This window comes from Marmota marmota, unplaced genomic scaffold (genome assembly GCF_001458135.2).
Source record: "Marmota marmota marmota unplaced genomic scaffold, marMar, whole genome shotgun sequence".
Taxonomy (NCBI): Eukaryota; Metazoa; Chordata; class Mammalia; order Rodentia; family Sciuridae; genus Marmota; species Marmota marmota.
In genome coordinates, this window is record NW_026000020.1 from 5,235,389 (window position 1) to 5,379,567 (window position 144,179).

The 144,179-nt window shown below is 44.7% G+C and overlaps 1 protein-coding gene across 1 annotated transcript; it reads left to right on the plus strand.

Annotated features, from left to right (window-relative positions):
• Positions 1-24,349: 24,349 nt before the first annotated feature.
• Cracdl (CRACD like) lies at positions 24,350-99,352 on the plus strand. Its single transcript, XM_015499693.2, is given in 11 exon segments — positions 24,350-24,673; positions 50,160-50,239; positions 60,758-60,926; positions 65,159-65,294; positions 66,096-66,260; positions 69,914-70,126; positions 74,730-76,028; positions 76,030-76,801; positions 96,148-96,326; positions 97,249-97,393; positions 98,558-99,352. Coding segments are annotated over 11 exon segments (3,375 nt in total). The 5' UTR covers positions 24,350-24,599; the 3' UTR covers positions 98,701-99,352.
• The last annotated feature ends 44,827 nt before the right edge of the window (positions 99,353-144,179 follow it).

A 144,179-nucleotide genomic window follows, 5' to 3' on the forward strand; every position in this document is an offset into this window, starting at 1 on the left:
GCTCTCACTTTCATCGGGACTGAGCATTTCTCCTTTCCACTCTTGAAACTACCCTGTTTTTCTGTCTGAGCACCCACAGTCCCATGTCATAATGGCCCTCAGATCTAGGCTGTATGATCTTTGTAGGTGGGGCCCTCCCTCAGTTGTCACTGTTGAGTCCTCAGCCCCTGGTACAGTGCCTATAACTAGAAAGTGCTGAGGACATGTTTTATCATGAGCAGACCGAGGTGTCTGTAAAGTCCCAGAGCCAGTGACCAACAGGATTTGAGTGCCTGACATCTAGGTGCTGCTCCCTGTCCTCTGAATCACTTACCGTCTGGGTAGGAAGGTAATACATGTTGAAATGATTGAATCATTTGCTGAACCAAATGACAGGAACTCCAGATGCTGTCAGGGGACATCAGGGATGCTGAAGGACCTGAGGCTTGGAGGGAAAGTGTCAAGACATTTTTGCTCCAAATCATTCCTTAGCTTTTGTGTTAGCTTGTTTGTCACTGTGACCAAAATGCCCGACAAGAACAACTTAGAGGAGGAAAAGTTTATTTCGAGCTCTTGGTTCCAGAGATTTAGTCCTTGGTGGGCTGACTTCACCGCTCTGGGCCCAAGATGAGGCCAAGGACTATGGCGGAAGAGAGTGACAGAGGAGCCCTCATGGTGGATGGGGAGCAGAGAGACGGGGAAGGGGCCTCAGGGAAGAGGTACCCTTCCAGGGCATACCCCAGTGACCTACCTCCTCCAACCATGCCCCACCTGCTACGGTCACCACCTGGTCCATTTATACTGGAAGGGACTGATTAGGTCACAGCTCTCTCTGATACTGATATTTATCTGATATTGATATTTATCTGATATTGATATTTATCTGATAATATCTGATATTGCACCTCTGGATATTCATGAACATGGGAGCCTTTGAGGGACGCCTCACATCCAACCACAGCAGCTCTTCCCCCCTGATGTGTAGATGTGCTTCTCACACTGACGGGTTGCTGCCCACGCACCAAAGCTGGGCCGAGGGCCTGCTGCACCCAGCTCCATAGGTGACTTCAGGTAGCCCCAGGTCTTCCTGTCCTAGCCGGGAAACTCATTCACCACTTTTCTTTGTGTCCACTCTGCCTGGTGTCTCTCCCTTCCTTCTGCTTTTGTGTGTGTGGTTGTGTTACTGCGTCTCTGCTCTTGTCAACATTGAAGGATTTCCCAGTTTGTCCCTGTCTGAGCTGACACTCTCCTGCAGAGGGCTTCTGTAGCCAAATCACTTAGAGGGATCAAATCACTTAAATAAAAACGTTTAATAACTCGACAAAATTATTATTCAAGCATTTCAACATTTATTATCTTCCTATCCAGACTGGTAAGCCAACACCTCGATGTCATTCATTCAATTCCCGTTGGTCCCTGGCTCTGGGATTTTTCAGACACCTCTGTTCATGATAAAATATGTCCTTGGCACCGTCCTGTGGGGGGCTCTTCCCATTCCACTTCCCTCCCCCACAGCCCAAACAGTAGCTCTCCACTTGGAAAATAGTGTCTTCAGTCATGTTTTGAACAGAAGTATCACTGCTTGGAACCTGTGAGCCAGGTCCCCTGGGTACAGAGGAGGAATCAGTATTGACCCAGGCAGGGGAGCAGAGGGTGGGCTGTGGGGGCCTTATTGGGAGGAGTGAGCCCATTGCTCTCAGCCCTGGAATCACCTGGGCAGGTGAACACAGCCTGCACCCACTCCCAGGTAATTCAGCTAGTGCTGTCCACAGGAGCCCTGGTGAGCTCAGGTGGATGTGATCCTAAGCATTTGCAGACTCAGAGCCTTAGTTGGGCTCCCTGGGAGGAGATGGGAGGTAGACTCCGGAGACTTTTTCTTTTCTTTTTAATAATTTTTAATTACACAAGTAATTTAAAAAGTAATTACATAAGTAATTTTAATTATATAAATAACTAAAAAATACTACAGAAACACATAGATCAAAACTGGTCATTCCTTCCGCAGAGATAAGGTACTGTGTATCCTTTCCCATCTTTCCCATATTTTTACACAATGGGATGTGGAAATGGGCTCCTTCTGCGCTCTAGACTGAGGACAGTACTGTGGCACTGGGTGGCCCCCCCGGGCTGGTGGTGTGGCGCAGGCAGGCAGGTTGGCCCCAGCCTCCTGTAGCCTGCCGAGGAGGTGGAGTCCCAGGTGGAGATATTTCTTGGAGAATGTTCCTTTCCAGTGTGATTGGAAGTTGGCAGCACCTGGAAGGGTCTCCCTGGACCATTGATGCTACTGCCAAGAGTGGGGTAAGGAGAGGGCTCCCCACAAGGGGACAGGCCAGGGGATAGAGGGTTTATGGGCTGGCAGGGCAGAGGCCAGGCCTAGGTCTCAGAGACCAGAAAAGCTGTGACTGAGTTCACTGCAGGTGGCAGGAGCAGGTCCACAGAGTAAATGGGGTGAGAGGGTGGACGGCTGTGTGACTCTAAGGAATCCAGCTGAGCTACAGCCAGTTATAATGTTCATAAATGCAGACATGCCTATGGGGAGGTTACATTTTGTTTGTTTGCACAGAATCTCATTGGTTATACAGCTTGAGCATCCCTAATCCCCAAATCCAGAACACTCCAAAATCCACCAACATCATGTCCAAAGAGGAAAATTCCACACTTCACATCATGTCATAGATTGTACTCAAAATGCAGATGTACTAAAAATATTGAATAAAAATGACCTTCAGGCTATGTGCATAGGAATATATGAAACCAAAGACTTCCTGTTTAGGCTTGGGTCCCAGCCCCAAGAGATCTCGTTATGCCTACGCAGATATTCCAAAACCTGAAAACATCTGTAATCTGAAACACTTCTGGTTCTAAGCATTTCAAAGAATAATTAGTCTGTACTACATTTGCAAATTTTCTGTAGATTTTTGAAAATTCTGTGATATATTGTATAAGTACTTCGTCAGAAGGTAGACCTGCCTTATTTCTTCTACCCACTCCCTAGTAGTTAAACATTCCCATAGCAAGGGGTACTTATGATATGCCTAATTTTTAATGTAAGTTCGACTTCAAGAACATTACATTTGCTTCTGCACACGTGCCTCTTCGAATAGTGCTATTGAATAAACTTCTAGAAGCAGAACTGCTGGGTCAAAAGATAAGAATGTTTAAAATTTTGATAGAAACTGTTAAGTAGGTGCTCAAGAAATGGTGATGATTTTTAAACTCCTATCATGAGCATATGGAAGTACCCGTTTCTCACATCCCAGCAATGATGAGTAGTTTCTACCTTTTTAAATTTCCAGAGACGTCATTGCTACATTCAGGCAATTAGTGAGGTCACCCCATATTTTTTATACACTTACAGGACATTTGCTGTCTTATGAGTTGTTTCTACATACCATTTGCCCACTTTTCCCATTGAATTGTTCCTGAATTTTCAGAAAAGCTCTTTTTAAAGTCAAAGATGTGTGTGTGTATGTGTGTGTGTGTGTGTGTGTATGACATTTATATAAAATATCTTATAAATGTATATTCATATACCCCCACATGTACACACACCCTCTACTGTATATATTGTTAAACTTTAACTCAAATGTTTCAACTATATTGAAAGATTTCACTCTGAAGAAAATGTTTGGAAAAGATAAAATAGAGGGGCTGGGGTTGTGGCTCAGCGATAGAGTGCTCACCTAGCATGTGCAAGACCCTGGGTTCGATCCTCAGCACCACATAAAAAAATAAATAATAAATAAAACAAAGGTATTGTGCCCAACTACAACTAAAAAATAAATATATTTTTTTAAAAAAGATAAAATAGAAAGTCACCTACTATTAGGACAAGAAAAAATAAAAAAAAAAAAAAGAAAGAAAAGGCTCCTGATTACAGGACCTTCTAAGTTATGTTCAGCTTGGCCAAGTAAGAAGAGCGAGGAGGAGGGGGTCAGGAATCGCATTGGTGAACCTCACTGGATTGCATGCTTTATTCCCCCCGCACTCTGTAAATAATTGAGATAAAATTCAATAATTGAGATAAAATTCCTAAAACAAGGTTGTGAACTATCAGCAATATCTAATTCCAGAACATTTATATCATCCAGAAAAGGAACCATGTATCCCCTTCATAGCTTCTTTAAGCATTTGGAACAAGCTTTGCACTGTCTGGGCTTTTCATTGTGGATAGTCTTTAAATTCCTACTTCAGTCTCTTTAGTAACAACTAAGCTGTAGGTCTGTTCATCATTTCTGCTGCTTCTTGAGTTGCTTTTTTTGGGGGGGTGGCAGTAACTGGGGATTGAACTCAGGGGCACTGGACCACTGAGCCACATCCCCAGCCCTAGTTTGTATTTTATTTAGAGACAGGGTCTCCTGAGTTGCTTAGTGCCTCACTTTTGCTGAAGCTGGCTTTGAACTCGAGATCCTCCTGCCTCAGCCTCCCGATCCGCTGGGATTACAGGCATGCGCCACCGCACCTGGCTTGAGTCGCTTTTGGTGGCTAGATCCTCTCTAGGAACTTGTCTGTTCCATCGAGGTTATCAAGTTTGTTGGTATACAGTTGTTCAGAATATTTCCTTGTAATTGTTTTTCCTTGTGTAATGTTGGTAGTGATGGCTCTTTTATTCTTGATGTTTTACAATTTGTCTTCTATATGTATATTTTTTCTTGGTTAGTCTAATTAGTTTTGTCCATGTTGTTGATTTTTTTTTTTTTAAAGAACCAACTTTTGGCTTTGTTGGGTTTCTCCATTTTCCTCATCTCAATTTCATCAATTTCTAATCTCTATTCTTCTCCTTCTGCTTGTTTTCAATTTATCTTGCTCTTGTTCTAATTTTTAAGGTAGAAGGTTTGGCTTTGATTCAAGATTTTTCTTTTTAAATGGAGGCATTTATAACTATATAGTTCCTCATAAGCCCTGTTTCAGTTGTACCCCATAAGTTTTGTTTTTATGTTTTGTTTTATTTGGGCTAGCCTCAGAATGTTTTCTAATTTCTCTTCTGAGTTCTTCAACCCATTGGTTATTTGGGAACATGCTAATTTTCACATATTTGTGAATTCCCAAATTTCCTTGCATTATTGATTTCTAATATGATTCTGTTCTGGTTAGAGAGCATTCCTTATATATTTTAACTATTTTAAAATATATTGAGATTTATTAAAAGATGATCTACCCTGAAGAATGTGTGTTCTGCTGTCACTGGACGAGTGTTCCTTAGATGTCTGTGAAGCCTCATTGGTTTACCATATTGTTCAAGTGTTCTACCTCTTTGTCGATTTTATGTCCACTTTCCATATTAATTGCTGAAACTGTCACTGCTGAATTATCCATTTCTCCCTTCAATTCTGTCAGTTTTGCTTTGTATATCTTGACACAAAACCATTTTATTTTTAAATTTTTAAGATGTTTTCTAATTAGTTATACATGACAGCAGAATGCATTTTGACACATCATACATAAATGGAGTACAACTTCTCATTCTTCTGGTCGTACATGATGTAGAATCACACTGGTCATGTAGTCATATATACACATGGGTTGTTAATGTCTGAGTCATTCTCCTATCTTTCCTACACCCATACCCCTTCTCCCCTCCCCTTTCTCCTCTCCCCTCTGCCTAGTCCAAAGTACCTCTATTCTTCCTGAGACACCCTCCCCCACCCTTATTGTGAATTAGCATCCACATAGCAAACATTCAGCCTTTGGTTTATTGGGATTGGCTTATTTTGCTTAGCATATTTTTCAGCTCTTTTCATTTACTGACAAATGCCATAATTTCGTTCTTCTTTAAAACTGAGTAATATTTCATTATGTATATGTACCACATTTTCTTTATCCATTAATCTGTTAAAGGGCATCTAGGTTGGTTCCACAGTTTAGCTATTGTGAATTGAGCTGCTATAAACATTGATACGGCTGTGTCACTATAGTATGCTGATTTTAAGTCCTTTGGGTATAAACCAAAGAGTGGGATAGCTGGGTCAAATGGTGGTTCCACTCCAGTTTTTCTGAGGAATCTCCACACTGATTTCCATAGTGGTTGCACCAATTTGCAGTCCCTCCAGCAATAATGAGTGAACCTTTTCCCCCACATCCTTGCCAACATTTAGTGTTGCTTGTATTTTTGATAATTGCCATTCTGACTGGAGTGAGATGAAATCTTAGAGTAGTCTTGATTTGCAATTCTCTAATTGCTAGAGGTGTTGAACATATATTTTTTCATATATTTGTTGATTGTATTTCCTCTTCTGTGAAGTGTCTGTTCAGTTCCTTAGCCCATTTTTTGATTGAGTTGTTTGTTCTTTTGGTGTTTTTTGAGTTCTTTATATATCCCGGACATCATTGCTCTGAGATGCATGTGGTAAAGTTTTTTTTTTTTCCATTCTGTGGGCTCTCTATTCACTTTATTGATTGTTTCCTTTGCTGAGAAGAAGCTTTTTAGTTTGAATCCATCCCATTTATTGATTCTTGATTATAATTCTTGTGCTTTAGGAGTCTTGTTAAGGAAGTCAGACCCTAGGCCAACATGGTGACGATTTGGGCCTACTTTTTCTTCTATTAGGCTCAGGGTCTCTGTTCTAGTGCCTAAGTCTTTGATCCACTTTGAATCGATTTTTGTTCAGGGTGAGAGATAGGGGTTTAATTTTATTTTGTTATATATGGATTTCCAGTTTTGCCAGCACCATTTGTTGAAGAGGCTATCTTTTCTCCAATGAATGTGTTTGGCACCTTTGTCTAGTATGAGATAACTGTATTTATGTTGGTTTGTCTCTGCATCCTCTATTCTGTACCATTGGTCTACATGTCTATTTTGGTGCCAATATCATGCTTTTTTTTTTACTATGGCTCTGTAGTATAGTTTAAGTTCTGGTATTGTGATGCTTCCTGTTTCACTCTGCTTTTAAGGACTGCTTTGGCTATTTTGGGTCTCTTGTTTGTTTGTTTTTGAGCACAATTTTTCATATTTCTGGTTGTATACCAAGTATAGTCACATCAATTAATGTCTTCATACCTGTACTTTGGATAATAATGATCATCACATTCCAACATCATTTATAATCCCATACCCCCTCTCTTCCCCTCCTACCCCTCTGCCCTATCTAGAGTTCGTCTGTTCCTCCCATGTTCTCTCTCCCTATCCCACTATGAATCAGCCTCCTTATAGCAAAGAAAACATTCAGCATTTGTTTTCTGGGGGATTGACTAACTTCACTTAGCATTATCTTCTCTAACTCCATCCATTTACCTGCAAATGCCATGATTCTATTCTCTTTTATTGCTGAGTAATATTCCATTGTGTATATATGTTGGGTCTCTTATTGTTCCAAATTAATTTCATGACCGCTTTTTCTAGTTCTATAAAAAATGTCATTGGAATTTTAATAGGAATTGCATTAAATTTTGGTAGAATGGCCGTTTAATATTTAATTTAAATATTAATTCTGCCTATCCAAGAACAAGGGAGATCTTCCCATCTTCTAAGGTCTTCTTTAATTTCTTTCTTAGTGTTCTGTAGTTTTCAATGTAGAGGTCTTTCACCTCTTTTGTTAGATTGATTCCCAAGTATTTTATTTTATTTTTTTTGAGGTTGTTGTGAATGGGGCGGTTTTCCTATTTTCTCTTTCAGTAGATTCATCGCTGATGTATAAGAACACGTTTGATTTATAGGTGTTGATTTTATATCCTGCTACTTTGCTGAATTCATTTATTAGAATAAATAAATTAGAATTTTTTTTGATCTTCTAAATATAGAATCATGTCATCAGCAAATAGTGATAGTTTGAGGTCTTCCTTTCCTATTCATAGCCCTTTAATTTATTTCCTTTGTCTAATTGCTTAGCCTAGAGTTTCAAGGACAACATTGAATAGAACTGGTGAAAAAGGGCATCCTTGTCTTGGAAGCAAAACTGTTTTAGATGCATGTATGTGTATAATTATAAATCCTGACTGGCTGTCTCCTTTTTTTTTTAAAATATATATATATATATTTTTAGTTGTAGTTGGACGTAATTCCTTTATTTATTTATTTATTTATATGTGGTGCTGACGATTGAAGCCAGGGCCTCGCACATGGTAGGCGAACATTCTACCGCTGAGCCACAATCCCAGCCCCAGCTGCCCCTTTTATCATATGGTTTTCCTTTATATTACTTTTTGTCTCAGACAATATTTTGCCTGATAGCAACAGAGCTACTCCAGCTACGGTTCTGTTACTGTATCTATAATGTATCTTTTTTTCCATCTTTTTACTTTCAACCTATTAATATTTTTGAATTTAAAGTGTATCTCTTGGGACTGCGGATACAGCTCAGTGGTCAGGTACCTTAGATTGCTTACCTAGCCTGTGCAAGGCCTTGGGTTCAATCACCAGCACCACAAAATAAATAAATAAAAATAAAACACAAAGTATCTCTTGCAGATAGTATATAGTTAAATTGTTTTGTTCTAGTTATCCTCTCTGTTATTTTTTAATTGGAGTTTTTAATCCATTTTAATTTAATACGTTTTATTAAGGTAGAGTGGACGTCCACCGTTCTGCTCTGTGGTTTCTGTATGACTGTTTCTGTTTTGTTCCCCCCCCCCCCTTCCTTCATTGCTAAGCACTCCATGCTTGATAGATATTTTCCGGTATACCATTTTAATTCCCTTGTAATTGCTTCTGTGATTTGTAAATGTATTTTCGTGGTAGTCAGCTTGGGGATTTACATCTTCATTTACATTCTAACTTAAACTACCTATTTTGTATTCATACCAGCGTGATTTCAATAGTATACAGAACCTTTTATACAGCTCTATTCTCTCTCTCCTTTTCTGTGCTGTTATTATCATTACAAAGCATATCTTTACATATTACATGCTCATTAACACATGTGTAGTTACACGCTCACCCAGTTGTCTTTTAAATTAGAATTTAAAAAGTGATGAACAAAAATACATGTACATTTTCTTTGATATTTACCTATATAGCCACCTGTCCTAGCACTCTCCATTTTTTATTCACGTAGATTTGAATTACTGTCGAGTTTCCTTTAGTTTTTCTGGTAAGGCCAATTTTCTTGTAACAGTTTCTCTACAGTTTTTTTAAAATCTGGGAATATCTTGGTTTGTGTTAATTTTTCCTTCATTTAAAAAAAATTGAGGCAAAAACATAAAATTATCCATTTTAAAGCGAGTCATTTCATGGCAAAATTAGTACATCCACAGTGGGGTTCAACCGTCACCTCTGTCTCATTCCAAAACATTTTCTTTACCACTAAAGGAAACTGTGCCTATTAGGCGGGCCATATTTAGTGTTCTTTCTCCAGAGTCTACTTGTTGCGGCACTTTGAATAGTTTATCTGTCTTCCATGAGGTTTTGAGAAGCCAGTGAATGGTCTTATTGAGGATCCCGCGTATGGGATGGGTTGCTCCTATCTTTTGCCTCTAAGATTCTGTTTACCTTTGGCTTTGGCAGTTTGATTATGACTGTCAAAAGCCGTCAGGCCTAGGTATGTATCTTTTTGCCTTTATCATAATTGGAGTTCAGTGAACTCCTCAGATGTGCAGATTCATGTTTTCTTCAAATTTTGCAAGTGTTCAGCTCTTAGTTCTTCAGATGTTCCTTCTGCACCTGTCTGTTCCCTACTGAGCCTGTCAGCATGCGTGTGTTGGTGCATCAGTGGTGGTCCACAGGCCTTTGAGGATTGATTATTTCATCATTACATCTTTCTTTGACTTAGACTGGTTGATCTCATTCGACTTGACTTTAAGCTTACTGAATCTTTCTTCTACCAGTTCAGATAGGTCATTGAGCGCCTTTAGTGATTTTAAAAAATTAATTATTCTAACTCTTCGTCTCCACGATTTTTATTTGGTTCTCTTTTATATTTTGTATCTCTTTGTTTGTATTCTCTATTTCATGAGATGAAATTTAGTTCTGATCAGGAGGGTTTCTCATTGCTTTTGTGGAGGTGTAAATTTTTGGAGGTCTGTATTCTGCCATTTTGGCTGATATCACTTGCTTTGGTTTTATTATTAAAAGTGTTTTTAAATCACGTTGAATGTTTGGTATCTTATTTAAGAAAGCTCCATTTTGCTACTTATTCATTCTGTGTCCTGGTGCAAGTTAAAGAACTCGTCAACCTCAGTTTCATTTCTTTCTTTTTTTTTTTTTCCAGTTTCATTTCTTGATTTTTTTTTAGTTGGTTTCCAGGTGAGAGCTCCAGTTTTTACCACCTCTGAACTTCTGCACTTCTAAAGACCGTATTTTCACCTGCATTTTCTGTTTTGCCTTACACTGTTTTACTGAGTTTAGTTTTCTAGTTCTTACCATGCCCTGCAATCATGTTTTTGTGAGAATTCTTTCATTCTGGATTGTAAACATTCTTCTGATAGCATCTTCCTGGTGCTTGGTTTTTACTCATTCCTGCTGAGAAAATTTAAAAATACAGTTGCTTTGTATTTAACCATAATAAAAGAAAAAAACTAGGGAGAAGATGCAGTTGCTCTTCCCACCAACATCCTCCTGCTTCGTTTAGCAGCTCCTTGATGTGAAGTTCAAGGAGAGTCTTCGTACAGGGTACATCAAGTCTGAAGTTCAAGTGCCATATTATCTAAGCTGTGTGTCTCATGTATCCTTTATAGTGGCTGAAGAGTTGACCTCAACCACAGATTTCATTTGCTGCCTTGACTAAACCTTCTCTGTAAGCTGTAGCCCCTGAACTTGAACTCTGGCTTCCTTTGGCTGGTCCCATACTCCAGATGCCCGATTGCCACAAGCACACTCTCTCTCATGCCTTGTATCTTTCCATTCCGAGCACCCTCTCACTATCAAGCTGGATAGTGAGCTAAAGCTGACTCAGTGGTCCCTTGTTCCAGGGTTTGAGGAAGGATGCATGCACCTGCCATCTCTGGAAGACCCAAGTTCATTCTCCAGTTTCCCAGTGCCTGTAGCTGGGGATCTGTCTTGGTCAGCTTAGGCTGCTGTAATAACAGAGTACCAACCACTGGGTGACTTAGAAACAACAGAAATGTATTTCTCACAGTTCTGGAGGCTTGAAGCTCAAGGCCAGAGTGCTGGCAGATTTAGTGTCTGCTTCCTGGTTTGTGGGTGGTGCCTTCCTGCCATGTCCTGACCTGGCAGAAGGGGTAGGAGGGCTCTTTGGGACAACTTTTATTTGAGTCTAATCCCTTTCATGAGGGCTTCATCTTCATAATCTAATCACATCCCAGTTCCCAACACCTTGGGAATTAGGGTTTCAACAGTGAATTTGGGGGGTCACAATCAATTTGTTTATGGCAGGATCATAACCATCCTCTCTCCAGTGGGGTAGGTGTTAGGGATGGTCGGGATGCCCCGGTGGCGAGGCTAGGCAGGCTGACTGTCCATCACTGGGGAGAGGATGGGGTTCAGGGCCTCCCCTTTTGTACCTGCTTCCAGCCCTTCATATTTCTTCCCCCACAGGCCTGTGCATGGGGTTATGGTCCGTGGCTCCATCCAGCCATTGCTGTATGTGTCCCCTGCCTTGAGCCCTCCCCCCTGGCTCTGTGAGCCGCGCGGTTTCCTTGAGTTGTATGGCAGGTGCAGAGAATTTGCTGCCCATCCTGCTCTTTCTTGGATTCAGTGTCACAGGTCTGTGGCAGGAAGGAACAAGAATTGGTCTTAAGCTTCCAGGGACCCCTTAGCACAGGGTCTAACCCAGCTTCCCCTTTGCACCCTCTGCTGGCCTGAGTCTGCAGGGGCACGAGGCACCTGTGGATCTGCTGTCCCAGGTGCCCTCAGCACAGGCGGCTCCCCAGCCACAGATCATCTGCTGTGGGTGGCACTATTTCTGAATCCCAGTGAGTTGGGACGGACGGCCACAGCAGGCCTGCATGGAGGTGGCGTGGGTGGGTCTCCATGTGCTGCATGTTGAGCGTTGCCAAAAATACCAGCGTGCAATGAGCCCCTCCATTAGCGCGCGCCTCCCTTCCCCATGACATCATCTCATTTGGTCTGAACAGCAGCCTGTGTGACAGGCCTTGTCATCCCCTGTAGAGAGATGAGAAACTTACCGGGCCCATGCTGGTGACACCAGGACTGCAGTGTAGACAACAAGGTGGCACGCTTCTGTCCCACTCAAGCTTAGATTGACCCCTCCACTTGGTTGCTGGGGCTTTGTCATTTCCGGTCAGTCTCACTAGTGGTGCTTTATGTGAGCTTCATGCAAGCACACTCTTTGGTAGTGCAGAACCACTGCTGCCCTTCCTGGAGCGCCTGCTGTGGGCAGGACCCCTGCTGGGCTCCGCAGGAGCCTGAGAAGGACAACTTACAGTTTCTTCTCTGCTTTGAGCCCCCTAGTGACCGCCTGCCTATCTTAGTCCCAGCCAGCTTGGTGGTTTTCCCAGCTCTCAGCACACAGCAGGTTGCCTCTGAGTTCTGGGAGGTGGGTACTGGATCCTGGGAATCTGGGTGGAGAAACACTGCTTGCTGGTCCTCCATGCCTTGAGGTGGTCCACCAGCACATCCACCCTCCTGCCCCTGGGCTGGTCACTCTGGGTTGGCACGGAGACTTGCCTCATTGTGGGCCCTTTGTGTTTGGCAACCTGCCCAGCCTCGGCCACCCCGAAGCATACATTTCTTTCTGCTGCCTGGCTCCTCCTGGGGCTCAGGACTCCCATGGGAGACATCTGAGGCTTGCTCTCCTAAACCTGCCATCATAGATCCTTCTACCTGAGGATCTTCTTGCCACTATCTGTGTCTACCCAGGTCTGTCTCACTCTAAGGCTCTTCATCCTTTGCCAGATTCTGTCCCACCTGATGAAGAAGGGAGGCTATTTGAACACACTGGGCATGTGCAAGGATTGGGAATTCATGTTTGCTCAGTCTGCTGGTTACTGAGCTGTTCAATGTGACTCTGACAGAAAGGTATCATCATGCTTCTGCCCTGTGAAATCTATAGCAAACAGACCCTCCCTTTACTCATACCACCCTTACAGCTTGCTTCCACCTGTTCTAGGTGTAGCTCTTCTGAAAAGACACCAAGCCCCTTTGTCCTACAGATCTATCAATGGAACCAGAGAGAGCATGTCCAGGCAGCTTCCAAGGGTTCAAATGGTTTGATGTCACTCAACCAGCTCCTATTTGCTCAGGGCATTAGTTGGGACTCTTGCAGGTAAGGTTTGCAAAGACTTGAATATAGCTATTTTTAAAAAAAATCCAGTCACAGAAGTTGTGGCTTATATAATTGGAAAGCAATGGATGTTCAACTTCAGGAACAGCTGGATCCAGGACTCCAGAGTCCCCTCTGTATATTTACTTACCTTTTTTCATCTCAGTGATTTTTCCTCTCTAGACTCAAATCTTCCTAGGCCCAAGAGAAAAGAAATATCTATTTCCACCTGTTCCCAAAAGCCATAAGCCTCACTCTCCTTGACTCACTCACTTATCCTGAAACAGTCACTTGCCAGGGGACAGAGCAGGATTGACTGGCTTATGCCTGGGCCACGTCTGTAGCTCCTGTCTTGGGCTAGACAGTGTGTTAAATTGTGGCCTTGGCAGGTTCATAGCGAATCCCTGAAGGATCACAGTTTCCAGTCCTGCTAGATAAGCAGTCCCCTCAGCTCCTCACCATGCATTTTGAGTGGATGCAACCCAAGTCATCTTGACTTCCCCCGATGAGTTCTTGTCTCTAGGAGGCTGCATCCCTGGGCTCCCCTTTATATGACCTTCAGCAACTCAAGTGAAAACCTTTGTTTTGGTGACTGTGTACATTGGACATGGAACTGTGTGCTCCCCATTTTCTGTTTTAGATTCGTTGCCCTTACCCCCCGAGACCCTCATCCAGGTTTTGAAGGGTTTGGTGGCCCTTCCCTAGGAACCCCAGGTGATGCAGCCTAGCCATTCCTAGAAGGCAGATGTTCTAACCTAAGCCTGAATCCTAAGAGGCACCTCTCAGAAGTGGGCTCCTTCCCCTCCCCCAGTGGTGCTGTGGGCCCAGCTTCCACCACCAGCTCATAGACCAGGAGGACACTCTTGGCCATGATTGGCCTCCATTGCTGGGTGGTGCAGGTACCAAACTGGTGGCAGCTACTTGTCCTGCAGGTGAGCAGGCTTATGTACATGGAGCATGTTCCCCCCGTACCCCAACTGAAGCCTCCCCTGATGACATGAGGGTCACACCCACAGATCTTGACCTGCCTCTGGAACAGGGGTTCTCTACCCTGGCTTATTCAGAAGTCACTTGGGGCCTTTAAAATTACTGACACCTGCCCCGCCCCACCCCGCCCCAGTCTTGTTGATCTAAAGTGAGTTCTTATATTTCAAGTACAGAGGAATCAGATCTGGGCGGAGTGTGAGAGTGCTTAGATTTAACAAGTGTGCAGGGAGCACTGAGGCTGCGGCTCCCAGAGCCTTCCAGAGGCAGGTTCTTTGAGTGGCAGGGCACTGGCGTTCCCTCCTCGAGGCCTCTGCAGGCTGGGTACAAAAGCCTGTAACCCGACTCATCATCACGGACTCAAGCTCATCCTGCTGCCTCTGGGTAGAAGCCAGAGCCGCCGCCTCTCCATGCGTGGGATTGTCCACTGGGTTTAAAGCAACTGTCAAGTCCACCCGTGGGATGTGTCAGCCAGGATCTGCAGGTGGGCTTACCTCTCAGCACCTCAAGCTTAAAAAGAACACTCAGTACGCTTCCTCCAGCCCTAGCAATCTGAGTGGCAGAGTTGGTGGAAGGAGGTGGAGGTGTCACATTCACCCAGGTGCAGGTCAAGGGCACTGGCCTGATGTTGCAGGAGCCCAGCCCTTCCCTGTCTACCCAGCATTCCTTGCATTCCGGGTGGAGTTGCATCGCCCCGCCCTGGCCTTCAGCTAGAGGTTGGACTCCTTGGACGTGGAATCCAGCCCTGTGGGGCTCCTCTCCCCACCTCAGGCCCGAAAGCCAGAGAGAGCCAGAGCCGGAATCCCGTGAAGGCACCTGAAGATACACTCAGACACGGGAGTCCCATTGTCCTGGGGGCTCAGCTGCCAGGAGACCCCGGCTTCCTCCCCCACCCCACCCTGTACCCTTGCTTCTTGTGTGTCCCACCTGCCACCTGGTGACTCTGTCTTTGCCTATCTCCCTCCTTCCTGTGCTGGGGATGGAACCATCTATCACTGAGATAGACCCCAGCCTGACTTAGTCTTTGATAAATGACCGACACCTGACTCCAATGAACACGATCATGTCTAACTCAGCTTCCATATAAGGGAAAAATGTATATGGCCTATTCAGAACAGTCGCTGGCACGCAGTAGCGGTAAGCTGCCATTGTCCTTGTCCTGCTTTGGCTTTCTGCAAGAGTGAGAAACCCCCGACCCTTGTTTGCTGGCGGGATCCTGCCCACAGGCAGAGGGGGGAGCACTGGCTGTGGCTCGCTGAGGACTCCGGGACCCTGCCATGGCTGCAGTGACCCTTGCCAATAGGAGGATCACAAGGTTACTGTATCGCCCTATATGTTTACCTGTGCATTTTATTAAGCACCCACTATGTCCTCAGCACCAGGGCATCTCCAGAAGGCACCAAATTTATTGGTACTATCCTCAAAGACTTCAGAGTCTCCTTGAGGAGGCCAGCCATGACCCACAGGGCAGTGTAAGTGCTGAATGGTGTGGGCCATCTGTAAACTACCCGCCCTATGGAAATATTTAAGAAAATGGGGACTTTGTTGTCTTTTCCAGGTCTTTAAAATACCAAGGCTATCATGATTTAGAATATTAGTTGTCTTCACATAATGAGCCACATGTGTTCCCATACTGCTTCATGTCCTCGCTCTCCAAATGTGATGTCTCGGAATTACAAAAGAGGAAGATATTTCTGTCAAACCAAACCAACCCCCGCATCTGAATCACACAGGGGCACTTTGTTAGAGAATCATACCAAATGGCTCCAATAAAATAAAATCAACTATTTGGGAGATTTTTGTTTTGTTTTGTTTTTCTTTAGATCTTCAGAAGAAAGTTAACACTGAAAAGACTCTAAAGTGAGTCTGGGGCTGGGGCTCAGTGGTAGAGCACTTGCCTGGCATGTGTGAGGCGCTGGGTTCAATCTCCAGCACCACATAAAGGTATTGTGTCCATCTACAACTAAAAATATATATTTTTAAAAGTGACTCCAGGTTTCTTACTTGATGAATATTCTCCTTGGGTTTTATAAACCTCAGCGATGAGAGTCACTCATTCATAAAATATTTATTGAGCTCCTTCTGTGTGCGTATTAGGAATACAGAGAGGCAAAGAACCAGTCAGTGTCTGCCCTCAAGGGAGCTAAAAAGTCCAGGAGAGGGATGGATACAAACTAATTGTGGTGGATGAGCAGGCGCTCAGAGGGCGGGTGCAGGGAGAGGAAGCCCTGGGGACCAGGGTGCTGGAACAAGCTGCTGATGTGTGTGGATGAGGCAAAGGGTGCACATTTCCTCAGGACGGGATGTGCAGAGCACTAGGCGTGGCTGTGTGGGGGCAGGTGGCAAGAAGGGCAGACAGGCTTTCTGGGGTATTACCATGGCCATTCATTTTTCTGCATCACAAACATCTGAGGACTAGATTTTGAAAATATATATTGGCCTCAGCTCCAACATGTTTTAGATGTTGGCTAACCACAACATTTTTATATTAAAAAAAAGTTCATGCCAGTTGTAAAGACCTTCATTTTTCAAAGATCGTAAGATGGCATATTAGATAACAGTCCAAGTCATTTATATTACAATTGAGACCCAAAGAGAAAGTGACTTGTTGCATGTCACTCACCTTGTTAGTAGCTTGTCAGTGGTGAGCCAAGTCTAGAACCCAGTTCTACACATTTATTCTGTTTCTGCTAATGTTGGCAGCAGGCTTTCAGGTGAGTGCAGATCTGAGCAGCTGGCCCTAAGTACTGTACTGAGAGAAATCCTGAGAATTGCTCATAGGATTGATTATTGATGTCTGCCAAGGACAGGTCATAGATGATTAGCAAGTGGGCCCCATGTGGCCATTTGGCCTTATCTTTCCTTGTGGTAAAAATGAAGCATCTCTAAAAACAGAAGCTGTAGTTAGTGAAAACTTGTTAAAAACTAAACTTAGGATGTATTTATTAAGGCTTTTTACATGTATTCTGCTCCAACACATCCTCAGGGCTGTGAACACTAAGCTGAATTCCACATAGCCTGGCCCTCACTAAGCTAATGGCAAAAATCCCTATTCAGGAGGAACTTTCCTTGAACATCAATAGCTTGTAACAAAATGGAAAAGTTAAAAAAAAAATTAACAGTAGATTTAAGCTGTGTGGTACAATAATACTAGTAGTCTTAACTATTTTTAAGTTAAGTTAAAATGGAAATTAAATTAATGCCTTCTTTAGTCATTAAGCTAGCAAGATGATTTTGGACTTATGGGGGATTAAAATATTACCTGTATTTTTATTCTCAATTTGAAAAACATAGGCAAACAGGTGTGGGCATGCAATTTGTTTTCAGTAACTTCATAATTTCCAGAAACCTTCACCTCCATCTCTAAAACCTGAGTGTTCTCCCAGGTCCTGGAGATCACTGGAGCACTCTGGCTTTTGCTCCCAAGCATGGACCAGTTTGCAGGGTCATGGCTTAGCTTGGGGTATTGGCTGATGGAAAATATAGGAGCTGCCCATGAGGCAGGTGAATAGGAAAAAAGTTCACAGTTATTGACAACAGACAGTGTCCTGCAGGCCCACGAGGGCAGATTGGTGGCCTCTGTGTAATTTGATTTACAAAGTACCAGCTCACTTACCAGGGACAAGTATTCGATTTCATTAGCTGACTGGTTCCTGACATATTTATTTTTTATAAGTGCAGACACCGGCTCTGTGTGGCACCCCTCTATTTCTGTCCTCTGTGCTGGAGTCTCTTTCTTTAGTCTCTTGCAACCTGCCATCTCCCAGTGTTCCTGATGCCTCCACATTGAATCATCTCTAGCTGTGTGTCTTACTCATCAGGCCGCCAGGTTCCCGAGTGCAGTTCTGCACAGAGCCGCCGGCTGATAGAACGTTGGATAACAGCCTGCTGTTCCAGGATTGTTCTGTTCTCTCCTGCTCTGGCTGTCAGCTGGGACTGACTGTCCTTCTTCCCCGTCAAAGATAGACAACCTCCTCTCACCTCATAGAGTAACTGATAAGCCTGGCAGCTGTCGCTGTGGGGCTCAGTGTTGGGAGTTGTTGATCTAGCAGAGTGGCACCTTGTAGGAGAGGAGCAGGATCTGGAGGTCAGGGGCCTGTCATCGAGTGGTGCCTTTGCTGCTAATTGACCATCAGTGGTGTCTCTGTCTGCAGCTGTACCTTCATCTGCTGAGTGAGGGACCAGTTTCACACTCTCCTGTGACTTGTGGTGTACATGACTGGGGACCTTGCCACTGTGTAGAGGGACACGGCGCTTTAGGGAATGATGCTTGCATGGCATTCCTGCACCTGTGTGTACAAGCTGCAACTGCCTCTGCAGCACAAGGGCCCCATCGGGGAGTGAAATAAAGAACAAGTTGAGTAGCTGACCTGGGCCCCGGGGTATGGTGGGCTGTTTGGGGCAGATGCCTTGCCTTCCTCTTAGGAGTCTCAAGGACAGGGTTGCCTTAATGAGCTGCCCCAGTTGGAAGCAGTGCTGTAGTGGTCAGTGGAAAGGATGAGCTTTTCCTTCCTTTTACCCATATCTTTGTCACCTGTGACTTGGGCCTATTTCTAAAGGAGCGATGGGGTGACCACCGCAGGCCAACCCCAGCTCAGAACAGCAGGCACTGCTGGCTGAGTCAGCCCTTGTCCAGGGATCTTCCAAGGAGCCCCAGTGGCCCCTCAATTCCACAGCATGGATTTTCTGGAAGGCTTTAGAAGAGGCCAGAACACGGGTCCCATCTTTAGGACCAAGTTCTTGAATGACTTCTCTTGCATCCTGGGAGTTGGGAGGAAGTACCTGGAATCTGATGGGGATTAGCTGCAGGTGGCCGTGGGTGCAGGGCTGCTTCTGACTCCTAGCAAGGGCACTGCCCTGGGGGTTCCTCATGGTCCCCTGCTTTATGCTCAACTGGAGAGAACTGTGAGAAACACTCTATGTAAGAGTGTTGTGTCCTACGGCTGCTCTTTCTGTTTCTTTCTGAGTTTGACTAGAGAACAGTGTAATCCACAGGGCCACTGGGGTCTCTAAAACCTCACTTTGAAATATTAAGCAAGAAAAGGATGTAACTGGCAGGTACCACTTGTAAAAGTTAACTGTGAACAACCCATGCCAGGGGCAGATTTCAGAGCCAGTCAACTCATTTCTAACCACTGGAAACAGTCTAAATGGTCTTAGAACTCACTTGGTCCTTGGGAACCTAATTGTTGCACTTACCTGAGTTTGCAACTGAAAAGAACTTAATATCAGCAAACCTACCTCTTCTGGAGTTCATCAACTTGAATGTTTAAAATTCTGCATCAAGTTAAAGCACCTTGGGATATCTTTAAAATCCTCCAGTGAGCCAGGGTCACCCTCAGAGGCCTGGGAGGGCTCATGGGTCTGCAGGGTGAGGCTCCCCTGGTCTGGATCCTGGAGGGCCTGACAAGCCTCAGTTCTGCATTCCTGTCCCAGTCCACTTGAGCTCCAGGAGCTGTTCCTGTCCTGAAGTCAGAGTGCAAACATTTGCGGTCCCTGTATGTGTGGGGTGTGTGGAGGGAACTCACAGCAGTGGAGCCCAGAGGGGAAGCCATGTTCTGGGAGCAGAAGCTCCCGGTGGGTCCCCAAGCTGCTGGGCTTTGCAATCGTGGGCAAGCTGGCTGCCTTCCTTGCAAGTCAGTGCCCGAAATCCCTACCATGATGGCAGCTCCCCCAGCTCTCTGCTGCTGAGATGGTGCAGGGACCAACCAGGAAGCCAGTGCAAACCTACCTGGGAGAACAGCTGATGCTTCTCCTAGACTTGAGCTCTTGTTTCCAGCAGTGGACGGGGCGGGGCCTGACCCTGAAAGTCCCCTCTGTGTGCCAAGCACAGGGTAGAAACCCACACAGAGCCTCCCTGTGGTCCTTACAGCCTCGTCAGGGCTTTCCAGGTAGGAAACTGAGCCTCAGAGACGGCCAGTAACTCAACTCCAAATCCCAGGCCCCGAATCCCCATCTCTTCCTATCACACGGTCTTGTCTTCACAGGAAATTACTGGAACTTCTAATTCTGAGAAAAATACATGTCCAGTCTCAGGAAAGGTAAAAGGCATAGAAAAGCACAACAAGGAAGTTTAAAGGCAGTTTGCATCTTAGTGGACCTTCCTCTGTCTCTTCCATGCACCAAGAAATCTTTGGTGTTTTGTGGTGCCGAGGATGGAACCCAGGGCCTCGAACATGCTAGGCAGCGCCCTACCGCTGAACTACATCCCCAGCCCTGAGAGATGTTTTTTAAAAAAATAAAAATGTGTTCTTACTGCACACGCCATTTCATAGTACGCTCATCACGGAAGGTACCAGGGTAGCATCGCGGGCATCACCTGGAGTTTTTCAGAATTGTAGGGCTCTCTGGCCCCAGCCTAGCCTCTGAAGCAGAGTCTGTGGTCATGGGGCTCCACACTCCCTGTTGCAGCCTCTGTTCCTCCTTGCCGAGTATAGTGGGCATCCTCCCATGTCCATAAATCCTTTTTCATCATGTGATTTTTATTTTTTTATTTTTTTGGTACTGGTTTCTAGTGATGCGTGACATTCCCTTGTGTGCCTGTGTGCCGAGTTGAAGGGCCTGTGGAACGTTCCCCAGCTGTTACAGGGGACTGCTGGAATGTCTAAAGCAGCAGAATGAGCATCTTGTAGGCTTTTGATGCACAGACCAGGTTGCCAGCCCAGAAGGGACTGGGTCCCTAAACCTCAGGCCAGGTTTCTTGAGGGCAGCTGCCATCAAGAGGAGAGACTCACACTTGGCTGGAGTGCAAGCTTTGATTTGAGGGACATATGGTCCACTGAGGTTTTTTAGTGGTTCTTAGACCAGTTGTTGGACCTCTCAGATGCTCCATTTCCTCACCTGCAAAATGGAGAGGTACCATTTGTTTCACTGCTGGTTTTAGTGAACATTAGATGAGAATAAATAGAAGCCACCTAGGACCTGGTACATTCCAATTCCTCTGAATAAAATGAGCCTTGGACGTAAGGAGGTTGCTGCAGTTTAAATGTTCCCACTAAACCTCTAGCGATTAGAGAAATGCAAATCAAAACTATTCTAAGGGCTGGGGTTGTGGCTCAGTGTCAGAGCGCTTGCCTTGAATGTGTGAGGCACTGGGTTCAATCTCAGCACACATAAAAATAAACAAATAAAATAAAGGTATTTTTTAAAAGGCTAAGTAGTTTAAAAAAAAAAAAACTAAGATTTCAACTCACTCCAGTCAGAATGGCAATTATCAAGAATACAAGCAACAATCAATGTTGGCAAGGATGTGGGGAAAAGGTTCACTCATACACTGCTGGCACTTGCTGGTAAATGGATAGAGCTGGAAAGTATCATGCCAAGCAAAATAAGCCAATCCCGAAGAACCAAAGGCCATTTGTTTTCTCTGCTATGTGGATGCTAATTCCACACTAAGTGGTGGTGGTGGGGTGGCTAGGGAAGAATAGAGGTACTTTAGCAGAGGGGGATGAAGGGAGGGGAGGGGGCGTGGGGGCAGGAAGGATAGTAAAATGAATCAGGCATTATCACCCTACGTGCATATATGATTACATGACCATGTAATCCTACATCATGTACAACCAGAAGAACGAGAAGTTATGCTCCATTTATGTATGATGTATCAAAATGCATTCTACCGTCATGTATAACTAATTAGAATAAATTGTTTAAAAAGCAAATCTGTTGAAGTTTAATCCCCATTGTAAGGTATTAAGAGGTGAGAACAGGAGACCTACAAGAAATGATGGGGTCATGAGAACTCCGTCCTTATACGTGGATCCATCTATTCATGGATTCCGGGTTAATGAGTTGACCTTGAGTGGGTCTGTTCTAAAAGCCAGTTTGGTTCTCTTGGATGTACTCCTCTCACCATGTGATGCCCTGTGCCACCTTGGGACTCTACAGAGAGACCTCACCAGCAAGAAGCCCCCTATTAGAGGTAGCCTTTCTCCTCTTGGATCTCACAGCAGAACCATGAGTTAGATAAATAAACCTTTGTTCTTTATAAGTTACTCAGCCTGAATTATAGCAACAGAAAACAGACTAAGACAGAGGTCCTATCACAAAGCTTTAGGTTCTTTTTTTTTTTTTTTGCACAAAATATTTTCTGTTGCACATAATTGCAATTTAATAGAGGCACATAGGTGTTATTGGCCTTTTTATCTGGTTTTCTGATGTCCTAGAAGATATATGACTTGGGCATTGCTAAGGACAAAGCACCAAAGAAAAGAAATTCCTGAGTACTTTAGTTAAAATAGAGAAGATGTGTAAAATACGCAAACCGTGCCGTGAGAGTGGGCTGGAGGTGGCGGGAGTGGCCTGCGAGTTGCAGGTGTGTGGTAAGCCATTCTTATAGACCGTGGCCGCCATTAGAAGATGGCGCCGGCTTCCACTGTGGCCTGTGATAAACAACTCCTTTTATGGAGAGTTGGCGCGAAATCCCTTACCACCCTATGAGAGAGATCCACGTGGCAGCTTGGGATTGGGATGCGGGGGGCTTTATTAAGCTGTGCTTGGGCGTGGCGGGCGCGGGCGCTAGAAGATGATACATGACTCAAGGCCTGAATAAACTGTTGAAAGAAGAATCCTGTGTCGTGTTTCCCTTGCCGGCGAGGGGTCGCGACACAGGTGTGCCCACGTGTGGAGGTGTGTGTGCTACCATGAGGCCTGAATCTCTTCTGGCTTCGATGCTCTTCAGGGAACCTCGTGTTGCCTGGGCATCCTGCAGTGTCACCACAAGGTTGTCTGTGTCCATTTAGAGCCATATCTTATGGGGGACAGTGGGCTGCTCTGTATCATCCTAGATGTTGGGCCACCACAGTGACAAAGCAGTGTCGAGGCTTCTAAGAGAGGATAGAACATAACAAGGTGCAGAGGCCACCCCTCCAAGCCAGGCTGGCGGCCTCTGCGCAGGACAGAATTGCCTCTGTGGGTCTGGTAGGGCTTCACTTGTTCAGCAGGCAGAGAATCCTGCTCCCAGGACTATTCTAGAACAACAGTCCGAGGCCCCGTTCCTGTCCCTTCAGTAATCACTCTGCTGGGTGGGCCGCTGAACTGCCCTAGGAGACAGGAACTCCTACCAGCCTGTTGTCCCTTTCCCTGGGCCAAGTCTGAATGGCTAGCAGCAGAGCTCTCCTGCCAGGGCGGAGGCAGTGGGCCTGCAGATTCTGCCTCCTCTATAAGCTTACGAAGGCAGGTGCATAGAAACCACCTGCACTGTGGAGCTCTCCGAACCCAGCACCTTCCTTTGTCACCATATTCGTTCTGCTTTCTTCTTTAAACTGTAAACCATTCGACTCTGGAACTCTCTATACAGTTGGCATTTTGAAAAGCAGAAAAGCAAGTTAGGACTCTTTTGGAACCATTTCCAGAAGTCTCCAGTGCCGCCTGCCTGCTCCTGGGTTTTAATATTACAGAATCTCACAGGTTGGTTGCCTAGAGCCTTCTGTCATTGTTGTGCATGTTGCCTGGCAACTGCTGACTGGCACAGCGGCCCTCAGACTTGGGATGGACTTGAGTCCCTGGAGTTGCTGCTCACTTGCAGGAAGCTATTATTTTGAAGTGGCAGCCGCAGGTAATCAGAGAGGACGTCACCAGGCCCCTGGCTTTGTCACCTGCAGAGGCTGGGGAGCTGCCAGGCAGGCTCAGTTGGTGATTTCTCTTGGGTGGGCGTGGCCTGTGCACCTGTCAGGTGTGGTCTCCAGTGGAGAGGGCTGGAAATCCTATCAGGGTCTCAGTGAGCCGTAATAAGCAGGGGCCCCGCTAAAGTAGCCTTTGGATGTCCCCAAGAAGGCAATCCACAAAACATTTCTAGGACCCAAGGGGACATCATGGGCCTGGCAAAAAATAAACAGGAAACAAATATTAGCAAGCATGCAGGGGCAGAGACAAGCACGGCCCCTCCCTTGCTGTGGCCCCTGGCTCCGCAGAAAGCAAGTGTGTGTCAGTGGTGGCAGGAGGCGCCCTGTGGTATGGGTGCGAGATTGGGAGAGGAGTGTGTTTGGCTCAGAATCTGCTCTGGATTTCCCCAGCAGTGGACCTGGCTCCTTCCCCGGGTGGGGTCTGCCCTTTCCCAGGTGGGGAGTGCGCCCCGCCTCTCAGGGCCTCTGCCTGCTTCCATGGGGAGGTCAGGAAAGCACAGCCCGAGTTGGTTGTTTTCTGTCCTCAGCCATTCAGTGGGGACTCCAGTCACAGGGAAGCAGGTGACACTCCAGACCAACTCCCTGAGGAGTCAGGCCACCCCCACCCCTGCCCTCAGGGCTTGGAGTGGAAGAAGGAAGTGCCAGCGTTTCTCAGATAGCTTTTACTACAGGTGCCTGCTCACCTGCCCAAGGAGCTGGCAGGCGGGCCGGGCTCAAGACTGGCTGGGATTGGCTGGAGCCCCGCTTCCTTGTGGCTTGTGGGTGCCACCAGGCCCACTGGAGCTGCCCGGGAAACAGGGGCTGGGGCTCCTGCCCAGCGTCTGGTGGTGTCCCAAGAGCCCTAGGCCCTGGCAGCACCACAGGGAGACCTGCTCTTCTCCCTGCTGCCAGATTCAGGAGGATGAGAGAGGCAGAGGCTCACTCCACCGTCAGGAAGATGGCTGCCTTTTACCAATGCGTCAGGCCCGACCCCAGGTGCGCCCCCTGTGAGCCAAGAGGTGGGGGCTGGGGCTGTAGGGGAGGGGAGGCCGTGCCGCCACTGCCAGGGCCTGGGTGGCCCTCATTCTTTGGGGCCGAGGTCTTTGGCATCCACTGTCTCCGGTTCTAGAGTGTTTGTGACCCCCCCCCCCTTCCTTATGGACTTTATTCTGTCTCCTTGAATTATGTGAATTCTGGAGCGAAATAATGATTTCCTTTGTTTGCTTTGCGAGGGAGCGAGAGGGAGAGATCCAGGAGGACTGGGTAAACAGAGCGCTGTACTTTCGCTCTCCTGGCTTGCTCCTTGGATCTGCAAGGCATCATTGATATGCTCTGAATGGAAGGAGGGCAGCCAGAGGTCAAAGTAAAAGGACATTGGAAGTATTACTCAAAGCTCAGCACCCAAGGGCTCGTTCCCATCTGACAGACCCAGCCGTGGGTGACACCCTGCTGGAGCTCCTGCCCAGCAGAGGCCAGCGCCCCTGCACACGGCCACCTGGCCCTGTTATAGGTGACCTTATCCCTGGAAGGTGTGTGGCTCTCGGTGCATCTTAATTCTGTGCCTGGTGGTGCAGAGGGGAGTAGAGCTCTGGCTTGATTTAAACTCATTAGCTCAGCTTAAATAAACAAATCGCATGTCTCCTACCTCAGATGGAAAATCCCAGTATCGCAGCCTCTGTCCATCTGGTGATCGTTACATCTGCCCATCCCTTGGTTAGGTGGATCGTCTTGGAAAATTGATCTTGCATCTTTGGAAGGATCCACCTACCTCTGGGCAGCAGGAGGGGATGCTTGACACTTGGGGCAGGTGGTCCCTCCCCAAGCATCACTTATTCTTTTGTTACATAGGAGAAGAGACCCAACAGCTCAAGGACTCCTTGTGAACACAGGGCATCTTACTGGGTAAAGTCCTGTGCAGCAAGTCATTATTGTTACTGTTTCCTTTAGCAATTTTATTGTTCTTTTTTTTAAAATCTATAAAACAGGAATTATCTTGATATATATGGACAGAAATAAGGGAGTGTGTTGCCTTAGTAAAGTTACAAAATGAAAAACAAGCCAGCCCTTGTAAAACTGTCCCTTGGATCCAGGACTCTAGGGTCCCATTGGTTGCGCGTGTATTTAGCCATCGGCACTGGGTACAGCTTGCACCCTGAGATTGAAAGTTCCAAGTTAAGTAGCATCTTTGCAAGATACTCCCCAGCATTGGAATGAATTTATATTTCCCCCAAGAATTATGCAAATAGAATTTCTAAAATAAGGTTGTGGAGTTTGACGCTCCGACACTTAGCTATTTAGCTATTTTTGAAATAATGGTTTTGTAAAAGTCTAATAGATTTTTTAAAAACTCTAATAACCTGAAAATGTCTAAACTAATGTTTTTGAAATCTCATATGAAAACATTCACCTCTGGATAGGTGAAAAACAGGATGCTCTCGTGAACACGGTCCTGCATTGCTGCTGAGACGTGGGTTTCATTCAGGTGTGAGAGCGTGTGTGGGTTTGGGTGCCTGCAGGATCACAGACAGATGTGCAGATAGATGAGTTTACACCGTGTTGGAAGCCACGTGCCTTCCTAGTTAGGAAACTTACTTTGTTCATTTATAAGGACTCTGAATACCACTAAATCAACTGTTATATAAGCAAGTTTCAGAAACTAGTATAGTTTATCTTATATAAGATACTATTTATATGCTTATAAACTGTGCTGATGGATGGCTGAGTGAGTGGAAGGAAGTGGTGGTATTACTTTGCAAAAGAAATAGCCCAGGGGCTTGTGGCCTGCTCCTTGTTCTCTCTAGATGCCCTCAGTGTCCCTGTCCTGCACATGGCCAGTGGGGAGCCTCAAGCCTCTAAGCAGAGACCTCCTTTGCTTTCACTTTCCTTTACTCTTTAACTGAGGGGTCTGCAAAGCCCATCAGACTGCAGCTCTGCACAGCTGTTCAGTAGGTGATGTCTAACGGGATGTGGGCAAGACTCAGGAGAACAAATGTGACTTGGTCTAGTGAAGTCTGCCCTTGGGGCACTGGAGGGCTGGGTGGACTCGGGAATTGCAGGTGGGAGGTTGATGCCATCTCACCTTTAGCGGGAGGCGATTCTTTCATCTGGCCAGTCACTGAGGAGCGCCTGCGGTTCATCCATTCACAGAACAGGGTGTCTTAAGCACGTACCACGTGGCAGTGCTTTGCTGGTACATAGTCTCAATTTTCATAGATTATCTTTGATTTTTTTTACGTATTTAGCAAGAAAGGGATGATTCACTTCTTTAGGTCAAGACTCAGTGTTTTATAAAAAGATAAACCTAAATGGGTGCCGTAGCACACGCCTGTAATCCCAGTGGCTGGGGAAGCTGAGGCAGGAGGATTGCAAGTTCAAGGCCAGCCTCTGCACCTTAGTGAGATCCTGTCTCAAAGTAAAAAATAAAATAGGGTTGAGGATTTAGCTCAGTGGTAACGCATCCTGGGTTCAATCCCCAATACTGAAAAACAAAGCAAAACATTAATTATAAGATACTAGGAAACTTTAAAACTGAGCAGCCAATAAGTTCTTTTACTCTTCCTTCTTGTTCTGTTTAAAGCTTGTCACTTATCCTTAGAGTATTCTCTGGTTTCAGCCCTTAGTGTATGAGATTTCTTTGCTTTCTTTTCTTCCGTATAGCCCTGTCTCCTCCTGTCCTTCCTGACAGGTGGGCACAGGAGGGCTGCGTGTGGCTAGGTGTCTGCTTGCAGGGAAGGTGGTCCTCTGGCTCCTTGAGGGAGAGAGGGTGGATCGTGGTGAGATTCTCTGTGGGGTGGGTACAGCAGCAGGTCCCTTGGCTGTTGAGGATAATAATACCATTAAACAGTGAGCTGGCATGGTTTTTGAACAGAGATTTCTCACAGGAACTTTGTGAGCATTACACATTCCATTTGCCTCAATAATGTGAAACTTATTTTTCCAAAAAAAGGAACAGGCAGATCCTGACGTGACTCACTGGAGAACAATAGTTAAGTCATAATTTATTTTCATCTTTTTCCCCAAGAAAAGGAAAAATTGATTAGATGTATGGGGACGTAAGCAGGCATACATCTGTAAAGGGGCACTTGATCAAAGAGTCACACAGACACACACAGAGTTGACAGGCACATCACATTCAGTTGCAAGAGACCCTAATGTGTCGGGGAGGGGCAGGGAACATCATGTTCCAGCAGAGGGGTCAGCATCTCAAAGACCCCTGGCTGGAAGGAGATGGAGTGCCATGAGGGGGACAGGGGCAGGGCTAAGGTGTGTGCTCCTGCTAGTGGTGCCCAGGTCCTCTAGCCTGACGCCTCTTCTTACTGATAGCTGGACCCACCCACCTTTATATTGCTCCCCATTCCCACCTATATCTCCAGGTTTCTATCCAGTGTCATATCCTCCCTCCTGTAATATCTGTTTTAGTGAGTTTGCTAGGAATATGCCTTTATATCATCCTTTTTTTTTCTTTCCAGATAAAACTCCCCCCCCCCCGCAACAACTTTGCTGACGTGTGATTCATATACCATAAAAGTTCACCTGTTTGAAGTATAAGGTCAATGGGTTTAATTGTGCATCTGTGAACACCAACTAATTTTTTTATGTCAATTGCACATTCTCCAAGTGAGTGAAACTACATGTTACATATGATTCTGGGGTTGGGGATTTAGCTCAGTTGGTAGAGTGCTTGCCTTGCATGCACAAAGCCCTGGGTTCAATCCCCAGCACCATAAAAATAAAAAACAACAAGATTTGGTAGCAAGCATACTGGGTTATACTGAGGTGTCTCAGACTTCTTTCTGTCATGTCAAACACTGAAAATATCATTGTATACCTCACAAGGATGGACTGGTTACAATTTAACATATAGTGGACATTTTCTTTTTTTAAAGTAACTCTCCAATAACATAAGACTGAATCAAGAAATATTCTTTTAAAAAGTTTTTGGATTTATATTACTAAATTTTGATGTAGCACTTTTGTCTGTGTATTTCTAAACATGGACTGAGCAATAAGTTTTTGTTTTTTTTTTTTTTGTTTTTGGTTTGGGGGGAGTTTTTTTGTTTTGTTTTCAATGCACTCAAATTTCTGACTCTCTAAGACACTCTGACTGTCCAATATTAAATTTTACTGAAATCCCTTTTGCCCACTGTGCTGAGAAGCAGTATTCCCACTGCTTGAATCCCAGGCCATGGAGCATCTAGGAATGTAGTCCTCCTCTAGCCCACCATCTTGAATTTGTCTTGGGGTGTTTAGTGGTTGTTGTTTTCTTGTTTGTTTTTTCCTTTAAAAAAAAACTATCCTTTCCTAATGGTGATATAAGGATTTATAGACTGAGTTGAGACAATCTTCATTTTATTTTAAGATCTGAGATATTTTTTACACAAATGAAGGGCTTATTTGCTTATAACATGTTGATGGCTCCCACCCATAAAACTGTCTTGGTTTATTTCCATGGGTAGGGAAGAAGGATAGTAGGATGAGAGCTCAATTTATTATATGATTTCCAGTCTGTTTAGATAATTTCTGGGGTTTTTTGGAGTCAATTTTGGGTATTTATATTTTTCTAGTTATTTTGGTTATTTGTATTTGATTATTTGTATTTTTGTAAAATCATCGATTTCATGTCAATTTGAAAATTCTATTTTTCCAACTGTATTCTCTGTAGCTATGTTGGGTTTCTCATTTAAAGGGAGTCTGTGATTTCTCTCCTTTCTTTTTTCCGTGTTTTTATTGGTGCATTATAATTATAAATAATGGTGGGGTTTGTTTTTATATATTTGTACACTATATATATATATATATATGATTTATCCAACATAATTCCCAGTACTTCTGTTTTCTCTCCCTTCCTCCCTCCTCCTGGTCCCTTTCCTCTGTTCTGCTGATCTCCCTTTGATTTTTATGAAATTGCCTTCACCTTTATTTTCCTTTTTTCCTCTCTAGCTTCCATATATGAGATAGTGTATGATCCTTGACCTTCTAAGTTTGGCTTATTTTATTTAACAGGATGTTCTCAAGTTCCATCAATTTTCCACAAATGACATAATTTCATTTTTCTTTATGGCTGAATAAAACTCCATTGTGTACATATATCACATTTTCTTTCATTCATTTATCCATGGATGGACACCTAGGCTGGTTCTAGTTTGACTATTGAACACAATCTAATTTTAGTACATTTTCATTTCCCCAGAAGGAAACCTTATGCCCATAATAGTCATGTCCCACCCACCCCATACCTTCTCCCAGCACCACACTCCCCAACTCTAGGCTACCTTTAATCTACTATGTTTCTGTTGGTTCACCTGTTCTGGACATTTCATATAAATAGTATCATATAGTCTTGTGACTGGCTTCTTTCACTTTTCATAATGTGTTCAAGGCTCGTTCAGATTGTAGCATGTATCAGTACTTTATTCCTTTTTATTGTTGAGTAATATTCCATTGTATGTATAGAACACATTTTTTATATATCCATCCATAGATGGACATTTGTGTTATTTCCATTTGGGGTTATTTTGTAAATAATGCTGCTGTAAACATTGCCATACAAGTTTTTGTGTGCACATTTTTCCTTTTTTTATTATGGGAAAATACACGTAACCTAAAATTTATCATCTTAACCATTTTTTAAGTATATAGTTCGGTGGTATTAGCTACATTTAGGTCATTGTGCAGGCGTGACCACCCTTCCATGTCTAGAACATTTTTCATCTTGCAAAATGGAAACTGTACCCATTTAAAAAAAATATCTCTCCAATCCCTTCTCCCCAGAGTCCCCGGTTGCCACTTTCCACTTTTCTGACTGATTTTGAGGACTTTCAGTGCCTCATAAAAGCGGAATGGTACAGTGTCTGTCTTTTTGTGACTGGTTTATTTCAGTGAGTGTGTTGTCCCTCAGGGTGGTTCATGCTGTAGCATATGTCAGAAGTCTCTAAGAAATCTCTTAAGACTAATAAGCAGGAGTTTGCTTCTGTCACTTTGATATTTGTTTCATAAATGCCTTTTAGCTTTTTATAATCCCTCATTATTTCACACATTACTGATGTGTGTGTGTATGTGTGTGTGTGTGTGTGTGTGTGTGTGCGCGCACACACACGCAGTTGATTTTTTTTGGTAGTAAAACGTTTCAAGTCCTTTCTCCTTTCCTTTTGTGAATATTCTATAGCTATTTTCTTTGTTACCATGGGGATTACATTTGACATTCTGATTATAGCACTCTCATTTGGATTTATATCAGCGTACCTTCAGTCACATACAGAAACTCTGCTCCTTTATATTTCTTTCCTTGCTCCTTGTTACTTGTTGATACCACAAAATTGTATCTTTATATACTATATGCTCCCAAAGTATAAATTAAATAATTTCTAAAAATGTATTTTTATCCTAAATAATGTAGAGCACAAAATATGTAGATATAAATCAGTTACAATAATACTAGTTTTTAGAATGGCAATTGCTTTTTTTTTTTTTTTAAGTCATGGTCTCTTAAGTCATTAGAAAACAAAAGGTGGAGTTACAAACCACTGGTATAGAAAACACTAGCTTTTATAACTCCCATGGATTTACTTTTATTGAGATCTTACTTCTTCATATGACTTCAGGTTCATATGTCTGGTGCCCTTTCACTCCATCCTGCAGAAACCTTTAGCGTTTCTTTCAGAACAGCTCTACTAGTAATAAACTCTCTCAGCTTTGGTTCATCCAGTGATATCTTTATTTCTCCCTCACTGTTGAAGAACAGTTTTGCCAGATATAAGTTTCTTGGTCAGTGTTGTTTTTTTCTTTAATTATTTTGAGCCTACTGCCTCCTGGCTTCCCAAATTTCTGATGAGACTCCTGCTGACAGTGTTATTGAGGATCCCTTGTTTTATCACAAACCATTTCTCTCTTGCTGTTTGCAAGGTTCTTCCTTTGTCTTTGAATAATTTGATTGTCATGTGTCCTGGTGTGGGTTTGTGTTCATCTTACTTGGATTTCATTTACGTCTTTCCTCACATTTGGGAAGTGTTCAGCCATTATCACCTCAAATATTCTCTACCCCTTTTTCTGTTCTCCCAAAATTCCCTCCAAGCAGGTGATGGTGTTCCACAGGGCCCTTATCTTCTGCTCACTTTTCTTCCACATTTTCTTTCTGTCCCTTAGGCTCAATAATTTTCATTGTGCTGTTTTCAAGTTTGCTGATTATTTGGCCTGCTCAACTCTGCCTGAGAATCCCTCTAGGGAATTTCTCATTCCATTCATTGTATATTTCATCTCCAGAATTTCTTTTAGCTCTCTTGTTTAGCATTCCTCTCTCTCTATTGATATTTCAACTTTGTTGATACATCATTTTCTTGACTTTCTATCTGTCTTACTTCAGTTTTACAAGCAGCTTTGAGATGGTTGTTTTAAAGTCTTCGTCTAGTTTATCTGCCATCAGGTCTTTTTCAAAAAACAGTTTCTATGGATTTATTTTTCTTTGAATGGGCCATGCTTTCTTATTCCTTTGTATCCATTGTGATTTTTTGTTGTTGTTCTTGTAGAAAGCAGGACTATTTTAGCCTAATAAGGTGGTAACTTTGGAACTCAGTTTCTTTCCCTTCCCCAGGGTTTGCCGACGTGGGGTGATTTTGTTGTTATTTGTTTTGCTTGTTTGATTGATGGTTGTGGGCTCTTTGTCTGATGATGATGGGTCTAAGGTATAAAATTAAAGCATTTTCAGGTCTGTTCTGCGTCTCTGCCTTCCCCTGGGCATGGACCATGACTTACTAATTTTTGCTGATACGTGGGTGCCTTTGAATGGCCATTCTTTAATGTATGGCTTTCCAGAGGGGCAAAGAGAAATGCAAAGGGTTTGGAGCATGTTACTAGCCCATAAAATCCCCGGTAACCCCTTTGGACATGGAAGGGTCTTGCAACAGTTGGGAGGAGTCCAACAATAGTGGTCCCTACTTCTTTGCACCTTTGGGATCAGAAGCAGCAATTAGAGCCCAGATTCCCAATATCTGAAGAACAGGGTCTCTTTTTGCCCATCTGGCTCTTGCAAGCTGGGTTCAAGCTGCTCCTGGAACACTTACCTGGTTGCCTGCCCTGGGGCTGGGAACTTGGAGCCTGGGTAGATAGGACTGTGCTGCGGTTGGCAAAAATTAGCTGTAAATTACCTGCTGAACCTTCCCCTGGAAGTTTCAGGTCTTCAATAGACACTCCAGAGTTTCAAACAGTGACATCAGACAGATTCTCCCGGTGCAATTGTTGTCTATTTGGGGAAACTGGTTCCTGGTGCTCTTCACTCTACCATCTTCCCAGATTCCTCCATGGACATATGTTTTTATTTCCCTTTGGTAGATCCCTAGGAGTAAAATTGCTGGGCCATATGGCAATTTTATGTTTAACATTCTGAGGAACTGCCAGACTTCTCCCTGGTGGCTACAACATTTACATTTCCACTAGCATTGAATGATGGTTCCACTTTCTTCACAGTCTTTCAAACATTTGTTACTGCCCCTGTCTTAATTATAGCCATTCTAGTAAGTGAAGTAGTAGTATCTCCCTGTGGTTTTGATTTCCAACTTCCTAGTGACTGATGGTGTTGAGCAACTTATTAGCCATGCATCTTGCCTTTGTACAAAGGCAAATGACAAATCCTTTGTCAGTTTTTTAAATAGGGTGTCTTTATTGTTGTTGAGTCATAAGAATTTTTATAAACTCTGGATATTACTCCCTTACCGGATACATGATTGGCAAATATTTCTCTCCCGGTATGTGTGAGTTGTCTTACACTTTCTAGATAGTCCTTGGAAACAAAAGCTTATAATTTTGATGAAGTCAAAACTTATCTATCTTCCCTTTTAGTGTGCCGAGTATCATGTCTGAGGAATTATTGCCTAATCTAAGATCATAGACTTACTCTTATTTTCTTCTCAAGAGTTTTTTGATTTAGTTCTGTGATCCATTTTGAGGTAGCCATGTGAGGCAGGAGTATAGATTGTTTTTGGCAGTTTGATGTCCATGTGTCCCAGCATGATCTGTTGGAAAAAAAATCTGTTCTTTCCCCTCTGGAATTGCCTTGGCATGTCTGTTGAGAGTCACCTACCTGTAATAGTATGCATTTATTTCTGGACTGTGATTTCTGTTCTGTTAATCTGTAGGTCTGTCTGTTTATCAGTATGATGCAGCCTTTCTTCAAAAAAATGTTTTTATGTAATCATTTTTTTAAATTGGCAGCAACACAGTCTTATTATTCTACTTTGTGGTAATCAAATGGAGAGTGTGAGTACTTTACTTTTTTCTTATTTTTCAAGATTGTTTTGATTATTCTGGGTCCAAACTTACAGAATGATGAGAGACAACTCAAACCAACAATACTATTTGGCTTTTGTATCATTGTCAGGTTTCTGCTTATTTGCTCTAATCATTACTGAAAGTGAACCTCAACTATTGGAGTTCCAATGATTATTGTTGAATCGGGTCTCTTTGTTTTACCAGTTCTTGTTTCAGGTATTTGGGGCTCTGTTTTTAGGTGGTATATGTATTTATAATAAATGCATCTTCCTCTTATAAAATGAATCTGTTTATCTCTAGTAACAGTGCTCTCCTAAAATAATTTTCTTCTGATATTAATGTAGCCATTCCATTGATTATTTCAGGGTGTTGTTTAACATCCATATAGTTATGGTTTTCCCAAATTACTTTCTCTTGTTTATTTTTAATTTCATCCAGTTGTTGTCAGCAAACATATTTCCTTTGATTTAAACCCTTCTAAACCTATTTCAGCTTGTTTTATGGCGGATCGTGGTATATCCTGGAGAATCTTTCTGTGGGCTGTGCTCTGTTATTTATGCAGGGTGCTCTGTAGATTCCTGTTAGGTCTGGTTAGTTTATGCTATTCTTTAAGTCCTTTATATCCTTGTTAAACATCTGCCTATTTGTTCTATCAAATATTGAAAGAAAGATCAACTGAAGTCTTCAACTATTACTGTTGACTTTTCTATTTCCAACTTCATTTCTATCAGTTTTTGTATCAGGAAGTTTTAGGGCTTTGCTATTACGGGTATGTGTGTGTTTATAAGTGTTATATATTCCTGATGGATTGATCATCTTATCATTACAAACTGTCCCACTTTATCTTTAATAAAATTTTTTACTCTAAGTTTACTTTGTCTGTCATTAATATAGCTACTCTTTTTGGGGGGTTGCTGCTTGTGAGAAACAACATTTTCCCTTATTTTACTTTTAACATGTTTGCATCTGTGAAACTGAATTGAGTCTCTTGTAGACAGTATATACTTGCATCCTGGTGTTTTGTTGAGTCTGACAGTCTTTCCCTTGTGAGTGATTAGTCCATCTACACTTAGTGTCATTATTGATATGTTTAGACTTACCAGTACTATTTTGCTTTTTGTCTTCTATGTACTTTACAAACACTTGTCCTTCTCTTATTTACCACCTCCCTCTGTCATAAGTATTTATTGTCTAGCATGTGTTTTATTTCCTTATCCACTTTTGCCTGTATTTTCTTCAGTTATTTTTTTAGTGGTTGATCCAGGCCTTACAATCTACATCTGAACATATTAGAATCAATTTAGGATTGATTTATTGCACTCCAGGCCCTAGAAAAAGGGTCATGGCATGCCACATTATGCACTAGGTCATTGGGAAAACTCTTAGGGAGCATGTCAGAGTTGAGAGGGGGTGTGGCCCCGGGGGCCTTTATTTGGGGCCAGGGTGGAGTACACAAGCAAGAGGCATGAGGCTGTTTTACTGGTCTATCTGAATGTCACAAAGTCACAGTCAGGGGATGGCAAGAAGGAGAACTTGTTTCAGGGACCAGTCTTACCACACTGGTGCACTTGGTCACCTGGGCTGGATATTCACAGGCTATCTGTGGGGAGGGATGTGAAGCTATCAGAAAAATACGAAGTTTTAAAAAATTCACAGTACATCAGTTCCATTCCTAACTCCCCCTTTTTGTTGTGATTGTGAAATATATTACTTTTCTATATGTTGTAGTCCCAATATTGCAATTTCTGAATATTGTCTTACGCAGTTGCCTTTCATATCAATTTTAAAAAGAGAATAAATAGTCAATGGTATTTTCTTTAATAACTTCCCACAAAATTACTTTTATTGAGAGACAGCTTTGTTGGATGTAGGATTCTTGGGTGACAGTATTTCCTTTTGTGTCCTTAAATACAACATTCCACTGCCTTCTGCCTTCCATTATTTCTGATGGGAAGTTAGCTGTCAATGTGATGCCCATGCACATGGTATGTCTTCTTCCTCTTGCTGCTTTCAAGTTTTTCTCCTTGTCATTGGCTTTTGCATTTAGACGACGATGTTCCTGGTGCAGATCTCTTCGCATTTATTTTACGTGGACATTGTTAAGTTTGTTAGGTGTGTAGATTATTGTTTTTCATCAGATTTGAGAAATTTTTAACCATTATCCTCAAATATTTTCTCCAGGAAGTCTTTTCTTTCCTTCCCAAACTCTCATTTTGAATATCAGTATACTTAACGATGTCCCAAATGTCTCTGTTCATTTATTTTCTCTTAAGATTGCAAAAATGCACTCTACCGTCATGTATACCTAATAAGAACAAATTTTTAAAAATAAAAGTAAATAAAGAAAGATTGCATATTTTTTGTTGATCTGTTTTCAAATTTGATAGTTCTTTATTCTGCCTCCTAGGGAACCCCCAGGAATTATTTTTCCTTTTCATTATGGAATTTTTCAACTCCAGAATTTTCAGCTTGTTCATTTTCAGTCTCTACCCTCTTAGTCATATCCTCTCTTTAGTGAGCCATTGTGATCATGCCTTCTTTTGACTTTCCATATTTTTTGGAGCACACTTGGTGCTGGTTTGGAGGCTTTGTCTGCTAGTTACGCCTCTGCCCTCCCATGGGCAGTTTCAATGGTGCGTCCTGTCTCTGAGTCAGGCTTTCCTTTCATTTGGGGTGGTTTCACCAAGCTCCTTCCATTGCCATCTTGAAATTCCTGCCTCTCCTCTTTTCTAAGTATTGTTTTTTTTTAATAACCTTGTATTTGATATGAAACCAAAACTACAGAAAACTCACATAGTATCAGGGATTCTCCATATAACCTTTGGCCAGATTCTCCAATTTTCCTCATTTTGCCCCATGTGTTCTTTGTTTCTCTGAATGTTTATTTGCCTGTATGCTCACATCATTTTATTTTTTTAGACCATTTGACAGTGAGCTAGAGAAATCACATGTACATTTCCTAAGGACAAAAACATACTTTTAAGTACCATAGTTATAATCATCAAAGTTGGAAAATTTTAAATTGACATGTTGCTGTTGAATTCACAGTTCATATTCAACCTTTGTCATTTATCCAAATAATGGCCTTTGTAGCAGTTCCTCATTCAGGAGTCCTGAAGTGCATGTTGCCTCTACTCTGGAATGGTCTCTTGACTTTCCCCCTTGACCTTGACATGATTCTGACAGCAGAGGATTATTATCTTACAGATAATTTCTCATTTGGGTTTGTTTGATATTTTCTTATGACTAGATTATTTTTCATGTGTCATATCAGTATTGGCCACTGTTATATTTTCTTTTGAATATGTATGATCAAATTAATTGCCCAATTTTGGAAGAGGGAAACTGTTTGATTTTCACTTATTGGTTCCTAGGAATTCTTTAAATGTGATGGATACAAGTTTGTTTCAGATTGTGTTGTTGTTTTACAAATATTTTCTCCCTGCCCATGATACCCCTATTCATTTTTTTCTGATATATTTTAATGACCAGAAGTATTTCATTTTGATGAAATGCAAATTATGTTTTTTTCCAATGGGTTTTTAAAGCATGTCTAATACATTTTTGTTTATCCCAAGGTTAAGAAGATATTTTCTTTTCAAAGCTTTATGTATTTTTAAATTTTATATTTGTATTTATAATTTTGCCATTTCCCCCCTCTGGGCTTCATCTGGTTTTCTTTGTTCTTTCTATTTTGCCTTATTTTAGGTCAATTAAGTTTTTTTTCTAATTAGAACATTATATTTATACATAATATCTGGGTTCCCTTTGCCATAATTATACACACAAGGAATTGGATTTCAATCCCCATTCCACCTCTCCCTTCCTTCCCTCTCCCTCCCCCTTTTCTCTCTCCTCTACTGATCTTCCTTTCACACCTTTATTCATTTAGTTTTGGTTGGCATTTTCTACCTATACATAAAGGAGATATTCCCTTTGGTAAATTTATATATGTATATAACATGATTTTATTATTTTCTGTATTTTTTAATATTTATTTTTTAGTTGGACATAATATTTTTATTTTATTAATTTATATATGGTGCTGAGGATTGAACTCAGGGCCTAGCATGTGCAAGGCAAGTGCTCTACTGCTGAGCCACAACTCCAGCCCTATTTTCTGTCTTCTATTGTTTTGGACTTTAGTTTGTTTTTCTTTGAGGTGGAGCATAAGTTTATTTATTTGGAATCTCTCTATATTTTTGATGTAAGCATTTAATGCTCTAAATATTCCTGTTAGTATTGCTTTCATACTGTCGCAGAGATTTTGATATGTTGTATGATTGTTTTCAGTTCTTTTTAACAATTTCTTGATTTCTCTTATTTCTTCTTTGAGCCATTCTTTATTTAAAACAATATTATTTAATCTCCATGTATTTATGTGGTTTCTATTATTTTTCTTGCTGTTGATTTCTAGTTTCATTCCTTTATAGTCTGATAGGATGCATGGGATTCTATTTTTTTATTTGCTAAGACGAACATTGTGACCTAGAATACGGTCTATTTTGGGTAAGACTCCATTAGCTGCTAAAAAGGAGGTAAATTTTGTTGTTTTGCAGTGAAATATTCTGCACATATCTATTAGGTCAATTTGATTTACAATATTATTTAGGTTGTATATATCTTTATTGATTTTATGCTTTGATGACCTGTCCACTGGGGATACCGGTATGTTGAAGTCACCCAGTATTATGGTTATTGGGGTCTATCTGGGATTTAATGTCAAGGAATATATATATATATATATATATATATATATATATATATATATATGAGAGAGAGAAATTTTTTTAATATTTAGGTGGACACAACATCTTTTTTTATTTATATGTGGTGCTGAGGATCAAACCCAGTGCCTCACGCATGCCAGGCGAGTGTGCTACCGCTTGAGCCACATCCCCAGCCCCAAGGGATATTTTTAAGGTGCTGATATTTGGGGCATATATATTTACTATCTCTATATCTTCTTGTTGGATTGTTCCCTTTACTAGGATATAATGACCTTCTTTGTCTCTTCTGATTAATTTTTGCTTGAAATCAACTTTGTTAGATATAAGAATAGCTACTTCAGCTTGTTTACAGACTCCATTTGTACGGAATTTTTTTCTCCATTCTTTTTCCTCCAGCCTGTGTGTGTCTTTACCTATGAGATGAGTATCTTGCAGACAGTACATAGTTGGGTCTTGTTTTTTGATCCATTCTGCTAATCTACATCTTTTAATTGAGGAATTGGAACCATTTAAATTCAGTGTTATTATGGATATGTGTTTATGGTTTACTGACATTTTGATTTTTTTGTGTGTTTAATTCTGTCTTTATTTTTCCTTTAGATTACTAGTCTTCTATAGATCATCTATTTGGGAGTTTTGGCATTTGTTTTTGGGTTCCTCTGTTTGCAGTTTATCTTTGAGAAATTGTTGTGGTGCTGGCTTTGTTGTCATAAATTCTTTTAGTTCATCCTTGTCATGAAAGTTTTTATATTCATATTGAATAAGAAGGAGATATTTGCTGGGTATAGCAATCTTGGTTGGCAATTGTTTTCTTTTAGAACTTGGAATCTCTCATTCCGGGCTCTCTTTGCTTTTGTTGTCTGAGAAGTCAGGTGCCGCTGTCTGGCCGGGCACAAATCACGAGCCACTGAAGCAGGAACAAACTTTATTTTTGAATGGCAAGAAAAAACCTCACACACCCTCCTGGGGAATTCTCCCGAATGCCTCGTGGCTTGTCCAGGAACCCCCAGCCGGAAATATCTCTCCCGGAAATCCCTCCTCCTGCACTTCCCCAACCAATGGGAACTCTCGGGGAATCCCCGGAAATCCCCAGGAGAACTCCAAAATAGTGCGAGAACTCAAAAGTAGCGGCAGAGGCGGATAGTAATGCCTCGCCTGTCAATCAATACTATTGGCAAAATGCCACGGGCCATACAGACTCTGCCGTGGCTCTCAGCAGTCAGGAGTGAGCCTTATTGGTTTGCCTCTAAATATGATCTGATATTTCTCTTTTACAGCTTTTATTATTCTTTCCTTATTTTCTATGTCAGGAATTTTGATTATGATATATCTTCTCATCTGGTTGGGCCTCTGTGGGGTCCTGTATGCCTCCTGCATGTGGATGTCTAACTCTTTTCTGATATTGGGAAACTTTTCTGTGACTATCTCATTGAAAATATTCTTAGTGTCTTAGCTTGTATCTCTATGTTCTCTTTTATCCCAGTGACCCTCAATTTCTGTCTCTTGATGTTATCCCAGAGTTCTTGTATGTTCTGATCATGCTCTAATTTTTTCTTTTAGTGTATTCTGTGTACTCAAATTTATGTATTCTATCTTTAGGGCCTAAGGTTCTGTATCAAGCACTGAAGTTCTATTTTCTACACAACCTAATTTTTGGTGATGCTTTCAAGTGAATTTTTAATTCGATTATTTGTCTTTTGTTTTCAGGAGTCCTGATTGGTTTCTTTTCAGCATTTCTCTTTGTTGAAATGGTTTTTCATCTCTTGTATTTTCTCTCTTAAATCATTCGTTAGATCTTCTTTTAGTTTATTGAACATTTTGATGATCAATTTTTTGAAATCTTCCCCTGGAATTTCATCCTTTTCATATCTGTGGGGTCCTTTGTTGGGAGATTGAATTTTGTGGGGAGATTTTTTTGCCTGCTTCCTCATATTTCAGAGGTCCTGGACTTGCATATCAATTGAGATGGATTCATTTTCCTCTTTTGTACGTGTGTCCTTATATGTGTATTTTTCTTTTTTCTATTTTTGGTATATGGTAGGTGTAGAGGGGAGGGACCTGACGTTCCCCTCTGGTTGTCCCTCCTTGGGGCCTGATTTTTTGGTTTGGGTTTTTTGTCTCCCAAATTCTATGGGTTGAAATAATGTTTAGGCCCAGGTGGGGCCGATCATGTGTGGAGTGAGGTTCACTGTTGCTTGGTTGAGGTGGGAGTATTGCTCAGCAGCAGGACCTCTACTCTGTAATCTTGAAGTGTCTCAATCCACCTTCTAACCCCTCTTGGAGGGGTGGGAGCCATGAGTAGCACTAGTGTCAGTTGCAGGTGTACAGTTTTGAGGTAAATGTCCAGTGTCTACTTTGAAATCTATAACACTAATTGTCACTCATATAAAAATGGTGGGGTCCACATTTAGCATCAGTACCAGTGATACAAAACTGTGGACTAGATCAGGCATCAACATCACGTGCCTACCATATCATCCACTATATGAATAATCACAGGGTAACAAATTCCATAAACTATATAATTCTTATTATTTTGTGGGATTACCATTTCTTAAACACAGGGAAAATAGGATGGGAAAGCCAGAGAAAGTTTAAGATACTTTTAAAAGGTGTTGAAAGGAGGAGAAGTTGGTAGTTAGCAGATGTCAGCTGTGCAGAAGAGGGAATAGAAGATTACAGAAAGAAATAAAGGATATGGAAAAGGAGAAATTGATTGTTAGTGGGGAAAATATTGACAAAGGGGAGATAGAGGGCAAAGAACCCAAGTATGGACAAACCAGCAACTATAAGATCAAAACAGCTTGAACCCATGTATAAGTGCACCCCACCTAGGACAAATCAAGGCTAAATAATAAACAGGTGTAGAAGAAAATAAATAATGTGAAACTAAAAATGCACAATTTTATACAATAATCATACAATTATTTTTTTCAAACCTATCTGGGTAGTGAGTCCATATACACTCACGCTCACCAGTAAAAAATAATACCATATAATGAAATGATGTTCAAAACAAAATTTTTAGATAGTTCAAATTTGGAAAAAATATAAAAAGAATAGATTAAAAATGTATGAAGAACAGAATAAAAAAATAAAGAAGGAAAAAAAATTTAGTAAAATAGACTAAAGAATAAAACATGAAAAATTTTCCAGAGAAACAAAGGACTTGTTTCTGCAGAGGTGGTCAAGACGTTGTCGGGGGTGGATGTGCATCCCTGGTGTTTCTTTTGGGCTTTGAAATACTTGGGTCAAGGACTGGGGGTTACTAAGCGAGGCACCTTGTGTTCCTCCCTTAGCTGCCAGCCTTCGTGGCTAGAGGCAAAGACGGTTTGTAGTAGACCTCAGTTTCCAGTCTCCCGGGAAAACAAGGGCGTAGCACAGTTTGAGTGTTGACAGATGGTGTGCTTCTGTGGCCAGGGCGTTGCAGCATTCTGAATTGGAGATTTCGGTCATTGGTGTTTGGTCTGGATGAACTTTGGAACTCTGTAGGTGGGTTTGGGATTTATTCTACACCCCCTATTGGAGGCAGGGAGGGGATGCCAGTCTCTGCAGAATGTCTGGGACTCTAGAGTGTCTGGTAAGTTCCACTTTGAGGGCGTAGGGGAAAACCTCTGCAGGTCTCACCCTAACTGCTATGAGTATGACACATGGGGTGCACGCCCGGCGGTGGAGTTGCTCCTGTGTGGCCCCTGGACCCTGCAGCACCAGCCACAGTGGGCGATTTCTCCCCTGGGATGCAGAGCCTGCCTGTCCTGGCTGACTTATCTGTGTGCATATTTCAGAGTCTCTGGTTCTGGCGCGTTCTGGGAAGTGTGGTTAGTTGCAGGAGTTCCCCATCTCCTGTCGCGGGGGCGAGGGTGGGTGTTGCAGGCAGCTGAGGTGATGGGACTCCGTGCTTTGCACGGTCCCTGCCCTTTGCTATCCCGCTGTAGCTCTGCTGGCCGCCCACATGGTGCTTCTCTAATGAATTTTTTGTTATGTTTGTGTTTCTGACTTCAGTGACTTTATCGTTTTATTTTATTTTTTTAACAGTTCAGGGTTAATTTACCCACCTCACTGAAAAGCCTTCTCCCCTCTAAGTTCCGTGTTGAGTGACTGCTGAGATCTGCACCCTTTGCTCTAATCCAGCATGTTCCCTCCCCCTAAATAAGTTTTTTATTGTTCCACTGTAAACTCTCTTCTGGATTTTTAGTTGAACCTTCTCTTTGTAGTGTCTTCTCTAGGGATCACAATATTCACTCTTAAGTTGCTGCTGTCTATTTAGAGTTAGTGTTGTACAGCTTCATGGAAAATGCAACTGTAAAAAATAATATAGTCCTATTTACAACCCCTATCTTTATGGTATTGTCAACACACATTGTAAATTAATATAAAATTTTTCTTTTGGTACCAGGGATTAAACCCAGGGGTGCTTAACCACTGAGCTATGTCCCCAGCCCTTGTAGTATTTTATTTAGAGACAGGATATCACTCAGTTACTGAGGCTGGTCTTGAACTTGAGATCCTCCTGCCTCAGCCTGCCAAGCCCCTGGGATTACAGGCCTATGGCACCACGCCCACCTAAAATATTTCTTGAAATTGTCATATGCCTTTAAATAAATTTAGAGAAGGAAAGCACTTTTTTATTAACACAAATTAATCACAACCAGTGAGTTCCATTCTTACCATAGCTTTCAACTTCATTCTGATGTCATTTTCCTCCATCTAAAGAACTTCTTTTTGCATTTTCTGTTACAAATTCTTACACTTTTTAATTTTCTAAAAATGTCTGTATCTTTGCCTTTGTTTTTTTTTAAACATTTATTTTTTAGTTGTTGGTGGACACAATACCTTTATTTTATTCTTATGCGGTGCTGAGGATTTAACCCAGTGCCTCATACATGCTAGCCAAGCACTCTACCTCTGAGCCACAATCCCAGCCCTGCCTTCGTTTTTGAAGGATCCTTTTTGCTGCATATAAAAACTGGGTTGCTGCTGTTGAGTTTCTGTTGTTGTTGTTTTGTTTTGTTTTCAGTGCTTTAGAGATGTTACTCCATTGCTTTCTCTGATCCCTGGTTGGTAATTCATATTATTATTTGAATGTGTATGGTGTATCATTTTCCTCTGGCTGTTGCCAAGATTTACTCCATTGTTGGTTTCCGTACACTAGGTTGTGCCCCCACGTTAATTACTCTGAGGTCTATACTCTGCCTTGGTGTGATTGGTGTGATTTTCTTAGTGTTTTCTAAGATTCTTGGATCTAAAACATTCTTTGCCACCATCATTTTCTGGACATTTTTATTCATCAGTTTTTCAAATATTTTTTTGCCTCTCTCTCTCCATCCCTCCCATCTTTCTCCTGCTTCCAGAACTAATTACATATATGTTAGTTCAGCTAATATCGTACCCCTGGCCACTGAGGTTCACGTTTACTTCCCCCACAGTGTTTATTTCTCTCTACTCTTCAAATTGAATTGTTTCTGTTCATCTTTAACTTGATCATTTCCTTTTATGTCTTTAATGTTAAGTCCATCAGAGAATATTTTGTTTCAGAGATTACACTTTTCTTTAAGATTCCCATTTGTTTCTTTCTCATTTTGAACTTCTTCTTCCTCTTTATTCATTACAGCCATATTTTTAAGTTCTCAAATATATATTCAGTAGCTACTTTAAGGTCTTTGTTACTTAAGTATTTGGTTACTCAGGATCATTCCCTTTTGAATAACTTCCTTGACTATGGGTCACATTTCCCTGTTTCTCTACATAATTAGTACATGTTGATTTGACAGTAGGCATTGTGAATGATACGCTGTAGGAATTCTGGGATCTTATGTTCTCCTCAAGATGGCTGCTTCTATTCTAGCAGGCTGTCAACTTGATTGGACTCGAATTGTGAGCTGTCTCTCCTGCAGCGGGCTGTGCAGAAGTCTCGCTCCTCTTCTTCAGTGTGATAAAGCTGTTGCCTTCAGCCTGGTTCCTTGGAGTCTTCACACATGCGCTTAATTCTGAGAAGCCAAGAATTAGGAGTTTACATGTGCAGATTTTGGTGCTCCTCTCTCTTGAGGCTCTCTCTTTCCTGAGACTCTACAATCCTAAACTCTGGAATCCTAAACTCCATCCTTTGACTCTTGCGTGTGCTCCAGCCTCCCCACCCCCGCTATAACACACTGATGGGTGAGGTTGCCCAGGTCGGAAACCCTACACATAAAATCTCTCCTACCACACTTCCCTTCTTTCAAGGTCGATGCTCTTCTGATTTCTGCCCACTTTTGGTTGATCATTTCTGCCTTCAAATTATTATTTAACAATAATTTGTCTATGGTTTATCATCAATATCCATAAAAGGATGACTATGATATAGACTACTCCACCATTACCAGAAGCGTAACCCACCTTTAAATGTGAAGGAGATTTTTTCAGAGTTCAGGATTCATGTTGGCAGTAATTTTCTTTCATTGGAGTTTTCTGCTTAAAACACAGTTGCCCCTGAGAGAATGATACCGTTGCTGATGGTGACCTAAAAGATGGTGAGTGTGGAGACCAGGGAGAAGATGATGCAGGACAGAAGCAGAAGCTTCCTGTGGAAGAGGGGGAGGCAGGAAGGCTGGATAGGGAGGTAGGAGGACACCAAATTTAAGTAGGCTTTTACGGTTATTTTTATTTAAAAAATATATTATTGTATTTGTAGATGGGCAGAATGCCTTTATTTTATTTGTTTATTTTTTATGTGGTGCTAAGGATCAAACCCAGTGCCTCACATGTGCTAGGCAAGCGCTCTGCCACTGAGCTATAGCCTCAGCCATCAGTGGGCTTATGTTAAAACCTAGTTTTCCCTAAGGCTGACCTTACGCAAGGTAGATCACCTCCTCTGAATAAGGGAAAGAGGACCTAAAGGTAACTCTTTCTAGACCTTTCTCCCGCTCTCTGAAGTTAGATGAATTGGTATTCAAAAATCTCAAAGGAGGTTTGTGGGTGTGATTCAGTGTCAGAGGACTTGGCTCTCATGCTTATGGCCCTGCTGTCAAGCCTAGCACCACAAAAGCAAAATACCTACATAATACAACCCAAAATCTCCAAGGGCACAATACCCGGTTCACCAATTGTCTTGCTTGTGTTGGGTTCTGGCCCTTTGTTTGGAGACTGTCCTAGGCACTGGGAAGACAGAGATGCTAACAGGCATAGTCAGCCAGGAAGCCCACAGTCTTGGGAGGGAGAGGAGCTTTTGCAGCTGCCTGCCCAGGCTCTTGATGACAGGTTTGGGAGGAAAGGTAGAGAAGGTTATGAAAGAATCCACAGGGCTCTGAACATAGCTCCGAAGGAGGTTGCAGAGTTGGGCCACCTGGAGGGTGAACTGCAAAGCTTTCATCCATAATTGCCACACTTGGATGTGTGGAGCTAGCGTACAGGTATTTTTCTTTGCATTGTGTAGGTAAATATAGTGGCTTGGAGTCTTTAAAACACCATATTAAGATCTATTCTCATTCTTCATGGGAACCCACTTTTGTAGGGCTTTTCTGTAGGAGCTCTGCTCTAAGCTGGGGAGGCCCTGTGGACAGAGAGGGAATGGGGTGGCCCCCACATCAAGACTCCTCTGGGTTCTGTGGGTACCCACCTGCACACTGAATGTGCTACATGAACATGCTCTTCAGAGGAGCCTGGAGGGGGCTCAGCATCCTTGGGAGTTAATTAGAACCTCCAAAGAGACCTCTCACATCCAGGTTGAGTTGAAAGAAAGAAGTTTTCCTTTTGGGGTGCATAGAGCTGTCAGAACAACAGGGGCAGGAGGGTGGAGGGCAGATGCTATTTGAGGGGCATAGAGGGGGGCCTGACTTGAACCTCGAGTTCCCATGGGAGGCACTGTCTTGACGGAACAGCCAAAGGAGGGCTGAAAGGTCTTGGCTCCTTGCCATCTTGCTTTCTGATTCTGGTTTTCCTTCTCGCTTGTCCATGACTTTTCCTGGGGTCAGGGAACGTGCATTCAGAAGGGTACAATGGAGGCGGTGTTCCCTTGCCACCGCCATGGGCACTTCCACCTGGCATGCCCACGTTGAAAAGGACCTTTTCTGTCTCTGCACCCTGCAGTCTCACAGGGCAGACCTTCCTCTTGAGTATGTTTTTATCAATTACCCAGAAGTGGTGTGGGTCTATCACGCTGCTAGGATAAGGAGGCTCCGGGGTCAACAGTGCTGTGACTTGTGGTGGCTTCAAAGTGGACCCTATGCACAGGCAGACCGTGTTATTGACACTCACCTGCTGCCAGCCTGGTCAGTCCTGTGTTCTGGTGATGCCTTTGTCCCTGTACAGGAACATCTGGGAAGACTGAGCCACAGTGGTCACGCAGTACTTTGTGCTGTGTTTTGGTCCCATTGAATTCAGATGTCATTATCCCCCTCTTGTACATGAGGGGACTGAGCCCCAGCAGTGGTAGATGTTGGGGACATCCTGACATCCAGGTCTTTGTGCGGTTCCTCTGCATATCATTATGGTATGTTTTAGTCAGCATTTTTGCTGCTGTGAATAAAAGACCTGACCAGAACAATTTTAAGGAAGAAGAGTTTACTCGAGGGCTCACAGTTTCAGAGGTCTCAGTCCCTGTGAGGCTGGCTGCATTCCTCGGGGCTCCAGGGGAGGCTGACCATCATGGTGGAAGAGTGTGGCCAAGGGAAGCAGCTCACGTGGTGGTCAGAGAGCAGAGAGAGAGAGAGACTCCATTGCCAGGTACAAATCTATACCCCAAAGCCCACCTCCTCCAGCCACAACTTCAGTTGCCACCCAGTTAATCCCTATCAGGGGATTAATTCACTAATTGGGTTAAGACCCTCACAACCCAATCATTTCTCCTCTGAACCTTCTTGCTTTGTCTTACATGTGAGCTTCTGGGGGACACCTCACATCCAAACCATAATACGTTATTTGAAGACATTTGGAACAGGAAACATGAGCAGGTACTGAAACTTCCCCCGTGAGGTGAACCCCATTTACTGTCTTTCATTTGTGGGTGGCTTTTGCTTCTGTGAATCTGCCGGCCACTGTGGCATCTGTTGGTGACACAGCCTGCTTGAAGAGGATGGAAGGATCCACATAGGGCAGACTGGGCCCCCTCGACCTCCTCCTGTCCCCTACCTGCTCCCGAGCCCTCTGCCCTGTGTGACTTTATCACAGCCATGTCATTCAACTCAGGGAGAAGCAAGTCTGTAGTGCTCTAGGCTTATGGGATGGAAATGGGGTACTCTCCACATACTCAGCCAGGGAGGGCCATGCACAACTGTCACACACCCCTGCACATCACCACTACCTTCCCAATATCAGCTGTTTTATTTGCCAGAGGTGACTGGACATTTTGCAGATGTCATCATGGTTTCTCCCGAGTTACCCTTTCCCAGTTAGTTGACACATCATGACAGACTCAAACCCCTTCCCTCAGACTGAGATACCCTGTCAGACCCAGTGGATGGTCTCCCAGGGCCTCCCTCAACCCCTCTATTCTGACCTGACCCTGGACAGGGCTACTTGGCAAGAAGAGCCATTTCAGTGGGAGATTCTTCCCTTGGATTTCCCTGCTTCTCTTGAGCTCCTCTGGAGACACTCAGGACTCTCTCCTTACTAGGGCAGCACCTGCAGAAGCTGGGTCTCATCTGTTGCTGTGCACCTGCCTGTGCTGGGGACATAGTCAACATGAGCCTTCCGGTTGTCTTCTTCACTACCTTGGCCAGGTTAATAAACTATCTACCGTGGTGTATGTTCTCATCTCCAGAGTGTGAACCCTCAAAGCCCTCGGGGATCTAATGAGATGATTCAGATAGTAATGTTGCATGCTCAATAAGTCATTTGCATAAATCAGTTGTCATTGTGGTTAACTCCAAATTTAAGCAGCGGAAGGCTCTTGCACTTTTGCTTTCTAGCTCAGTGGCAACCTTGGCAGATGGTACCCAGGGTCGTAGCTGGTGACTCTTAACCAACCCTCACCATCTTCACTCTCCTTCCTGCTCCTGTGGTTTCCTTCTCCATCATCTTCTGCTCTGAATGCCCCGATAGCCACCCACTCCTCCAACAAACAGTATCACCGAGCAGCAGGACACTTGGACATCAGGCGGCTGCTTACTGACTCTGACATCTTGGGAGCTACGGTCTTTGTGTCAGGTCACAACTGTGACCCTTATAATGATGCTGCTGTTTGCACTCTCTGTCATTTTGATAATGAACATGGTGAAAACAAGGCTCTTCTTTAAAGCCTAAAAACAGTGGTCAAGAATTTGAAAAAGGACTATTTCTGTTCCACCCTCATTTTATACATAATGAGAGCATGATCATGAGTCAGATGGTGAGGTTCCAAGAGAGCTTCTGGCAGAGCTGACATAATACTAGGCGTTTTTATGAAGCCAGATCATATGAAAATTGAGAACCAAAGCTGGTGAAGCTTTTTTCAGCTTTTAAGGAATTGTCTAGGAGGGAGAGCTTCATGGTTTGACATTGACATTAAAGGAGACCTAAGTGTTAGCACCAACTCTGGTGCACAGGCTCGTGCGTCTGTTTCCTTTCCTCTACTAAGTATTTTCTTTGTATTTCCTCTCATCATTCTACATTTTGTTCCATGTTCAAGTTGTAGGTGTGAACTGGTTAAGTACCTGAACCTCTTGTTTTAAGTGTGATGATCCAGTCTTTCCTGGTTAGAAATAGGTGTCCAGATAAGTGACGAGACAGTACTTGGAGGGACAGTGCACTGTCTCAAGGTCAGCCATAGGAGGCAAGCCCAGTAGCTCAGTACTCTGCAGCAGGAATATGGTCTGGTAACTGTTGGTTTGATTTCCATGAAGAGTCAGAGGGTTTTTTTATTATTATATTTTAGGAAGATGCCAAATCCATATGGATGAAATGATAATAATGTCTGGTGTGATTTGCTTCAAAACAATCTCATGAGAGGGGGTGCTGGGGTAAAGATGAAGCAGGGGTTGGCCCTCTGTTAACTTCATCATCTGTATGCAGCCATGAAAATAACCCTTATCAAGAATTTTTAAGATGATATAAGTAAGAAAATCAGGAAGTCCAATGTCCTAGTGTGTGCACATACATAAAATATTTGTGTGAAAATAAACATTGGAGGGAGATTAAAACATTAATTGTGGTTATCCTTGGTTGGTGGGATTATGTGTGATCTCCATTCTGTTTTCCAGACTTCTTACAGGAAGAAAAACATAACTTCTCAAAATGGGAGAAAAAACACTTTTTAAAGAAAGGATCTTAACCTGTATTGTGTAAATGAGTGACGCATTTGTTTCAGTTATGTTTCCCATTAAACTGCTCAGGTCAGCAATTAGAGACACGCTTATGTGGTGACTTATCTCGTGGCTCTGAGCGTGTTTGGGACCTGCACTGCCCTCTGCCCTGTGCGCTGTCTTTGCAGGGGTGTGTACAGGCAAGGCCATGGGCAAGAGCAATCACCACTCCCTTTACGTTCATTGGTAACTTCTGCTCAATATGTTCCTTTAACACAAATTTCTGTCTGATTTCAGTGAGCTGGACATGATTTCCACGAGGGTCATGGACATCAAGCTTCGGGAGTCTGCAGAAGGCCTCGGGGAGGACAGCACAGGTAAGGCCCTGGCTTCCCCGGGAAGGGCCCTTGCTTGGTGCTGGGGCAAGGGAGGAGCCGATTGAAGACGGGGCTGTGTGTGAGAGAGAGCGGCCAGTCCCCCGTGTGCTCAGACGTCCTTTGGTCCCCACACTGACTAGGAGCATGTCCACATTATCTGAGGAAACGTGGAGCAGTGCTCCCTTGAGTCTCTGTCAAACATAGGGGCTTTTCATGTCATTTTCTTCTTCCTGGAAGTGAATATGTCCCCATGTTTGACTTAAAAGCAAAAGAAAGGGGCCCAAAGGGAATTATTTGTCACCTAAAATTATCTAAAGGTATCTGTAGGAGCCTTTGCAAAGCACGGGATGGCCTCATCATCCAGCAAAAATAATCTCATCAAAAGAAAGCCTTTGATCCCTCTCTTGTGATTTTTATTCTCCTCCAGGATGTGTTTATTATGGCCTTTCCTGAGCTAAATTCCAGGCCCATGATTCATCATCTCAGAGCACCTTCCAAGAGTTATTCAATTAGGTGATTGGCTCACTGCTATCCACAGATTGCTATTTATGTCTTGATGGAGTTGTAAAATTGACATTAAGAAACAAAGATCTCCCCACAATGTACCTTTCCCTGGTAACTATCTGTGTTCCCCTTATCTCATTAACAAAGGCCTCCAGCTGTCTGTCCTTCAAAGTCAAGATGCCAGTAGTGATTTTCTTTGATATAGTTTGGGAAGAATGGCTTCCAATAATAGGAAATCCTATCAGCTAGAGCTTACTATCTCATATGTTATGTGATACATAGATACTTCGTATTCTATATTAGAACCATTCTTCTCTGTCACATTTTAATAGATACCAAATAAACCCAAGTATAAGGTGAGTTTTTAAGATTATCCCTGAGGAAAAAAAATGGAGTTTTAAATTTTCTCATATTATAGGGCATTGAATTAGTCCTTATTTTCAATAATAGCATTTGAATAAGTATCATTAATACCATAAGTAACATGTCATTATCCTGAAACTTATCAATAAATTCTAGTATTGAATACTTACAGAGGTCACCATGAAGAATCAATTTTACAAAAGAAGGAGAGAAACTAAGTATTCTTTTATTTTCAAATAGTGATGAGCTTGAGGCCAGGGTTGTGGTTCAGTGGTAGAGCACTTGCTTAGCATGCATGAGGCACCATAGAAAAATAAATAATAAAGGTATTGTGTCCACCTACAACTAAAAAATATTAAAATAATAATAATAATGAGCTTAAGGTAGTAAGAACATTCCTTTCTACCCGTAATTTAAAAATATAGGGCTGGGGATATAGCCCAGTTGGTAGAGTGCTTGCCTCACATGCACAAAGCTCTGGGTTCAATCCCCAGCACCACATACACATACACACAAAAAAAATTTTTAATGTAGATAAGAACATTATTCATGTTGTTTTTAAAAGTAAGAAATAATGAGGCCAGAATTAAAAGAAAAATGGTAACCCAGAAAGATAATTGAGCACTTTTGCCCTCAGAACTTATTAATAAGTCTTGGAAATTTTGAATTTCACTATCCTGCCTACATAGGGTGGGATATAAGAGAGGGGGTCAGAAGACAAAGTGCATCCCCCATACAAGGTGGACCCTCTAATAGAAGACCATCCTTACAATAAGCTGGGAACCCAAGGAGCACAAAATCTGTGAACCATGGATAAACCAACCCTTTTGTGGATTTGCAGCTTGAGTTTGTATCACTCTGCTTTTGAACTTGGTTAATGGTACTCCTAGACCAGGAAGAAATCCTGGTGCTTTGCAGAAGCAATCTTCAGTAAAGGGAAGTGTCTTCTGCTTAGGCTTCAAATTATAACAGAACATAATACTTTCAGTACTAGGACAAGCATATAGTTAGTGATGACCAGGTGTATAGGCAACAGGGCACCATGAACAAGAACCACCATGCTGTGGGTTGAATCCGGCCTCCTAGAATCAACATGCTGAAGTGCCCAGTATGTAACCTTATTAGGTATTTAGTTAAGATGTGGTCATCCTGAAAGAGGGTGGGTTCCTAATTCAGTATGAATAATGTCCATATAAAAAGGGGAAATTTGAACACAGACATGTACATGGTGAGAGTGTAATGTGCACACATGAAGGCAAAGATTGGGTGATGCATCTACAAGCTAACGAACACCAAAGATCGCCAGCATACTACTAGAAATTAATTAACAGAAGTGGTGCAGATGTGCCATCACAGCCCTCAGAAGGAACCAAACATGCCAGTACCACCTTGATTTTGGCTTTTCAGCTCCAGAACCATGAGACAATTTGTTTCTGTTAACTCACCCAGTTTGTGGTACTTTGTACAGCAACCTTAGCAAACTAATACATAGCATAAACAAGAAAACTAATATGATAAAGGCATCAGATGTCAGAACTTTCAAATACATACTATAAAACATGATGTGAAAGTTTTGAAAATATCTGGAAGATCCAGGAAACCATAAAAACTAACATGGCACCCAGCCAGTGCAATAAGGCAAGAAAAATAAATTAAAGGCATTGAGATAGAAAGAAGAGATAAAACTGCATTTGCAGATGACCTGATTATCTAAAATATACAAAGTATCCAGAACTGTTAAGTTTAGCATGTTCATAAAATATTAAATCATAATATAAAAAATCAGTTATATTTCTATATACTAGCAATGAACATTTGAAAAATTGAAATCTTGAAAAGTACCATATGTAATAGCATCAAAAATTTAAAATACTTAGGTATATATGTAACTAAAATATATGCAGGATTTGTATACTGAAAGATACAAATAATTGTTTAAAGAAAGTAAAAAATACCTAAACACATGGAGAGATATACCATGTTTATGGATTGAAAGACTCCATGTTGCTAAAATGTTAATTCTCACCAAATTGAGCTGCAAATGGTGTGTTAGTACGTGTAGGTATAGTGCAGTTTTCAAGTCAGCTATGAAAGTCAGGGATACAGTTAGTTTGATACTTTGTTGTAGGAATATCAATCAGTAACTTTTTTCTTTTTCTTTTTTGTTTTATTTTTCAGTTGTGAGAATCAAACCTAGGGCTTTGGGTATACTAGGTACTACTGAGATATAACCCCACACTGTAATAGTGTAATCATTTTTTTATTTCCATGAAGGTTCAGATTTTTTTTTTTTTTTATTTAGGAAGAAGCCAACTCTATAGGATTGAAATGAAAATAGTGTGTGAGATGTTTTGCTTTGAAATAACCTACAGGTAGTGGGGAGGAAATGGGTAAATATGAAGCAATCAAAATCCCAGCAGGATTTCTAGGAGTTACTGGCAAGCTGACTCTAAAATTTATACGAAAAGAGAAAGAACTTCAACAGGTAAAACAATTTGGAAAAATAGAAAGTTGGAGGACTCACCACAGTACTTGATTTCAAACTTACTATAAAGCTAATAATCAAGCAGAAACATAGATGTATGGAAATAGATAGAACAAAGTAGAGTCCATAAATAGATCCATATGAAAATGATCAGTTGATTTTTGAGAAAGTTGCAAAGGTGATTCACTAAATAGTGCTAGAACAATTGGACACCCATTTGTAAAAATGAGCATTGATTGATACCTCACAGATTATGAAAAAGTTAACTCAATAGATCCTAGACATAAATGTAAAACTATAAAGTCTTTAAAAGAAAGCTTAAGAGAGAATATTTTTGACCTTAGATTAGGGAAGAGTTCCAAGATATGATGCCTCAGTCCATAAAAGGAAAAAAATCAATAAGTGGAACTTCATCAAAATTGACACTTTTGCTCTGAGAAAGATACTGTTAAGATAAAAATACAAATCAGACTGGGAGAAAATATTTGTAAATCTCACTTGATGAAGTATTTACATCCGGCATATATTTGAAATCATCAACATTCATTTTTTTTTACTGTTTTTAAAATAAATTTATTTATTTATTTTAATTAGGTACATATGACAGCAGAATGCATTTTGATTCATTGTACACAATTGCAGCACGACTTTTCATTTCTCTGATTGTACAACGATGTAGCGTCGCACCCTATGTGCAGTCATACATGTACCTAGGGTAATGATGTCCATCACATTCCACCATCTTTTCTGCCCCCATCCCCACTCCCCTCCTCTCCCTCCCCTTTTCCCCATCAAAGTTCCTCCATTTTTTCCCATACCTCCCCCCATTATGGATCAGCATCCACTTATCAGAGAGAACATTCAAAAACAATAAAACAAACCTATTTACAAAATGGGCAGCTCTTAAAAGATGTTTGTATCTAAGAAGAAACACTCAACATCTAGTCATTAGGTAATACAAATTGAAACAGCAACGAAACACGCTACACAACTATTAGAACATCTTGAAAGAAATCCTCTGAGCAGCGCTGGTGAGGAGGCATTGCTGGTAGGAATGTAAGATGGTACAGCCGATCTGGAAAAGATTTTGGCAAATTTCATATAAAGTACATACACTTAGCCTATGACTCAGTAATCCCACTCCCTCATATTTACCAAACAGCAGTGAAAACATGGTTACCCAGAAGCCAGTAGCAAGATTATTCAAAATTGCTAAAAACTGAAAAGAATTCAAGTGTCCTTCAGTGGTTGGATGGTTCAACAAACAGTGTATCCATCCAATGGAATACCACTCAGCAGTGAAGAGGAACAAACTATGGGAAGACATGTAAATATTGCATGAATCTCTAAGTGAAAGAAGCCAGAATCAAAAGGCCACATACTGTCTGACTCACTCTGTTCTGGTTTAGATACGAGGTGTCCCCCAAAAGCTCTATTTTGTCCTTGCTGAGTGGAACTCTCTCTCTGCTTCCTGGTGTGATGTCTTGAGCTGCTTTCTTCCACCACACTCTTCTGCCATGATGTCACTTGAGCCCTGAGGAAAAGGAACTGAGGAACTGTGTGTGGACTGAGGCCTCCAAAACCGTGAGCCCCCAGATAAACTTTTCCTCCACTGAAATGGTTCTTGTCAGGTGTTTGGTCACAGCAGCAAAAAAGCCAACTAAAACACCCTTGATATGACCTTGAAGAGGCAAGGCTATTGGAACAGAGATCCCTGGACACCAGGGGTTAAATACTGGCGGAAGTTTTAACTACTTGAGGAAATTTGGGGGCGAATGTCCTGTACAGCTCTGCATCTGGATTGTGGGGATAAATATGCAACTCTGTGTGCACTAGGAAGAGTGCGTGTGCTGGGGGTCAAACCCAGGACCTTACAAATGCTAAGCACACACTGTGTGACTGAGCCATGCCCCAGCCTGAAAGAGGGGTTGTTTTTTTTTTTTTTTTTTTAGTTGAAAATATTTTTCTGGAATTGAATTAAAAAAACAAAGATGTCCCAATCTACAGATTTAAAAAAACCCAATGAATCCCAAGAAGACTAAATAAAAGGCAATCCATCCATATGGTATAAAACTGCAGAAAACCAAAGCCCAAACTAACAATCCTAAAAATCAGTCAGCAGAAGAGATTGCTTCTGAAGGTACAAAATACTGATGGCGGACTTCCCAACAGGACAGAACCCACAGCACCATGCAATAATGGCTTCAGGATATTATTAGAAAAATAACAGTCAGCCTAGACCTCTGAACCCAGGAAAGACAGGGATCAGGACTGAAGGAGAAATAAAGGCATCTTCAAACCAAGGAAACCTGAGTTTGCCACCGTTGGACCCCAGGAAAGCAGATTCGGCAGGAAGCTGCCTTTGGCAGAAGGAACTTCCTGGTGGAAGTCCTGGATGCAAGAAGGACTCAAGGCCAAGGAAGTAATGGTGTCGCAAAGGGGATCGAAGTGTTCTAAGGTCCAATGCATGGTCCTGCGATAGAGCGTGCCCACTCTGCCGGGTAACCACTGCCAGAACAGAAACAAAAGGCAAGGCTTCCAAACTTGTGATGGGAACCGTGCAAACAGTCAGTTAATCCAAGAGAAGACAAGAGTGGAGATTGAGAAAACAGACCAGAGAGGGTAGACTTATTTTGACTGATATATCAGTGATCACCGTGAGGGCAAATGGACCGATGAACTGTCCCACTTCAGTAAGGCTGCCAGAGTGCATTCCTAAAACTCTAAGTATATGAATCTTCAATACAAAGGTTCAGAAAATTAAGGATGGTGAAAGAACAAAAATACACCTTGTGAGCCCTGGGCAGAAAGAAGGCAGAAAAGCCATATTCATATTAGTCAAAATAGCATTTATGGCAAAAAGCCTAACTGAAAAACAAAGAGGGCCATTTTATAAAAGTTTCAATTCCCCAGAAAAATAATGATTTTGCATTTTTATGTATTAAGATAATGTCAAAAAATTATATAAAGTAGAAGTTATAATTAAATAGATAAGAAAATCTACGATCCATAGGTTAGTTTCTTTTATGTCTTTTTCTGAAATTGATAGAACAAATATGTATACTATTTTATTAGTAAAGACAAAGTATTTGTACAGGTCTATCAAGGAGAAAAAGGCCTTGTTCTAATCGACCTGTGTTTTAGTCAACTTTTCACTACTGAGACCAGAAGACCTGTCAAGAACAGATTTAAAAGGAGACATTTATTTGGGGGCTCCTGGTTTCAGGGGTCTCAGTCCACAGATGGCCGACTCCATTCCTCGGGGCTAGAGGTGAGGCAGAGCATCAGAGTGAAAGGGTGTGGTGGACGGAAGGGGCTCCAGACACCACACCAGGAATCAGAGAGTGACTGAGCTCAGCTCACAAAATATAAACCCCAAAGCCACATCCCAGTGACCCACCTCCTCCACCCACTCCCCACCTGTCTACAGTTACCACCCAGTTAATCTTTATAAGGGGATTAATTCACTGATTGGGTTAAGGTTTTCATAACCCAATCATTTCTCCCCTAAACTTCTTGAATTGTCTCACACATAAGCTTTTGGGGGACACCTCATCTCTAAGCCATAATAATATGTACAGGGCACGGAAAAAAACACATTATTTGAAAGTATATTAGGATCATATATAAAAATTATTGATACACAAAGTAAGGCCCAATGGATTTGAATGAAGTCAGATCAGAGTATATTATCTGACCACAATGCAGTTAAGCTCAAAATCAACAACAAATAGAAAATCCCCGCATGCATACAATAAAAGAAAAAAAAGAAAAAGAAAATCCCCAAGTACTTGGAAATGTAGATATAATTTTCTAAATAATCCCTACATAGGTCTAAGAAGGCATCATAATGAAAATTAGAAAACATTGTCAACTAAACAGTATGAAAATACTACATTTCATAACATGTGCATGAAACAGATTAGAAGAAAGTGCTGCCTTAAATGTATGTTTTGTAAAAATAGAGAAAATGTCAAATTAATGTTTATTCATCTGAAGAAGTTTTTTGGAAATAGCAAAATCAACCCAAAGAAAGTTTGCAGAAATAGTAGAGAATAGAAACCAATACAATATAAAATAAATATTCCACAGACAGAATTGACAAGCCAAACTTTGTTGCGGGGACGGGTACTGGGGTTGAAATCAGGGGCACTTGTCCACTGAGCCACACCCCCAACCCTATTTTGTATTTTATTTAGAGACAGGGTCTCACTGAGTTGCTTAGCACCTTACTTTTGCTGAGGCTGGCTTTGAATTCACGATCCTCATGCCTCAGCCTCCCAAGCCACCAGGATTTCATGCGCCATGGCACCCTGCAAAGCCAAATGTTTTATAAGCAAATAAAATCAACAAACCTCTGGTGCAATTCGTCAAAGAACAAAGAGAAGGCACAGATAATTAACATGAGGCGTGACGAAGCTACAGCACTCCAGAGGAACAGGCAAGGGTGTTAGTAGATATGAAAATTTGGGGGAAAATTGATAAATTCCTAGAAACGTGGCTTAAAGCAGATTCAAGAAGTAGAAACCTGGACTAGTCAGACAGCCATTGAAAAAACTGACCTAGAAAGCTGGCAGAAGAGATAACACATAGAGGGCTGACCATTGTCCTTGCAGTTGTACTCGGGGTCTCCGTAGCCACACTCTTATCCACACCATTCATGCTGTAAGCGGCATCTCTGACCGTCAGCATAGTAGGGCTGTACATTTGTTCAGGCTTTGGGGACATGTACCAATTTGTTGACGAGGTAAAGGCCAAGAGGTGTCCTGACCAAAGGCAGGAAAGTCTAATCTTTCAAAATGCTGAACCTTCATGAAGAACCATCTGCTGACAACACACATTTGCTACAGAACTTTCTTTCCTTAGGGAGGGGCTTGTTCCATCCCTGCTAGAGTAATCCTAAGGGATTCTCCACCTGGAGACCAGACCTGCAAGCTTCCCAGAGGGGCATTATTACTAACACTACAGAAATATTCTTGTTTTAAAAGGAATTCAGCTTACAAGATTATTTACCAAATGTTTTCAGCTGAATCACTTTAACCAGTGTCCACGACCTATGAGACAGCATCTTGGTGACCTCTGATGTCACCTCCTTCTGTTGGAAGGAGAGGAATGAACTCCGCTGAGCTACTGCGGTGACATCATAGGGTCCTGGGTATGAGAGAATATGTGGGTGACAAGGAAGGTGACCTCAGAGAAGCGAATCATAAAATGTGAAAAAGTATCGCAGATTCTAACAATTCAGGAGATGTGGCCCAATTTGACTCGGCCCTGTCACAGCGTCTTCCAGCATAAGAATGGCCGCCATTGGGTCATTTTTTTTCATCAAGAGTTATTAGCTCATCATGGCGCTCATTATTCCAGAGAGCCTTAGTTTATGTCCAGGATAGATGAAGCATCTGAATGTTTTTTAATAACTTGAGTAAAGGAAACATGGAATACAGACCCAATGAAATATTACTCGGCCACTAAATAGAATCATATCTTATCATTTGCAGCAAAATGGATAATATAGAGACAATCAAGTAAAATAAGTAGATGCAGAAAGATGGGTACTGTATGTTCTCTCTCATATGTGAAAGCTCAAGCTAAAAAAAAAATCATTCAAAATGAGTAATAGTAATGACTCCAGCCTTGGGATGTGGCAGGGAGGAGGGCTGGAGGGAGGCTGGATTACGGCTAATCCAAACACAGACGGAAGAAGTAAATTCTAGGGTTCCACGGCATAGCAATGGGGAGCGGTTATAGTTCACAACGATCTATTATATACTTTATTAATGTCTAGAGGAGACACACTTGAAACTCCAAACACAAAATAATGATAAAGATATGGCAATATTAATTATTCTGATTTTACCAGTATATATTGTATATATTGTATACAATACTACATTGTACCCCCAAAATATGTATGATGATTAAATGACAATTGAAGATGTTTAAAAGTGTTTATGGAACCTCTGAAAACTTGGAATGGGACCACCATTTGACCCAGCTATCCCACTCCTTGGTCTATACCCAAAGGACTTGAAATCAGCATGCTATGGTAATGTAGCCACATCAACGTTTATAGCAGCTCAATTCCCAATAGCTAAACTATGGAAACAACTTAGATGCCCTTCAACAGATGAATGGATAAAGAAAATGTGTACATATTCACAATGGAATATCACTCAGTCATAAAGAAAAATGAAAGGAGGGTATTTGCCAGTAAATGGATGGAGCTGGAGACTATCATACTAAGTGAAATAAGCCAATCCCCCAAACAAAGGCTGGAATGTTCTCTCTGATGTGTGGATGCTAACACATAATGAAGGGGTAAGGGAGGCTAGGGAAGAATAGAGGTACTTTGGATTAGGCAGAAGAGAGTGAAGGGAAGGCTAGTAGAAGGAATCGGACATTATGACCCTATGTGCATATATGATTCTACATAGTGTACAACTAGAAGAGTGAGAAGTTATACTCCATTTATGTATGAGGTGTCAAGATGCATTCTACTGTCATGTATAACTAATTAGAACAAATTAAAAAATAAAATATAGGCATCCCCAAAAAATGTTTATGCCTTATTTGATCATTACACACTATACACATGTATTAAATAGCCACACTGCACCCCATGAATTTGCACAATTACAATAATTTTTAAAAAATACCTTGGGTCGGGGCTGGGATTGTGGCTCAGCGGTGGAGTGCTCGCCTAGCATGCTCGGAGCCCTGGGTTTGATCTCAGCACCGCATAAAAACAAATGAATGAAATAAAGGTATTGGGTCCAACTACAACTAAAAAATGAATAAATAAATATTTAAAAAATACCTTGGGTCATCACACAGCCTTCACCTGATCAGAACTTTCGTCGTCGTTGTTTATGAATGTTTTAGACGTTAAACCTTGATTTCGTGTGAGAGGGAAGCTCCTGGGGGTTAAAGATTCCATGATTGTGCTCCAAGGCATTCTTGCCTCATTTACTTAAATTTTCTGAATAAACAAACTGATTTTGTTTCCAGGTGTACAAGGCTGTTACGCCAAGCAAAGGAAGGACTTCCGGAAGCAGGAGGCCGGTGTCAGGCCTGAACCCGGGCTTTCTCTGCTTCACGGGCACCTCGCACACCTGCGCACAAACACACACTCCTGCTGATTATTACTTTTGCTTACCTCTGTATAGGAAAGAAGAAATCTAAATTCAAAACTTTCAAGAAGTTCTTTGGGAAGAAGAAGAGAAAGGAATCGCCTTCGTCCACGGGGAACAGCACCTGGAAGCAGAACCCGGCCAAGAGCGAGGTCATTGCCATCGAGTCAGGGCCCGTGGGCTATGACTCAGAGGATGAACTTGAGTAAGTTGCTGTCGAGGCCCACAGGGCCATGCGCTCCGGCTACAGCGGGGACATCTGGGCTGGGCAGAACCGATCCTCTGTCAGAGTCTCAGTACCATGCTGGGCTCCCGGCCTCCTCCCCTCCTGGACAGCCCAGGAGCAGTTCGTCCACACAAGTTATGTCCTTTGTCTTTCTAAACATGGGATGGAGAAAATGTGTGTAGGGGTGGGGCATGGATAGGAAGCTGCTGTGTGCCAGGTGTATTAAATGTCCATGGTCCACGGGTTCAGTGGCGCATACCTGTAATCCCAGGAGGCTGAGGCAGGAGGATCGAGAGTTCAGAGCCAGCCTCAGCAATGGCGAGGTGCTAAGCAACTCAGTGAGACCCTGTTTGTAAATAAAATACAAAAAAGGGCTGGGGATGTGGCTCAGTGGTTGAGTGCCCCTGAGTTCAATCCCCGGTACCACAAAAAAAAAAAAAAAGTCCCTGACCCTCATGGGAGAAGAGGTACCATATGCCATCAAATAAATGAGCCAAATAAGCTGGAGAGAAATTTGGAGGCTACGTGACATCCCGAAGCTGAAAGCCAAAGGATCAGGATGTGGACCTTGGTGTAATGTGACTTAAACCCTTTGAGGACCTTGAGGACCATACGAGAAACACGTGGCTCTCTAAACTTGAACTCCAAGCAATCTAATAAGTATGCTTTCTCCGGTCCGAGTCCAGGATGGAGAGAGGAAAGCTTCTTGTTCAGTTTTAGGAAAATCATCTAAAAATAAAATATAAGCATGCAAAAAAATATAAGCATCCAAAAAAAATGTTTAAGGAGATGGAAATGTTAATGCCTTATTTGATCATTGCACACTGTACACATGTATTGAATAGCCACACTGCACCCCATGCATTTGCACAATTACAATAATTTTTAAAAAATACCTTGGGTCGGGGCTGGGACCCAGTGTGGGTGAAAAATTGGGGGAGGTCTAGTGAAGAAATGCTGGTTTTTGTAACTTGTAGTCCATCAAAATACAGCTACCAGGCACATCTTCCCGTCCCTCCAGCCGTTATTTCTGTGACTAGAAAGAAACAGGTTGGTTGTTCTGCCCGCTTTTATGTTTTTTTTAAAACATTGGCCTCTGATTTGAGGATGAAATTCCTCAGAGAGCATGAACCCACTGGGGGTCTGGGTGGGGGCGGGGGATGTAGCAACGGAGACGGGGTCCTGGGCCTGAGCCTGCCCATGAGGGTTCCTGTCCCTTCCTAGCTCCAGCCTCTCCCTGTGTGGTTTTATTTATTTATTTTTAAGGTGTAGAAATTAAATTGACCACTTGGTGGCACCAAATGACTGTAGAGGAAAATTTAGATTCTGCTACTTTAATTTTTTTCCAGTGCTGGCAGGGAGCAGGGCGGGCCATGGGTGGTGCCTTGTGCAACGTGAGGAACCCACTGCACACAGGCTCTAGGTCCCATGCCCCAGACCCTGAGGGAGCAAGAGTTACCTCACTGGCCAGCCCCAGGGGCACGCTCACCCCCACCCCACCCACCCCATCTCCTGACAGGAGCAAGCCCTCTGTCCTGTGGTTGCAGGCACAGACCTGGGGGTGACCCCTCCTGCCACAGACAGGAGCAGAGCCAGAGGGACGAGCTGGGGGGAAATGACCTGTGCACTTATCACGTCCTCCTCTTAGAAGAAGCCCGAGGAAAGTTGGGGTCAGGCCTTTGGTATCTTTCTATCTCCAGCACGTAGCAGGAAGCTGACTTCAGTTGCTTGCAAGAGTTTGCCAGGATCCAGGACAGGATCCCAACTTTCCTTTAGGGGATGGAATATGACAAGTGACATTTTTCAAGAGTGGTACTGAGGAGGAGACCAGATCCAGATCTTTAGCTTCTGTTCCTTCCTTTCCTGCTTGCCAGTTAGCTGTTACTGCTCCTAGAGTTTTCTAGTGGGTACAGCTAAGAAATTCATTTGGCTTAAAGAATAATCATTAATTCACTGTTATTTTCATTCAAGTCTTATCTCTTTGATTCTTTGTATTCTCTCTTTTTTTTTTCTATTGGAAATCTTAGCATAGTTACTCATTTTCTTCATCCTGGAATAAAGTCACTTTGTGCTCTATGCACAGGTGGCCTTCCACGAACATTGCTCTACTCTGTTTTGTTTTGTTTTTAGCCCACATTACCACTGATAGAACTACTAGGTGCAATTTGAAATGTTTGTCTTTGTTGTTCGTAGAATTCATCCTGCCCTGGATGTGGAAGCAAAAGTCATTTGGAGGACTGGGGCTGGGGCTCAGTGGTAGAGCGCTTGCCTCACACGTGGGAGGCACTGGGTTTGATCCTCAGCACCACATAAAAATCAACCAATAATTAAAAATATATATCTTAAAAAAAAGGTCATTCAGACACAGAGTTAAAGGCACCTGAAATCCTGCCTTTCTTTTTGTAGATCTGTCAACAACCTGCTATAAAAGTTGGCTCATTTGTTTCTGTTTTCTAGTTTTAGGGATTGCTCTATTTCCCTTCCCTGTCTTTTGTTTTATAGGAAACATTTACAGTTTAAAAGACAAAAATTGTAAAGGCAGGTACCTTTGTATCCTGTTTCTCTATCTAGTTTTCCTTTCCCGAAAAGGAAACCATTCTTCCTCACTTGTGACTTGTCCTTCTGTTTTTATTTACTTTTTTAAAAATATTTTTTTGTTGTTGATAGATCTTTATTTTATCTGTTTTTACGTGGTGCTGAGAATCGAACCAGGTGCCTCACACACACCAGGCAAGTGCGATACCGCTGAGCCAGAGCCCCAGCCCCTGTTTTTATTTTTTGAAAGCAGAGCATGCACCTGTGTTCTCGTATGTTCCTGTGCTTGTCCCTGCCCCCTTCTCCCAGAGCTGGTGTGCCCCGAGTGTGGCTGTGTGCCGCTTACTGTACTTCTGCAGGTTCCTCTGGTGAGCTCGTGCAGGGAGAGGATCTTCCTTTCAGTCAGAGGCAGAGTCCTCCTCCTAGGATGCTCCTGGAGTATTCTGTTCAACACCCGGAGGAGCATGTTGGCTGCTTCCCCATCTCACAGACATTGCCGTGGTGAAAGGCCTTGTTCACGTGGCCTCCTGTGTTTGGCTAGGGTGTCTCTTTGGAGACTTCTTCATTCCACTAGTGACACCCGAGTGCAGGTGTTTGGGCAGCGCTGTGGTTTCCAGACAGTGTGGCCATGGGCTGTGCTGCTGGACAGAGATCCAGGTGTGTGGGTGTGAGAGAGAGAGACCTTCGTGTTAGGAGCTGTGCCATTGGCAGAAAGGGACAGTTTTTTCCACTGTGCTGATTCCTTCCTAGAAACGTGAGGACCCCCACCTTCTGGGAGCCAGGGTGCCTACTTGCAAGCTTGCCCCTGCAGGCCAGAGAGTGTAATTAAAGGGAAGCATTGCTGACCGACACAGCTTGATCTGCAGTAGGGCAGGGCCACACCTCAGAGCCCTAATGCCCCAGAGAGGACAGGATGCCCCGGGGAAGGGCGGGGGGGAGTCAGTGTGCACAAGACCAGCGAATGTAGAGGCTGCTTTCCTTCCTTCACCGTAGTCTCCATCATCTCCTTCCACCTATTGTTCAGGCTGCTAGGAAAATCTTACAGCTCATTCCCACATCCTGTGGACATTTTATGAATGTCCCATGGGTTCAGTTCCAAATCAGATCCTTGAGCTCCGGGTTGGGAAAAGTGCCTGGCACGGCGATGGCAGGAGGGCCTGCCACTGATGTTTGGGACGTAAGCACAGAGTGGCCAGGATCATGCCAGGTGATCAGAAGAGGATGCGGCCGTGCAGATGGCAATTCTCACTACAGACAAGTGGGGATGTATGGCGCCTCCAGCCCGCAGGCCCTCAGCCCACTGGGCAACACGGAGGGGCTGCACATTTGCCCCTGAGCCATGCCCTCCTCCTGCCACATAGGTTTCCCCGCCCTTCCTCCCTGCAGGCTTGGCATCTCCAACCTCACACCTCAGGTTTTCCACTAATAAAAAGAATTCGCACAGCCTTCAGATCTCTTAGGAAAATTCCCACCTCTGCGCAGCTCCTAGGAGTAGCCCGAGGTATTTGACGGTTGAGAGGCAAAAACGGGAACCAAGAGCTACAGACGACACACACAGAGGACTTGTAGGATATGCCCGGTGCGGTTAACCCACACCGCCCCTCTTTCACTCTGGGTCCCCAGGAGTCGGTGAAGGGGGAGGTGGCCAGGGTCTCACAGTCACTTTTTTATCCCAGGGAGTCCAGGGGCACACTGGGCAGCCGGGCCCTCTCGCACGACAGTATTTTTATTCCTGAGTCGGGACAAGACCCTGCTCGGCCGGTGCGGGTATTTTCCCAAGAAAATGTGTGCGACCGGATTAAAGCCCTCCAGGTGAGCATTTTCCTTGGCAGTGACCCTTGGTTTGGATTGGAAGTCAAATATTTTTTTTTTTTTACTATTTTGTTTATTTAGTTGTAGTTGGACACAATACCTCTATTTTATTTTTATGTGGTGCTGAGGATCGAACCCAGGGCCTCACATGTGCTAGGCGAGCGCTCTACTTCTGAGTCACAACCCTAGCCCCCGGATGTCAAATATTAATCCAGAAGTTTTAAAGTGATTTCTGCTTCATTTGTTTGCTATGTTCTAAAGTAATAGGCACATCACAAGTCTCCTAAGACTCACCAAGCTGCTTACCCCTTGATCTTGATGCATTCTGGGTTACAGCTTAGATGTACAATGAGAGAGATGACAAGCTGGGTAGCACACACCTGTAATCCCAGTGGCTTGGGAGGCTGAGGCAGGAGGATCCAGGCCAGCCTCAGTTACTTAGTGAGGCCCTGAGCAACTTAGCAAGACTCTGTTCTCAAAAAAAAAAAAAAAAGTAGTTTGAAAAGGGCTGGGGATGTGGCTCAGTGGTTAAGTGCTCCTGGGTTCAATCTCCAGTACCAAAAAGCAAACAACAACCAAGAGAGAGGTTAAGTGCTCCTGGTTTCAATCTCCAGTACCAAAGAAAACCAACCAAGAGAAATGACCACAAGAGCTGGTAGTAGATGCTGTTTCAGCTTAATAACCCCCGCCATGCAAGAGTGTTGATGATATTTCCCAAATGAATTAATTGGAGTAGGGAGATTTGTTGATAATTGTTATTGATGAAAATACTAAGAGCAAATGTTCTTTATTTCAATCTAGTTAAAAATACAATGTCATGTGAAAATGGGGCCTCCACCTCCTCCAGGGGGGCTTCCTACCAAGCGGGCAGAGGATACCGGCATGAGCTCCGAGGATGATGGGCTACCCCGGAGCCCCCCTGAGATGTCCCTGCTGCACGACGTGGGTCCCGGCATGACCATAAAGGCGAGTGCAACCTGGGCCCTGACCCTCCATCCATGCCAATCATCCAGGGCAGCTGGAGCTCTGGGGGCTCCTGGGGGCAGCCAGGTCACCTGAGCCTGCAGCTGGCCCTTGGGCTGTGTTTATTTTCATTCTTTGAGCAGAAATTCAGGTCTGGTTAGGAGATGTGGTTTGGATGACATATTTTTGTGATGGTGTTCAAACCGATACCTCGTCTTTCCTGTCCGTGCAGACAATCAGACCCACAATCTCATTTAAAAGAGGGAGCCGCCTTTCTGTGTGTTCTCTGCTACTGTGACGTTGAGTGGAAAGAAGGGAACAGTGAACATGTACACTGGTCTAAACGCCACGTCCTTGTCTTTGGACCACAAGAGCCTGTTGGTCTAGAATGTGCAGACTGTTACTGGTAAACAGGGCAGCAGAGAAAGTTGGACTGCAGGAGAGTTTATGACCCCAGAGGGGCAGAGAGGGGTGGAGGAGCTGATCCTAATACCCTGCTCCCCATAAAATCCAAGAGGAGGGGCCTGAGCAGGTGAGCTCTTTCTCATGCATAAACACCGTAGCTCGTGCTGCTGCTGCTTTCTGAAAATGGTATTTCACTGTAGTAAGAACTCTTCACACCCACACAGTGCACTCTGACCCGAGTGATAAAGTAGACGTTTTACCCGTGTGGATAAGGCTTGCTGTGGACAGATGAGTTGGAATTATTCCAGGTGTGTTGATGCTTGAAAAGCAGATAAAGGTCAGAGTTCAAGTATTAGGGTCACCCACCCGCCCTGGGATCTTTGGAATGCTCTCGCCCCTGGCTGGCCTAGGAGCTGTTCATGGTGGGGCTGCAGATTCTGTGTTGCTCTCAATTATGTTCAGCAGCTATTTCAGCTTGGATGCCTACGAGTCCACCACAGATCTAATTTTTTTTTCTTATGTTTTGTTCTTGTGGAGTTGTGGCTTCCATCACTGATGGGAAATCAGGACTGTGATGTGGCCGCTAAGTCAGCCCCCACGTTGGGGTTGTCGTGGAGCTACCTGGAGGATTATTCCCTCCAGATTCCAGCTCCAGGGTGAGCATGTCCCAGCTCACTCCCAGAGTGGGGTTGGGGGTCCGGAGGCTGCCCACACCTCTTCACCCTCAAGAAGGACTAGAGAATGGCCTGTTTCTGGGCTCTGCCAAGCTGACCCTGTATTTCTTCATACCCTAAAACACTTCCAGGTACAGTTTCATTGTCACCCTCTCAGGAGCAGACGTGACTCTGTCTCAGGCCACGTGGTAGGAGATGGCTTCTTATTCAGCACTGAGTGACTCTCCCTCCTCCCATCCCATGGATCCCTGACTCTCACACTTCCTACAACTTCTCCTCCTTCAGCGAGGACAGGTAGTAAAGAGGAACAGGTGGTACCTAACCCCATGCATTAGAGAGCCAGCCCAGTTCCAAACCCACTCACACCATGATGTACAATGCCATGGTCAGCCGCGGGGGGGCCACTCGTGCTGGACCAGGGCTGACCTTGTTTTTCACAGCATCTCTTCTATGGTAGTTAATGCACACACACACACACACACACAAAGTTTCTGAGATTTTTAAAAAATCAATTATTGGATAATATGCACAATCCATAGCTTCATGAAAACCAAAATTTGAGCCTTTAGGATACAAAAGAAAGAAAAGGAAAAGAAAAATGTACTCTTTTCTAGTCATCACGGATCCCAGAGAGTGTTTTGTACACAGTTGGCCGATTGAGAGGAAAAAGATGATGCATCCTTTAGAAATGTGCTTATGTAATGGGATATTTAACATAATGGTGCCTTAAATCCCAAGAGGATGGGATTTGGGGCTGTTTAATTTTATCCTGTATGACACCTTCTCTAAGCCCATGTGCTTGACAAAGCCACTTGAGATTATTGTTAAAGAAAAAAAAAAAAAAGACTTTGGCAGCAAATATGGACATGGCCACGGAGGTATTTCCTGACAGTGAGTTTTTCAGGAAACATGGAATTATTTTTTAAATTCACTGCAGCGTGCGTGAACACAATGAATGAAACCTTACCTGATGGGGTTTTATATGTCTAACTGGTCATGTTCTAGATTTCCTGGTATTAAGGTTTTACCAAGCTTTATCACCTCTTGGAATCCATGTCCTCAGAGGGCCTGGGGAGGGTCGAGTGAGATCAGATAGATGGGTGCTCCCCCTTCCCAGCAGGGCCAGCATCTTCTCTTCACCCATTGGCCTGGCCCCACCAGCTTTGCTCCCTGATTGATGGCCGTTCATGTGGGCACTGTCCACAGCCCATTCCTCAAAATGAGCCCCATTTTGAGGACAAACTTTGGAAAACACCTATGACCTAAGGTCACCCCTTAAAAAATCTCCTGAACCTCAATGCATTTCCTTTGTGCCACATTCTGCACGACTTAGACTAAGTCCTCTGCTTCCAGAAGCAAGACTGCAGGGAACGTATAGTGATCAGGAGTAGGCAGTGCAGATGACTCTCTGGATGCTGCCAACTCACCCATGAAGACATAAGCCAGCTTCCCCGTCCCAGCCTCCTCCCCAGAGAGACCCCTCCATACCCCACCCCATGAAGTTACACCACAGATCAAAGGCAGAACTCATGATCCTCCTAGTCATGATGGGATTGGTCTTCCCAGTTCCCGAGAACTTTCAAAATGACAGTGGGGACAAAAATGAGAGTTCTGAGGACAGAAGAGTCCCCTAATGGCAACATCAGCTGTGACATTAGCGCAGGGTTTACATGTGGACAGAAGTCAGGGAAGCTAAACTCCATGCCAAGGTCTCCCAGCCAAGAGTTTAAAGTGAGCTGAAGCTAAAAACCAGCAATACAAGTGCAGACTCACGTAGAGGAGGGACAGGGGCTGTTTACCCTTCGAAATCTTTGGGCTGTTAGATTTGTAGACCAGTAAGCAAAGGCTCATGTTGCACACATCTTAGCAGCATAACCCATGTAGACTGTACTTCGTGAGGGAGTATGCCATGTTTGATGGGCAGGTATCTTAGGATATTGCCCTTGGTCTTCCAGTGAGTGCCAGAATCCCCTTCCTCCCTGGAAACACCTTCTTTCTTTGCTGACCATCAGTTTTTCCCCACTGAGGTACAATCTATTAATATACTTTTAACTTACCAAGTGGTGACTTAAAGCCAGATTGCCCCAGGAGGTTGCAGAGCTCTCCAAGAATGAACAAAAGTCCAGTGATAGGATGCTGGGTAGGGCCTTGCCCTCCTTCCTGGACAACTTCTGTGCCCTGGCCCCTAAAATCCCAGCTCTCAGCTTCCATAGACAAAAGCAGGAGCTTCTACCCTTGGAGATACGGGCTGGACTGGTCCCTCGGGAAGATAGCTGGGGACGTGGGGGAGAGTGGTCCTGCTCAGGAAGCCTGTTCACAGGCTCTTGCATGGCCTTGGGAAGGAGTGGAAGGTTTCCAGGGTTTGGCCCAACACTTGGAACCCCCAGCCGTTTCACTTTCTAAAGGAGTATCCTGAATGCTGCCTGTCAAGAGCCAACCTGAACAAGTTTCCCTCCCAGGTAAAAGCCCGAGAGTGTGGGAGCACAATGAAAGGAGAGCCAGTGTGTCTGTGGGCTGTGCCCAGCCCTGTCTTGTCATGAAGTTAATGTTTGGTGTATTGCTCCTTGTCCCATGAAGGTCTCTTTAGTGTCCTCATCCCGGCCACAGTCTCCAGAGCACACGAACGATGCCACCAACTCCTCCCGGACCTCGGATAGCAGCCTGGCACCTGTGGCTGATTTCAGCTGCCCTCCAGAACTCTCCTCCTGCCTGGACAACTCTGCAGCCAAGCACAAGCTCCTGGTCAAGCCCCGCAACCAGCGGTCCAGCAAAATGAGGCGGCTGTCTTCGGTAGTGGGCTCCTCCTCTGCCCAGGGTCCAGGACGGGTGGGCTGGGCGGCCCTCAGCCCCTACCCTGCCCTCTCCCCCGCTGGGTCACACGCTCCCTCTGAGCACCATCCCTGTCAACGGGACCACACTGCAGGAACTGGAGTTGGTGGTTCATCTTTTTTAACATCAGTCAATGTCCCTCCCTTATATCAAGCCCGTCACAGGTTCACTCACTCGTTCCCCAGACCCTGTCACTCACATGCCGTGTGTGGTGCCTCAGCATCTTGGTCCTGGGCTTCTCTTCTCCTTGCTTTCTCGCCCCACACCTGGGTCTCCTTTCTGCTGCTTGAGCTCCTCAAGATGTCCCCAGCCTCAGGTCTTGGTACTGCTGTGTCCCCCTGCCCAAGACGCTCTGTTCCTGACCAGCTCTGTCTCAGCCTTAGGGGTCTCATCTCGGGATTCCTGTCCCAGAGAGGGTCACCATGTTTCTTTCACTCCTTCAGTGGACTTGCCACACATAGACAGGACCTTTGAAAATGTGTGTGTCCTCTTTGCGACCCTGTCCCCAGCTGTACCTCTGGCCCTTAAAGTGGTGCTAGCCACAGGGCTGGCATTTGGTAAGCCTTTGAGAGGATGACCAGTGGGTGACAGGAGCTGAAACCCTGGAGGGGACACCTGAGCAGCATGAGGACGTAGTTGGCAGCATGGGCCTCTTGCCCCACATAGAACAGACTCCTCTGTGGTAATGCTGCTTGGGAGAATCGTCTCCTTGTTCTGGAAGCTCAGCTGACTCATGGGGTACTCTGACCTCCTGGTATCTGTGAGTTAGAGGTCAACAGGGTGCCACTGTCCTCTTTGCCTGGAGGAGGTGACAATCAGGGCAAAGGGCCAGCCTGGACACAAGAGAATGACCGTGCTCAGAGAAACACTCACAGACCAACATCCTCTTCCCTCTCCTTCCCTCAAGAATGATGGCGAGGAGTTGATGAAGTGCCCAGGACAAGCTAGGCGCTTCAGCAGGAGACAGCAGGCTGGGCCCACTCAGGACTTCAGGGATCCCTGGGGAGAGTGGGGTTTCCCTTGGACGTGTGGGAGGCGCTTTGTGAACTCAGGGAAGCAGGATTGACTATGCCAGAAGAGTCAGGTGGGTCACCGCAGACTAACTTGCCAGCTGCGGCCAGAGCGCCAGTGCACATGCTGGGTGTCCAGTACAGTGACAGGGCTGTGCGCCGTGGGGACTTGATGGGTCCAGGAACTTCAGACCTGCCCGTGTTCTTTCAGGGTGGAGTCGTGGGGCCAGGCACAGGGCCAGCTCCCTTCTGGGCTCAGTTCTAGGCTTCATTCCCACGCAGAGGTCTTCTCCTCTGGTAAGGGCACATTTGGCTGGCCACAGCCCTGCCAAGACTTGGTGACAGAGGGAAGCCTGGCCTACTCTCCATATGGAATGTGCCATCCCCTGGCACTGCCCCCTAGGCAGAGCTGAACTTTACTTTTGAACTTGACTTTGTTCTTGAATTTCACTTTGTAGAATAACAGAAAGTTGGATGTACTCAGTTGGGGGAAATATGTAACCAGTCTTCCTGGATTTACCCTCTGATATTTTGGTATCTCCCAGCTACCTTTCCCCTTCACTGCTGGGTAGGGAGCAGGCCTGGCTATCTCAGGTTCTCAGAGGTGCCCATATTTTCCCAGTGGTCACCACTGTCCCTCCATTCACTGTTAGGTTACACATTGGAGGCCTTGTCCATCAGTATCCACAGCCCCCTTTGCCCTTTGGTCCTCTGGTCCCTCTTCCCAACCAGGAGGACCTTCCTCATGCCTTGGCCCCTTATAGGGATCAAGATGCTTCCAGCTGCTTCCTTACTGCTTCAGCTGTGGGAATGAGCTGCACATGGCCCCTCTGCTACCTTTCTGTCCCTGGGCACTTCTGTAGAGGGTCACTGTCCCTTTGGCTTTATGGGCAATGAGTCCTACTTTCCCCTGCTGTTTTGATCCCCCATATCATCCAGGGTCTTTTGCTCCATCACCCCTCCCCCACCAGTGAGCTCAGCTATCCTCAGTGTCTCCACTGTGGCCTCTTCCTGTTCCTGCTGTTGGCCTGGCCTGGCCTTCTCCAGCTGTGTTTCCAGGGGCTGACATCATTTCATATCATGGAGGCTCCTGAATCTTTTAGAGCTTTAGGATAAATGAAAAGGGCTCTTATTTTACAAACCCCATCATGTATAATAAAAACCCAGCTATAAAGACTGTGATATTTACCATGAATTTGAAATACATGTTCAGGCTGACCCCGTTTGCCCCCCGCCCCAGCAGAGGTTGGGAAAGACAAACACGAGTGGTTCCCTCAGCATTCTTTTCTGCCACAGACCACGCTCTGTGTGTGGCTCCACATGCAGAAGAGCTGAGCACCCATGGATGTTCACACCCACATCTCACTGTTACCAGTGGGTCCTCAGCCAACCCAGTCAGTGCCAAGAGCTGAGAACCTTGTGAACTCCATTTTGATAGGAGCAGTGTGGTTGGATAACTAGCCGCACGTTTCCTGGCTGGCAGAGACACCAAACATAGGACCCAGGTCTTAGAGACTGATGCCTGCTGTCTGCCCCGGGTGCTACAGAGATGATGTGGACACTGCTCTAAGGGGATTCCTTTTTGGCCAGATGAGCTGCTAGCCATAATAGCACTTTGCTGCACACCAAGCAGTTGGTCCCCCATTTCTGCTTGCTTGGGATGTTTCCAGGAGAAAAGCCACCGTAAGGACCCAAGAGGGAGGTGATGAGGAGGTTGCAGAGATGGAGTGGGCGAAACACCCAGGCAGTGCTCCCCTGGGGCTCTCCTCAGCATCCAAGCCTACCTCTGGAGTCCACGCTCCACACCAGTTTTCATCCTGCCCTGTTCCTCCACAGCGGCCCCCCTCGTAGCTGCCAGTGGCTCAGATCTACTCCCCAGCTTTCTGCTAACAGCCTGGCTTCTGTGATAGTTTCAAATCATGGCTCACTTCCCACAGCGATCTCAACAACAGTAGTTTCCTGTAGTATCCAAAGGCCAGGGTCATGGCAAAGTTAGGAACTTGCAGCTCTGGATGATCTTCTGTAGGTTTCTTTCTTTCATTGTAGATGGACACAATACTTTTATTTATTTTTATGTTGTGCTGAGGATCAAACCCAGTGCCTCACACATGATAGGTAAGCATTCCACCACTGAACCACAACCCCAGCCCATAATCTTCCCTAGGTTTCTTTGTGCATCATCTTTTTAAACCCAGAATAGGATTGTGTGTTTTAGTTATGTATGGTCATAAACAGCCCAATCTTCCTGGGTTTGCTTAGCAAGTGGATGCCAGCTGGGAAATGCTTAAAACTAACACAGGTTGGGGTGTAGCTCAGTGGTAGACCACTTGCCTAGCATGAGCAAGGCCCGGGGTTCAGTCCCTAGCACCACAAAAAATAAAATAAAAAATCTAAAAAAAAAAAAACAACAAATAACAATAAAACCACAAACATACCCCAGAGTGTCACATTTCAGGACAAGAGCAATGTTTATGCAACAGCCTGAGTGACACTTGAGGTCTGATGTCCTGAGCTTTTTAGAAAGATCAACCTCAGTACCCTCAACCTTTGAGACATTTTTACATATTGCTTTTGAGTGGTTTGTGATTATCTTAATTACATTCTTTTTTCCTGAGACAGGAGGCATGAACTTTTTGACAATCAGGAGGAAGTTAGACTAGAGTCTAGATTCTAGAGACCTTTTTAGAACTAAAAAATGCCACAAGGGAGTGTAAAGTTGTCAAGCCTGTAGTGCTTCAGGCGGCCAAAAAGGAGACTCATAAACTATAGGATTACCTAGAGGAGACAAATTTGCTATAGTTCTTGGGGATGGTGGTCCAGCATCTGGGAGGCACAGAGTGGGGGGCAGCATTCAGCCCCCACCTTGGGCACAGTGAGGGGACCTTGGTTAAACTTGAGTAGAGAGTAGGAGACACAGTGTAAGACCACAGAATAAGATTTTAAATTCATCTGAAATTTTTGGATTTTGTTCTATGAGCTGTGGTTAACTGTGGCCATGTTGGACATGATAATGAATCATCTTTGAGGAAACCTTTGAGGGTGCATCCCTGAGGAGAGCTGACATGGGGGACTGACTTAGAGGAGCACAGGGTCATAGAAAGAGCAATAGCTGTCCACCTGGTAGTTACCTGATAGGTTGGACTAGACCAAGATTTTTGACACTCTGAGCTCCTGGTTCTCCAAGTGCAAAAGGGAATGACGGCCCCCTCCTCATTGGGATGAACTGATGACTATGTGAAGTCACAAGTGCATAGCACAGTATGACACACACTGAGTCTCTCTACCTTGCCCTAGACAGTGGCATCTGCTGGTTTTTGGGCTCAGCCATAAGCAGCTAATAGCAACAGTTATTTTGAGGGTGTAATTGCCATTGTTCTGTGGAGGGTCCAGATAGAATAATAAGGAGAGATTAAGAAAAGACAGCTGTGTATGAATTTCAGCTCTGGAGATATACTGCTTTCTCAAAACCATTTTAGGCCTTAAAGAAAACAGTGAAGTCCTGGACTTCCAAATATCTGCTGCAGTGATGGTGTCTTCTCTCCTTTTTCTCCTAGCGGGCCCAGTCTGAATCCCTGTGCGATCTAATAGGCACCCCAGAAGAGGAAGAATATGATGAGAAGCTTTGGCCTCCAGTCAGCACAGAAGAGAACCCCAGCTCTGGACAATATGATCTGATGCTGCATAGAGACCCTGAGCCTCGGGGACTGGTCACCTTGCTGCCACCTGGGGGACCCCGCGCCAGACGTGCCCGCCTACAGCACTGCCCAGCACTCAGTGCTAGCATTGAGGATGGGCTCTCCCCTGGGGATGATGTCTCAAGCTTCCTAGTGATCCCGGAAGTCATTGAGCCTGTGGCAGTCTCAGCCCCATGCTTGGAGTCCCCATCTCTGCCAGAAAGCTCCCTGCATCCTAGTTCTGACCATGAAATCCAGCGCAGTAAAATCCAGAAGAGGGGCAAAATCCAGGACAGTGAAATCCAGAAGGACAGTGAGATCCAGAAGAGTGGTGAAATCCAGAAGGACAGTGAAATCCAGAAGAGGGGTGACATCCAGGAGGACAGTGAAATCCAGAAGAGGGGTGACATCCAGGAGGACAGTGAAATCCAGAAGAGGGGTGAAATCCAGAAGAGGGGTGATATCCAGGAGGACAGTGAAATCCAGAAGAGGGGCGAAATTCAGAAGGACAGTGAAATACAGTTCAGGGACAAAATCCAGGAGGACAGCAAAATCCAGAAAAGGGATGAAATCCTGAAAGACAGTGAAATCCAGAAGATGGAAATCCAGGAGGAGAACAAAATCCAGGAGAGTGAAATCCAGAAAAACAGTGAAATCCAGGATATCGAAATCCAGGAAAGTGAAATCCAGAAGGTCAGTGAAGTCCAAAAGGAGCCACCCATCGCAGGCCCGTGTCCCCTAGTCACGGGCACAGCTGAGGAGGAGGTGTGTGCTTCTGGAGAGATGGGAAGTCCACCAGTGCCCTGCGTCTCTGAGAGGAATGTGGCTCCTGCCCAGACTGTCACCACCACCATCACCTTGGAGACACCCTCGGATCCAGAGGGTCCAGGCCAAGGCGTGCAGGAGGAAGAGGGGCCCGCACTGGCAGTGCCAGGACCCAGCGGAGCCGCGGGAGAGCCCTCCGCCTTGGCCCCCAGCCCTCCGATGCCCAAGAGCTGCCTGAAGCATAGGGCGGCGAGCGTGGGCCTGGCCGGGTCCCCGGTGCAGGGCGCAGGGCAGTCACCCCCGCGGGAGCGCAGCCCGGGTGCCCCGGACGCAGAGGCCCCGCGCCCAGCCCGCGCCAAGGCTGAGCGGGCGGAGCCCTCCCAGGGGGCCCCCGAGAGGGCAGCGCCGGGGCGGAAAAAGCGGGAGAGGTGGCGGGGAGCTGCGCAGCGTGAAGAAGTTCTCGGTGTCCTCGAGCAGGGCGCGGTCACGGCCCAGCGCCGCCAGAGCCCCGGAGCCCGCCGGGGTCCCCGGTCCCCGCCTGCCGCTCCTGAGGAACAGCGGCCTGGCCTGGAAGAGCGAGGCGGCGCTCGACGACCTCCAGGGGCTCCCTGAGCCCGTCATCGCAAAACCAGACCCTCCGAAGCCAGCAGAGTGCGACCCTCAGGACTCAGGGGACATTGTGGGCGGCCAGGCCCGGCCAAGCAGAAGCCCCCAGAATGCCAAGACCACTCCAAGCGGCGCAGAGGCCGGCCCCGCCGTGCAGGAGCCACCCCCAAGCGAGGACAGAAACCCCTTCCCCGTCAAGCTGCGCTCCACCTCCCTCTCTCTAAAGTACAGAGAGGGCCCTTCCCAGGAGGCAAAAGGCGTCAAGAGGCACAGTGCGGAGGTGCGGTTAGAGAGAGGACTGACTCTGCCCTCCAAAGACGAGCAGGGTCACACGGGGGCCACCCCGGCTCTTCGAGGTGCCAGGTCTCCCACTGGCCAAGGAAAGGGGAAGGCCCGGGCACCTGAGCAGCTCGGCTTCAAGCCACCACTACCCAGGAAGCCACTTCTGCAGAGCTTCACCCTCCCGTACTCCTCTGTGACCCCAGAGGCCAGTCCTGGAGAGCCAGAGAAAGTCACCCCACCTGTGGACTCCAGGAAGGAGAGTAGGATGGCGGAGAAGAAATCACAGCACAGGGGAGCAGGTAAGAGCCCCTGTTGGAGAATTAACAGTGGGAAATCCACATTGGTTGGAATTTCTTGGGGGATGGCCACAAAGTGTGTAAATACGGTAGGTACAAACCTTGATGCAAGGAGAACTGGACAAAAGAATCACAATTGCTCTTAGTACCCCTGATGTTTGTGTTTGATTAAGAATTGGGCGGCAAGAGGTGTAGATCAGTGGTATAGCCCTTGCCTAAATTTTTTTTGCAAGGCCTTGGGTTCCATCCCCAGCATTGAAAACCAAACCAAAAAAAAAAAAAAAACACACAAACAAAAACAGAAAACCTCTGAATAAGAGTTAGGAATAGAGACCGACAGATACCAGGATTTTATGAGAATACAGACAAGTCATATATGTGGATATAATAAGAGCAATGTAAAATGGATTCTTTCTTGGAGATGGTAGGATCCTCAGTGGTCCATCCTACAAAAGTATCTCCCACTCTGTCTCAGATAACAGGCCCCAAATTCCAAGACATGTGCTCATTTTGATGTAGGTTCTCCCACGGTCTGAGCTACTGCTTGGCTATAAATGGAGCATTTCACTTCTCCGCCAGTGAGAGCCCTGACCTTTTCCCCCCAAAGAAGAATTTCTTCCTGTTTTAGAATCAGGCCCTTGTGGCCTGGCCTCACATAGAAAATATCCTTTTCTTCTTTGTTTGTTTGTTTTTGGTACCAGGGATTAAATTTGAGGGCACTCAACCACTGAGCCACATCCCCAGCCCTTTTGTATTTTATTTAGAGACAGGGTCTCACTGAGTTGCTTAGTGCCTCACTTTTGCTGAGGCTGGCTTTGAACTTGGGATCCTCCTGCCTCAGCCTCATGAGCTGCTGGGATTACAGGCATATGCCACCACACCCAGCCTGGAAAACACTCTTTTTATGATCGCACTCATAAGTCTTTGTGAAACATAACTTCTCTCAGAAGATCAAGGATCAGTATTTATTTTCTGTCGCAAAAGGGAGATCATGGTAAGATGAGAGCAACACATAAGAATCTTTAAAAGCAAATATCTTTTAAGATAAGAAAGGACAAAATAAATGACTTTTCTGTCTGTTTGACATTTGTCACATTTTATAATGTTTCTGATAAAATGAGAAATCTGTTGGACACAGATATATGCAGTGGAGCTAAATAATCATTCATTGCTGGTTTGTTTTATTAGTGGAAATCCATGTACCAGGAAGCAAAACTACACAATTGGTTCGTATGTGTATGATGGGGACCCTAGAGAGAAGCTTTCCATGGGAAATTCTATTTGACAATGTTTCTGGCTATTTTAAGTGGTACTAGAAGCCCAGGAATCCACTTAAGCACTACTTTAGGGGACAGAGAAGAAACAGAACTCAGTGGCTGTTTTTGGAGAATCCTGCACCCTAAAAGGAAGGTGCATGGCAGGGGGGAACCGTTAGCTCATACAAATTAACACAAATGCAAAAAACACTCTGTTTTCTGTGTCCCGGCTAGGAAGTTAGAGAAGATGTGAAGTCTAAAACACTGAGTTTCTAACTAAGGTGACACCCCCAGATTCAAGGAATTCCAAAGAACCCCCAGGTGTGAACTGGACCCTGAGCCCCATGGTTCAGCCATAATTTTTGTGTGCTGCTGCTCCATTACAGTAATCAGTGAGGAGCTTGGGGAAGACTCAAGTCACGCTGATGGCCCACTCTGCAGATCTCTAACACGTTATTAAAGTGAATGTAGGGTGAGTCAAAAAGCCATCTTAATGGCAGGGGGTGTTGCTCTGTGCGGATGAAATCAATATCAGCACCATCCACCTCCAGGGCGAGGAACTGAAAATGCCTCTCAAGGGCTTGCCAAATGAATGGAACTTAAAAACAGGACATTCAGGGACACAGAACTGGAAAAGAAGCACCACAGGGCAGCACTTGGCTCCTTAATTAGGTATGACCTCCTCAGCCAAGGCTGCCAGGTCATCAGCACTATATAAAATGCTCGGGATAGTCTCAGTAGTGACACTTTTTGTGTTTTTTCTTTGACTTGTAAAATGCAATTCAGTATTTCTTTAAGGCTTTGCTTAAATAATAGAATTTTCTTGTCCATCTATGTATATTAACATTCTCTAAGCCACAGAAGTAATCAAATGAATTCCAAAGTGAAAGAAACTAGAATACTTTTATGGGCACAGGTAATGATTTTCATTTTAATGCAAAGAGAAGAAGAGAGGAATCACCCACATTCTGTTAGGAACCATCCTCCCTGGAGGCCATATTTGAGACATAAATCTCAGGATGAGCTGTGGGTGCTGCTGGTCCCACTCCAGACCTTGGGCTCCAGGGCCTGCCTCCTGCAGACCAGGGCAGAATCTCAGGCTCAGTTTCTGAAGCAGCCCCTACAACTTCCCCAGGCAGGATCTGTTTATGGTTTAATTCATTATTATTACTTCTTCCCTCATTGTCATCGCTCCCAAATTATAGCAGCTGGAGGCAATTTGATTCATACAAAACATATAGATAATAAAAGTTTTAATAACAGTGTTCATCTGTTTTCCAGGAAGACCTAATTATTGCTGTTTATTATCTTGTGATGTCAGGTACTTCGCCCACAGCTCCTGGGGCTGCCATCTCCCCAGTGCCCCCTCCAGGGCATGGGCCATAAAGTTAGATTATTGAAGTGTCCCCAGATGGGTACACAGTTCTGCCTTGGGCACTCCAGCAGCTGTGGCTCTAGCACTCCTGTTCATCTTTGTCCTCTTCTTCCTCCTCTTCCTCCTCCTCCTCCACTTCCTCCTCCTCCTCCTCCTCCTCCTCTTCTTCTTCCTCTTTTCCACATCTTGTGTTCCCTTCTTTGAAGGAATGGAGAAACCCTGTAGGGCAGAAGGGGGGAAGAACACAATGACTGTTTTAATAAACATGAAGCCTGGTTTGCCAAAGGTGCTGATCTGCACAGGGACACCTTGAGTGGTGACTACAAGCCAGGTACTGGGTTTGTGCTCAACAGAGAATACTTGTTTGTAGGCTTGGTTCACAATTTGCTCATCTACATTTTGAGGAAAATGGCTCAGGGTTATCAGCCTTGTTCATTTATGCAGGATATTAAGCATCCTCCTGTTGGACCTATTACAGATCAGGAAGCAGCTTTCTACACACAGGATAAGAACAGAGGAGTTTTAGGCTTGTGTGGAAAACTTGTAACACACACACACACACACAAAAAAAAATGTATAGGAAAGAAGAATCACTCTGAAGTCTACTCTTCAGATGTCACCTGTCTGCCTTGCCTTCTTATCTTTTTCTGGGTGTGGAGCATGAGGTTAATTTTGCATATTTTGTAGTCACATGTTGGTGTTTTGGAAGGTAGCTCAACACATTGCCATTCTCTCCTGGGACCTTATTTGATAACCAGCAGTGACCTCCAAGCTGAGCTCCAGTCCACTGTTGTAATGTACCTCAGTCCTAGACCCTTTTTAAGAGTCTGATCCTCATTCATTCATGAATTCATTATTTCAGCAAATATTTAGTTTACTCCTGCTACACACAAGCAGTGTCACACAAGCAGTGGGCTCTCCCCCAAAGAGAAAAAACATGAGCATCTTACCTTTAGGAGGCTCCTTCAGGAGGAATCCGCTGGATGCAATAGCAGAGTATAGAGATACCCATCTTGTCTTTGGATGTCAAGGACCTTTTCTAGAAAAAAGTGGGCTCAAAGAAACTGTCACCCTTCTCTAAGGACAAAGTTATTTCAGTTATAGTTAAACTCATTTGAGGTTTGAACCCAGGGGTCTTAAACCACTGAACTACATCCCTAGCCCTTTTCAGTTTTTATCTTGAGACATGGTCTCATTAAGTTGCTTAGAGTCTCACTAAGTTGCTGAGGGAGGCCTAGAACTTGCAATCCTCCTGCCTCACCCTCCTAAGTCACTAGGATTACAGGTGTGCACCACCATGCCCCATGTAGTCAAGTTCATTTGGATAGGGGTGTGTGTGTGTGTGTGTGTGTGTGTGTGTGCGTGTGTGCCTGTGCCTCCTTCTCAAAATGCATCCATGTCTCTTGAATTTTAAAATAAAACATGAAACCTATCCTCTCAAAATTCTAAGTGTACAATACAGTATCATTGACTATAGGTACAGTGTTGTATAGCAAACCTCTAGAATTTATTCGTCTCACATAACTGAAATTTGACATATGTAATTAGTATTAATTTCCCATTTCCTTCACCCCCAGATGCTGGGAACCACTATTCTGTGTTTTGACTCTATGAGTTTGACTATTTTAGATTCTACATATGAGCGTGAGCATGTGGTATGTATCTTTCTGTGGCCTTTTTCGCTTAGTATAGTGCCTCCAGGGTTCATCTATGTTGTTGCATATGGAAGAATTTCCTTCCTCTTTGAGGCTGAATAATAGTCCATTGAATGTACGTACCACTTTTATTTATCCATTTATCCTCTCTTCTAAAGGACAACATTAGGGAGTAAAACTACTGATCCCTAGACATTAACATGATAGAAAGTGGGTACTATGAGTAATTCTATGCACATAAATTCAGCCAATGAGAAGAAAAATGGCCAATTCCTTGAAAGACAAACTATCAAACTTGCAAAGAAGAAATAGATATCCTAAATAGTCCCATATCTGTTAAAGAAATCAAATCTTTATTTAAAAACTTTCCAGAATAGAAAACTGAAGGCCCAGTTTTACTGTTGATTTCTACCAAACATTTGAGGAATAAATAATACCAATTATATAAAATCTCATGCAGAAATAAAGAAGAGGAAGCAAACACTTCTCAATTTGTTTTGTGAGGCTGATACCAAAATTAAAGACAGTACAGAATACTGTGGACCTATATCCCTCATTGATTTAGATGAAAAAAGTCTTTAAAAAATATTATCAAACTGTTTATTCTAACCACATGTGTCAGGAGCATATGAACATCCAAAGGCAAAATTATGCGCCTTGATATAAATCTCACATTATACACAATAATTAATTCAAAGGGGTCATGGCCCTTAACTGTAAAATGAAAACTATGAAACTTTGAAGAAAAAAATAGGAGAAAATCTTGGGGGCCAGGCAAAGAGTTCTTAGATTTGCATGATCTATAAAAGGAAATGTGATAAATTTGACTTAATAAAATTGAAAACATTGTTTAGAAAAAACGTTGTTAAGGAAATAAAAAGATGATCTGTACACTACAAAAAATATATGCAGATCACACATCTAGTAAAAGACTACTATCTAGAATACATAAAGTATTCTCAAACTCAACAGTAATAAAAACAAACCAATTAGAAAATGGGCAAAAATAGTGAATATCCACCAGAGAAGATATGCATATGTCAGATAAGCACATGAGAAGGTGTTCAGCTCCATTAGCCATTAGGGAAACACAAAACCTTAATCATTAAGTTATTAAAATAGCCAAAACAAAAAATATCAATATACCATGTGCCAGGGAGGATGTGGAATGGCACTCTCATTCTGTTACAGTGCATTTCTTTATGTATTGATGATGAGAGTAGAAAATGGTACAGTACATTGGAAAACAATTTGACATCTTCTTTGACACACTTGCCTTGTGACCCAGCAATCCCACCTCTAAGTGTTTATCCTAGCTAAATGAAAAACTCAGTTCCAAAAAAGACATAGGTGAGTGCTTATTACAGCATTTTTCATAATCACCAGAAACTAGCAATAACCCAAATATTGTTCAGCTGGTGAATGAATAAGCAGTGATACATCTGTACAATGGAATACTATTCAGCAAGAAAAAAGAAATGAACTCTTGATAATGCATAACAACATGGATGAATGCTAACTGTAAATGGAGTCAGTTGCAAAAGATTATAAGCTGAATTAGTCCATTTACATGCAGTCTGGAAGAGGCAAAAATACAGAGGTAGAGAAGAGATCAGTAATTGCCAGGGGCTGGAGGTAAAGACAAGATTTTTTTCTACAAAGATGAAGGACAGGGACTGGGGTCGTGGTTCAGTGGTAGAGCACTTGCCTCACATGTGTGAGGCACTAGGTTCGATTCTCAGCACAGCCTATAAATAAATAAGATAAAGGTCCATCAACAACTAAAAAAATTTTTTAAAAAAGATGAAGGACAGGAACATTCTCCAGGATATTGGCACTACCCCGTCCAATTCATGATGGTTGTTACAAGAATCTAAGCATGTGTTGTTAAAACTCAGAACTTCACAACAAAGAAAGTGAATTTTACTGTGTGTAAATTTTAAAATACACAAAAAAGAGATAGTGACCTCCTCTTTACCCCTTTGTAAACTTCCGCAGTCCCCTCAGAGGGAACTGCCACTAACAACCAATATAGACACATGAACCCTCCATTGTTGATCACAAAACACGGTACAGACACGTCTGATATTTCCATTGCATGATGAAGTGAGATGTTCCTTCAGATTGGAGTGAGTGGCCTTGAGCTCATTCTTTGAAGCACCACCTGAGCAGTCACCGCATTCCTTGAGTCAGTCCCCTCCCGACAGGGCACTGCTCTTGCTTTGAGTTCTGCCCTCTTGTCCACAGTGCTGTGCTTGTCATTTTGTCCATCCCTAGCACCCTCAGTTCTCTGGGATCTATTCCTGAGTGGATTCTCTAGATCACAGGGCATTTGCACGTCTAGTAGGCAACTTGAAATCGCCCTCCATAAGAGCCATACTGTTTCAAGCTTCTTCCTGCCCTGCAGAGACTATCTCCTCTCATCAGCACTGGGCAGGGCCAGTCTCTCCCCCAACAGCTGACCTGGTGGAAGAAAAATGTCAGTCATGTTGTACACCCTGGGCAGCAAGTTCCTAGTGGGAAGTGCCTTTACCCTCCCTGCATTCCTGTCCCCATACCAGCCCTCCTCTCCTTGAATCTGACCTCCTTCCAACTCGCTTCTCACTCTCTCTTCGGTGTCATGGATCTAACTGAAACCCGAGTTCTCCACTTCTGCTGGAGGTCCCTGCAGCTGAGAACCCTGTTGCAGCTCCTAATGGTGGGCTGTGCCCTCTAGGGGTGCCGCAGACCCCATCAGACACTTTCAAATTTCTTCTTTCTGGATTCTTCTCCTGCAAATTCAATGAATGGAATCCACAGTTGGGGATGAGTGAGGGTAAGAGCAGCATTTATTCAAGGGTGAACAGAAACAATTCTGCAGGCGAGAGGGGACCTGAGAGGGGACCCGAGAGGGGACTGGAGAGGGGTTGCCGCTTGAGCCTGCTAGTCCAGGGGTCTACGTGGCGTTTGGATGGGTGCTCTAGGTCCAGATTCATGCAGTCAGGGTTTGGGAAAGTACTAACGCTGTTGGTGAACCCTGAAGTCTGGACTTCGTCCAGGTCTGTCCCACTCTGTTTTCTTGCTGCTCACTGAAATCCCAGTCTCCCAGGAGGTTGAAGTTGGTGGGTCATGGGTGCCGGGGTCTTCCAGGCTGCTGTGCTGTGTGGCGCAGGCGTCCACACTGGGCCTGGGCCAAGCCGCAGTGGGGTGACAGGTGGTGTACTCTGGCTGGCCTCGGCCCTGGCTTACTGTGCCTCAGGCCCGCTCTGGCATGGAGGGGTCTGCATAGCTGTGATCTCTGCAGGTGCACAGTGCCCAGGACACCTGCTTGGGCTTGGCTAGGGACAGCACCAAGTAGTTGTCCATGAGACTGGGCCTCTACTGTGCTCTTGCCCGCTCAGGACACCGCTTTACCATTATGCTCTGGGGACGTGGGCTTGGCTTCATAACCGTGGAGCTTCCTCTTTAAAAACTCTGCCTCCCCGTCACAGAGCAAAGTTCAAACTTCTTGGTAAGCTACTTAAGGCCTTTTAGATTCTGCCCACTCAGTAATTATTTTGTTTGTTTTTTATTTGGGGGTTTCTTTTGGGGAAGGGGATACCAGGGATTGAACACAGGAGTGCTTAACCACTGAGCCACATCCCCAGCCCTTTTTTTATTTTTTATTTAAAGACAGGGCCTTGCTAAGTTGCTTAGGGCCTTGCTAAGTTGCTGCGGCTGGCTTTGAACTTGCAATCCTCCTGTCTCAGCCTCCTGAGCTACTGGGATTACAGGCAGCGTGTGCCACCACGCCTGCTGACCAGTCAAAATTCTACTGTTCTAAGCTCTTGCCCTCCCCCTCACTCCCTGACTCTCCCCTAGCTTCACGCCTACCCCCAGCTACCGACCTCTGCCACATGGACCACACTTCAGCTCACCCCCAACTCAACTTCTTAGGAATATCTGGGTTTTTTCCCCCTCTGTTGAACACCCTGCCCAGGGTTCCTGTCCTGCAGTGGGGGTCCTCAGGCCACGGGTGCATGACCAGTGCAGGGATGAGAGAGCAAAGCAAGGCAGGAGCTACAGGTGAGACTGAGGACTTGGATCTGGAGGTTTGACTCAGCTATACCCCTCAGGGGCTGGGGGACCCCAAGCAAATTGAGTTTCTCAACTTCTAAGCCTTAATTTCCTCCTTTGGAAAGTGAGGCTATTAATAATAAGGGAACATAGGACAGCAAGAGCATTTTAACTGAAACATGTGGCAGTTCCATATAGTACCATGATGCTTTCCTAAGGATGGACCCAAGTGTCCTTATCTCAGCTGCAAAGAACACAGTCTGACTGGGATTCTCCCCATCCTGGTTGTGCTTAAGGTGCCAGTGCATAGGCAGAGCTTGATAGACCCAGAGAATGTGTTGAAGATCAGTGGCAAGTCAGGAGCCCACCTACCCCAGGAAGGGTGGGGGGTTTGAAACTTCCTTGGAGAGCACAGCTGTAGTTCTGTGAGCCCCTAGGTCAGGAGGCATGGACTAGGGGAACCTCCCTCACCCAGAGTCTCCACAGAGGGCTCCCATGAAACTTCTTGGATAACTGGACAAATGTACCCTTCAATTTGGGCACATGGAGGATTGGTACTGGACTCATGGCTATGGGCCAGAAAGGGGTACCTCATGACCCATCTTCTCCCAGAGCCCTGCCTGATGGGCTACCTAGAGGGCAGGGGGACACTGGGGAGCAGAGTCATAGCCAGAAGGACCCAGCCATGGACAGGAACCTTCCAGAGTCAGTTTTGGACATCAGTCAAGCCTGACCAGAACAAAACCCACTGAGAGAGTGGCAGGTGCCAATCACAGGACAGCCCTGACTGTCCTCCCAACTGATTCTCAGTATTGAGAAAGGAACCCCGGCTCAGACACCACGCGTTCAGGAGACAGGAGACGTCACCTGACTGGGCTCGGAGGCCATGAGTTCTCATTACTGATCACAACCAAAGTGACTTCAGTGACTGCTGGGACCTGAGAAGGACTGGGAAGATTCTGGGACTCAAGTTTCCATCTGGGGCAGAGAACATCAGGGTGGAGCATGCATTGCTCTGTCTGGAACCTGCAGATGCAGCCCACCCCCAGGGGGCGGAGGGGCAGTGGCCCCCACTTCAGAGGGGCTACTTCGGCACTTTTTCCAGGGTGGTCATTAACCCTGGGGGGGAGTGATGCCCCTTGTGGACTTGACCCCAAGGTCAGGGGAGGAGGAGGGGGGAAGAGGAGAAAGCAGTGTTGTTGTGACAAGTGGGCAGCTGTCCCAGGCCTCTCGGAGGAGGGCTGAGGACAGAGGGGCCCGAAAGCCAGAGAAAGTGGCAAGAAGTGAGGCCAAAGGTGGTGACTGTGTGGGCACCTACCCTGCACAGCCCTGGGAGTAAACGTCCTGCGGGCCGTACACAAGCAGAGCCTGCAGAGGGGAGTCATCTGTCAGCTCCTTTCTCAGGAAGTGGGCCATATGGCTAGCTGGACACTCTGTCTCAGCCACAAAGGAAACACCCTGGGCTTGCCCTTGAAGGTTCCCAGGAGGGAACATCTGCCCAGTGGCAAGGAGGTTGGCAGTTGGCAATGCTGGCTGCAGAAATCAGGGTCACCTGGGAGCTCACCCCCAGAGGCTGATGGACTGGTCCAAGGGACTACCAGACAAGGCTATTTTTAAAGGGTCCCGGTGGTTTTAATGAGTGACCAGTGTTGAGATCCCCTCTTCTAGGGCATTCCTCAAACTAGAAAGTGCTTAAAAATCTGATTAAGTTGCTATTTCTGATTCATCATTTATGCATGATAACAGCCCCGCTGGTCTGAGGACCCCACTTTGAGTGGCCAGGATCCAGAAGTGTGGTATCCACCATGGAGCCACTTGCTACTAGTGTCCATTAGGCTGTTCAAATTAAATTAAAAATTCACTTCCTTAGTCACACCAGCCACATTTCCAGGGCTCAGGAGCCACGTACGACTAGACAATAGCACATAAAAACATTTCCATTGTCACAGAAAGTTCTCTTGGATAGTGCCAAGGTAGACAGTGTGTTATTTGGGGACTGTCATTAGCAAATAGCATCTTTCTGAGATCCTGCAAGGACATTGCTCTTCTCAAAAATGTCTTGGGAGACAGGTGCAGTGGCACACACCTGTAATCCCAGCAGCTCAGGAGGCTGAAGCAGGAAAATCGCAAGTTCAAAGCCAGCCTCAGCAACTTAGGCGCTCAGCAACTTAGCAAGACCCTGTCTCTAAATAAAAAAATAAAAGAGACTGGGGATGTGGCTCAGTGGCTAAGTGTCCCTGGGTTCAATTCCTGGTACAAAAAAAAAAAAAAAAAGTCTTGGGCATTCAAGCACCATTAATTTTACCTCTCTGTCTGTATATCTGATCAGCTTCCCAGAGTCAGATTTACCCACCACTTACACATTCTGTAAATGAGTAAATAATGACAATGGTAATTAACATATACTAAGTGTTTTCTAGGTACCAAGTATCGTGTTAAATGCTTTATATATTAATTTCCAACAGTAATCTTATTTAATGAACAAGAAATCTGAAGTATGGAAGAAGGAACGTGCCCAGGACACATAGCTAGAAAACTGTGTGGGAGAGTTTGGGGCCACAAGGGGTGGGCTCTGTGGCTCCTGCTCTCTGCACTCTTAAGCTGTGCTGCAGTGGTTCTCAGCTGGGAATGATTTTGTCCTTCAGGGGACATTTGGCGGTACTTGGAGACAGATTTGATTATCACAATGCGAGAGAGGAGGGGGTGGGGGTTGCCAGCATTTGGTGGGTAGAGATGCTGAACATTCTCCAATGCACAGGACAGTGCCCCAGGACACAAAGCTGCCTAGCCCAGTGTCAGTGGCACCACGGTCAAGTAAGGGACTCTGTTTGCCACTCATGAGTAAGTTATGTGGGGAAGGAGTCGGTGCATAGGAATGTGTGGTCACATCCCTTCATGTGCCATATATATACTGTGTGCTGCAGAGAAGGAAAATCAGGTCAGGTCCTCATGGCCAAGCTTTGTCACATACTGGCCATGTGACCACTTATGACCATTTGGGTCACTTTCTTCTGAGAGAGGAAACTGACCCAGTGTCCTTGCATTTGGAGGAGGGTTGTGATGTCATCATGAGCAAGATTCTGCTCTGAAAATAGAGCATTGTTTTGGAAGGGAGAACCCACCCCCTACATGCCTAGGGCTTGGGGACAGAGGGCCCAGGTGTCCAATAGAGGAGGAGAAATCTGAGCTTGGTAGATAAGGACCATCCCTAGATGGCTGTTCCCTCTTGGCCTCCAGACAATTCTCATGGAATTCCAGCTGTTGGAGAGATCCTCAGGTGGGCAGGGAGGGCCAAGGAACCCCAGGGGAGGCGTCTGTGTACATTCCAGTTGCAGGATGGGAGTGCCTTGCGGCAGGATGGTTTCCCCCGCTTTTCATCATTCATCTGCTGGACCCCAGAGGTGCCTTTCCTGCCTCACATCTCCTAAGGCCCTAGTCAGATCACCTGGCAGGGAATGGCGACCACCTGTCTCTGGGCTCAGAGGTGAACCTGGCTCACTGCCTTCTGCTGAGAGGCTGGCTTTAAATGCACAGAGAGTGACCCTTGAGAAAATATGCTTTCAGTCCAGCTCCTCCGTTTACCACTTGTTCCTGGGGACATGGGGATTGGGCTTGGCCACTCTGGGGTGTCAGCCGGCCTTGCCATGCCGATCACTGGGTAGCTGCCCCTGGAGTCAGGAAAAGAACCTGGCAAAGCATCTGCCCTTGGGGTGCCCCCAGTGAGCAGGCCTGCACGTGGGTGACCAGCTTCCAGGACTCACCCGACACATCCAGATCCAGAAGTGATTCCCACGATGGTTTTTCTTCACAAATGCCTTCTCGATGGATTTCACCTGTGGGCAGCAGAGCCCGGAAACAGTTTGGACTAGAACAATGAACAAGGCCAACCCCAGGCCCCATTTGGAAGAAGACTCGCAGAAAGTCCTCCTATGGAGCAAACCCTGGCCCTGGGGCAAGGGCTGACCACTCTACCATGGTGAATATGTCCTTCTCATGCTGCCCTGAGAGACCTTCCAACTCCCTTGACCTCACTGGGGCCAGTGAGTTACAAACCACGACATGCTGCCTGTGGCACCGTGTTAGGTGGAGCTTTGCAGAGACTGTCCATGGCCCGAGGACTCTTCCTGGCCTTCACCAGCTCTCACCTCTCAGGATATGAACACCTGCCCTGACCATTGAAAGCAACGGTGGCTCTTTTCTTCATTCTGCTGTATGAGTTTGAAGACCGTGCGTGGGGGGTATGGAGGTCAGGGAGGGTGGGTTTCTGAATCTTGGGGAAGCAGAAGAGTCAAGCAAGGAGCCCCCTGCCTGTGCCTCCTGACCTGGGAAGAGGGAACCGGAGAGGCACAGTTTGGCCCTTGAGTGCAAAGCTGGGAAAGAGGCTGCAGACATGGATGCCGTGACTGTCCTCTTGAGAGCTCCATTTTGCTACGAGGCGGTGTAGTGGGTTTGTGTGGAGAAGCAAATCCCCTGCCCTTGCTGGTCTGTGGAGTCTCCTTTAGGACTGGAAATGGAAGCAGGAGGAGGGAGATGGCCTGGACAAGGGGCAGAGACCCCAGGGTGCACTTGAGACCCAGGGGAAATGAAGGGTCTGTTGACAAGGCAGAGGGCGCCCCTTGTCATCCCTCAGTGTTCTTTGGCACCTAGTCTCCTTGCAGGGTAGAGCAGCTCTGGGCTGCAGAGACGCCTCTGGGTGTGTGGACAGCAGCTGACTCCAAGCCCCTCGTGTGTCCTGACCACCTTAGAGTCGTTTTTCATTGTTGGTTGAGATTCACTTTGTATTGATAGATAATGTACTTACCCAGAGGTACACAGATCCAGAAGTGATCACACAGGCAGCTGAAGGGATTTTAGGGTGAGGTTCCTGGGATCCTCTGGTCACCCTGTCCACCTACCAGTACGTCACACAGTTATAAGTGTGTTTCAGTTCCAAGACGCCTAATTTAAGATGCACTGCTGATCATTGACATTGAACTTGGGGCACATCACAGCTTTTTTGCCCTTCGGAACTCTAAACAGCACTATACTTGGGGCCACTTCAAACAGTGGAAATGCTTCCAAAGCCATCAGAAGGCTCCTCCCACGGAAAAACCAATGTCCAAGAGAGGAGTGTTGGGGAGAAAGAATGGCTTCCCTCAGTGCCAAGGAATGGAGAAGTGGGAGCCCCTGCTCACAGGTCAGCCTCTCAACTGAGGGGCACAGAGGTCAGGATAGGAATGTGAGGCAAAGGGAGAGACTAAAAAGAGGGAGGAGTATCCTGTCTTTTCTGGGGATGGGCAGAGATCTTCCAGGAACTTGGCTGCCATTTCTTTGCACTACTTTTGTGGTCTGGTGTTTCCGATCATGGTAGCTGGTAGGCGTCCTAGCTTTGAGGGTGGGAAGCAATTCAGCAAGTCTGGGTCAAGTTAACCCCATGTGATTAGCTTGGACTAAACATTTCTCAGATGATCAGCATGTCTACATGCAATGCTGAGGAGAATCTGACCCAGAGGTTAAAGCAACAAAGCAAACAGACAGACAGACAGAAGGCAGACAGAGATGCCAAGCATTTCTATTCCATTCCAGTCGCCCGTTGGACTTCTGCAGGACCCCGTGAAAGCCAGTGTTTTCAGCAGAAGCAGTCTTCAGGTCCCTGAAGAGTAACCTAGGCCACCCTTATCACCATGACCCACATGTCAGAGATGTTATCTACAGCAGAGATGGGGGGGACCTATAATGAATTGCCCCACTGTGTGTGGCCTCCAAAATTGGTGATTTTTAAAATCAACGAAGAGCAAGTGAAACCAGAAGGTTTATTTAAGTTTTTCCTCAGTAACAATTCCCCTCTTGTCTTGCTTCATTCTTCAGTCTTGAGGGATTTGGGGTCTATTAGAGGTCATTCGGGAGGCCATCTTGGACCCCACAGGTTTTAGCTGATCTAGTCACAAGGCGCTCCTCATCCATCAACATCCTGTCCTTGGGGCGAAACAGAATTAGAGGTTGAGCAATAACTCAGGAGTTATTGAGTTTCGTCAGGCTGTGTGGCAGTTATACCAAGTAACGAGAACACCAAGCAAAAGCCCCCCAAATGTGCCTTTTAGGCCACAGAGAGGCCACTTATGTACAATACAGAGCTAAAACGAAGACAGAGTGCGCTCCTGTTCAGCCTCAGCTGGGCAGGGCCACATCAGGCGAGTCACCAGCCATTATCTACGAGTGGCCACATCACGTGAGTGTTGGCTAGAGGTTCCAAACACACTTGAGCAAGTCTGTGAATTATCAGTGAGACTCGGAGAACTATTAGGATTGCCTGTTGAACATGAAAAAGAAGGAGCGGTGATAAGTTTAATTGGGAAGTGGAGCTGGTGGGTCATAGCCCTGGCTCCCATCACTGGATGTGGGAGCTTGCTCTATGAGAAACTCCTGCTCGCCCCCCAAATGCCCACGGTTTGGAGAGTGAGCTTCAGGCGAGCAGTGCAAGCCCAAGGTAAGATGGCACAGTTTGGCACGTGCACAGAACTGATGAAGAGCCGCTGTAGACTTTGCCGGTGGGTATTGATCAGTCTGTCTAATCCAGGACAGACGATAGATCAATAAATGCTTTTAAAACCAAAAAAAAAAAAAAAAAAAAAAAAAAAACCAACAAGTGGAAGCTCTTCAAGAAGGAAGCCTGAAATGTGGGTGAGGCCAGGAGTGTCCCCAGGGCCCACGACTGCTCCAGGGGTCCTCTTGGAATCTGTCTGCACATCCCATTCCCACCATGTCAACAGGCCTGTGACTGAGGACCTAGAGGGCAGACAAGGACAGGACCAAACTCTGCCTCTCAAAGCACCGGGGCTTGGTCCACTCCTCTGGCTCCAGCTACTTATGAGAAAAGATGATGACGCCTTCACTTGAGATTGGAAGTCTTAATGGATCCATTCTGGCCTCTTCCATAGACAGTGTTAAAATCCTGGAAATGAGCTGCGCCATATGCATTTTTAAGATGGTGGCCAAGCAGAGAAAGGTTGGTAAGTCTTCACACAGCTCCCTTGAGTTGATGCCTCATGGGAAACATTTTTTGTCTTCCTTTGTTATACTCTTATCTACTTTCTCAATTTGTACAATGTGCACATGTACTTTGCTAAATGAGGCGCAGGAATCTGGCCATCCTGCTGGGTTACCCTAGGGCCAAAGGGCAAGGAACCACAGGGTTTTACATCTGAGGGCTCATTGACTCTCACTCAGAGGACAGTTCATGGCAGCTGCCAGCTTCCAGACTTACCTGTGACCCAGGTGTCAGACAGGACGTGATCCAGAGCACCATCCTGGCCCCAGGTGGGCACTCTAGAAGTCTTAATGAAATCAGACCTTAAGGCTCAATTTTAACAGGCATCCCCCAAAAGGGTTGGGGAGGATAACTATCACCATTCAGTGACTCATTATGAAGTGATGAAATGCACCGGTCCCAGGTAGGGGTGGTTGAACATCCTTAGAAATGGCTTAACATTGAGGATTTGGGGAATGGTCCATTTTACGTCTTCATGAACGTTGATTGCTCCGTCATGATGTGGTCTGGGTCATGATGCTGGCTCTGGACACTGGTACCAGAGTCTTGTGAGAGGAGGAATCTGAAGAGTGACACATGGGTGTGTCTCCTGGGATTATGGGTGAAAACCAGGCTACCATCTTGAGCAGCATGTTACTGCATCAGATCCCACCAGTCACCACAACTTACAGCACAGAGGACCCGATGGCTGTCCTAGAGATGGCTCTCCAGGGCGCACTGGTGTGTGCGGGGCCAGGCTTCTCCATGACATGGCAGGGTAGCCTTCAGACCCTGCTGGCACTCACTTGCTGTCTGGCCCATGCTGGGCACAGTGGATGCAGAGATGACCAGAATGAGGCCCCTCCCTTCACGAGGTTTGCAGGCAGACCAGCACCACGCCTGCTGAAACCACTGAATCCTTAGGTATCAGAGGGCCAGCCAGGCTGCCAGATACAGCAAGGAGCTGGGGTACAACCAAGCACCCTGTGGGTTCTTATCAGCACAGGGAACAAGGGCTCCTAAGTCTTACTCTTGGGACTGGAGTAGGATTTGACCAAAGTCTACATCCTTCCTCTGTAGGAGAAATAATAACACCAGAAATAAAAGTAACAACAGCAGAGGTTGTGGGGACAGCGAAGGCCCAGAGCAGACCCAGGTGTCAGGAGCCATGCCAACTGCTTTCCAGGAAGACCTCATGGAATCTTCCAGCAAGGCTGGGAGGTGTAGAGGGTGGGCTGTCTCATGGAATGATATGACCTCCATGCTAGGAGGTGTTGATTCTGCTATTTTCCTCACTAGACACTGAAACCGTGTCTCAGAGGGATTCTTGAATTAGCCTAAGAGCATGTTGCTAACCTGAGGCCTTAAACGCAGCCATCTAGCCCCCGGGGCAGGTCATTAGCTGCTTGGTTGCCCTGGCCCCAGGGAAGGAACAGTCCTCATTAGCAGAGCCACTGATCCCAAGCCTGAGGACAGGCTCTCTTGGAAATGAGTGCTTACATATTATACTCTTCAAGAAGAAATCCTAGAGGTAGGGGAGACTGTCCAAAGAGGGAAGGAATTTGGAGAAGAGCAAACTGACCAACTGCTCTTTTGACAAATCTTATCCTAAATAACAACAGGAAAGCATTTTCCTCTTTTCAAACGTTGTTTCCCTGTGACGTGCATCGCCTGGGGTGAGCCTTGGCCATACAGTAGCTTTCTGCACCTCCAGCTCTTGCCTTCCAGAGGTGTTGGTCCACTGTGTTCTAAGACCTGATTGCTGCCTTCCTTCCCTTTGGGGTAGCTGTGAGGGAGACTCTGTCTCTAAGGGCCTCAGCAAAGGGGATCACACAGATCCAGACTTGAAATTGCGGCTCCCTGGTCTGAGAAATGTTCTTGGGATGTTGGTTGCCAACCCCAGCACTCTTGACAGCTTAAACGCCTTGTCACTTGGAGAGGAGAAATTGAGATGTCAGAGGACTTTCGCCAAATCCCCGGGAGATTAAGGCTGTCTGTGTATTGAAGCAGGAAAAGGTAAACAAAGGGATGTTTTCAACTGATTTTATCTGACACATCTACATTGTCTAGGATTAAGGACATTCTGAGTGTGTGCAATCTCAGAAGCGACCTTGACCTTGAATGTTCATGCTTCACAGCTGTCACATCATCATAAGGCCTTGGACCCCTGAAGCCTGCCTTATGCTGCACAGCACCTGTGCCTTCATTCCCTTCTCCAGCCCTCCTGGGGTGGACAGTATGCCCCAGACCCCACAGCTCCTGCCCCTACCTGGGTGCCAATGGCAGGGAGCTGGGGGGTACAGGCCACAAGAGCCACCTAGATGTACCACAGAGCAGAATGCCTCATCACCCGGCTCTGCTTGTGCTCACCCGGGACAGGTGAGCTTCTGTGAGACTCAGCATTGTAGAAAACGTCTACCCCGTTATCCGCCTCTCAGCTCACCTTAGGTGGTGGCTTTTCTCTGTCCCTCTTGGTGTGCTGCTTCCCCCTGCCCAGGAGCTTGGCCCGGGACAGTCCCCATAAAAGGATCTGGAGGGAATCAGGGCCCCTCTGATCTGTCTGCCTTCCTGACAAGGAAGAAGGTGGGAAAGAAGAAAATATGGAATGTAAGGAAAGGATGGCCCTTGGAGGGGAAGGCAGGAAGCAAGAAGGAAAGAGAGGACAATCGGTGAAAGATTGGCCAGATGCTTGGTGCCACTGTCACTGAGGGTCACCTTATCACACACTGGTACTTCCTGGTGCAGGTACAGGGCCCACTTCCCCTGTGGGAGTGTACATGAACATAGACATGTGAATACACAAACACGTGCACACACACACACACACACAGTGTATCTATTAACATTGCCGTCCCAGAGACAAGCCACACAACAGGTGGCTTGTCTTGACCTTCTGTGCTTGGAATGGAGTTCTGCCAGCACACTGTCGATATAAGGAAAGAAAACAGTTACCTCTGGTCAAGTTCAACCAAGCTGTGTTGTTTACAAAACTGCAGTTCCCATAAATTCAAACCCAGAGTGAAATCCCCGTTTCTATTATGCTGATGTGGTATGGATAGGTGCCCCTGATCAGCACGATACAGACCCCGTGAGGCAGAGAGGAGGGTGCGAAGGGCATATTGGGTGCGAATGTGAAGAAATAATAGGATGAGAACAGAAAGGAGCCACCTAAGATAAAAGCAAAAATCCAGAAAGGCAGCTTTGAGGATGCTCTGGAACTCTGGTTGAGAACAAAAGATGAGAAATACAATGTTCAACACACAGCCACCTGCCACCTTCTACCTGAGAGGCAATTACTGGGTTCTCTGGACAAGGCATAAAATATGAAATGACATTGGTATTGTTTTCCACCAAAGAAGGTTATGTTAACAGTTGTTAAAGACCTGAAGAGTCGGGCGTGGTGGCGCTCACCTGTAATCCCAGCACCTTTAGGAGGCTGAGGCAGGAGTATCTAGAGTTCAAAGCCAACCTCAGCCACTTATAGAGGTCCTCAGCAACTTAGCGAGGCCCTGTCTCAAAATAAAATATAAAAAAAGATTGAGGATGTGGCTCAGTGGCTAAGTGTCTCTGGTTTCAATCCCCAGTACCAGGAAAAAAAAAAAAAAAGACAGGAAAACAATAGTGTGTCTATAGCATCCAAACAAATCAGGAATCAGGGAGTGCACGCTGGTCCCAATGATAGCATCCTACTGAAAAAAAATTGTGTCTATTTATGTGTGTATTTTTATCTCCTTCCAGGAAAGATTCCCTAGGAGGAAGTTAGCTTTAAAATCCACATTGCCCTTAGAAGGGCAGTTGTATTTAATTTTTTTTGTGGCTCACACTGGAGGAACATAATCTCTTTGATTCATCTTTAGAAAGAAAATGAAGTCCCCGTTAAGAAAAGTGTCAGTCCCACCCATGTGCTCCCAGACCTCCTGCCCCTGGCCCCTGCCACCTTGCCAGTGCCATACGGTGGGAGAAGCCAAAGGTGGAGCTGCAGAGGGAGTGGGCGGCCTGCTAACCTGTGCCTCTACCCACAGAAAAGAGTCTGCCAACAGGTCCCGGAGCTGACGGGCAGCCCACGCCACCCTGGATCACCATGGCCCGGCAGAAGCGGCGAGGGCTCCCAGACCAGCCCCTCAACCAGGAAGACAAGCCTGGGGTGCAGATCCTGAAACCAGAAACAGGAAAGCAGACCAAGGCATCCGACAGAGCCCAGGTGCTGAGAGCGAGCGCCTTCTGTTTCTGTGCACTCAGTGGGGAGCAGCTGGGGCTGGGACCGCACATCCTACATGGGCATCCCAGAGACAGGCGGTCACCTGTGATGATTGCCAACATGTGGTCGAGGGTCAGCAAAGCAAAACCAATGATGTGCCAGATTGTAGCCTCCGTGGTGGAGCAGTCTGCCTGCTCTGTGCTTGGGCTGGGCTGTTGGGAATGTGGGGAGGCATGTGAATCACTAGGCAGCGGAGACAGCGCTCTGCTCCTGCCTCCTAGGCAACACAGCTCAGCATCTGGAGAAATGGAAAGGAGGTTAAAATAACTTCTCGCTTAGGCACCCAGCAGCAGTGTCAGCATCTCCAGTTCAGTTCTTTGTGTGGTGATGACAAGGCTGCACGTGCTGCCCGTGTGGCCTCCCTATTCTCACCTGGGGCTGCAGGTCTGGAACCCTGGGTTTACTCTCCCTATTGTGGCTGTGTGAGGAAGGAGCCGAGCTTGCTGCAGGACCTCCTTCCCTTCAAACCTCAGTTGTCCTGGATCTGCGTGCAGGCTGAGGGAATTTATAAAAGAAATTAACCAGCCTGGAGCGCGTGGGTTCATACCGAGTGTTGTAAAAGTCACACGACTATTTTCAAACCCAGTTTGTGTTGCGTTTGGCATGGAACCCTGCCATGCAGCATCTGGGCCTGCGGCTGCATATTGGGGACAGGGAAGATGCCACGATGCACATGCGGGCTGGGGTCACTGTGGGCACTAGCGGGAGCTCCAGCGTTCTGATGCTGGACATCAGAGAGTTGTCAAGAGCCAGTGGCACAGCGCATCTCTGGAGAGACGCCTCGCAGCTCACTCCCTGGGGCTGTGTTTGTCCCTCTCTGAGTCCATTCAGCTGGACAGTATGTCCCTTTCTTGTCTCACCCTAGGAACCCGTGAAGCAAGCCGACTTTGTCCGCAGCAAGTCTTTCCTGATGACCCCTGCTAAGCCCACTGTGACCCAGAGGCAGGGGGCAAAGCTCAGTCTCAAGGAGGGTCTGCAACGAGGAATCTCGCTGTCTCATCAGAACTTGGGTATGAGATCCGCACACGTTCCTGAACACGGTCATTGTCATCCTAGAGGGCTCCTGAAGTTTGGGCCTGCCCTGTCGAATTTCTTGCCATGTTGAGTTTTTTTCATGCAGCTTTTATCAAGATGTAATACCCACTCCAGGAAGCTTGCCCATTCCTGGGGTGCCATTCAGTGAGGATATCTTTATGGTGGGCCACCCTCACAGAAATCCCTCACGTTCTAAAGAAAGCTCATGTCTGTTTGCAGCCTCTCTCCACTCACTGATCTTTTCTTTTTTTTTTTTTTTTTTTTGGTCTCCATAGATTTACCTTTGGGGAACATTTCTTATAAAACAGAAAATTTCTTATAAAACAGAACATTTCTTATAAAACACATCATAAAAGATGTGCCCCTTTACACCTACCTTCTTTCATGGGGCATAGTGCTTTTGAGTTTCATCTCTGTTATAGGGATCCATATTCTTTTTTTTTTTTCATGGTGCTAGAGGTTGAACCCAGGGCCTTGTGCATCCAAACACACACTGCACCACTGAGCCACACCTCAGCCCCAGTATTTCTTAAATTTTATTTCTTTGCAATAAAAGTTGTATAACCAAGAGCTGTGTGCAGTGACACACGGCTGTAATCCCAGCTGCTCGGGAGGCCGAAGCAAGAGGATAGAGAATTCAAGGCCAGCCTCAGCAACTTAGTGAGGCCCTAAGCAACTCCGCGAGACCCTGCCTCTAAAAAAATACTTTTAAAAGAGTTGGGGATGTGGCTTAGTGGTTAAGTGCCTCTGGGTTCAATCCCTGGTACCAAAGCGGGGGGGGGGAAAAAACGAAGTCATAACCACAAGAAATTTACCTTCCTAACTATCTTTGAGGGGCCAATTCAATGGTGTGTGTACCATGTCATGTGTGCAGCCTCCTCCATCTTTCCTACAGTCTTGCTCTAAACATTTTTCTGGCTTTGCTGTGTGGCCAGGACTGTTTAAATCTGCTTCTAAGCCTTTTTATCGCATAAATTACATGTTCTACGCCTGCATCGTCTTCACACGTTTACGTATTAATGAATTTCGTGTTTGGGAACACAGCTAAGACTTTGGCATGTATTTAAGGAAATGCAAAAGGCTGAAATGAAAACTCACACTCCCCTCTCGGGTTTCTGCTTATTTTTTCTCCTTTCCAGCGGCTCAGTCTGCGGTGATGACGGAGAAGGAGTTGCATCAGCTGAAGAGAGCCAGTTATGCTAGTGCAGATCAGCCTTCCTGGATGGAACTTGCCAGAAAGAAATCTCAAGCATGGAGCGACATGCCCCAAATCATAAAATAGATCAGTGGCGTGCCGATGGCAAACGTCCACTACCTTGACAGGCCACCTAGTTTAAAACTGCCGATAAATTGTGGTCAACAGACTGTGAAACTCTAGATTGATTTTATCACCACGTCGTGACGATCCCGGGGAAGGGGAAGAAGCCAGGCTCAACAAAGAGGACAAACACACAGCCATGATCCCAGGCCGGAGGGGCCCCCAACAAGAACAACATGGAAGAAGTCCAGGAACCAGCTCCTGTGCCCAGAGGTATGAATGCGAGCCTTTTAGAACTCCCTTAGTAAAGAGGCCTCAGACACGGCAAGCCCAGGACAGAAGCCATCCCAGGAGCCGGTGTGACACCTCCCCTGAGACCAGCCGTGTCTCCGGCCACCGTCTCGCCTGTGGACTGTCTTCTCCTTCTGTGTCACCACCAGGCATGACATGTATGGTAAAACAGGGACGCCATTTCCAAGAGCAGCTATAAAACAACCTGATTTTGTGAAGATAGCCCGTCTGAGAAGGAGAGAAAGGGACATAGCAGGGTTCACGATTCATAGACTGTTTCCAAAAAGTGAATTTTTAAACTTTTCCACTAGGCATCTGTGTCCTTGACCGTTGCACAATTCATTGCCTGTTTAATAAAAGGTTTCAAAGACGCCTCTGTCGCATATGGGAATGTTATTTCTACTCCCAGGGGACATTCTCCAACACGGAGTTACATGCAACACAAGGTCTCTCCCTTCCTCCATTTAGCTTCCCAACTGGGTTGGTTGGGGAATTTGATGTTTTTTGAATTTGTTCTCAGCACCCCCCCCCCAACAAAAATTATGGTGTTCATTTTTAGAAGCCAGAAGATGACATAAGCTTTTCTCTTCTCATCTCTGTGGCACACCACAGTAAAATGTAAAAATTTCTTGAGAAGTTATCATTCATTAGCATCTGATTCCTCTAACCTGCACATTTCTATTAGAAACTGGATTATCAGTATGTTAGAGATTAGGAACCATGAATGTACAACGTGGAAAAGCCAGGCAGAATCTTAGAATTGTGTCTTGGTGGTTATATAATACCTCTTTTCTTTTTTTTCTTTTTCTTTTTTTTTTTTTTTTGAATGGAATATCACTATGTTGCCCGGGCTGGCCTCAAACCCCTGCCTCAAGTGAACTTCATTTTTACTCAGTCTCCCGAGTAGCTGGAACTACAGGCAAATGCCACTGTACCTGACTCTTTTTGAAAACAGTTCCAACAAGTTCCTTTGAACAAGCCAATCTCCTTGGGAATTTGTACAGCTGGAATCAGAATTGTAAGATGCCATGACATATTGTAATTTGATTTTATGTATCTTAAGGGCTACTACCTTTATTGTATCCTTCATCTTCATGAAAATTATTTTTCTAGCTGTTACTACTACATGACTTCATTGAGTCTAACTTTAGTGAAAAAGTCCCGGGACAGTTTTTTTTTCCCCCAATCAGATTGATTTATTAATTGCATTCTCTTAGAGGACATCAATACTGAATTCTGTGGTGAATAGGCTCCACACAAGAGCTCCATCTAGCTAGCTTTGCTCCAAAAGCTTAGCATGAATATTTTAAAAAATATTTTTAGTTGTAGATGGACACAATACCTGCATCTTATTTATTTATTTTTATGTGGTGCTGAGGATCGAACCCAGTGCCTCACACGTGCTAGGCAAATACTCTACCACTGAGCTACAACCCCAGTCCTTAACATGAATATTTTTAACTGGAAAAAACAAATGAAAATCATGTTGGTTATGATTACCCCAAACTATCATTTCTCCTGTTAGCAGAACATTTCAGATAAGCCATTTTGAGGCAATAGACTTCACTGTAAGATCGAAAGTATTTGGTTCCGTTTTGTTCAGACCAGAAGTTCCTACCCTCTGTGTGTTCCAGGATGTGGTTTAATTTTTCAGGTGCCTGGTGACTTAGAAGGGTGCAGCTTTTTAGGACCCTAGGAGAATTCACGGGGGGTGGTCTGCAGCTGCTACCACCCTCTGCATGGAGGTAGACATCCTTCTGCAGTAACAAGAGGGGCTAAGACAGGAGCCAAGTCTTGGGGATGACTGGAAGTCTGAAGAGGCATCAGAGATGGTAAAGACCTGCTAGGACTTACCAGCCTTGGTTTTCCTAAGAAGAAAGATGAGCCAGGCACTGCTCTGGGTGCTTCATGGGTCCTCTTCAGAACCCTTTCACAATCCTTCGTGGATCAACACTCACCTCCACATTGGAGCTGAGAAAACCAGGCACATTGAGGTTCAGGTCATGGTCCAAGATCCCACAGCAGGCAAGCCCCCGGAAAGTGAGGCTAGGCCCCACGCTTCCCAACTCTGCCCTCAAGGGATGTCCCTATCTCTGAAAAGCGCTGGGTGCCAAGGCAGATCTGTGTCCTCAAAGACAGTATAGACAGGGGAGCTCTAACCTTGACCTTGAGGGCTCGCTCCTTTGTCCAGGGCACCAGCGTGAACCTCATGTTGTCTGCCTGGTTGATCACCTTCACCCTCATCCTCTGTTTCCTCAGAAGAGCTGGGGAAAGTGCACGGGGTTTTCTGTTTCGTGGGTTTTTAATCACAAGCACCTTCCTGGACTATGTGGCACTTGCTTCCAAAATTCATTCCTCCATTTCATGTAGTTCATAGCTGTGTGGAGGCAATCTGCGGGGGTCCGGGGACATCCCCCAACTAATAGGTTAATCCTGTGGCACACCCATGTCATTTGGCAGGGGACACAATGAATAAACATTCAGTATAAAAGAATCAACAGGTCTGGGGTTGTGGCGCAGCGGTAGAGTGCTTGCCTAGCACAAGCGATGCCCTGTGTTCGATCCTCAGCACCACATAAAAATAAATAAGTAAACTAAAGGTCCTGTGTCCAACTACAACTAAAAAAAGTATTTTTTTTTAATCAGCAAAAAGCAGAAGTATGTGAAATAATGAGCCTAAAACAAAGGTACTTGTTAGTGCAGAACACCTCCTCGAGACTGGGAGGTCAGGAAAGGGTCTGCAGAGGAGGTGGCCTGATTATAACATCAATGGTGGCTTCCTGGCTGGGTGGAGGTGGAAGGAAGCAGATGGATTCAAAACATATTTTAAAGGCATTATAGATGGGTGCACGCCTATAATCCCAGCAGCTCAGGGAGCTGAGACAGGAGGATTGCAAGTTCAAGGCCAGCCTCAGCAACTTAGTGAGGCCCTAAGCACCTTAGTGAGACCCTGTCTCAAAATAAAAAACTAAGCTGGGGATGTGGCTCAGCAGTAGAGCGCTCGCTAGCACATGCGAGGTGCTGGGTTTGATCCTCAGCACCACATAAAAATAAATAAATAAAATAAAGGAATTGTGTCCAACTACAACTAAATATAAATAAATAAAAGGGCTGGGATGAGAGCATGTAGATTCTGGCCCCAGCTCCTGGGTAAGCGAGGATATGACTTACTAAAATAGCAAAAGAGAATGAAATCCATAGGAAGGAGTCCATCTCAAATTGAGAATCCTATTAAGCATCTGACTGGAAATACCAAGTAGGCAGATCCAGTTACCAAACTGAAAATTATCGTTATTTAGATGGGATAGAAATTCAGGGTCTGGAAGAGGAAGAAGAGGGTACCAGGACTGCCTGACCCTAGGCTGTCCAGCATAGATGGTCTAGAGAGAGGGTCCACAGGAAGGATCTATGAAGCAAGAGAAAGAGCAGGTAAGTGCCAGCAAGAGGAGGTCTGGGGGGAAAGGGAGTAGGTGGTTGTAGGTTGGGGTTTGCTGAGACGGGATCAGCCAGACGAGAACAAGTGTGGCGTGGACTCTAGGCATTCAGAAATCGTGACCTTGGCAAGAGCCCTTGGGGCAGAGTACAGGTAAAATAGACAGAAGCTGCAAATCAGCTGAAACTGACTTCCAAGAAATTTTATGTGACCAACAAATTTTATGTGACAAAGGGGAATGAAGGGAAGGGAGAGGGGACGGGAGCAGGAAAGACAGAATGAATCAGACAGAACTTTCCCATGTGCATATATGAACACAACCAGGGTAACTCCACCTCATGTTCGGCCACAGGAATGGGATCCTAATTAGAATAAGTTATGCTCCATGTGTGTATAATATGCCAAAATATACTCCACTGTCATGTATACATAAAAAGAACAAATAAAATAAAATGGCTAGGGCTGGGGCTGTAGTTTAGTGGTAAAGCACTTGCCTCGCACATGTGAGGCACCGGGTTTGATCCTTGGCACCACATAAAAATAAATGAAGATACTGTGTGTTCATCTACAACTAAAATATATATATATATATATATTTAAATTTTTTCCAAAAATGTTGCAATAAAAAAAGGAGATTTTGTGTGAATGAGAACAGAAGTGATGGGAGTCACTGTTGGGCTCTGGCCCACAGGGTTTTGTTTATTTGTTAGAAGGAACAAAACACTGTGGACCACAGAGAGGATTTATATGTAGGTGGGAATAAACTCACGGCAGAGAAGAGAAATAATCTGAGGTTATTTGCTAGCACAGGTCACCCTCCAGATATTCAGACCAGGGTGAAAAGCCCTCACTATAGACTTCTCTCCTTGCTCCTGGAATCAGGAGCCCGACATTTTGATCCAGCTGACAAGGGATGACCCACTGTGATGACAACCTGATGATTTGCTTTCCCGGCCTGACAATTTGGCGTGAGTAATAGTGCTGAAGAAAATATATATATATATATTTTTCTAATTACTTAGACGCAATAGTAGAATGCATTTTGACCCCTCATATATAAATTGAGTTCTGTGCCCAAATGACCTTCTTTGTCTTTGTCAAACCTATGAAACATTTGGGTGTGGAGTCACCAGGAAGAGGCCCGTCCCAGGGGACCTGGCTCTCTCCAGCTTCCTGATCCTGTAGCTACAGCCACCTGCAGGATGAATGTCCCTTCTCTCACACTCCTACGCACTCCAAAGTGGCCTAACAGAGAACTTCTTTGGTGCAAATGGAGTCATCTCACTGAGGGAATTTGTGATAAAGGAAATTTTCTCCACCTCATTCAAGCCTATCCTTTGATGAATGCTTAAAGCCACCAGCTATAGGGTCTGTGGTTCCTGGCATGTGCTTGTGACTCCGTTCGTCCCCAATGGTCACACTTCTCAAACATCCATTTCCTAGGACTAGATGTCAGCAGCCCTGAAGACCTTCCCCCTGCTGCTCCAGTCAGGACCCCCTCCCTGGGACTCTGGGACCATGGTCTCTAGCTTGGGCCAGGCCTGAAGAGAGTCCAGCCTTCCCTAAACACACGGTGGGGGGAGGATGCCTGTCTATTGTAGGTGAGAAGTCACTGAGAAGAAAAATCATGGTGCAAAGGAGAAATGTCAAGAATCTGCACTCCATGAGAGGGCTCTAGATTTGCATCTGTTTTTAATGGAAAACTGAGGGAGGAAAAAAAACTTGAAGGACAGCATCCTTCATGTTGGCTCCTAAGAGAAAATCAAGGTAAAAAATTGTATGGTGGTGATTTTAAATTTAAATTAAGCATTTTAGGCAGTGGTTTTAAAATATGTCCACAAAATTCTTTGACTCTCTCTTCAAAATGTAGAGCCTACTTCCCCCTCCCCTGAGTGTGGGTCAGACTTAGTGCACCCTTCTTTTTTTTGTGGCGGGGAGTACTGGGGATTGAACTCAGGGGCACGTGACCACTGAGCCACATCCCCAGCCCTATTTTGTATTTTATTTAGAGACAGGGCTCACTGAGTTGCTTAGCACTTTGCTTTTGCTGAGGCTGGCTTTGAACTTGCAATCCTCCTGTCTCAGCCTCCCAAGCTACTGGGATTACAGGTGTGTGCCTCTGTGTCCAGCCCCCCCACTTCTCTCTCTACACACACACACACACACACATATAATATATATAGGCCTTTATTTTGTCATTTCATTTTATGTGGTTCTGGGGATCAAACTCAGGACCTCACACATGCTAGGCAAGCGCTCTACCACTGAGCTACAACCCCAGCCTCTTGGTGCTTCCTTCTAATTCTAGTATTCTGTTCTTACCCACAGGGTATACACTGTAAGCGCCCCAGTGGATGCCTGAAATCACAGACAGTACTCAGCCCAGATATACTGTTTTTTCCTGTGCACACATACCTGTAATAAGTGTTTATTTCTTCATGTGAAGGAAGCACTTTATGGCATTTCTTTGGCCTCTCCAAGTTGGCAGCCTCACAATTCTTGCACTTTGGAGTCAGTATTAAGTAGAATAAGGGCTATTTGAACAAAAGCACTGTGATACCACAGCATTAGAGCTAATAACTGAGATAGTTTATAGGTAACTGGTGGGAGGGTAACATATACAGTGTGTATATGGTGGATGATTCATGTTAAGGGCAGGATAGAGAAAGATGATGAGAGATTGCCTCATGCTATTCACAACAGCATGTGATTTAAAACCTATGGATTGATTATTTCTGGAATTTTCTATTTACTATTTCCAGAAATGTTTTAGTTACTGCAGGTGACTAAAACCATGGATACAGGAACCATAGGTAGTGGGGGACGACTACATAAAATGCCACAGAAGTGATGATGTGTGACATCTGAAGATAGATGATGCGTGATATCACTGCTTTCACATCACCCTTTGGACTGTTTGCTCTGGGGGAAGTCAGTCACCGTATCTTGAGGATGTGCAAGAAGACTGGAGAAGCCCGTGCAACTCATTCACGTGGCTGGCCAGTCGCTGCTGTGACTGAGGCCTCCTGGCACCAGTTCACCGGTCCTGTGAATGAAATGCCTTGGAATTGGCTTCTCCAACCCATGAAGCCATATTGGTTGCAGTCCAGCGGGCATATGGATGGCAGCCTCATGAGAAATGCCAGGTCAGGCTTTCCAGAGAGGCTGCTCCCAAATCCTGACCCAATGACACTGTGGGGTAATAAGTGTTTATTAGTATGTTAAACCATTAAGTTTTGAGGCAATTTGTCACAGAGCAACTAACACAGTGGGGTATCATTTGTTTTTCTGGGTCCCAAGGTGGAAAAGCCCTACTTGTTTTTTAAAGTTAATATTTTAGTTGAAGTTAACAACCTAACCACAGCACAGTTTGAGACAATTTTACTTAACACCTCCCAGTCTGGCTTGGGCTGGGTGGTAGAAATGGCTTAGAAGCGGACATGGAAGACCTCAGGTCCCCTTGTGCAGTGGAGGGTCGTTCCTGGAAGCAGGTGCCCAGCTGGGACCAGAGCTCCAGCTCAGCTGCAGTCCTCCCTTCCTACCTAGTAGGTGACAACTAGTGAGGTCTGGCTAGTGGTGTGTGTGCAGAAGCGATGGCACCCCATACACACATCCTTCTGTCTAGAGAGGGTTCAGGAGAGGACAACCAGGATGGCAAACGAGGAATTCTCCCACGGGAGAGACGTCAGAGAAGGGAGGAGATGTCTGGCTCAGAGACACCAAGGGGTAGCAGGAGAGGTATCTTCATTAGATGTCTGAAGGAGGAAGAAAGAAGTAATTTACTCAGTGTAAACCCACAGGGATCGTTTTAGTCAGCTTTGCATCGCTGTGACCAAAATTCCTGACAAGAACAGGGTAGAGGAGGAAAAGTTATTTTAGCTCACAGTTTGAGAGGCTTAGTTCATGGTGGGCCGACTCTGCAATTCTGGGCTCAAGTGACACAGAACATCACGGTGGAAGGCATGGTGGAGGAAAGCAGCTCAGGACGTGGTAAGTGGGAAGCAGACAGACAGCTCTGCTCATGAGGCTCAAAATATCAACCCCCAAAGTACACCTCCAGTGACCTACTTCCTCCAGTCACCCGCTACCCACCTACGATTAGCACCCAGTAAATCCATCGTAGTGGATTAATCCACCAATTAGGTTACACCTCTCAAAAACGGATCATTTCACCTCTGAAAATTATCGCATTGTCTCACACATGAGGTTTGGAGGGACACCTCCTATCTAAACCATAACAGGGATCAAACCAGGACCATGAATGAAATCTCAAGAAAAGCACAAGGGAAGAAATGTTTCAAAGGTGGAATTTGTCCAGTGTGGAACAGGATGCCCAGTCACCAGTGAGCTCCCCCACACCCACCGTGAGCAGGCTGAGGGAGGATGACCATCCCTCCAGGATGCTGGGAAGGTCTTTTCCCGCTTGAGAAGTTGGGACTGAATGGCTCCCGGCTCAGGGCTAATCTGTATCCAGAACTGTATGACACCCAGGATCCTGAAGCAGGGGCATTTTGCAAATTGCTACGAATACTCATGCTTACCAAGAAGAAATCCCTCAGAAATTAATCCAAATAAGCTTTTATGTGGAATGTCACTGCCCCGTGTGCTTTTAAAGTTTCTTATCACCAGAAGGGAGCCATGCAGAACCAGCCAATCCAAAGAAAGGGCCCCAGCTTCCTCTCTACAGATGGAAAGAGTAACAGAGAACTACCTCCCAGCCTCTCCCCCGAACCTTCCAGCTGGTTCTTTTCATATGGAAGGAAATATTTACTTATTCTTGGATAGATGAAAATAATCTCTAGAGAGCAGGCATTTTAGGACCAAATAGCGGAAATAATGCAAGGCACATGCATGCATTTGGGGTAATGCTCCGCTGCTGGGCAGGGGTTGACATCTGCTCCGTGTGCATTGCCTAGCTTCCTTCCTGCCTTCTCCAGTGGGAAATTATCCCCATTAGCATGGAAATAAAGGAGAGATGTGTTTGTGATACCCAGAAGATTATTTAAGACAACCATTGCCGGTTGATTGTTGGAGCGTGCTGTAAGAGCTTGCTTACTAGCCTCTTTCAAGGACACTCTGAAGTATTTGTGGGGAGCCCAGAGGCCTTGTGGCCTGGGTGGTCCCCCCCTTTGCTATTACATGTGCAGAAAAACGGAAGTTCCACTTTTAGCCTGCTATCTAATAAGGAATAAGTCGCCCCTGGAAGATTCCCCAGGGGGCGGAGAAATCTGGTATTAAACTTAGGAAAATGCAAAATTGCTACTGAAACAAAGAAAATGAGAAGCAAATCAGTAGGGAGTCCTTTAGACAAAATAAACCCTATCTTTCAGCAATGGAAGGCTTCAGTTTAGATCTCTTTCTTCCCAAGGAAGGGGCGAAGATGAGCAGATTGTTCTCGGTATTGCTCACCCCTGACACTCATCTACCATCTCGTCTGTGAGGCTTAGGTGTCCACCAGTTGGGCTGCCCAGGTGCTCATGAGGCCAGAGCAGGAGGCAGAATTGTACACCCATAAAGATGCGGACTCAGCCTCAAATTGCTCTGTCCCCTCAGAGCACTGCCCACTTGAGGTACAGAAATACTCTTGAGTCCTTGAGGAGTTTACATGCAGCACATGAGGTTGTACCGCTGCACACTGAATTCAAAGTGGCTGAAGCTAGACATCTCCTGGGTGCACAAGGAGCCAGAACTTGCCTGAGTCCTAGGACCTCCTGCTGGTGTGGGCTGCCTCCACGGGACACCTAAGCACTGGTCATAGCAGGTATCTTGAGCTCTTTTCTTTTCTGTAATCTCTTCCCAAGGGGCACTGTGCTTCCAAGCTTTCCAGGATAGATGGTGCCCCTCTCCCCAAATTCATATGTTGAAGTCTCATCTCTCAGGACATCAATATGTGACTGTATTCCAAGACAGAGCCATTAATGAGGTAATTAATATAAAGAAAAGGTCACTTAGATGGGCCCTAATGCCTGGTGTCCTAAGAAGAGATGAGGTCACAGACACAGGGAGAAGATGGCCATCTCAAACCAAGGAGATATGCATCAGAAGAAATCAACATTGACAGTGCTTTGAGTCTAAATTTCAGCCTCCAGAATTAAAAGAAAATGAATTATGTTGTTTGAAGCCCTGTGGTACTTTGTTAGGGTAGTAGGGCAGCCTGAGAAGATTAATATCTAGCGTTGTCCACATTTAGGGTTGGATTGCCTCTGAACCTGGACTGGGAAAGGTGACCTCTTGGGACTCCCCGACTCGGAGCCTCTGGTGAGCCACAGACAGGCCAGCTTATTGGTTGAGCAAAAGCTTGGATACTCCTGGCAGGAGGTCATTTATTAAGAAAAAGAGAATAAACCCCAGTTTTTCATTCTCCTCTCTTCCCCCAGTTTCCAATAACTTTGGTTTCTGTACCACTCTCTAGTTCTCAGGGCATGGCTTTGGTTCAATCTGCAGAAGGCTCCACTTACAAGGTACCCACCAGCCCTGGCTGTGCCATCCTTTTCTTAGTGTCCCAGTCAGTAGTGGGTATAGGAGCATATCTGGTATGGGGTAGATGCTCAGTTAATGTCTGTTGAATGGATGAATGAGCAAGTATTTACCTACACAAATGGCCACGTAAGGCCAGTCTCCAAGGAAACATCATTCAATCACACAGACACTCCGTTATCATCCATTCCTGCATGTCAGAGTCCACCCAGAGGTTCTTAGAGGAGTGGAGAAGCAGGAGAGGGAAAGGAGGAGGTAGGAGTCAGAATCAGAAATACCTGAGGAGGGGCTGGGGCTGTGGCGCAGTGGTAGAGCGCTTGCCTAGCAGGTGTGAGGCCCTGGGTTTGAGCCTCAGCCCCACATAAAAATTAATAAATAAGATAAAAGTATTTATATACACACACACACACGTGTTCACACACACATACACACATATATGTATATATTTGAAAGAAAGAAATACTAGAGGAGCCTTTGTCAAAATACCTAAGGCTGTTCTGCTGTAAGTCAGACTAAAACTACCTGGCTATAAGTTTAGATTTATCTATATCTAAACTATAAGTTTAGATTTATCTATTTCTTCTTTCAAATCTGTCAGGTTTTTTTTCCTTGCCTTTTTGTATGCCATATAACTTTGCTGTGGTGATTGGAAGCTGGAAATATTTAATATTTGGAGACAAACCTGCCTTTTCTGCTCCTGGGCCTTTGGAGTGAGTTGTGTTCATCTAATCAGAAGTTGGGATAATTTCAAGTTTCTTGTCCATATGGTTATCTTCAAAATGTTATGGAGCTGGGGTCTTCAGAGAAACTGAGGCAATACAAAGACACCCCCCCCCCTTCAAACCTCAATTCTTACAATCAGATCAGGAAGATTTCAGACATGTTGCTCAGAGTAATAGTAATGAGTTTATTGAAGGGATAGGAAAAGGGAAAGAGGACACTCTCAAGGGAGAGGATGGGTCTCCTCAGAGAGGAGAGGGACAGTATGCCTTTCCTACACTCCAGTTTTATTGAAGATCCCAGAGAAGTTTCCAGAGAGCTCCACCCAGGTCCACCTCTTGACTTTTGACTGACAGCAGAGTGACGTCTGACTTTCAAGTTCCCACAGTCATGGCAACTCTAGGTCACCTTGGCCCATGCTGAGCGGCTCTAATTGGATTCTTAACCATACATTCTTACAGATTTTATGGTTAGGGGGAACTCTCTTTATTCCCCAGAGTTTCAGGATCTGGTTACAAAAGGCTCCTCCTTCAGGGTAACTTGGATTCCTCTTATCAACATTATTTTGGTTGGGCCTGCATTTCTTCTGTAGGGAACAGGGAGTTTGCTGAGGAATGTGACATATCCTGTCCACTGAGGCCAGGCAGGGCTGCAGGTAAATTGCTTCTTGGAAAAGAAAGCAGGTGGGCGTCAGCACAGTGGGTCCATGTCATAGAGTTATTCTCTACCATCTTCATCTGTCTGTTCCTTAACAAAAGGACCTCAAGTTCCTTTGTTATCTGCTATTTATGGTGTGGGCTAGTTTGCTAGAGGGTATTTCTGAGTATGTGTTCTTTATTTGGCTTTAAGTCTTTCCAGTGCTCCCCAAACAGAATCTGTGTTTTCTAGCACTCCTGGCTGTATTCCACAATTACTAATGTTTGCTAGCATTGTGGAGGAAGGGGGCAGATGACGCACTCTCCAATGTTCTGATTAAACTTCAAACAGGCAAACATCATGACTCTGGTGACCTTCAGTGTTAGCCCTTCTCTTTTTTTTTTTTAAATCAATGATCTCAATCTACAGGTTTTGTTTCTCTTCATTAAGGTTTTGTTCCATAGAGAAGATAGAGAATGCGGCTCTGGCCAATTGTGGTAGTGACTTCTCTTCCCTCTCCCAGCCACACCATGGGAAAGCTTTCTCAATATTCTTTTCCAGTTCATGACTGTGAGTACCTGTTGCAATTCCTAGGGGAAAGTTCTTCAACTGTCTCATTAGCCCACATCCAGCATTCAGCAAAGAGTCAAATTTTTCTTATTGAAGCTTTCTGATTACCTTATACGGTGTTCAGTAGCCATTGTCCCAGATAAGCAAATGCTTAGGTCCTGTTTTACTTTGCAACTTCAGTTCTCTGACGAGTACAAAACTGGTCACTAATTTGTAGTTCGTCCTACTATTTTTTTTTTTCTTTAATTATAAGAGTGAGATCAACTCTTTCAAGCCCTCTACTTCTCAGGGCTGAAAGGGGAAGTCTGCGTTAGCATTTAAATTAGCACAAAGGCCCTAAGTAAAATAAATAAACAAGGGTCAGATTTCCAGTTTTTCCTGTTGTTTGTGTCAAAAGCCAGGCACTGGAAAAGTATTTTAGTCAGACAAAAGGTACCTATGTGTCAATTTAATGCCCCAAGATCTAGCTTTCACTTGGCTCCCAACACCCAAAGTCCTAAGTTCTAACCACACAAGGCTCTCGAGCACCTTAGCAGAATCACCTATCAACACATCTGCAGATCTCCAAGACTTTGCTCCACTCCCACACGGGTCACTCAGCTGCTACCTACCCACAAGACAACGCTATCGCCCAGCTCCCCCCACCCCACCAATGCCCAGCGCTGAAAGCAGACTGCCTCCACCTTGGCTCAATGTTCTCACCATATTAGGTGGGGACAGCTCCCAGATTGGATCTCCAGCAGCCTGGAGAGGTCTTGGAACCCTCCAAGAGCACTACAAACCTATAGGGTAAAAACAATAACACTCCAGACCCACAGAGCTGGAAAGGAAGACACATGAGCAACATGAAAAGACAAGGGAAGAAAGTGCCCCAAACAAATCAAGACACCACATCATTAGAATCACTGGCAGCCACAGCAGGAGAAATGACAGAAGGAGTTCAGGATGTACATGGTTAAAATGTTCTGTGAACTCAAGGAAGATGTAAGAGAGCAAATACAGACAGTAAAAGATCACTTCGACAAGGAGCCTAATTAAACAAATCCAGGAAGCAAAAGATCACCTCAACAGGGAGATAGAGGTGCTAAAAAACAAACAAACAAACAAACAAAAATCCTTGAAATGAAAGAAACAATAAACCAAATTAAAAGCTCAAACGAAAGCATCACCAACAGAGCGCACCACTTGGAAGATAGGACATGAGACAATGAAGACAAAATATATAATCTTGAAAAGCACATAGACCACACAGTGGTGATGGTAAGAAACCATGATCACAGCGTTCAAGAAATATGGGTAGCATAAAAAGACCAAATTTAAGAGTTATTGGGATAGAGGAAGGCACAGAGGTCCAAGATCTAGCTTTCGCCTTTTAATCTTCATTGTGGCTTCAAATCCCAATGCAGTGAGTTGTGTTCTCAGAGCAAATGAGTGTCAATCAATAAGTTGTCAAAACTAGGCTCCATTTCTATCTTTACCTCCTTCATCTATTGTGTTTTAATATCGTTTATTATTTGACTGTTAAGCAATAACATCTTATTTATAGTCCCTATTTTCTTTGGTTTCTCTTATTTGCATTTCCTTTGATTTATAGGCTTTTTACAAGTTGTCATGAGGAATAAAACAAAAACTGACTTTTGAAAGACCTCCCACAGAGCCAGAGGGAAAAACAGACAGCAAACCAACCTCTCTATTTCAAAATCTTCTCAAGGCTTTTGTGGTGAATAATCCGTTTCCAGAATCAAATACATTATGATTTGAGATGATGTAAGAATGGAAAGAAATTATATGGGGGTTTGTCTAACCTAGGGTTCAAGTTAACAGTGGTTTGGAAATCAGTTCTGAAAAGTGGGAAGTTTAGACTCTCCCCCCTTGAGGTTTACTTTTTTCTTTTTAATCAAGATAAGGCATATATTACAATTTAAAAGAGTTTGTATTCTATAGCAGGGGTCAGCAAACTTATTTCTGTAAAAGACCAGATAGTAAATATTTTAGGCTTCTGGGCCATGTGGTCTCTGTGAGAATGACCCAACTCTGCATCATTAACACAAAATCAGCTGCCCTGGTACAAATGATTGTGACTCTGTTCCAATAAAACTTTATTTACAAAAGCAGGCAGCCAACCCGTGGGCCATGGTTTGCTGACTCCTGAGCTACAGAATGACAATAAATGAAAATCAAAAAGACTTGCATCTTAGACCAGTGTGGTGGGCCACGCCTGTAATCCCAGCAGCTCAGGAGGCTGAGGCAGGTGGGTTACAAGCTCAAAGCCAGCCTCAGCAACTTAGTGAGGCCCTAAGCAACTCAGTGAGACCCTGTCTCTAAATAAAATACACACACACAAAAAAAGAATGGGGATGTGGCTCAGTGGTTCAATACCCCTGGGTTCAGTCCCAGGTACCAAAAAAAAAAAAAAAAAAAAAAAACAACTGGAGGGGGCTGGCCTCCTGAGAGGCTGTCTCATTGTCCAAATTCACCATCTTTAATGGTTGTATTCCACATTGTTTGGGTGGTTACAGCCATCATTCTGGATTATATGCTTGAGTTCTATTTCTTGATTTATTCCTTTTACATGCTATCTACTGAGTCTTCCTTATGAAACACGAGAAAATTGCCAGACTCTCATTTTCACCTCCCTCCATGACTCCCCAAGATTGGTCTCTTTAGACGTCCGTATTTATAGTGTTTCCGTGTCCCTGAGTTCTTCTGTTGTTTCTTTTTCCATTGACAGGTGATGTGACATGGGGATCTTGTTATTCCTTCATCCCCCTCCATCCTCCCCTGACTACTGCTAGCGCCATTGTTATTTTCACAATACCGTGTTATAATGTTTGCCCTGTTTTGTAAATTAATTAGGTCTTTGGCGTTCTGCCAGAAGTTGGTTCTAAAAATTGCAAACCAAGAAACAGCATTTACAATATTTTAATTATGTAAATATTAGTCATGGCAGAACTAAGTAGTACAGTTGGAGAAATAAGTATAATCCACTGGCAGTAAATCTCTCTCCACAGAGAATGTTCCAAGCATTTCGAGCCACGCAAATGCTCCAGCACATACTCAAGATCATGTCCTATTTTAGCTTTCTGTCTTATCCTATCAATAACCTTCAAGAACTCTCTTTCTGTGCTCCACTTTTTAGGTCGCCCTGCTGTTCCACAGAAGCAAAGCCCTGAACAACCCTCGGAGACTTCCACTTCTCAGGTTCTCCTGTCCCTGGGAACCATCGGGGCTTGTCTTGGTTCCCCTCCTAGATGCCGTTGGCTTTCCTCAAGTTTGTCTTGGTTGTCTGTCTTCATGGAACAAAATCAGACTGACTGATCTGAGGAGTGTGCCGTGGGTTCCTCTGCATGTGTGTAGCCTTTTAATCCCAAACTCCTTTTCTAAAATAGGAAGGCCAAGTCCTTGGAGTGGTAGGCTCAATTGTAGGGTGGATAGACCACAAACAGCTACTCTCTCCCATACCCACAAAGCCCAAATAGAGCTGTTATTCTGGAACGGCACACCAATACCCACAGGGGAACCTGGCCCTAACCCACCCACCATGCCATGTCTCTAGAGGGCAGCCAACCTACTTTGGTACTGTTCAGTGTTGGAACTGAGGTAGCTGCCTCGCGCAGCTGCAGGTCCTCAAAGACCTTCATTGAACTAGTCTAATTTCAGTCCCTGTTCTTGTAGAACCCAGGACCAATACTCTGTCTCCAGGTGGGTTTTCTCTCTTGCATCTTCTAAGATGTAGCTTGCTCTGCTATAGGAAGTTCAGCAATGTCATCCCATCCACTTTCCACCTTCCAGAATTACATCAAAATCTGGCCAGTTGCTGGTTCCCTCTGCTGGCCTCAGCTCTCCTGTGGAATTATTCCGTCTTAGACTCCATTCTGCAGCCTTCTTGTAGAATCCCGGGGAGGAGGCCGTCTGTCTGACCTGCTTTTGTTTTTCTAATCCATCAGCGGGCAACCTAGCACACCTAAAGCTGTGGGGTACATCCTCCTACCAATTGAGATACAAGAGATAGTTTTACCTTTGGAAAAAACTTAAACCAAGTAATACAACTTAGACAATTTTGCAGAAAACAATGATGTATATTTTACCATGGGTTGAAAACAAAGAATTGTACATTTTTCTAAAAAGAGATTTGGGGCTAGGAATACAGCTCAGTAGTAGATCAAATGCTTAGTATGCTCAAGACCCTGGGTTTGATCCCCAACATGAAAATAAAATTTAAAAGAGATTTGCTAGCTTGTAAAGGTCTCCCAGACAGGATTTTAACTGATATCTCCTTCTTCCCCGAAGAGTCAATTACTGGACACATTTCTTCATATTTCGAGGTTTTTGAAAAATATGATTAATCCATCAGGCAGCATTGTTTTCTCCCTTATTTCTGTATATTGATATTATTGATCCTTTCAACAGCCTGGGAAGCTTTGAGCAATGCCAACAGCCCAAGCTGCACCAGCTAGGAGTAAGCTGACTCACTCCTGGAGCTTTGAGCTCCAACACACACTGGTTCAAGTGATCCCAGGCCTCTTCCCAGAAGAGTCTCTAGGGACTCTCTTTAGGCATCAATCATTTGATGATGGAGTGGTGTTTTCTGAGTCAGACCTGTCAGCCTGAAGGATTGTCCCTTGGGAGAAAAGTCCTCAGCATCTCCATGCAAGTGACAAGTCCCTTTCAAAATGCTGAAGGGGAAGGAGAAGGAGAAGGAGAAGCTGCGTTCGAGGGGCTGGGCATGAAGCACAGAAATAAAAGATGTGAGTCACTGGTTCCAGGAACTGAATATTCTCGATGAAGAATTGTCCAGAGCAGCAGGCACCCATGAAAGCATTTTTTAATTAATTGGATCTCTTTATAAATCCAAAGAATAAATTAAATAAATGAATTGTCCAAGGCCAGTTGATGCATAGTTCATATTTCTTTCAGAAAGAAAGATTTGACTACGGATTTATTGTTGCATTTCTGAAGCCCTGTGATTTTGTGCTGAGGTCTTCTGGGACCCTTGATAACGGCCCTCATTGTTAAGCCTTAGAAGGTATACAGATTTTGTTTTCCACAACATTTACTTATGTCCTCTGCAAAATGCGCAAACATGTTGCCAAAAATATTACTTAAAATAGGAAAGGATAAAAAATGGTATTTTATTCTTTATTTCCTGTAAGTCACCACTTAAATGTCATCTGCAAATTATAATTGCTCAGCTTGCACTTTTATGGCAAGGTTGGATCTGGACATTGAAAACTGTTCCTGGTACTGACGCAGGAACATGCAGGCTGGGATCTTTGTTTTTAGAAGAACTAAAAATATGGATGTTCACTAGCTCAATTGTAATAGGTCAAGGTTTATTTCAGCTACCTTTTGAGAGAAAGAACCACTATGACTACCTGTGATGGTTAATTTTATGTGTCACCTTGCCTGGGCCAGGGGATGCCCACATAGCTGGTTCCACATTATCTCTGGATGCATCTGTGAGAGTTTCTCAGAAGAGATTAGCATTTGGACAGGTAAACTGAGTAAAGATCACTCTCACCAAAGTAGATGGGCATCATCCAATCTATTGAGGACCTGAATAGAACAAGATTACAGAGAAGGGAGGCTTCTCCCCTCTCTGCCTGACCATTTCAGCAGGAACACAGATCTTCTCCCATCCTGGGTGCTCCTGGTTCTCAGGCCTTCAAAGCCCGACTAGAATCTACACCATTCTCTGCTCCAGATCTCAGGCTCTTGGATTAAACCACGGGTTTAATCGTGAGTTTCCAGCTTGCAGATGGCAGATCATGAGACTTCTCAGGCTCCATAATCATGTAAACCAATATCTTAAAATAACTCTCTCTCTCTCTCTCTCTCTCTCCACACACACACACACACACACACACACACACATCCCTGGCTCATGATGGTTCCACAATGACTTTTTGGCCTATGATGGTGTGAATGCAATACTTACACAGTAGAAACTCTACTTCAAATTTTGAATTTTGATCTTTTCCCAGGCTAGTGACATGTGCTGAGCAGCTCCTGGACAGAAGTTGATAACTGTCACGGTAGTATCCTCCTCATCCGGGACCATATTGAATCCCAGTGTGCTGTCAGCAGTGCGCCTAGTGGTGAGTGCCACACAGCCACCCTGCTTTCCATATGAGATATTCCCTTATAAAATAGGCTTTGTGCTGGACGAGCTGCCCTATTCTAGCCTAATGTGCATTCTGAGCACAGCTCAGGTAGGCAGGGCTCAGCTGAGCTGTTTGGTGGGTAAGGTTCTTAAATGCATTTCTGATTTGACATTTTCAGCTTACAATGGTTTTATCAGGACATAATCCTATTGTAAGTAGAAATGTATGTGTGTGTGTGTTTGTGTATGAGGGTGTGAGTGTACATGTGTATGTAAGTGTGCACGTGTATGTATGTCATAGGATTTGGCTATAAGATGCTCCCCAAAAGCTCATGTATGAGACAATGCAAGAAAGATTAGAGGTGAAATGATTGAGTTATGAGAGCCTTAACTAATTGTGCATTAATCCACTTGACTGGATTAATTGGGTGGTGACCATAGACTGGTAGGGTGCGGCTAGAAGAGCTGGGTCACAGAGGTGTGCCTTTGGGGTTTATATTTGTCCTTGGTGAGAGGAGAAGTCTCTCTCTCTCTTCTTGGTGCCATATCCTGAGCTGCTTTCTTCTACCACACCCTTCCGCCATGATGTTCTTGCTCATCTCAGGCCGGAGCAATGGAGCTAGCCATCTACTAACTGAGACCTCTGAAATCATGAGCCCCCCAAATAAACTTTTCCTATTCTAATTTTCTTGTCAGGTCTTTTTGGTCACAGCAGCTAGAAAGATAACTGAAAGAGCATGCAAGTGTGTGTGTGTGTGTGTGTGTATATATATATATATGTTTTGTTTCTCTGAGCGACCCTGACTAATACACTAATACACCACCTCATAGTGATTTTATTTTTAATGGTACCAGGGATTGAACCCAGGGCTCTTAACCACTGAGTGACATCCCAGCCCTTTTTATTTTTTATTTTGAGATAGGGTCTCACTAAGTTACTTGAGGCCAGCTTTGAACTTGTGATCCTCCTGCCTCAGCCTCCCAAGCCGCTGGGATTACAGGTGTGCACCACTGTGCCTGGCCCAACAGTGATTTCTAATGTCATATTACAAGGACAATAACTAATTTGTCTGTTCTCACACATTTTATTCTGGAGGGACACTGTATTTTCCAATGTATAATGTCCCCTGAACTTCAGAAACAGGGGGCCAAATCAAAGTCAGCAAGAAAATGTGCTCACTGAGAGGTAAAGTCACTTGCAGTTCCGATGGCACAGTGGGGCCATAGGAGCCAGAGGGCGTTCCGGGGAGAATGTCACAATGAGGTGACTTCTACTTTAAAACCAGAATCAGGAAGAAGCCAGAGTGTTTAATTTGATTTGAGAATCGCCTCTGTGGTTCTCAGCCTGTTTAAGGTGGGCCTCTAGCTCAGGAGGAGAGCTATGGGGAGAGAATCAGGATGCCCCTCTCTGCCCCCTGCCAACACACACACACACACACACAAATGTGGTTAACTGTTGTGTTCCAGGATTATTATTTCAAGGCCTCTGAAGTCACCTCTGTCTATAAAACACAGGAGCCCAGGTGGTTATGGACCTTCTCATGACAAGCTTTTAGATTTGTCAAAATCAAACCACAGCCCTGTGCAGTGCTGGAGGAGCCTGCCCCCTACCCTGCCCCCCAGAACCTCTAATTGCTTCCTACATGGCCCGCAGGGCAGTGCCCAGTGCCAGGCTGGGTGAGACAGAAGGGCAGACCAGGTACCTAGAGCTCCTCAGTCTCCCAGAGCCATTCTCATCCCAGGGTGCTCTGCAGCCACCTTGATGTAAAGCAAGGAATCCAGCTTAAAAAAGAACAGGTATAGATATTTTTCTGTTTGATCTGAATAGCTGATACCTGGTTCCAGGAGCCTGACATGTTCTGCTGTGCTTGGCACCTTGCACAGCCCCAGATTGCAAATCTGGAATGAATGTTCTTTCCTGTCACCAATGTTGTAACTCCCCCAAAGCATCCTGGACTTTCTCCAGGAGGCCTGAAGCCAGCAGCTGAATCCCAAAGTCCCTACCTCCCCTTCTCACCAGAGCCATTCACAAAGCTTCCCTGCAGGGGCCGGTGGGCACCTTGCTGTATGTAGCCAAGCTGTAAATTAGTGCACAATATAAAAATAATAATAAATTGGACTCAGTGGGAGAGAGGTGGGTGGTGTTGGGCCTGTGTTTACCCAAGGTGGGTCTGGGGAAAACTTCATGGACTGGTCAGGCTTTTGAAATCTGTTTTAAATGTAGCAGGAAAAGGTGAGAACAAACTGAAGGAAGAACTGGGCACAAGTCCCTGGCACCCTCTGAAAGTCCTCATGACTCTCTGGGTACACCGCGTACAGCATCCTGGCGGGACTGGCCAGGACTCAGCCCCAGGCGCTTCCAACACCAACAACGGTTGAATTTGTGGGCTCTTTGGCTCAGAAAGCTCATCTTGCAGCATCTTCTGACACATAATTACTGAACATCCACCAAGAGCCAGCTGCTGGGTGTACTGGGGACACACAGAAGTGAGTGATGAGGATGTCCCTGTCCTCGGTGGGCTCTCAGCCTGTAGGGCAGAGGATCTGGATTAGTCCTGTGAAAGACAGTGTGGTCCCCTCTCTGCAGTGACTTAACCCAGCAACTTCTGTGAGAGACAGCAGAGGACCCTGCCCAGGGCAGACTCCTGTGGTCTTTCGTCTTCCCAAAATTCATAGGTTGAAATCCACCTCCCAGGTGACTGTATTAAGAAATGAATCCTTCCAAGGTGATTGGGCCATGAGACTAAAGTCCTCACAAATGGCATCAGTGCCCTTAGACAAGGGACTCCAGAGAGCTCTTTCACCCCTTACACATGTAAGGGTCCAGCTAGAAGGGGCCATCTACAAATCAGAAAGTGAATCCTCACCAGACACCGAATCTGGTAGTGCCTCAATCTTGAACTACACAACGGTTGAGAAACTAAATTTTTGTTGTTGATAAGCCACATAGTTTATGGTATTGTATTACAGCAGTCTGGAAGGATCCAAGACTCAGGGAGACTGAGAAATTGACACCAACCTTGAATCTCAAATCATAGTGAGAGTGAGCTGGGGGGAGGTCCATTATGGGAGAGAATTTCAGAATTTCACAATTTTTTTTTTAAATCTCTAGGACATTACAATCATCCAGATGCTAACAACTTCCAACTTCACATCTCCATCCCAGTCCTCAGTTCTGATATCATCTACCTCCTGAGATCTCTAGATGTCTGTCCAGTAAGCACCTGCCCAATCTAGACAACTGTCCCACCCCACCCCATGCATCTGCTCCCCCTGTGATAGTGAACTCACAGTTTGGAAATGAGACTGGATTCCCTGCTGGCAGGTGAGAGGAGTTTCTCCTGCACTGATGGCAGGTGGGGTCTGCCTAAGGTAGCAGGCAGGAGGTGGGGAGGAATGGGGGGGGGTGCTGCAGCTCTTAACGGCGGCCCCACCCTCAGTGTTACAGCAGACCCCAGCAGCTCATCTTCGATTTCTCCTTTCCAGGTTCTTTTCTTGTGAATTGAAATAATGAAATCCACAGACCAGGATGAGTGAGTGTAAGGGTAGGATTTACTGAAGAACAGGAACAGGACTCTTGCTGTGCAAGAAAGGACCCCATAGCAGGGGTCCACCCAAGTGCCAGAGAGGGCTGGAGGGTTTGAGGTGATGGGAGGCCACAGTCCTCTTCACTTCAGGTCCTTCATGGGGATTCAGTGTGTGGCAAACTCAAGCTTTGACCTTTGGAACTTCCTGAAAATTTTTTAAATGAATGTTTTTGTGCTATGGTTGGTTGAATCTGTGGAACCTACAGATATCGGGGGGAGGGGGGGCTACATGGAGCCTGCAGAGGGGGGTGCAGGAATCACCAATTGGTCGTTGATGGGCTAGGAGTGTGGAGGCCCTGTGATTTGTGACTAGACTCTGAAATAGTGGTAGTTTTGTGGGACTGAGCCCTTAACCTGGGTGATCTGATGCTAAATCCAGGTAAATAGCCTCAAAATTTGGGTTGAACTGTAGGCCATCAAGACACTCAGTATTGGAAGAATTGGTGGTGGGAGAATAAAAAAAAAAATACATCTATACATTCAAAGTCAGGAGTTCGAGCAGAAATTGTTGAAAGTCCCTATTTCACTGGTACATCTCCCCAGGTGCAGGCACCAGGTACCGTGAATCACCCCTCACCCTGATAAACCCAGCCTAATTCCCTCTTAAGATTGGGAGCCATCTTGTCACAAAGGCATGAAAAGTTACTTTCGGCTTTACTATAAATTACTGTTATTTCTAAACTTGCTTGGAATGCCTGCCCGTGCCTTGAACTCACCCATGCCTGGTTTTCCCTGAGCAGATAACAACCCTCTCTGAAACCTTAGTGGCACCTCATAAATTCTGATGTTGGGATCTAAATTCATTTCCTAAGTGCTGAACCATTTAGACCATTAACCTACTACCTGCCTTTGTATTTTGTTTGTCAAAATCCTGTTATCTGTAAGTTCTTAAGACACCCCCCTTTTGCAACTTTTTTGTGCTATAAAACTGCGCTCCTAGAGAGCCAGGATACTGTCTTCTAACCCATGGATTTCGGGAGAGGGACAGTCCCGGCTGGTCGGAATAACAAGCTTGCTTTAATTTGATTTAAATTGGAGTCGGTGGTCTTGTCTTTGTGTTGTGGTTTCACAACCCTCCACATCCAGCAATGCCCGAGGCTGTAGAGTCCACAAGCACAATGGAGGGTAAGCACACTCACTCTCTGTCCACCTCCCCTCTCACCCACCTGGTTCCAGCCTGCTGTAGCTGGATCACTTTGGTAGCCTTCCTGAAGCTGTGTCTGCAGTGTTTAAAACATGCGTTTTGAAAAGATGGGTTTCTGGGCACCGGGCAGTGACAATAGAGATGTGGGACTTTTCCAGGGACCCACTCCTTCACTCGTCTGTGGATGTCATGATGTACAGTGTGTCCCTGCTCCAGGCAGAAACCCAGGAGAGTCTGGGCTGCGAGAACCAAGGCTCATCCCACCAAGGAGATGAGAGTGGGCCCAGAGAGTGCTGGCGTGGCCAGAGGGTGTGGAGGGAGAGGAGGCCAAGCAGGAACTCTGATGGGTGGATGGAGGGGAGGGATTGAGGGAGGACCGTGAACCAGGGGCAGGGAGGGGAAGTCTGTTTCTGCAGGGCTATGGGAGTCAGAGGAGCCTCTCTGGTCACCAGGAGGACAAGGCCAAGGTCAGCAACAAGGAGGTGAGAGATTTCCTAGGTGGAAGCCAGACCCATGTGGAGACGGCATGGGAATCGAAGAAGGAGGGCAGGGAGGGGTGTCACCAGCTAGTGGGTACAGGCGCAGGAATTTTTTGAGCCAAGGCACCCATCGCCACCAGCTAAAAATTAAAGGATGGAAACTTACAAATAATATTTAAAAACAAAGTAATAGATACTGAAAACTCATCCTCCTACTTGGCTACATTTTGCTAGTAGCTCCAGTCAGGGTTATCGCGGTCCATTGCATCTATGTGGTGGGAATGACCCATAATGAGGCTCATCTGCTGGTCTCTTCCAATCCTCATCTAGTGCTGGCTCAAGAGTAACTTGAAATTGGCTGTATTTACACTGTGGAAATCAGCAAATTGCACAATTCAGAACTTTTTATTTAAAAAAATTATTACTAGAGAGCCAGTTGTTAAGCATTTACCAGCCCACCCCTGAAGGAGCGAGATGGCACAAATCCATTGTTCTCCCAGCAAACAGAAGGAAAAAAAGGAAGTTTTTTTTTTTTTCTGATGACTTCTATTTCTCTCTTACATTGAGGCTAAAGTGTGCAAGAGCCAGTGAAGAAGGCAGCACTGAGGGCTAGATCTGAAGATGCAAGAAAGGATCAGACATGGTCCTGGTCCTTATCTTCTTGCTTTCCTATGAGGGAGACTAAGTGGCCCTGTGGTAGGAAGAAGCTGCTGTGTTCTAATCTACATCAGTGCTTCCCAAACTTCCATCTGCTTACCTACCACCTGGGGATGGTGTTGGACTCCTGGTTCTGAGTCAGTGGGTCTGGGGTAAGACTTGGGGTTTCTAACCAAGTTGCGGGTAATGCTGAGACTTCGATCCAGGATATCAGAGCGGTGCAGTCCTTAGGGGCCATGAGAGGCTGGGCTGGCCTGCATGTCATGAGAGAGGGGACAACGGGTGAGGATGGTGCTGGAGAATTAGTCGGAGCATGCTCAGTCGGGGCCCTCAGGGTACAAAAAGAAGCCTGGATATTATTCTAGTGCCACAGTGGGATCTGTTGAAGGATTTTATGCAGACTGGGGATGGGAGTGGCTTTTATGATCTGCTTTTCCTTTCAAATCACTCTGGCTGCTGCTTGGGTAGGCAAAGTGACAATGGGGGGACCTTCTGGGAAACTGTCATGCCAACCTCAGCCAGAGATGATCTTGACCGGACAGCATGGTGACCCAGGAGATGGAGAGAAGTGGGTAGATTCCAGATGTGCTTTGAAAACGGATCTGAAAGACTCACTAGTGGGCTGGGCATGGGGAGGGAGGCTCAGGAGGAGTGAGGGAGGCCCCTTGGGGCTTTGTCCTGAATAAGTGAAGGTTTCATGTGACCCTGTACTGAGCTGGAAGAGGAGGTGAGGGGCTGAGCAGGGGCGGGTGGAGATGTCCGAGAGAGTTCCATGGGAGTCTGGGTTCAGAGGAGGGTCTTGGCTCCAAACAGGGAGCTGTCCATAGGCACATCTGTGGGGAGGGTAGAGACAGAGAAGAGTGGAAGCCCTAGGAGGGGTCCTGAGGGACGCTTTAGTTAGGGACTGTGTAGAAAGAACAAGAGCTGGGAGCCAGAGGCTGTAGTCATGTGTCCCTCCCTGTGACTTAAGATAGGGGCATCGCCGCAGGGCTGACCACTCAAATAGTTGACATCTTGCTTCTTCTTTTTTTTTTTCTTTTTTATTTCTGGCATCATGGAATCACTTTAAAAGAGAAGAGAGGGGGTCAGCTGAGGTCGTGGCTCAGTGGTGTTCACGGTGTCCCTGTGAACCTATTGCTCTAATAATTTATTCATCGTGTCCCACATGATGATATTCCCATTATATGTTTTATTACTATTTTTATTTTTATGATCATATTAGATATTTTTTTTTTACACATGGGAGCCTTGGGGGACATGTTTGTTTATTAGTTTATAACTGAAAATGAATATTTTATACAGGAACATTTTAAACAGACACAGAATAACTCTTAACCTTGTTTCTTCTTAGGCTAAAATTTTATTATCTCTGTTCCTTGGGCTTCTGAGCACTGTGCAAATGAGGCCTAAGCAATGAGCACCATCAATTATTAATAACCATCAATGAGCACAGAGCTGCTTCTACCCTGAGTGCGTTTCATAACTGGGGATCAGGACAAGGGCTTCTGCTCCTTCCTGGATCTACGGTGCAAAACAGAGCCTGGTGGGACATCAGGGCATCCTGGAACCACAGCTACGGCCCCTGGCCTGCAGCTACCCAAGAAGGGGCACCCTAGGCCTAGGACGCCCTCTTAGATTATAGGATCAGCCCATCATCCAAGAAATTGCCGGCAGGGGCCTGTGATGCTGATGTTCTCCATGAGCTGGGGAAGGAGGCTATGCTTGGAGTTTGTCCCCCTGCCACTCATATGTGGAAACCCCAAGGCCCAGTAGCTCAGAATGGGACCATATTTGCAAACTGAGCCTTTGAAAAGGTGATTGAGTTAAAATGAGTTGGACGTTAATCCAAGATGACTGGTGTCCTTAGAAGAAGAAATGCAGACTTATTTTCTTCCCCTCCCCAACCCCCCTTGTTGTGAGTCAGCATCCATATATCAGAGAGTACATTCGACCTTTGGTTTCTTGGGACTGGCTGACTTGGCTTAGCATGATAGTCTCCAGCTCCACCCATTTACCGGCAAATGCCATAATTTCATTCTTCTTTACAGCTGACTAATATCCCATTGTGTGTGTGTGTATATAGCACATTTTCTTTACCTAGTCATCTTCTGTAATGAAGGGAAGGGAGGGGGAGGGGAATAGAAAGGACAGTAGAATAAATCAGACCTCACTTTCCTATCTCTGCATTTGAATACATGACCAGGGTAACTCTGCATCACATACAACCACAAGAATAGGAACCTAATTAGAACAAGTTATACTTCGTGTATGTATAATATGCCAAAACACATTCTACCATCATGTATATCTAAAAAGGGGAAGAAAAAAAAAAAAAAACAAGAAATGCAGACAGACACGTGCAGAAGGAAGGCCATGTGAGACAAGAGGCCAGGACAGAGGACTGGGGACAGACCAGCCTACGACACCTCAGCTTTCCCACTTCCAGATTACATTTCTGTGGTTGAAGCCGCCCCGTCTCAGCCCTTTCACGGTCTGTCCCTCCACCTGGCCTCCTTCCAAGGAGTCCTGCCAGGCTGGCCCTTGTGCGGACCTCATGCCTTTTAAAATATGATCTGAGAAGCCCTGTGGCGGAGAGGGCTGGCAGGAGCGACTAGACAGCTTCATGATCCTCTGATCACAAGATGAGAAGCCCAGTGGAAGGTACTTGGCCTTCTTGAGCAGGAGGAACAGGACACATTGTCCTGACCCTCTGACCCAAGGCACCCTGCCCTGTCCCCGGTTGTGTCTCCAAGGCCATTCCTTAGCCTCTCAGGCCACACCCAGACTGTCTCCTGAGCCTGGATCACCCCAGACTAATTAAAGAAAGAAACTGTCCTCTTTTTCTTGCAGTAACAGGAACTGGGAACACCACGGGGGTGGGGGTGAGAGAGCGGCTAAGCAGAGAGACCTCTGCCCCTGCTGGCCCATGCCGGCACCTGACAAAGTGTTCTGATTTTTTAAAGAAAATATTGCACCTGTGTGGATGGAAAGGGCCCAGGGGGAAGCGGGAGGGGGAGCTGTGGCAGCTACCGCCTGTGGGAAAACCCATTTCAGGAAGGGGTCTGCCTCTTAGGGTTTCCTCCCTCTGGTGTCCTCGGCCAGGGGAAGGCCTCTGAAACCCACTCGGCTGAGCCCACCCCTTCACCAAAGGCAAAGCGAGGAGACACAGTCATCAGAGGCTCCTGACAGCCTTGTCAAATCGGCCTGTCCCGGGAGGCAGGAAGAGAGGAAGAGGTCCAGATGGTTTTAGGAGCGAGAGGAAGACTCTAGCTACGTGAAGGAAACCCATTGCTCAGCTGCTTTGCCCTGCGGGGACTGCAGCAGCTGGCTGAGGTCCTCCTCATCCCAAGTTGTCATCAAGGAAGGGTCTGCCCCCATCCAGCCGTGGAGACCACCGGCTCTGAATTCACCACGCTCAGAGGACTTTTATTTATTTTTGGTACTGGGGATTGAACCAGGGGCACTTAACCCTTGAGTCACATCCTCAGGACCTTTTTATGTTTTCATTTTGAGACAGGGTCTCGCTGAGTTGCTTAGGGCCTCACTAAGTGGCTGAGGCTGGCTTTGAACTCACCATCCTCTTGCCTCAGCTTCCTGAGCCACTGGGATCACAGGTGTGCACCACGGCCTCCAGCGCACAGAGGACTCTTGATCCACCTATTCAGAGGGGCCTTGGAGACCAGGGGACAGGTGGAGCCAAGCCAAGAGAGTACTGGGCTTCCTCACATCCCAAGGACCAGCCTGATCTCTGGCCGGGCTCCTCAGGGTTCACCTGTCCTTGCTCAGTCCCCCAAGGCCTTCACCCTCTTCCTCTCTTCTCTGCTATAGAAACTGGGGGAAGAGAAGCCAGAGAAACATTGGAAATTCAGGCACCTGCCATCTTCCCACCCATGGCTAACAGCTGCTAATCGCAATTCTGACAAACATAAACCAGAGATAGACGTAAGCAAAAAAAAAAAAAAAAAAAAATTAAAGCAGTATTTTAAGTATATATTCTCAGGTAGGAAGGTTAGAAGAGCCAGAGACACCTCCTCAGTACCCCTCAAGTCACCTCCTCAGTACCCTCAAGTCACCTCCTTGAAGCTAAGGACTGCCCTCTTAATTTATCCAGCACCCCACAGATTACACATTATACAATGTGTTTTTATGTTAGGTGTGGGGCCCACTAGGACACTCTGTAGTTTTCTTAGTGAACAGCATAGACATGACGGGACATAAGCCCTCGGGGCTCAGATGTGTTGTCATCCTGATTAGTTATACGAGCTTTGGTTTTTCTCATCCACATCATGGAGTTATCAATACCTACTTTATATGATTATTATAAGTATTAGGTGAAATACTGAATGTCAAGCATATCACACATAGTAGGTGCTCAACTAATGTTTGTTCCTTTCCCCTTCTACTATTTCAGGGAAACTGGTAATTGGGGAACACTTCAATTGCCAGGTATCTATGACACTATACCTGTGCCTTTGACATCTGAACATAGTAGCCAAAATGAGTATTTATGAAAGCACAAGTATCATGTGAAATCTTTTAGCATGTGATTGTCTGTGACTGGCTCCTTTCCCGCTTAGCCCAACGTCTTCAAGACCTGATTTTAAAGTAAATGATACAAGGTCAAAGGTCGACATGCAGCACCTAGCACAGAGTAGGGAGGCTCAATAAATTTTTGTGGAAATGAGATAGAATTTTGGATCCTAAATGATTGTCCTGAGTCATGGAGAAAAGACTCCAGTATGTTCATTGCATTTTTTAAGAAAAGAGAAAAAGCAAATGATAAAGCATTTTGAAAATTTTCCGTTCTGCATAGATAAAACCTGAGATTGGTGATCAGGTGGTCTCAGCTGCTGGGAACCTAGCTTTCCACAGTGGCTTGTTCTCAGGAACTGGAGATAGCGAGTGGATATTTTCCTGTCAGTGTATTTACCCCCTCGTGTTTTTGGTGTTTTCAGTCCTAAAGATGGAACAGAGCCTCAGCCAGGCTAAGCAAGTGCTCCACCCCTGAGCCAATCCCCAGTTCTTTTTTTATATATTTTATTTAGAGTCAGGATCTCGCTGAGTTTCTTAGGGCCTTGCTAAGTTGCTGAGGCTGGCTTTGAACTTGTGATCCTCCTGCCTCAGCCTCCCAAGTCACTGGGATTACAAGCGTGGACCATCACACCTCGCCCCATCCCTCTTTTAAAAATGATTATTTTATTTTGAGAGAAGGTCTCTCGCTAGGTTGCCCAGGTTGGCCTCAAATGTACGATCCTCCCAGTCTCCTGAGTCGCTGGGATTATAGGTGTGCACCATCGTGCCCAGAACACTCAGTTTTTATTTGGTTCATTTGTTCACTTTTAAAGGTATGTGAAGCTATCAAACTTCATTGCATGCATCTGTAGTGCTGGCACCTGTCTCCTCTCTGTCTCTCTCCATCTTCCCTGTTACATTATTAGTAGTAATGTCCACCCTATCCTGGTTGGCTCCTTTTTTCATTTATTCAGTACCCTCTCCTATTATCACAGATGAAAATTTAAGATACACTAGCCCAAGAGCAGTCTTTGAAACCCTCTCTGTATGTTTTCGCTTACCGACCCGGTGATGTGTTTTTCTCACTCATTGAGAGGTGTAAGTTTAAACCCCATGTTGAAGTTAAGATCCATCACATCAACAACAACCTTTGAGTTAACCAAACATAGAGCCAGGAGTTGGAATTTTATGAACCCAACAGGACTGGTTACTCCCGTGGCCTTTTTGAAGAGCACTGTTTTTTCCTGGGAGGGTTAGGCCTTGAGAGGTCTGCCAGGACCAGGATCAGGTATGGTGAGGATTAGAGAATCATTTTCACTGTTTATTTTTAGTGATCTTGCTATTTTTCCTAAAGTGACTAGAATCATGGCAATTGTTTAGTTACTTTAAATCCCCAGGGCTGCTGGTATGCTTACACATCTAGTTTAAATAAATAGACAGTAAGTGAGTTTTTTCTCTACTCCCATACTATCTTCTCCAAATTCCGAATTCCAATATCCACTCTCTACACAACCCGGAATCTGCCATTGGCAGTCGTGGTTGTGAACCAGGTTGAACTTGGGATGAGGCACTGTCTCCTAGGTGCACCCCATATGGTCCTGACTTCCCCTGCATTCCCAGGAATTGCTTTCAAGGTGGTATGTGGCCGGGAGGCTGAGGCAAGAGGATCTCAAGTTCAAAGCCAGCCTCAGCGACTTAACAAGGCCCTAAGCAATTCAGTAAGACCCTGTCTAACAAAATATAAAAAAGGGCTGGATGTAGCTCAGTGGTTAAGCGCCCCTGGGTTTGATCCCTGGTAACAAAACAAAACAAATCAAGATGGCATGTGGCAGCCCAAGGACTCTTGCCTTTCTAGAAAGCTTGTAATTAGCCTCCAGCACGTTGGGCTCTCATCTACAGCCTGATGTCTAGCTGGTCTAGACCCAGCCCCTCCTTCTAGAAACTTCTCCCAACCCCTACTCCTTTCCAGGCTCCTCCCCCTTGCCCCTTGGTTTCCTGCTTCTCCCATGGGGCTTTGCTTCTGGTTGATTCTAATTGGCAGGCAGCCAGAAACCGCCCCCAATGGAGGCCGGAAGTCCAGTCTAGGGCAGGTTTCCCTCTTAGGACTGTGGTCAGACCCAGCCTCTTGCCATTTGGGGTGGGACTTCCTCTTTCTTAGAGCTTATTCTCATTTGATGCCCCTCCCAGGGCTGATGAGTTTCCCAGCCTTGGTTCTGTTCCCTTCTCGGGGAAAAGGTCTGGCCCACTCCCAATTTTCTACAGCCCTGCATCCCAATTACAAAACTTGGAAAAATCACACCTAGAGTTCCACGGGAAAATAAATAGAAGCCCCCCTATGTGCCAACAATCCATCCATTCCCAATCCACTTCTTTTGAAATGCAGTTGATCATTTGGTTCTGAGACTGGATGATACAAGAATTACTCGTTCATGACAGGGTCCACAACCTCAGACTCCTCCAGAAGGGTGATTCTGTAATTCGTATCACACCCACTTAGATACACTTAGACTTGATCATTCCACTCTCAGGAATTTATCCTAAAGACATCAACAGATGTGTACCAACATTTGTGTGCAAGAATAGTATGTGGAATTTCTATACTGGGAAAATTTGAGATAGTCTAATTGTCCAAAAGCAGGACCACATAAAACATAACATCAATACAGTGAAATATTATACAACCATGAAATTATTTTTGAGGGGCTGGGGATATAGCTCCGTTGGTAGAGTGCTTGCCTCACATGCTCAGAGCCCTGGGTTCAATCCCAGCACCACAAAAAAAAAAAAAAAAATAGAGAAAAAGAAAAAAAAAATGTTTTTGAACAATATATTTAAAATAAAAGAAATTCCAAAAAATTTTTAAAATCTCTTAAAATTAAGATTATATTGGCAAAGAATGGCATATAATGTTATTTAGGTAATAATGTTATCTCAATTTTGTTAAAAGAAGGAAAATTATTTGCATATAGGTGTGCTTAAAGCAAACATGAAAAATATGGCTATTATGTGTCTCTGGGTGGTAGAATTGCTGGTAATTTTCAAAATGCATTTTTCAGGATTTTATTCGGTATTCTACAACGAATGGAGAATTCTTGGAGATTGGAATTTAGGGATACAGAGAGAACACTGAATTTCAAAAAAGAAAGCCCAGAGAGGTTGAAATGTTGCACAGCTGGTGAGCAGCCCGCCTTGGTCCTTCCCTGCAGCTTGCTGATTGGCTGATGAAGAAGCCACAGACCCGCCAGACTACTGAGGGGTCAGAAGGCACCACTCCTTTAGGGAGCATGCTCCTTAAAGAAGTTGGTGACTGAGAAGTGACCCCAGTCCATTTTAACAGTAAGAAATGCAACCCTGGGTGGAGCTTTACGATGCTACTGAGACTGAGGATGTAGGGAGTAGCAGGGTTAGAAAGTTCAAGGGCGACCTGCAGGTGCTTGGAAAACAAGGTACACGTGACTACTCCGCCAGTTTGCACCTCTAGTTCACCTCCCTGGCTTCTCCTCCTCTATAAATATGAAAACCTGGGCCAAGACAGGGCAGCTGGCTTTCTTTTTAAAAAATTTTAAAATAATTTTTATTTATTTGTTCTTTTTAGATATAAATGTATGTACGTAGAATGTATGTTGGCATATCATACACACATGGAGTAAAACTCATACTAATTAGGATTCTATTCTGTTTGTACCTGATGCAGAGTTAGCCTGGTCATGTATTCTAATACAAGGCGAGGAAAGTGATGTCTGATTAATCCCCCTGTCCTTCCTATTCTCCTCCCCTCCCTTCCCTTCACTCCCCTTTGTCTAATCCAATGAACTTCTGTTCTCCCCCTCCCCACCCTCCCTTGTTGTGGGTTAGCATCCACATGTAAGAGAAAACATTTGGCCTTTGGTTTTTGGGGATTGGCTTATTTGACTTAACACAATATTCTCCAGTTACATCCAATTACCAGATGTCATAGTTCCATTCTTCAAAGCGGCCATACTACCAAAAGCACTAACTCTACAGATTGAATGGAATTCCTATTAAAATTCCAATGACGTTTTTTCATAGAAATAGAAAAAGCAGTCATGAAATTCATTTGGAAAAATAAGAGGCCCAGAACAGGCAAAGCCATCCTTATTGAGAAGAGTGAAGCAGGAGGCATCACAATACCAGGCGTTAAACTATACTACAGAACTGTAGTAACAAAAATAGCATGGTATTGTCACCAAAGCAGACATGTAGCCCAATGGCACAGAATAAAAGACACGGAGACAGGCCCACATAAATACAGTTATCTCATACTAGACGAAGGCACTGAAAACATACATTGGAGAAAAGATAGCCTCTTCAATAAATGGTGCTGGGAGAACTGGAAATCCATATGCAGCAAAATGAAATTAGACCCCTCTCTCTCACCCTGCACAAAACTCAACTCAAAGTGGATCAAGGACCAAGGCATTAGACCAGAGACCCTGCACCTAATAGAAGAAAGTGTAGGCCCAACTCACTTTCTCTAAGACTGACCACACTCCTGTTCTCGACTGTGGAACACTTTCCCTTTGTAATGAACCCGTTGCTCTGACCCTCATTCCTAACTCCTGCCTAAGTTCTTTTTTATGACAGGGTCAAGAACCTGGAAGGTTCAGGTAGAGACCTCCTCATGGTGGCACTTTCTTAATCAGCAGGATAATTAGTTATGTGTTGTTTAAAAATGAGGTCACCAAAAAGCAAAATCAAATAACAACACTATAAAAGCCCTTGCCTGTTGGGTTTTTTTTTTTTTTTAACTGTTTCACTCCATTCTTTCTAACCAATATAGAAAAAAAAAAGGGAAACTATAACAGTGCTAAAAACTTAAATCCTTTCTGTAACTCTGGAAAGTAAATATTGTTTCCATTTTGAAGGTAAAAACACAAAGTCACAAAAAAAAGTGGGGGAAAAAAAACAAGATGTAAGAGCAAGATGCTGGCTCCAAAGGCATGTCCTTCCCCTTTCTGTGCTGTCCCCAATCGTGTTGACTGATTGATCAGTTATTATTTATTTATTAGAGGCAGGGTCTTACCATGTTGCCCAGGCTGATCTCAATTGCCTGGACTCAAGCAATCCTCCTGCCTCAGCCTCCCAAGAGGATGTGACTCCAGTTATGTCCCTCCACACCTTGACCTCTTGTGATAGTCTTTTTCTTTTTTGTACCAGGGATTGAATCCAGGGGTGCTCAACCACTGAACTACACCCCCAGTTCTTTTTTATATTTTATTTAGAAACAGGGTCTCACTAAGTTGCTTGGTGCCTCCCTAAGTTGCTGAGGCTGGCTTTGAACTTGCAATCCTCCTGCCTCAGCAGCATGTGCCTCCACAGCCGGCCCCTCGTGATATTCTTAAACTGCACATTATTCTGTACTTGGGCTTTCTTATCAGGACAAATTTCCCTTTGGAAACAAAAGATATTCAACATTCTGTAAAAATTTCATTCTAGCTAACTTGTATTAGCTAAGATTTTGCCTCAATCGAACTATTTGAATAACTAAACTATACCAAAAATATTTCCTAAATGGTCTGAATGAAATTGAGTAACTGCAATCCAAACAAGCTCACATGACACTTTTGCATGTGTCTTGTCATTTTGGCACGGGGATCATTGTAAATGAGCGTGGGCCACACACATCTCAGTGTGATAAGGTTGAAGAAATTGTCCTCTCTCCAGTTCCTCGGAGATGGCACTGGACTTCTGCCTGTGCAGGTCGAGGCCTAACAGGGTGCTGGAAGCCTGGGATGGGAGCTGACCAGGCCTTGAATGCCACCGTGTCACCCCAAGGTGAACGTGGTTTTGAGTCAAACTTTAACCATCCATGTCACCCGGAACTGAGATCCAACTTCTAATTATATTGTGAATATAATCTTGCTATTTGTTTGTACTGGCAGATACCCATGGCCATGTAGCAAAGATCACTGTGTCCTGCCTATCTGTTATCCTCTGACCTAGGAGGAACTGAGCAGGCACACCTGAGTTGGGGAAAACCTAATGTTCACATTTTATGATAAGGAAACTAGTGTCTATTGTATTCTGCTGCCCTTCCTATCCTCTACTATCCCCCCTCTCCTCCCCTCAACAGACACTAGTACGGCAGTATGTAAAAACGTGGATGTGTAACCGATGTGATTCTGCAATCTGTATACGGGGTAAAAATGGGAGTTCCTAATCCACTTGAATCAAATGTATGAAATATGATATGTCAAGAGCTTTGTAATGTTTTGAACAACTAATAATAAAAAATAAATTAAAAAAAAAAGAAATAGGGGACCAGAGAAGCAATTTGCCCAACATTAAGCAACTTTGAGTACATTCATCTCCCCAAGTTACTTCCTCACGTAACCATTGCACCCTTGATTTGTCCAGGCTCTCAGTGTAAACAATTCCTTGAACTTTGAAGACTTTATCCAAAAAAATAACAAAACATATATCATTTGTTTGTTAAAAAAATTATTGTTGAGACAGAGTCTCTCTAAGTTGCCCAGGCTGGCCTCAAACTTGAGATTCTCCTGCCTCAGCCTCCAAAGTAGCTGGGATTACAGGTGTGTACCACTGTGCCTGGCTGATATCTCAGTAGTATTTTTATCACCTACATACTTAAATGTTTATTTTTGATATATTGTTAGATAAAATATAGCATTCTAATTAATTTTACCCTTTTTATTTTTTGGTCCTGAGGATTGAACTGAGGAGCACTCGACCACTAAGCCATATCCCCTGTCCTATTTTGTAATTTATTTAGAGACAGGGTCTCACTGAGTTGCTTAGTTTCTCGCCATTGCTAAGGCTGGCTTTAAACTCAAAATCCTCCTGTCCAGCCTCCAGAGTGTCTGGGATTACAGGTGCACCCACCTGGCGCCACTAATTTTATCCTTTTTATTTTTGTCTTGAAGGTGGCTGCTAGAAAACTTTATTTTATTAGTTTATTTATTTATGTTGCAGTGCTGGGGATCGAACCAGGGTCTCATGCATGTGAGGCAAGAGTTCTACTACCGAGGAATACCTCCAACTCATGTTTACTAGAAAATTTTAAACTACAAGCAGGTCTTGAATTATATTTCTGTTGAACAAAAGTGTTTCCAAAGCAGATGTTTCTTCATTACAGGCATACCTACTCCGACTGAGCCTCTCAGGATTGTGGTCCAGATATTGCATCGTCTCTGTGTTGAAAGTTTATAGCATCCCTGGAGCCCGGTATGGGGGTGCATACCTGTGCTGCACAGCTACTTGGGAGGCTGAGACCAGAGGATCACAAGTTTGAGGTGAGCCTCAGCAACTTAGCAAGACCCTGTCCCCATTTTTTTTAAAGGGCAGGGGTGCCTAGGGATGTGGCTCAGTGGTTAAGCACCCCTGGGTTCTGTCCCCAGTACAAAATTTAAAAAGGAGAAGGAAGTTTGTGGCAACCTGCATCAAACCAGGTTATTGGCAACTTAGATGACCATCACAATTTTTTAGCATGAAGGGCTTTTAAAGTTTTCTTGCTTTGGGTTTTGTTTAGTTTGTGATGCTGGGGATCAAACCCAGGGCCTTGCGTATTCTAGGCAAATGTCCTACCACTGAGCCACACCCTAACCCTATAAAATGCTTTTAATTAAAGTATGCACATTGTTTTTTCTAGCTGTCTATTAACAGCTAACAGTCAAGTACAGTGTGAACCTAACTCTGGAGTGTACCAGAAAACAAAAAAACATTTATGAGACTCACTTTACTGCCCTGTTTGCTTTGCTGCAGTGCTCCGGAACTGAGCCCACAATCTCTCTGAGGTTTCTCTGTAGGCAAAGTTTGCAATATGTTCATGTTACTCCCCTCCCCTTTCCACATGAGAACACCCGGCCCACCTCACTTTGGCTTGCATGGTCCAGATACATGAAAAACCCTTGTTCTCTTCCCATCCAGATTCCTCTTCAAGAGGGGTATGATTTTTAGTCATGTGTCACTTGAAATCATATGATATACTGTTTGTAAGTAGCCATGTCAGAAACTGGAAACTGGAGCCCGGATTCTAAAACTACCTCCCCTAAAGCAAAGGGATCAGAGAATGCAGCTATTCATAAGCTCATCCCAGGAACCAGTGAAAAGACAGTGACATTTGGGCAGGAAATGCACACGAGGCCATTCATTCCCATGGAGGCTCGCTGAGCACCAATCTGCTTGTGATATGAATGATTCATGGGGTCCTCCATCCCACCCTGATGTGTTTTTTTTTTATTTTAATTGTAGATGGACACAATACCTTTATTTATTTTTATGCAGTGCTGAGGATCAAACCTGGTGCCTCCCACATGCAAGGCAAGCTCTCCACCACTGAGCTACAAGCCTACCCCCCCACACTCTGATATTGAAGGCTGATGTCCAGACAGGACCCATAGTTCCCCTCTCTGACCCCCGAGCTGAGCAGCTGTGTATACAGTTGGTGCCTCATTTTAGAATCCACTCCTCCTCTCCAAGGTGAAGGCTCACCCAAGTGGGCTCAGGGCTGGTGATTGGCACTCAATTGGCCACTACGATTAGGTTTCCCTGTCCAACTGCCAGAAGACGGATGAATCCATTCAGCAGTCATCCTTGGGATCATTTATGAAATCCTTGAGTGCTGTTCCTCCATCTACAAAGAATTAATGGTGGCCATGTAATAAGTAGCGTTTTGTTGAATTAACAAAATTGTACTTGAATTTCACATTGTAGGTGTCATGGCCAGAAGTGATCAATTCCTGTAGGGTCCAAACAGTTCTGCTGATGAAGAGGAATGCAAGAGGGAGGTGGTAAGGGGGACTGTGGCTAACTAAAGAGCCCCAGATACTGTGTGACTCACGCAGGTGTTGCAGTGACACCCCTGGTGTTGCACATCCTCACAAAAAGTCAGAGTCCCATTAATATGGAAGTCTCCTGAGTTTCAAAACACTGGGCTGAATACACCTGTCGACTGGTCCAATTCACCCAGGCTGTTTGTAATCTCTTATCTCGCTTGTGTACTTGTACAAGTGGTAGCTTTTCATGGGAGGAAACTCTAACTTCTATTTCTCCCATCTTCCCTTGGGATTCTTCTACCTTCATCCCTCCTTGCATGGTGCAAAGCACTTGCACCAACTGTGATTTTTAAAATTAGACGTGAACTCACCTTCTTGATCACTGTTCTAGATTTTTCTTCCTGTATTTTTTCTCTTTGTTTCTCAAAGTTCGCCAGACTCTAGGAGAACCAGGGGCAGTATGAACAGGAGACACACTGGCCAGTGTTGACCACATGTCCTCATTGATTTAAAAATTGTAGCTAAATCTTCCTTCCTGAGTCTCACCTTCTGCATTACCAGGGTATTACCAGCATTGCAGGGAAGTGGGGAGAATTCACATTGGGCTCCAGGTCTCTGTTTTAAGGTGACATGAAAGCAGGTAAATGCACATTAGTTCATCCAGACTGTCTTCTGTGCATTCTTCAGCACAGGTGGCTGAGACCCCCACCCAGCCATGCTCCTGGCTCTCTCTGTCCACCATCTTTGGGACACTGCCTCCATTCAACCAGAGAATGTGTCTTTGATGATAAACTCTGAGGTCCTGGAGAATCCTAGGCTCTTTCTGCGTAGTATCCAAAAATCTTCCAGTAGAATTTAGTTTGATAAATGGCTCTTTTGATGCTAACAGGCAGTTTATTTAATTCTTTGTTTATAAGTTATTTTCCTGTAATATTGACACACAGATTGGCTCTGTCAATAGGAAGTAGATCCAGATTACTTTTTTTAATTGATAAAACTATCTATTTATGGGTTTAACATGTTTTGATATGTGAATATATTGTAGAATGGCTAAAGTAAACTAATTAACATGTGCAATTTACTCTCTTAGCAATTTTCAAGGATAAGATATGCTGTTATTAACTATAGTCATATCCTATAAAATTGATCTCTTGAACTGATTCCTCCTGTGTAACTGAAATTTTGAATCTTATTTTTTAAATAGGGAGAGAGAGAGAGAGAGAGAGAGAGAGAATTTTAATATTTATTTATCTTTTTAATTTTCAGTGGACACAACATCTTTGTTTGTATGTGGTGCTGAGGATCGAACCCGGGCCACACGCACGCCTGGCGAGCGCGCTACCGCTTGAGCCACATCCCCAGCCCAATTTTGAATCTTTTGACCAACATCTTCCCATTCCCCACCCAACCCTTCTTCCCTAATCTCCACCCCATGCCTCTACCCTCTACTGACACAAGTTCAATTTTTTAATTTTTTTGGTACCAGGGATTGAACCCAGGGGTGCTTAGCCACTGAGCCATATCCCCCAACTCTTTTTCTCTTTTTTATTTTGTGACAGGATCTCACTAAGTTGCTTAGTTCTTCCCTAAATTGCTGAGGCCAGCCTGGAGCTTGTAATCCTCCTGCCTCAGCCTCCTGAGTCACTGGGATTACAGGTGTGTGCCACCACACCCGACCGAGTTCAACTTTTTTGGATCCCACTTATAATTGAGATTGTGCAGTATTTACCATTCTGTTTCAGGCTTATTCAATTTAGCACACTGTCCTCCGAGTTCATCTACACTATTGCAAATGTCAGGCCTTCCTTCTTCTCTAAGCCTGGATAGTGTTTCATTCAGTTTTTTATCCATTCATCCAGTGATTAGATTGCTTCCATATCTTGAAGAGTATGAAAAGTTTTGCTCTAAACAGAGGAGTGTGGGTCTTTTTCAACACACTGATTTTGTTTCCTGTGGATATATACAGAGCAATGGGATGGCTGAATCATATGGTAATTCTCTCTTCAATCTTCTGAGGACTCTCCTATGGTATCTCATAATGACTACACTAATTTACACTACCCCAGCAGCTTAGCAGGGTCCCCTTTGCTCTATGTACGCTACTTCTTTAATGATGCTCAGGAGTCAAATTTTTAGGAATCACAATGTTACTATAATAAATATTAATGCACATTTTTGGGAATTGAAAGAAGACAGCTGAAATTGCGGAGGAAATGGGTTAAGTAACACTGGATGAAGCAATATTTGCTTTCAACCTGTGTATAAACCAAGATGTGAACCGGAAGTCTGCCATTGTTTGTCGGGGGGTGGGGGTGGGGGAGGGGGTCCACTGTGAGCGTACATGACCCTGAGTGCAGGTGGCAGGCTGGGAGATCAGTACCACACATCTTCTGTACTGGTCAACATATGGGAAGAATAAGTTCTATAAACTGCTTTAACTGTTGAAGATAAAACTCATGATAGGAAGGCAGAGTTTTACTGTTGTGGTCTGAGTCTCAGTCACATGTATACAATTCATTCTTTAAAGGTATGTCTGCCTCGTTTTGGAGCTTGTGGGATTTCATTAGATATATGCAGCTAGTGACCCTAATAACGACATTTCAAATTTCTCTCTGGGGAACAGCTTGATCTCCACTCTTTGGGATTTGATGTATTCAGAAATTGTGTCTTATACTTTTTTTTTTTTTTTGACATTGAGGATTGATCTCAGGGGTACTTTCTTTAAAATATTCTATTTTGAGACAGGGTCTTGCTGAGTTGCTTAGGGCCTTGCTAAGTTGGTGAGGCTGGCTTTGAACTTATGATCCTCTTGCCTCAACCTCCCAAGCTGCTGGGATTATAGGCATGCACCACCGTGCCTGGCTTACATACACATTTTTGCCTCCATATTTTGTCTTGGACAGTACAGAGCTACATTTCGTGGTCTCCCAAGTTGACTGTCTCCAGAGAATACATTCCATGCCTGGGGCGTGTGGTGCTCCTCCAGGACTCTGCAGGATGGGGGTGCACTTCTGTCATCCATGCTTTGTCACTCAGCTTCCTCTAGCACCCCTTAGGTTCCAGTTTAGGGAACACAGCATGGTCTGTATTTTTCAATGAGCTCCTGTCTTTTTGTATTCCGGGTTCTCTGTGTTTCATAGTCTGTAAGTTCAGGTACATATCATAGCTGACAGATGCGGGGCACATGTTTGAAGCATCCCATGTTCTCCTGGGTGCATCTCAAGGGGTATCGTGATCAGGGAGGGCTGATCTGATTCTTCAGAGAGGCTACCCTGGAGAACTGGCTGCACAGGAAAACACGGTCAGGCTACCTGATATTCAATGGTCACTGTCCCCATTCCCTGCAGCAGGGCCTCCCGTTGCTTTATCATCTGGTGCTCCCCGCTTCTTGGCATTGCTTCTCCTTGTGCTCATCTCATCTTCCTGATGATTCTGGAGCAGGCATTTTGAAAATTTGCCTCCGAGCCCTGATCAACTGGTATGAAGCCGGGCACCTGGCCAGAGCTGGCTGTTCACAATGCCTCTGCCATGCCTCACTCCCAGGCAATAATGGAGTGATTCAAGGGTGGGGTCTGGACCCACACTGGGCTAATCAGCCTCTTTGCCTGGGAAGGTACTGTGAGTGTCAGCCCAGTGGACAGAATTCTAACCTGAGACTACATAGACAGAGGCAAGTCCATGATTAGCACGAAGAGTGAGGCCACACTGGAGAGAGGCAGGAGCCAGGGAGAGAGGGCCTCCCAGGGGTGTCTGCACCCACTCCTTCCTGAAGTCATCTTCATCCCTATTCCCGCATGACTTCTAACTGACAACCCTCCTTTTTTTGCTAGTGTTGTTCTAATTGGGTTCCACCACTTGCAACCAAAGTGGTCCTAATTATTACAGGCGTCACTAAATAAAACAAATAAATTACGTATACACAGCAATTACATTTTATACCAGGGAGGAGTTCATAAAGACTTTTTATAGGCCGGGAGTGGTGGCACACACCACACCTGTAATCCCAGCCACTTAGGAGGCTGAAGCAGGAGAATTGTGAGTTCAAAGCCAGCCTCAGCAATTTGGTGAGGCTCTGAGCAACTTATTGAGACCTTGTCTCAAAATAAAACATAAAAAGGGTTGGGGATGTAGCTCAATTGTTAAGCACCCCTGGATTCAATCCCTAGAACCAAAAAAACAAAAAACAAAAAACAAACAAACAAAAAAAACCCCCAAAACCAACAACCAAAAAACAAAAATAAAAACAAAACCTATAATTCTTTTTCCTTGTATGTTTTTGCTAGGGATGGACCCCAGGGCATTGTACATGCAAAGCAGATCAAAGCAGGTGCTCTGTCACTGAGCTGGCCCTCTAGCCCCTGGATGGATATGTTGACTCCCAGCTGAGGTGGCATCACCATGTGTCATTGCTATAAACACATTATAAAACACATTATACTGTTTACTTGGTCCTACAGCATTACTGATTCGAAGGTGGGGTTGTTTTTCTTTCTTTTTTAAATATATTGAATTTGAGAACCGAGAAAGGATTTGGGTGGTTATAAAAGATGTCTAAAAAAATTATTCCACGTTATTCCCTTCAAAAAATTCAAGATTTAGGATTATTATTATTATTATTATTATTATTATTATTATTATTTGGTACCAGGGATTGAACCCACGGGTGCTTAATCACTGAGCCACATCCCCACATTTTTTATATTTTATTCAGAGACAGGGTCTCACTTTGTTGCTTAGGGTCCCACTAAGTTGCTGGGGCTGACTTTGAACTTGAGATCCTTCTGCCTCAGCTTCCTGAGTTGCTGGGATTACCGGTATGCACCACCGCACCTGGCTCAAGATTTAGCTTTTACAGATGTTGCTGGACAGTTTTCCAATGCTGTTGCGTTCGTTACCCACCAACTGGCAATGCAGATTTCCGGCTACTCCATATTCTCAGCAACACTGGGTTTTGTCGGTCTTTTTGGTCTTACAGCAGTGGACAGTGGCTATGGAGAAGGATCACGCTGTAGTTCCACTTGAAATTTTTTTTGGTTTTTCGGGGGGTGTACCAGGGATTGAACTCAGGGACACTCAATCACTGAGCCACATCCCCAGCCCTATTTTGTATTTTATGTAGAGACAGGGTCTCACTGAGTTGCTTAGTGCCTAGCTAAGTTGCTGAGGCTAGTTTTGAACTTGAGATCTTCCTGCCTCAGCCTCCTGAATTGCTGGGATTACAGGTGTGCACCACTAAGCCTGACTCTACTTGACATTTTTCTTAGGATCAAATAGATTGAGCACCTTTTCAGGAACTGATGACCATTTGAACATCATATTTAATAAAGTGCCTGATCAAGCCTTCCATCCATTTCCTATTGGGCTGATTCCCTCTTATTTATTGATTAAGGTGCACTATTTTTTTTCTGGATATAAGTCTTTTGTTCTATATTGCAAATATCTTCTCCTGTCCAAGGTTTTTCCCTTTCATTCATTTACCAGTGTCTTTTGGTGAATGGATTTTTTTTTTTTTTTTTTTTTTTTTTGTGGTGCTAGGAGTGAACCCAGGGCCTTGTGCATGCAAGGCAAGCTGTTTACCAACTCAGCTATATCCCCAGCCCTGGATTTTTTATTTTAATAAAATAAAAGAAAAATCTTGCCATTTTTTTTCTTTTATGGTGAGGGCTTTTTACATTCTGTTGAATAAATCTTTGCCCTAGAACCATGGAATTTTCTCCCCTGCTTCTAAAACTTTGTTTGAGTGGCCCTGGTTAGGTTATTGGTCTAGCCCCTGGTCCCCCCTACTAATTCTGTGTGACATCTTGTGTGCCCCACATCTACATGCCTGATTATGATTCTAGCTGGAATACCCAACTAGAAAAAAAGTAGTAGCTATGAAACATTGTATTTGGCTGGAAGTACCCAAAACTAGAAAGCAGTGGCTTAAACAAAGTGGGGTGGTGGTACTCATCTTCTGCTGCTGCAACATAGAATCATCTGGAAGTTTTGGAAAACTGCATGTTGGACCTGCACCCCGTATCCATTACATCAGAATCTGTTGAGGTGAGATCTGGGTAGCAATAATTTTAAAGTTCCTCTGGTAAGGCCCATTGGGCTGCCAAAGATGGGAACTATGGATTAGAGGCTCTATTTATTTAATTTTTCACAAAGCAAGAAATCTGTAGTCAGTCAGTTCAGGGCTGGTGTGGCAGCTTCACAGAGCATTAGGGACCCAACCTTCTCCCAGATCTATGCTCTACTTTTCCCTCATAGTCATAAAATGACTGCTAAAGCCTCAGACATCAGATCCACATTCCTCAAATAAGAAGAAGAACCTGGGGTAAAAGCCACACCTAGAAACTTCAGATTAATTATGAATGACAGGAATTTCATCATGTTTTCACTCATCTGCAGGGTTAGACCGGGAAATGTATTTGTGTGGTTGAGCATATTGCCATCCCTTGAAAATTAGGGTTCCATTAGTGAGGAAGAGTGGATAATGGTTATTTATAAGAGTGCCTGTCCAACAACAATCAATAGAAGCCCATCAGAGTTCCCCTCTGCCTTAGTCCTTGTGGGCTACTGTAATAAAATATCATAAACTGGATCGTTTATAAACAACAGAAATTTATTTTGCATAGTTTGAGAGCCTGGGAAGTCCAAAATCAAGGCATTGGCAGATTCCAGGTCTGGTGACCATCTTTACACTTACGTGTCTTCTTATGATGGGAGGAGTGAGGGATCTCTCTGGGATCTCTTTGATTGATTAATTGATTGATTGACTGATCCGTATTGGCACTGGAGATTGAATCCAGGGACACTTTGGCCCTGTATTACATCTCCAGCCCTATTTTGTATATTATTTAGAGACAGGGTCTCCCTGAGTTGCTTTAGCACCTCACTTTTGCTGAGGCTGGCTTTGAACTTGTGATCCTCCTGCCTCAGCCTCCAGAGCTGTTGGGATTACAGGATGCACTACCATGGCCAGCTTGGGACCTTTTTCATAAGGGCAAGATTCCATTCTTGGGGCTCTACTCCCATGACCTGATCACCTTTCAAAGGTCCCACCTGCATATACCCTCCCCTTAAGTGTTGGGGCTTCCACATAGGAATTTGCAGGGGATGGGAACATTTGGAGCATACCTTCTAGAACCCCTTCAATATACAGTGGAGGAAACTTCTGTCATGCATCTAATTGTAAAGTTATTTAAAACAAGAGTGTGTTTTCTGAGGTCAAGGCAAATTAACCCTTATGTTTACATGTGTCTTACTGAAAATGAGGTCTTCACCTTAAAGAGACATGTTTCTTTCTGTATTTCACATTTCTTGTTTAAAATTTATAAAGAGGGCTGGGGATGTGGCTCAAGCGGTAGCATGCTCGACTGGCATGCGGGGGGCACTGGGTTCGATCCTCAGCACCACACAAAAATAAAAAAAATAAAGATGTTGTGTCCACCGAAAACTAAAAGATAAATATTAAAAAATTATCTCTCTCTCTCTCACTCTCTCTTAAAAAAATTATAAAGGCCCTTGCAATTTAAAATCATGTTTTTCTGAATGGTATGAAGAAAGAGAAGCAAGAACCTTTGTGGGGTATTTGAGGAAAAATAATCAATGACAGTTTAAAAAGGCAAGCATGTGGGAGTTGGCAACTGATTTGATGTGCAAGAAAAGAAAAGAACAACAGAGCTGAGGCTGAGATGTGGACTGCAGTCATGGTGAGCAAGAGGATGCAATGTGCCACTTAGGAAAGTTGAGAGGATGTATTAGTCTGTTTTCTGTTGCTATAACCAAACACCTGAGGCTGGTAGTGCATAAAGAGAGAGGTTTATTTAGATCACAGTTTTGGAAGCTGAAAGTCGGAGATTAGGTGTTGCCTGTTGTCACAGCAGGAAGGTGTGCAACATGGATCACGTGATTGCCAAAACCCGGGCAGCATCAAGGAAGGACTCTCACCCCCGAGCCTGCAAGGTAGGCGGACCTGCGACCCACCGGCAGAACAGGCCCAGCAACCCGCGGAGGGGCAGAGCCGCCCCACGCGCCTGCAAGGTAGGCGGACCTGTGACCCACTGGCAGACCAGGCCCAGAAGCCCCGCGGAGGGGCAGAGCTGCCAACCGTGCCTGCAAGGTAGGTGGACCTGCGACCCACCGGAAGAACA